Source organism: Callorhinchus milii, unplaced genomic scaffold (assembly GCF_018977255.1).
Source record: "Callorhinchus milii isolate IMCB2004 unplaced genomic scaffold, IMCB_Cmil_1.0 Scaffold1, whole genome shotgun sequence".
NCBI classification, from domain to species: domain Eukaryota; kingdom Metazoa; phylum Chordata; class Chondrichthyes; order Chimaeriformes; family Callorhinchidae; genus Callorhinchus; species Callorhinchus milii.
The window spans coordinates 32,562,391-32,706,569 of NW_024704742.1; the positions used below are offsets into that span (position 1 = coordinate 32,562,391).

Here is a 144,179-nt window from a genome sequence, read left to right on the forward strand (position 1 = left end):
ATAAAACAAAATTCCTCTTGTAAGAAATGTTCTGTCAACCTATTTGCAATTGAGTATCTGAACAGGTGTCAACTTGCATCTGCCATTCAAACCCACTGGCCTTGGGTGGTTGCCTCCTTTTGGTGCAGGTGATGATGACTCAGACATCAAACCTGTGCCTCCTGCTGATTAATGGAAGAGCAGGATTAATACTCGTACCACCATTGTTTTAAGGAGAAGCAGTGTTGAACAGTCTATAAATAAAATCTGAAGATAATGGGATCAATTTAGTGGTACGTTTAACATTCATCATATTGAATATTCACGGGGTATGATGGAGATCCATGAAAAATTTGTAGCAGTTGACTTCCAGATCTCAGCATTTGACTGCCGGTCAGAGGGATATTAGCTTTGTATTCAAGTGGCCAGGAGACATCACCATTGACAACAGAGTCAGGGGTCTGACTCTGGCACACCTAAGACAGAGTTAGAAACACAGGAATCTAAAACACTGAGAGGAGGCCATTCGGCCCATGCAGCCTGCTCAAAGAGCAGGGAAATCAATTTTATCCCAGTGCCCTGGATTATCCCCATCCCCCTGCAAGTTCCTCTCTTTCATAAGCAGATTTGATGAGCTCAATATCCAATTCACCAAAAACTAGCTTGATGAATAACTGATTAACAAAGGAAATTCATCACCCGACCTTCAACCTTCAACGTTTTTGGACCTTGAGGAATTTGGCCTATTCTGGCACCGGCCCCATTGCTTTTTGTGTACAAGATGATCTATTGAGATAGTGAAGCGTTCTAGATTAGCTGTAGTGATAAGACGAGAATCATATCCCACATGTTATAAAGGAAACAAAATATAGTTTATGATGATCCATCACTCCGACTTTTGGGAGCTGAAATGCGATTTTGCATGCATGAATGCCCTAAAACTAACTTTACAATTTGAATTGATTTATTTACAAAAGACATTCAAACTTTCTTGTCATAGCTATCCAACAGTAAAAAAATGATTCTGACAATTTGTAGGTAAAACATCATTCAGCAGAAAAGCAGTTTAAAAATGTAGAATGTCGACTAGAGCTCAGATATGTTAAAATGAGATGAATGTCAGTGACAGCAAAACAGGCTTGCTGTGTTTCCAATGAGCTGATCCTTCCCACCGCCTCACTCAAACTCACTATGTGGGTCTCGATCCATTCTCACACCAGGGTGTAAGAAGAAGTCATTTGTCACAAGCAGTAGTGGGATTAGGGACGCTCTGCCTATTGTCTATGAAACAAAGCCTCTTCGTGCTGCTGCCCTCTTCGCAAAACAAAGGTTAAAGCTGTCTTGATGGCTGCTTGACAGGCACCAGGCCATGGAACAGCTTGTTCCTCTAGCTGTCCTCACCAGGGCTTTGATCACTGGGTTTGTGTCACTGCATTTGGTTTGAAGTCATGGCTTGGGGAACGTCCCACTATCAAGTTGTTTTTTGGTGAACAGCTCTCTGGCTCCATAGACGTCACAAAGACCTTGTAGTCATGTTCCTCTGCAGCCCAGGCTCGATCCAGATCTACCAGCCCCATGCAGTTCTTTCCTGAAAAAGATGGGAGTTTTGTTACCAGTAATATCAGTACGAAAGTGCAGTCAAACCCCACGGCTAAAACCTCATGAGTTCTTCTTATTTTAGACTGATTACCAAGGTTGGTGATATTGCAGAGATTGTCATCCCAGGAGGCTTCTACAAGCAGAAGTTATTTATTAGGCAGAAGCTTAACTATGTCTAGGTAATGGTTTAGATCTATGTCTATAGCCTGAAGGACCATCATCTTAATTCAGATTTGTTTATATTTAAATTTAAAAACCTGTGCCAATGCAGTACTTACATTAAGGCACTACTAGCTGTCTCAGCTCAAGCACAATTCTTTAAAGCAATTGCAAAAAAATGGCTTCCATATGGAGAATGAATTTAAGAGTTTTCCTAAAATTCTACAGAATCTTAAATTCCACAACAACATTCACGGGGCTGAAACCAAGAGAAATTACAGGACTTCAGGCACTTCATGATATTCCCAAACACAAACTCCCTGAAATTCTTGTCTACTTTAAAAACAAAACAATTGTGGCCAAATGCCAGTCGTGAAACCCTTTAAATAAGATTGAAATTGAATTATGCTTGCTAAATTGATCCAAAATGTATGCTTTGCCCCTGGAGATATTCTTTGTATAACAAGAGTAGTTCTGCTCAGATAAGATGCAACAGATTGGGTTGGTTTATAAGCTAATCGGTTAGGACATGAGAATAGTTTGGATCTGGCACCCGTTTACTTAGAATCAGCAGAAAAAGATTTCTATTTAATCATTGAAATGACTGGGACACACTATTCCGTATCCAGGTCTGTGGTACCCAGTTTGTGCCAGCTCAAATTCTCCGTCTATCTGCAATCAGTGCTTATGTAAGAGCAGTCTTTTTTTAATCAATTTTGCATGGAATCACCTGCTAACATTTCTTCCACGACTTTCTCTATTTAAATGGCATTTATTCAAAATATATTACTCACCACACTGCCACATGTGCATAACTGTTACTGGTCCTTACCTAGTTCCATAAGCTAAGTAGATCCTGCATGTCTTAAATATTATAATAATAATCATTGTATGTGATGTAGCACCTTATCACATCTTTGAGACGCCTCATAGATCTAAGTTATTAAGCATATAAGTAAATCCCCATAGCACTGCTCAAAAAAAGGGAGTCAACAGTGCCCCCAAAATAAAAGAAAATGGTTGTTAGTGGGACATTATTATTCACAAATTGGCTGCCGGGTTTGTGTGCTACATACAGACAGTCACTCCCACTTTATAGTAGATTCCATGAAACGCTTTTGAGATGTTCTCCTGACATGAAAGGTGCTGTATCAAATGCAAGGATTATTTTACGTGAAAGGCATTCCATAATAATAATAAAGTGAAAGATGTTGTAGTCTGGAAAACTCTGTTCATGAATATATGTGTTACATGAAGCCCACAAGCCCCTATTGCGCAGAACATTGCTTTTCCACAGATGAAGCAACCAGCCCCGGCCCATGTGAAAGATATTAGCCTGTTTCTTTCCACACAGCAGCGAGACAGAACAGCTGTATGTCCGTGGCCCATACCTATTATCCGACGCTCTCCTGGGAGCTGAACAGCTGTCTGATCCGCAAACCTGGAAAGAACCATGTGTTCCTGGAACAAAGGAGAGCAATGAGAGAGGTGATTTTACAGGGGTCTATAAAGGTGAATCAAAAAAGGTTAGTTTAAAAACTACAAAGAAAAATGCATGAATGAAAAAATTAAGACACATTTTCACCTGTCAAAAAGGTTTGTCTTCTAAGTAGCTTCAGTGGGGTTTTTGAAAGATTAAGAAACAGAATGCAACAGCAAGTCTGATGAGTTGCTACTCACCTTCAGGCTAAAAGTCACACTTTACTTTTCAAACCAAGTCACACAATCTCCATATCGACAGCAATTTTTTAAAAAAACTACAGCCTTCAGCGCTGTAGCGTACAAGATACATCTGAAAATGAGTTTAATAACCGTAATTCAATCTACAATTCAGGCAATACTGACAGAACCCTTTTAGATTTGTGCATTTTAGATCTGGTGATTTGTGTCTTGTTTCAGTTTACAGTTTAGTATGTAGCTGCTGTCAATGTTAAGTGATGGTTAGCACTCTATTTGCAAAAAACAGTGGTTTTGAGACTTTATGTTTTCCTCAGCAATTTCCTCCCGTCCTCACCAAAAGCTTTTGGATACAATTTAGTGATGGTTTTGGGGGTTTCATTCTCCCCGCCCCCCACCCCCACCACCATTTCTTGCACAAGTGGCTATTAATGACTGAGTCTTGACATAATGATAATAATAATAATCCTTGCATTTGGTATAATTCCTATCACGTCTTGGAGAAGTCTCAAAGCGCTTCACAGAATATACTATAAAGTGAATTGACTGTATATTTTGTGGGCGAAATAAGTACATAAGTGAAGCCAGGAGGGAACTGAGGGAATGTAAAAACCAAGCCAATTTACACATTGGGGGTAGTGGCAGAGCGGGTTCTAGAACGTGATGAGAGCAAACATTAGAAAAATTAGAGGGAGCTACACATTTGATAAGATAAGTGATACAGAGGGAATATGAATGAATAACTGGTGTTTAAGAAAAGGTTCAAGGCCTAGTTCACAACAATAGTTAGCAACTTTATCTAATTAATAAGAACGTGGAATTAGTTAGCTGATGGACAACCTTAGAAAAAGCAACAATAAACGATGACTAGGTGGAAGGCATGGTTGTGTATAAAATATCAACTGCTGGTAACAGCTGTGACCTTACATGATTTACTTATGCAGTTACCCATGGCTTTGGTTGCAGAGGATAATATTAATGGTTTCAGTGACATTCTCACAGTTTAGGCAGATATCCAAGCCATCTGAGCTTTTCCCATGCAGGATCCCATGCATTCAAGGCAGCTATTCTGTGCTATTCTCACACAGACAGGCAATCGGTTAGGCGAACGAACTGAGGTGCAAGTCGAATTTGCCCATTGACACTAACAACATTCAGCTCTCACCCGTAAAGCGACCCCCAACATACAAACCTTATACGACAAAATATCCTTGAACTTTTGGCTGAAAGAAAATGAAAAGTTATAAAAAAACATATTAATATTTGCATCAGTGACATCAGTTCAACATAAACACTGGCACTCACAGCAGTTTCTTGCATACGAAGATCCCTAACTGTCCAAATCCCTGACTGTCCATCGCCTTGGGACGTCCACCTAACGTGAAAGGCGCTAGAGGAATGTAATTTGTTGTTGTTGTTGCAGATTGTTAGTATACAGTGTAAAATGTGTATATGTATAGGTGAATACATGCATGTGTTTATCCCGGATATGTTAAATAGAAGCCAAATAAATAGCTTTATAAAGCGTTACCTAACCCTAACGGTGAAACAGGCATGATAGGCAGAATGATCTGCTCCTGTTCCCTTGCCAAACTTTAAAAAAATTCTATATTACAATTAGCTGTAAAACAAATTGGGACTTTTTTCCCCTCCCCCAAAATTTATTTTTTCCCCTGAATTTGAGGGCTGTAAAACAAAGAAGTTTATTTCTCCATCTTCCATTCCAATATCTCTGAGCCAAACACGCACACTCAGATGAGGCTGAAGAGACTCTACAAAAAAAGAGTTAAAAACTGCTTTTTCTTTCAGATGTCGATGAACTACGTGATCCCAAGTCACGAAGTCGGGCTTGAACCCACAATCTTTTAACTTGTTGGTGAGAGTTCAGCCAGGCTGACAGCCCCTCAAAATTTGGAGGGGGAAGGGAAAACAAATTCTAATAGTTAACTGGGCAGGTGGAGCATGTCAGTATCAGTGGACAGACAGGATTCTAATATGATGTAAACCTGTTATTCAAATGGCTGGTCGTTGAACTAAGCTGCCGGAGTGATTTAAAATTACAGACTTAAGCATGAAATTGAAAATGATAGGAATTATTATGCAGCAACTCAAGGGTCAGAACCTACCTTCTTGGGAAAGTGAACTTGACCGTATTCTGTATGAAACCGTAACAACACGGGCAGATAACAAAAGATGCCCGGGCCTTGATACAGCGATCAATCACCATGTCGGTCGCTACTCCGCACGCATGAAGCCCCACCTGCAAAAAGAAAATCAGAGACCAAGAGAAACAGTAAGTGGCAAGAGGACCTGTAAGCACCAGTGACAGAAGACACTCACACACATACACACATATATAAATTATTTGTTAAACCTCAGTTAGAATATTGTGTCCAATATTGGTCATCCCACTTTAGGAAGGACATCAAGGGAGCTGAGGGGAGCAGAGGAGATTTACTAGGATGACACCTGAGCTGAGTGTTTTGGTGTATCAGCAGAGCCTGGAGGAACTGGGACTTTTCCATTAGAACAAAGAAGGTTGAAGGGTGACCTGATAGAGGTCACTGTCATATATGCCCCATAATCACTGATTCACTGACCTATGGACATCATTTCTCTCTGTTGATGCTACTAAAACCCCTCATAAATTTAAAGGGTTAGAACCTACCTTCTTGTCGAGTTCACTCTGATAAAGGTGAAAGAAATTATTTCCACTGGTCGGTGAATCAGTGACTCAAGGGATTTGATTTAAGATAGGCAGCAAACGGGTAAATGGTGAGGTCAGGAGAAATTGTTTCACAAACAGAAGAGTTAGCATTTGGAATACCCTGCTAGGAGCAGGGGTTGAGGCAGAATCTATATTAGCTTTCAAAAGGGAAATAAATATCTAGAAAGGAGTCACGTACAGGGATATAGGGAAAGGATAGGTCTGAAAGGAATACTCTTATAAGAGCCAGCACAGACATGATCAGCCAAATGGTCTTCTTTTGTGCTGTAAATTTCTATGGTTCCATGCGAGGCTCTGCAAATTGTGTCTGTGGAAATCTGAAGAGTGTGGCGAGTAGAACACAAAAACTAAGTCCCCTCCCAAAGGCTTGTTAGTGAATGCATTTCATCTCGTTTCTCACATGCATTAAAATAAATCCACATTAAATGAGTGTGATGATGATGGTCTGCAATGATCAAAACACAACTTGGAAACCTGTCTTCCCCAAACTGTTTTCTATTAAAAACGAAAATTCCATAGAGTTTGCCAAACACAACTGCTGTCCTGGATCAAATTAGTGACTTTAAGTACTGAAATTCTTCAATTTCAATCACTCACAGTACAGTGGTTCCAACTGCTTTGATTCATTTTTTGGAGGATTGCCAGTGTGAGTGCGGGTATTCATAGCCGCCCATGGAACCACGGGAACATGAGTGTGGTTGTTGAAAGAGAGTGGGCCCCATAGCCACTCTGATATCATCTGCTGTAATACGAGTTTCATGTGCCCATGCAAATACTGCCCGTCTCCGACCATGTCTCACCCTCCAAACGCAACCAAAACTCATTCACTGCTTCATCACCTCCAGACTGCATTATTTCGAAACCCTCCTCGCTGGCCTTCTGTGCTCAAGACCTTCACCAACCCTCAAGTTAAAGTCTAGATCATCCGGAACACCACAGTCCGTAACTCGCGCCAGGCTCTGTGAGCCAATCGCCCCATTCTCACCAGGATTCACTATTGCCCTATTCCCCTATGGACTGTATTTAAGATACAGTCGTAAATACGATCCTCATTTTAACTCTCTCTACATCCTTGCCGTACCTGACCTCTGTAAACTCCTGCAGCTCTACTCCCTCCACTCTGCTATCTCAGACTTGCTTCATGTCCTGTGCTCACTCTGTCTCACCATCAGTGGCTGAGCTTTCAGGCACTTTACCCCTGTTCTCTGGAATGCTCTCCCTAAATCTCTACCCCTCATACCTTCCCTCTCAGCATTCAAAATCTAAGTAAAAATCTACCTTAAGTATAGCGAATGTTTAATTATAATATTTCATATAAACAGTCAAAATATCACAAATGTGATACTACATCCTTTCAGAAGTATTACCTTCAATAGGAGTTTGTTGCTTTGGTCAGCCGGGAATCTGGCACATGTGGAAACCCATCACAATACTTAAAAGTATCCAAGCCAGATGTCTAAGTATGGAAATTTCCGTGTCTGGAATAGAATATGTACTCTCTCCCTAGAAAGACATGTCCTTTTTGCGAAGAGTATTAGGTGCAGTTTGGTAAGAGCCAAGGGTTGGAGCCAAGAGCCAGAGTGTGCATTGGGAGTACTGCTGGAGTCTAACCAGTTAAAACCACATTGCTTACCGTTGAAAGCACTGTTTGGCAAGCTTCCCGCTACTTGACAGCCCCTATCCAGAACTTTGTAAATTATATTGTATTGATTCTCACTAGCTTTGACGTTAAGCACAGTCTTTAGTTATAGTTATGCATTTCATCACCATATCAGTCACCATATTCAGCTCAAAGGACTGTGCTCAGTTAAAACTACAATACACTGGCTGCATTGTGGTAATAGTGTTGCATTTTCATGTGTCAATGGCTGTCAACGACTGTGTATATTTAGCAGGTAGGTATCAATCCACTAACTGAATAAAGCCAGCTGCCCCATGTTAGTCATTTCTGACGCCTTCAATAACAAAGTGATTAAGATCAAAACTGAACGGTCTTTATTTTGGTCTCTGGAACTCCCTGTCTCAATCCCTCCACCCTGCCCCCTCTTTGCCCACCTTCAGGTTGCACCTGAAGACCCTCCTCTTTGACTGTGCCTAAGGTTACTTCCCTTTCTCCCCGGCTTAGATCAAACTACAGCACTCTTCGGGATCTGAGACGCTGCCCCGTGTGAAGGTCATTATATAAATGCAAGTTGTTGTTTAACACATTGTCTGGCGGATGATGCTTTTCAATGTTTCGTATGAAAATTATTGAGCATCATTGATGGGAATGCACAGAATATCCTAAATATGTCAATCCGAGAAAAGAAGTCCGAGAAGAAGAAGCAGTTAGTTAAACCTCCCATATATATTTTTCAGTTGTCCTTTAATTTGCTAGAGATATGATGCTTTGAAGGGTTTTTGTCTCTTGCTTTGTTCTTACGTCAGTCACACAGGTGACTGGACAGCAGGTTGAGGTGCCCTTCAATTCCCTTCACTCGAAAGAACACAAGTGTCTTATCAATCACCAAATACTTCATGTTTAACAATTACTGCTGTCAGTTAGCAGTCTATTCTCGGATATCCTCTCTGTAATTTGATGTCAATGTAATGCACCAATGCAGTAGGACAGAACTGGCCAGTGAGTGAATATCTTCACTCAGTGTATCACTGACTTTTCAAACTATGGCTAATGCTTTTTTTTAAAATATATACATATTTATTTTAAGCTGAGTACCTGAGCTACACAGACTGTGAAAAGGCTCAGGTTCAAAGTCCGTACTGAGTTAGATAATCTCAGACTCTCTTGTTGCTTATGTCTGGATTTAAGATCACAGTCTAGACTGATACTTCAATGCAATGCTGGGGGAAGTGTTCCATTGTTGGAGGTGCCATCCTTCACATATAATAATAATCCTTGCATTTGATATAGTACTTTATTAGGTCTTCGAGACGTCTCAAAGCTCTTTACAGGATATACTGTAAAGTTGACTATATTTAGTGGGTGAAACAAGACAAATCAAGGTTCTGTCTGCCTCCTCTTCGACGGCGCCTTCAGTCACTCTCCTACCTCCATGCTCCCTGCCCTCCACCATTCCTGATCCCAACCCCCAGCTTGGATGTAAATCCTTGACTGTCCAGCGCCTTGGGACGTCCTCCACACGTGAAAGACGCTGTACAAATGTAATTTGTTGTTGCAGCTTGGTGGAAGAATAATAATAATAATAAATAATAATCCTTGCATTTGATATAGCGCTTTTCACGTCGGGAGGACGTCCCAAAGCGCTTCACAGAACACACTGTAAAGTGAATTGACTGTATATTTGTGGGCGAACGCGGCAGCCAATTTGCGCACAGCAATGTCCCACAAACAGTCGTAGATTGAAAATGACCAATTTATTATTGTTTTTGGTTTTGGAGGGATTATTATTAGGCTCTGTGTGGAGTAAGGAAACTTGCCCAAGGTTTCGAATAACAATTTGGAAGGGGTACCGAAGGATAGCTGACACTTCTACAAAATCTACCCCTGTATTTTGCAGCACCCTTCAGAGGAGGGTGCAAAAGTTTTAAAATAACTCTCAGTGGTGTGCAAGCTGATATTATACTGTACTTGGGGGGCTGATGTGAGGAAAACTATAGCATAGCACCAGATTGCCGTCAACCCCAGATCACATGTAACATCAGAGATTGGGTTTAAGTTCAGAACTAGTACATCACTTTAGCTTTATAGCTAACACTGCCATATAATCTACATGTGAATGGCACATATTAGATCAAGAGCCTCATTTACGTTGGATGCCCAGACCTATTTTCAGTTCCTGTGCAGTTGGAGGCTGAGTCAATTGGATCAGATTGCTTGATGAAATAAGGAAAGTGGCAGGTGCATGAACAGTTTCCATAAACCAGAAAGATTAATAACCCAAAACAGCAACCTTGTTACATTCTTTTGAAAGGCCGATATAATAATGGATTAACTTTTCTAACTTTAACATCATAGATATATATATATAAATATATAAAAATAACATGAAACGTTTGGTTTGATCACTCAATCCACGACTGTTTGTGGAGTACTGCTCTGTGCAATTGGCTGCTGCTTTTCACCCACAAAATATACAATCAACTCACTGTGCAGTATATTCTGTGAACTGCTTTAAGATGTCTAGAAAACATGTTAAGGTGCAATTTCAAATGCAATGATTGCTATTATTATTATTATTAAGACGAGAATTCCAACCACCAGCTCGGATGCAGATCTGACTGTAAAACACTTTGGGACGTCCTCCTGACGTGAAAGGTGCTATATAAGAAAAATGTAATTTGTTGTTTGTGAGTTAAAGAAAGCATCATTAACTTGTGTGTTAAAAAACAACATATTACATTTGTACAGCGCCTTTCACATCAATGCCTTGTGTCAGCCTGATGCGGTGGTTGCACTCTGGCATGTGAGCCAGAAGGTTGTGGGTTCAAGCTCCATGCCAGTACTTGGAATCAGATAGTCTAAGATGACACTATGCAGTGCTGGAGGGTGTTGCATTGTTGGAAGTGCTGTCTTTCGGATGAAACGTTAAACCAAGGTTTATTCAAAAAGAGAAGGGAGTTTCTCCTGGTGTCCTGGCCAAAATTCTCCAAATAAGATTGGTCAATAACTCCATGGTTGATTGTGGGACATTGCTGTGTGCAAACTGGCTGCCCAGTTCATCCACAAAAGGCTCAGTCACTGCATTTTACAGTATATCCTTGTGAAGCACTTTAGGACAACCACACAATCTGAAAAGCTCTATATCAAATGAAAGAATTATTATTATTATAATACAAAGGACTGTTTGATTTGAAAATAAATGGAGAGGATTATCCTCATATTGCGTAACTATGCTTTGTAGCTGGACTTGGAAAGGGCAAAGGCGAGAGTAACGTGTCAGCTGAACATTTTGAGAAAGGTGTATCATTTTTGCACCAACATTAACTTTCATTGTTATTTGAGAAAAAAATGGGCAGCTTTCTGGTTTTCTAGCAGGGATTATTATTAAGTGGAATACTTGTTGCTAAGGGACCATTTATAATTGTCCATATTATCACAGAGACACAGGTTTACTTTTTATCATCCCCCTCCGCTCCAGTATTGATCTGTTTGTAGCTGCCTGAATTTCACTTATCTGTTTATTTTTTGTTCTCCTCTTTCTCTTCTCTATACTTTATACTTGCTCCTTCTTAAACTGTCCTGGTCTATTTCTGTCCACTGAATTGTCTCATTGGTAATCTCGGTTTCTCTCTCTCTCTCTCTCTCCTTCACTATCACCCTATTCGTCTCTTCTTCCTTCTTGATCTCTGCCCTTGATAGTCTCCCTGTTATTACACTTGTATTTTTATCACAATCAATCTCTCTCTCCCCCTCTCCACCCTTAAAAGAATTCCCCGATTCACACAATCTTCATACAATTCATCTGTCCCCAATGTGTTTCTTCCCCCCTTCTAATTCATAGCCAGCTCTACGCAGCACAGCAAGAGGTGGCCAACGTGAAGACTGCATCTCATCAATCTCCCTGACTCTTTAGCTCTTCATAGACCTGCTGAGAATGCAGTATTCCTTTGAAAGCCCCTTGGGGGATATCCGGTAAAGTGCTGTCATATTTACTATTTGAGCAAACCTTAAGGTATTGTATGCGAGCAAACCTAGAACATATAAGAATGTGATAACACTGAGAATTATGGAGCTGCTGATCGAACACAAGTAGCAATCTGTGTGCAGCGATCACACTGCCTTTAATGACTGTTGGTGCAATTACGCCAGCTTTTCAGCAGGAGCAGGGAGCTGTGTTAACATTGGGAAGGGTAAGGCAGAGATCTGTGGATAAATACTCAAAACCTGCACGCACAGAGCCGATCAGAAAAAGCTGCTGCTCAGACTGGGAAGAGTTGAGGGTGCTCGGCCAATGCCACCTGGTAGCAATTGAGAATTTCCCCACTGCCCAGTGTGATGCCAAAGATTTAAAAAAGACAGTGGAGGAGGCGAAAGGGTTTACTAATGAAAATTAGGTAAGGAAGCAAACCTAGGTAAACAGAGGCATGTGGAGTAAGGAAACTTGCCTAAGGTTTCACTCTGCTTGGGAATCGGGCTTGCGAGGCATGCTTTCTAACCTATATGCTGCAGGACTCCATAGAGGGGTATCTATCTTAGCCCCTGCATGGTGTTTTTCCCTGCCAATTTATTCAATTCACCATTGACATATGCTTTGGATTAGTCATCATAATGAAATTATAAAACTATCTACTGAAAATAAAATAAAACAAATTGCCATAAAGTTTTCAGTGGCAATCATAAGGAAACTAAAACTATCCAATTAATAGAAATAAATCATACAAAGCAATAGAATCCTAGTGTAAACATCAAACCAGTATTAAAATAAAATAGATCGACACAAAAGCGACTGATCGTGTAACAAATGAAAAAATTAGCAACGCATACTGCTGGTTTCTCTGGAGTGACCATCCGCCCACCAACTCCTGACACCACAAGAACCCCCACAGTAACAGCTGGTGAGAGTTCTGGCTCCTGCTGCGTCATACAGTGTTCCGCTCCAGGCAAGAAAATAAAGCAGTGTTAAAATGCAACTTCATTTTGAATGTTTAGAACAGTTAGGACCAAATGTGAATACGAGGGTTCACAGAAACAGCAACAACAGCGGCTTGGGTTTATAGAGCAGCTTACATTTATATAGGTTAACGTCTTGGAGCACCTCACAAAGACGGGGCCAGATGCTGATCAAGGGAACTGGGGAAGTGACTGCAGGTGTGGTTGAGGAGAGGTTTTTAGATGACAGATAGGGAGAGGGCAAGTTGTTGAGTAGGGAATGTATTCTACTTGTGAAGAGGACATGTGCAATCTGCTTGTAACTGTATTGCTCAGGAATACTCTGGCTTCTGCCTCTCCTGTATTCATCAGCTTCCTGTGCAATGTCCTTTGTTACTTTAGTGCAGCAGCTTACAGTATTACTGAACAATAACAATTTCAGCCATTATTAAGCAAGAGGGTGATTATGTGACATGGCTATCTCAGCATACTCAGTGTTTTGCACTCACCCCGATCTTAAATAGTCCTTTGAAGGAATCCAGGTTAGCCTGGATGAACCAGATGTTGTTCAATCTGAGATCCTCACATCTGTCCTTGGCACGCAATAAGGATTCCTCTTTGTTTTCCACCAGAACTATCTGGAACACAAGTCAATGCCTTAATTAGAAAGCAGTTACTCCACATGAAAGCAATAGGATCTTTTGGTTATCTCAGTCAGCTTCAGTCAGATGGGTGGAAGCGATTTTTGCTCTTTCACTGTTAAGTCTCATAGGAACATGGGAATTAGGAGCAGGAGTAGGTCATTCGGCCCCTCGAGCCTGCCCCGCCATTCAATAAGATCATGACTGATCTTCTAACCTAATTCCATCTGCCCGCCTTATCCCCATATCCCTTAATCCCTCTATCCTTTAGAAACCTATCAATCTCAGTCTTGAATATGTTCAAGGACTGAGCATCCTCAGCCTTCTGGGGTTGAGAATTCCATAAATTCACTACCCGCTGAGTGAAGAAGTGTTTCCTCAACTCTGTTCGAAAGGGCTGACCCTTAATCTTAAGAGTGACCCTTAGTTATAGATTCTCCTACCAGGGGAAACAGTCTCACACTGTCTACTCTGTCAAGCTCCATAAAAATCTTATATGTTTCTATAAGATCACCCCTAATTCTTCAATATTCTAGAGAATACAGACCTAGTTTACTCAATCTATCCTCATAGGCCAAACTAACCTAGTGAATCTATGCTGCACCCTCTCTAAGGCGAGTATGTTCTTTCTTAAATAAGGAGACCAAAACTGCACACAATACTCTAGGTGCGGTCTATACAGTTGCAGCAAGACTTCCCTACTCTTGTATTCTAACCCTTTTGCAATAAACGCCAACATACCATTAGCCTTCCTAGTTGCTTGCTGTACCTGCATACTAACTTTTTGTGACTGGTGTACAAGGACCCCAAATCCCTCTGAACACTAACACTATCTAATCTCTCCCCCTCTAGAAAATAATCTGTTTTTCTGTTTTTACTACATAGCTGAATAACTTCACACTTACCCACATTATATTCCATCTGCCACCTTCTTGCCCACTCACCTAGCCTATCTATATCCCTTTGCAATCTTTTTGTGTCATCCTCAGAGCTTACTCTCTCACCTAGCTTAGTATCATCCGCGAATTTAGATATTTTAAGTTCTATGTCCTCGTCTAGATCACTGATATAGATTATAAATAATTGAGGTCCAAGCACGGATCCTTGTGGCACTTCAATAGTCACATCCGCCAATCTGAGAAGGACCCGTTTATCCCTACTCTCTGTTTTCTTCCCGTTGCAAAAGGGATTAAGGGATATGGGGATAAGGCAGGGTCAGGTTATTAGCTGGAGTTAGATTAGAAGATCAGTCATGATTGAATGGCGGGGCAGGTTCAAAGGGCCGAATGGCCTACTCCTGCTCCTACATGTTATGTTATGTTAGCCACTTTTCGAACCATGCTAATATATTGCCTTTAATTCAATGGGCCCTAATCTTGTGTAGCAGCCTTTTATGTGGCACCTTGTCGAATGCCTTCTGTAAATCTAAATATACTACATCTACTGGTTCCCCCCATCTAACCTGCTAGTTACATCCTCAAAAAACTCTAAAAGATTTGTTAAGCATGATTTCCCTTTTGTAAAGCCATGTTGACTCTGCCTAATCATATTATGGTCTTCTAAGTACCCCACTACAACTAATTAAGGATTCCAGAATTTTCCCTACCACCGATGTTAGACTGACTGGTCTACAGTTCCCCATCTTCTCTCTCCTACCCTTCTTAAATAGTATCTCAATACCCCATCGCAGACAGAAACCAATGATGCCATTCCTACCGGCTGTTTTTTTTCTCAAATAACCATCTAAATAGACAGGAGAAAAAAAAAGATAAATTCCTTCTAATAATTAGATTTTTTAAAAGCTGCTTTTAAAAAACAACAGGCTAAACAGGCCAGAGCACTTAGCAGATTCAAGTCTCATAATTGCTGCAGGCTATTCAATGAGGGGGAGCAATTCACCGGGTTGAATAATAATAATGCTTACATTTGGTACAGTGCTGTTCACGCCAAGAGGACGTCCCAAAGCGTTTTACAGGACATGCTGTAAAGTGTTGCAACTGTGTGTTTTATGGGACAACACAACAGCCAGTTTGCGCATGGCAATGTCCCAGACAGCCATGAAGCGAATGACCAATTTTTATTTGGGGGGGATTGTCGAGCAGGACACCAGAAGAAACTCCCTATTCTGAAGAAGCCTGGTAATCTCTCTCGGATAGAGCAGAGGATGGAGAAGTGACATTCAAAAACACTGTGCCTAACTAAGGTGCCGTGCTTACCTGATTACTGACACATGTTACTTTTAGTATTAGCACATCCAACCAGTTGACCTTCAACAGCAGAGTGGAACAAAGTAAAGCGAAGAGAAAAAGAGAGGCAGAGAATGCTACACTTCTAAAAACTATTTTCAGTGAAGCCTTACCTGACATGATGGTAGGGTATGAGCCAAGACAATTGCGACATGCCCCTGTGGATACAGGATAAAGAATAGAGTCAATCAGCCAAGCCGTGGAATTTGATCTATTTTGAGATCAGAATACAGTCACATTCTCACACTTTTGACAAGCCAGACGCCTTTATTTATATTCTGAACTCTTGAGAGCTTATGCTATGCAAGAAATGCAACAATACAGATGAGTCTCCAGCACGTTAAACCAAAGGGGCCATCTTCAAACAACGATGTTACCTAAATATGTCAAACTCACGATGAATAGTTTCTAGCACTTTTCCGGGATTACTGAAAATAGGAGAGTAAATTGTAAAGTTACGGTATTATGAAAGCAAGAGTCTAATCGCCTTTTCAAAAGACAGTTGTAAAGAAATTATCATTACTTTACATGTACTTTTTAAAGGTTGAATTTCAAACATAATAATTATAGTTGTGCTTTAACCCTTAAACTTCCATCAGGTTTGTGGAAGCTGCTGTCTCAGGCGCCTGTTCTGTATATTCTCTAATATAAAACAAAATATTCCTTGCCTTTGATGCAGCACTCAATCACATGGTTAAAATGTCTTAAAGTGCTTCACAGTATTATTATACATCTCTATTACAGAGGTGTTAGTAGCATTGTCCATTGTGGATTTCAAGAGGGGAGTAGACAGCTACATGAAAGATAGAGGCTTGAAGAGGTATGAGGATAAGGTGGGGCAGTGGGATTTAATGGACAGCTTACTTGAGAGCCAGTGCAGATTCAATGGAGATTCTTCTGTGCTGTAAATCTCTATGATTCTAAGATTCAGAGAAAAAGGTTGAGAGAAACCAAGACTGAAGTCTGCTTAAACAGACTGCAGCTAAGTCAGTGAAACAGAAGGAAAGAAAGCTGTATATAAAGGTTACATTACCCCACCGCTACAGAAATCAACAATAGTGTCACCAGGCCTAGCTAGGCTTGTCACGACAGAAACCAGGCTGTTCAACTGTTGCTGCTTCCTTACGGCACGCTCACAGGGGAGCTTTCCTATAAAACAAATGCAAGTGGAATTAATATACAGCGTATCATTTGAGGTTTAGGAAAAGATTTTCGACAAATCACACTTATTTTCCACAAACCGAGATTCGAGCCCCTCTGCAGACATAACATGTGGCGGAATGTACCGCATCCATATTAACCTCCATTCTGGTCGCCGTTTATGAATTATCACCTAAAAAATTCCCCCACAGTCACACAGAAGCCAAAGTAATGTGTAAGACTTTATTGTTGAGAAATTCCACCTGAATTCAGGTTCATTCTATTTATGTAGCATTTTAGAGCGCCCAAAATTTACCAGATTGTTGATCCTAGCTGACTTGGATTTTGTACTTCTAAAACTTCTTTAAACAGTGAAAGGAAAGCTAACTTGTCAAATATACTATTGGGGGGTATCTGTGATTAAAACACAGTGAAGTAGTGATCAGAAAGTGAGCAAGACATGATTCTTGCTGTGTGAAGATACATGACAGTAGCACAAATCACAACCAGCCTCTCAACGTGATACTGCCAATTGAGTTTGACTCTATGTGCTTTGTCGTCGCACATCTTATATCCAATTTATTGGATATAAGTTGCGCTCTGGGACGCTACCCTGGGTGAGAGGTGCTATATAAATGCAAGTTATTGTTTTTAAAACAGCAAATCTCTCAGAGCACAATATAGAGTATTAGTGGAATGTGAACATGGGGCTTAAGGATTATGAGTATTGTTATTATTAAGATAAATCATTTTTCCAGGGCATAATTTGCTTAATATAAGAAGGGTATCACCTCTGCACAAAAAATCTGCAGTCAGCCAAAGAAACTTGTACGCAAAATCTCTCTACTTCATAGCAGAGGTTTCCGTGCCTTGTGGCTCAGGCCCAAATGGGTGGGGGGAAAGCCACAGCATTGATGGCATGATGTTATGTAAAGAACAACAATGGCTGTAGATGCTTCAATGCACAACCCCTGCTCCGTGCTGCCAAGAAGGGCAATGGACTGGAAACCTAACCCAAGGCAACCAGCAGTGTGCCCTCTGCTCATAGCATGGTTCAGCCGCACTCGTTTTTAACTGCGATTCTTGAGTGGACCCGAAGAGAAAAGAATCACTGGACCGTGCAGACCTGAAGCTTCACCATTCTATAAAAAGTGAAAGGAAAGCAAACTTGTCAATAATGGTGTGCCAACAGCACGCACACACTCCACAGTGGATCAGTGAAACAGAACCTTCTCAGTCTAGTCACACCTCGATTCACTCCTGACAGACGAGACACAACTTAGCTCTTAAAAAAAAAGCAGGAGGTTCCCTAGTTATAGAGGCCTTTACACTGAGACTGGTGACTTCTAAACGCAGAGACAGTGTTTGCATACAAATACACAGTCACCACGCTTCACAGTAAAATCTTGTGAAGCTCTTTGAGATGGCTCAATGAGCTTGTAAAATGCTAAATCAAATGCCAGGATAATTATTATTTCATAAACACAAACATTTTTTTAAAAATCACAGATACCCTGAGACGTTTTAATCACAGATACCCCCCAATAGTATATTTGACAAGTTAGCTTTCCTTTCACTGTTTAAAGAAAGTTACATTCTATTCCGTGTGTGGCATCTTCCCTTTTCAGCATAACACCAAAACCCTTAACTGGTCATAATCCACATGAGAAGAGTGACCGATCGAAATCTCCTTATGGATAACTTAAAATAATAGGAGACTGCTCAGTTGCATTGAACAGTTGTTATGGGAATTAGTTTTATTCAAACCAGCCAGGCTCCATGTGAATTCCACTTGAGACATTTGTCACTTTGTTGATGAGTGCTAGCCAAGTCACAGTAATAAAATCCCATTGGACCTATTTGGAAAATGTGAACATTGTTTGCAATCCCTGATCCCCAGTCAGTAAATCATGCACTGGACCTTATCCAATCAATGTCAAGGTGTTACAGTGTGCTTTCATATTTGCCAAGTCTAGGCAAAGTCTGCAAGGTTCAAAACCTGTCATATTTCTGTCCGCGCCATGTGAAAACACGGATGATTTATCAAAGCATTTGTAAGTAGATACACTGCCGAGTAATCCATTGGTTCTGCATTCGCTTTGGCGAGGAACACTGTACAGCATGTTGGCACCGCGAACAAAATGTCTCTTCGCATTCCTACCGTAGCATTTGCTCGATTGGATACTTTACAATATTAACAGGGAGAAAAACAAAGTTTCTGAAAGTGGCTCCAACTCCCGCCGCGTCGACACGGAATGTCAGCTACCCCACCGATCCCAAGGGATCCTAAGTTGTTCAGCACCGCTTCAGTTTAAAACCCACACCACCTCACAGCACAAAGTTATCACAAGGCAGGCAAGTCTTGTGCCAATGTTGGCATAGTTTATTATCTTATTTTCATGTGAAAAAAATTGGAAGTTATGGTTTTAAATCTTTCATCAGACTGGTTTCCTCTCTCATAACCCTGCTCTCACCAGGGGCTGTTGTCACAGCAAAAGTATGTTTCACCCATAAAACACACAGTCAACCCACTTCACAATATATTTTGTGAAGCGCTTTAAGACGTCTCGACAATGTGAAAAGGCGCTATATCAAATGCAAGGATTATTATTATATTATTATTTAAGTTACAAAATTGGCATTTGGTCTCTCCTGCCACCTTCCTGACAAACACTGAACATTTATTTTTTTAAAATGGTTATTTTCTTCTTTTTAAGATTTCTCTCTCTGCCACCCACCAGTACCTCAGGCACGATGGACAGTCAGATTTAACCCATCTCTAGGTCTCTGCAACCACTCATTAGGAGATACATAGAAGCAGCCAATGTGACTTGTCCTCCTTCCACTCAGTTTTATGAGGCACCAAAGCTCTGCTCTGGGTCACTCTTCCAAACATTCAGTCCAAGGCTAGAGACTTAGAGACAGATGTGGTCTCTCATCCTCATTATCTTCGTGGAGCATTTCAAAACCTTTATCCTACAGGAAAGGATGAACGCCTATAAGTGAACGTACTTCTGAAGAGGCAGTGTTGGTTTACTGAGCAAGACTGAGATTTAAACAGAATTTAGCACCAAGTGGTATTTTAATAATAATAATAATTATTCTTGCATTTGGTTTTCCAGGCTAGTTGCTGAAATGTGACATGCCATTGCCTCGCCTTTGCTTCCTATAGCACCTGGCTGTTCTCCTGAGCTAAGTGAAAAGCCGGCAGCATGGTGGGTGGAGAGTAGAAGTCAAGTTAAGCTATGTTTTCAGTACTCTCAGAATGGGAAGTACTGTATGTATTTTAAAGCAAGTTAGAACTTCAAAACTATTTAACTATCATTGTCAATCGTCTTTTCCAGGTGAACCCAATGCTTTGAGAGGATACCTTGCATGAAGGACGCTATATGAATGCAAATTATTGTTGTTTTTGAATTATAACACCAAAACATTCCTTTAAGCCTCAAAGCTTTACAACACTTACAGAAGTACTCATTACTTGCCATCAAATTTTGTTTTCCGTCAGCAATTTAGGAATGGGGAATTTAACAATGTCAAAAAATAACTGGTCTCCTGCTATTATATGCGCTAAAGATTTTTTTGAGCCTGTGTGTGCTCTCTATTTACGTCTGATCTGATGCTCAACACGATTAAGTTACCTTCAGTAACAGTGCACCACTCTCGGGAATAGAGGCACAGTTGAAACTCAGCATGTCCTCTGTTCCTTTTGGAAGACTGCAGCCTGCCCCATTGGGGCAATTCCACCCAGCATTGTGCTAAAACCCAGAATATACAAACCCTAGTGGCTAAGAATATCCATACCAGAGATTAAAGTGACTCGTGGAAGTGTCAGCCTCTGCAGCACTGTACTGCGGCAGCGTATCTGACATCAAAGGAAATATGCCATTCATTTTTACCGTCCAGATAACTGTGGCTTTCATTGCACTGCCATTCGTACTTTAATCTTTAGACCTTTCAATTCTGCTGCGGACTCATTAGAGCCCCCCCACTCTCGGTTTACAGGGAGGAATCTTTGCACTTTATACGATAGAAATAGCTTCACGCAGATCTATTATCTGCACGGTTTCAAATAACCTTTACAAGTCTACAGAAACATAGGAATGTATGGGACTAGGAGAGATCACTTGGCTGGTTCCAAAGTAAAAAAAAGGGAAAAAAACACATTACTGTCTCTCCCCCTATCCCTCAATTGATCTATTTCACCAAATAGCTACCTGTCTACTTGTTGCCAATTTTTTGGGTTTGTTTCTCATCTACAAAGAGCCAATTGTAAGTTGTAACAACAGGTTACCTTGGAGTAAATTCAAGTCAGGAGTGCAATGGAGAGGCTCAGATAGTTCTACAGATACGATCACTAGGAGGTTTGTGTTTTGGGTTTGCCGGGTGTCTGACACATGCAAAAACCCATCACCATGCTTAAGAGTATCCAAATCCAATTAAAAGTTCTACATATACTTGCCATTTACATATACGAAGGCTTGGGGACGCCAGAGTGTGCAATGGGGTAACTGTTTAACCAACTAAAACTGCATATCTTACTATTGAAAACACTGTCTGACAAGTTTCCTGCTGCTTGTCCAGATAGGATCACCTTACCCATTAGGCCTTTAGGGTTAACAGGAGCTGAGTGGGAAGGATCCCTGCCCCCAGTGACTGGTCTGCCCATTCAAGTCTGTCCATCAAGCTAAACAGGCTGATCTGTCATTAACACTGTCTAGGACCTATGCAGACCTCCCTGGGTCAGGAATGGGACTACCAAGACCACCACAGAATGGTTGCCTCAATTTGAAAACCAATCACCTAGGAAAGCTTTAAGGTGAATTCACCTGACATTTGAACAAACCAACCAACCTTTAGTATAATGATGAAGGACCGAGCTATTGTTCTAACCACTATGGCGATGTGCATTTCCAATCCGTGGATTAATAAAATCACTACACTATAAGAAAATTACTTTGATTTTTCCTAGATCACTGAGCGACAAAAAAAGTTTTGCTTTCTGGATAACTAAAAAGACTCCAATTAAATTAAAAGCAAGATCCAACTGCAAACCATCATTGTGGATTGTGTTCAAGGAGAAGTTTACTATGTCAATCAAGTAACATACATATCTTACGTTACCAGCATTATTATTAGTATAGTAGTATTATTATAACTTCTGTAGTCTAGTCACTGGTCTAACACCCAACAAGGCTTCTCAACTGTTTTGGTTCACACCAAAGTGGTCCATTTGAACAAAAGGGGTTTCAAATACTTTATTGTGTATTTATGAAACCTCAGTTCTATGTGTGGAGAGCTTAGTAACAGACTGGAAGGAATATGCGAGGATAATCCAAAATAACCTTTAGAATACTTTGTGTAGAGCATGCAGAACAAGTACATTCTCGAAGCATTGCAGAGACAATAAGGAGCACTGAACAGAAAAGTGAGAAAGAAGCATTTAAGGTCTTGAACAAATGCATGGTTATTTGAAGGAGTGTTTGAAAGAAGCGCGAAAAGGAACAAGGCAATGGGATATTGAGAGAGAGGGGGCTTAGTGGCTAAAAGCTCTGTCACCAATGATGAAATGGAGGAAGTAAGGAACAAGCAATAGATCAGTGTCAGAGAAGCAGAGAGCGCAGGCTGGAGAACAAGGCTGCAAGAGATTGCAATGGTAGAGAGAGACAAGACCATAAAATGATTTACAAACCAGGGTGATTATCTTAAAGCTAAAGCTAACTGAGATACTGGGAACCAGTGGAGACTGGCGAGGATAGGGGTAATGGATGACCAGTGTAGATGAGGATATGGGCTGCAGACATCTGGATAGTTAGAGCTTGTGAAGGGTTGGAGCTATGGAGGGCATTGGAGAATGGACTTGAGGTGCCTAAAGCTCTGGTGGTAGTGAGATAGGAACACAAGTGAGAAATGTTCCAGAGATTGAAGAATGTGATTTTGGTCAAGGACCGGGTTTAAGGTTTGATTTTGATTATATCAAAATAATTTGGATTGCAAAGGGAAACAGACAGGCTAGGTGAGTGGGCAAGGAGGTGGCAGATGGAGTGAGTATAACGTGGGGAAGTGTGAAGTTATTCACATAGGTAGTAAAAATAAAAAAGTAGATTATTTTCTAGTGGGGGAAAGACTAGATAGTGTTAGTGTTCAGAGGGATTTGGGTGTCCTTGTACACCAGTCACAAAAAGTTAGTATGCAGGTACAGCAAGCAACTAGGAAGGCTAATGCCATGTTGGCGTTCGTTGCAAAATGGTTAGAGTACAAGAGTCGGAAAGTCTTGCTGCAGTTGTATAAGATCTTGATGAGACCGCACCTGGAATATTATGTGCAGTTTTGGTCTCCTTATTTAAGAAAGAACATACTCGCCGTAGAGGGGATGCAGCGTAGATTCACTAGGTTGGCTCCTGGGATGAGGGGATTGACCTACAAGGAGAGGTTGAGTAGGCTAGGCCTATATTCTCTAGAATATAGAAGAATTAGAGGTGATCTCATAGAAACATATAAGATTATTAAGAGTCTTGACAGGGTAGGTGCCGCGAGACTGTTTCCCCTGGTTGGAGAATCTAAAACTAGGGGTTATAGTCTCAAGATTAAGGGTCAGCCCTTTAGAACTGAGTTGAGGAAACATTGCTTCACTCAGAGGGTAGTCAATTTGTGGAATTCTCTACCGCAGAAGGCTGTGGATGCTCAGTCCTTGAACATATTCAAGACTGAGGTTGATAGATTTCTAAAGGATAGAGGGATTAAGGGATATGGGGATAGGGCGGGTAAATGGAATTAGGTTAGAATATCAGCCATGATCTTATTAAATGGCGGGGCAGGCTCGAAGGGCCAAATGGCCTACTTCTGCTCCTAAGTCTTATAGTCTTATGGTCTTACATATTCGAAATACATTTTGTTCAAAATAGGTAAATATGATATTTGGACACTTTGGAGCTACCGAGCCCTCATTTCTGCTTCACTGTATTCGTGCATAAAATATTGTTTTGTCTGATAATGATTCCCAGTACAAATAAAATGTACGAAAAGCAATTGGGGCAAAGCGCTTTTAGTAATGGTCTGTTTATCAGAACTTGAACGCGGACAGAGGATCCAATTCATGCCTTCTACCAAATTGCAGGTGTGCAGATGGCAAGCAATGAACCAGAGGCAATCAGCAGTTGAAAAGCAGAAAGAGCAACAGATTATATCTGTAATAAACCACCACAGCAGGTGTGTGCAGATGTCATTACCACAAATAGAATTAAAACATCCAACCCAGTCCCACATACATTAAAGCAACCTCCAAAAAGGCAAATCAAATCAAGCTTACCTTGTCACACAGAAACATGAGTGCAAATTAAATATTGGGTAGCATTCCACACACAAAACCAATCACTGTCCATCATCGACAAGCAGTCTCCCAAATGACTAAGCTACGTTTCATTTAAGGATGATTGCTGATCTCAGACAAATCTGCATCTTACCCTCGTCCCCTACCATAGATTTAGGTAACTTTCGTATACTGTAATACTAATCCTTGCATTTGATGTAGTGCCTGTAATATCAACATTTCTCAGCATTTCCCAGGTTACGAAATGTGAAGTGACTGTACTTGTAGGCAGAGGATTGGAGTAAAATCTGGGACATTTCATATTGCATGTAAATTAATGTATACAATGCATTATGAATCACCGCTTATTTTACGGCATTCCTAAAGGCCATAAATAAAACCAATAACGTCCCAATTTGCATTGGATATATTTTTTTACTGCTATTTTGGATTTTGCGACATGGTCGACTTAACTTTGTTAATGGATGTGGCAACTGAGCTGTTTAAGGCTCCTTATCGCAGGTTCCACTGGCTCCTTATCGCCAAACGGATTCATTTTCAAATCCCTTCATGTACTGACACCTCCCTACCTCTCCGACCTGCTTAACCGGCAACCCGCAACTTCCACTCGATTATCTCCAGCCTTCTCCATGTCCCTCGTGGGGATGCTACCCTGCGTGAGGGGCGCTACATCAATGCAAGATTCGGACCAGAGAGAGAGAGTTGGGTGTATCTACATACATGTGGAAGTTGACCCCATGTTTGCAGGTGATGTCACCAAGAGGGAGCATGTACATGTTGACCCCAATGCCCACTCTGGGGCCCCCAGAACATTGAGGAATATGGAGAAAAGGCAGAGAAATGGAATAGAAATATAAAAAGCTGACGTCAACTACAAAAATGGCAGAGCAGACACAACGTGGTTTTAACTGGTTAGACTCCAGCAGTTACCCCGACGCACACTGTGGGGTCCCCAAGCCTTGGCTCTTGCCAATCTGTGCCTAATACTTTCCGGAATTGAGTAAGCATGATGCGTCTCTCCAGAGAGAAAGTTCGTATTCTACTCCAATAAATATATTGTGAATTTCCATGTGTAGGTGGGATGCATGGAACCCTCGGTTTGGTTTGGATACTCTCAAGCATGTGATGTGTTTCCACATGTATCAGACAACCAGCTGACCATCCCCAAAAAGAAGTAAATATCACTATACTGCAAGCACTTCACTGCTGGAAGCAATAGAGTAAATATGACATATGCAAAGTATGAGTTATGTCAAACTTGCATAGAATATAAACTCTGGAATGATAATAATAATAATCCTTGCATTTGATATAGCGCTTTTCACGTCGGGAGGAAGTCCCAAAGCACTTCACAGAACACACTGTAAAGTGAATTGACTGTATATTTGTGGGCGAACGCGGCAGCCAATTGCGCACAGCAATGTCCCACAAACAGTCGTAGATTGAAAATGACCAATTTATTATTGTTTTTGGAGGGATTATTATTAGGCGTGTGGAGTAAGGAAACTTGCCCAAGGTTTCGCCCTCTGCCTGGAATTGAACTCAGGTTTCTCGCTTGCAAAGCGAGTGCTCTAACCACTGAGCTACAGGACTCCATAAATGAGGAAATGGAGGGGCGCCAAGAATAGAGCCTTAGGATACTTTGCAGGTGACTGTTTGGGACCTGGAGGTGAAACCGGTGGAGGAGACGAGAGGATACTCAAGTCAGTCTTGAAGCAGGAGAGGGGATGAGGGAGGAGAGGCGAGAGAAGAGGATATCACGAACAGGACTACGGAGTCCTGTGGCTCAGTGGGATGCGACTTGGGCAGATGTACGACTTAGGCGGTTATACGATTTATACAGATCAGACTTGTGAGTTTTACTCTAATGCTCCATTTCCAGTGGTACAAATAGAGCATCAAGATAAGCACAGGTGAAACTAATTGCATGAATAATACAGATTAATACATCCGACATATTTTCAAGGGCGAATACAGGTATCTTGTAGAAAGGTGGAGAAGTAGACACTCGATAATAGTCTAGGGCAACAAACAATTTTTGAGACAGATCATTCAACACGCGTAACAGGAAGAAGTTATTTAATCTAAATTGTAGCCTGTTTAATTGAAGATATGGTGTGTGCTGCTTTTAACCCAAAAGCCAGCTGCAATATAATGTGGTTACATAAACTGGGCACATTAATTACACAAAAGAATATTCAAAGCAAACTTAACAAGTCAAAACACCCACTCTTTGAAGTGTAGTCAAATCATCAGGATCACACAGAACACTTTTATATTAAACTTAAATGCATTGTATTTGAATTGATTTCTGAAAAAAAATACTTTGAAAGGGATGAATATTTACTCCTGTTAAATAGAAATTAGAATATGAACATTTATGTACGTGAAGACATGCTTTCTAAATAAACTCTGGGCACAAAGGAGTCTGAATCCGGGTAAACACTGGCATGGTTTTGGTCCTTCAGGGCAGCACTTTAGCAGTTTGTACAAGTCAATAGCCATCCTAACTGAACTGAACTCAACTGAAACATATTGACAGACAACACTTTGTGCAACGCTTCATTTGCAGCACACTTCAGTTATTCAATCACAATTCATGGCTTGTGTTTACAGCGCATTCAGACTGCAGCTCAGAAGAAGGGGGAATTGGGATGTCAGTGACATAAGGTTTCGTACTAAATCATTGACCGATGGTTGTACAGAGGTTGCCCAAGTTCATGACACTCAGTCCAAATGGATCAATGACCATCAATTATGTCTCAGCAGTAGTGGATGATTTTGGCTGCTCTCATATTTTAGGGAGGTTTGGTGATGATGTGTGGCTCAGCTCAGGCAACAGTGAGCAGTGACAAAATGGGACACAAGTCAACATGTAGGAGAGAATGGGCAATCTGTGAAAAATGACACTCCCGATTGGCAAGTAAGATTAGCTATTCTTTTATTAGTGTTGATTCTTTCAGTATTGAATGATTTTGCACGCTTCAAGCTATGCGTAGAATGCCAAGTTTTAAAAAATATTTGCATGTCTTTCTGTTAAGCATAGACACCAACTAGCAATATTCTGAAATTCCTAAGCAATGCGATACCATATTTATCTCTTCATTTTCAAATCCAAAATAATAGAAGACGTTTTGAGTCACTCCTATCAGATCATCCCTGCTGAGCTTCGCGTTCTCACAAGATTTTGCCAAAACTTACATTGAAATTTTAATGGGAACGGTATAATATTGCTGACTTTATTTAAAAAAAACTTTTAAGCATGAACTGTTCAAAAGTTCACATCTAATGGTACATCACATTCTGTTGCCTAAGACATTTTTTTGTCTGAAACTTATCCATTATACTTTTGGATCTAATCTATGTTATGGTAATTCAAGTAAAAGAATAAATGACTGAGTTTGCTTCAACAGCTTTAGATCTCCAGCTATAAAGATAATTATAATAATCCTTTCAATTGGTAAAGCGCCTTTCATGTCAAGAGAACATCAGAAAGCACTTCACAGAATATAACGTAAAGTGCAGTGACTGTATGAGTTTGTGGCGAACATGACAACCAATTTCACAAAACAACAACTTACATTTATATAGCACCTTTCACATGGGGCAGCATCTCAGAGCGCTTAACGCAGCAATGTCCCACAAACAGCCATGAAATGAGCAACCAATTTTATTTGGGGATTGTCTCACCAGGAGAAATTCCCTTCTCTTTTCTAATTGTAGTAAAAGAATAAATGACTGAGTTTTCTGCAACAGCTTTAGATCTCCAGCTATAAAGATACACTCCACTTACTGCAAAGAGTTATCCATAACTATAGAAGACATTTCATGCAATACCCACAGATCAGCATCACACTTGTCACTAAATCAGGAGGCAGTTTTTCACCCAAAGGGTAGTAGAAATCTGGAACTCTCTCCCCCAAAAGTCTGTGGATGTCGGATCCATTCACATTTCCAAGGCCGAGATGGATACTATTTCTTAGGTCAGAGTATTAAGGGATATGGGGCAAGGGTGGGTAATTGGAGTTGAGGTATAGATCAGCCATGATCTTATAGAATGATGGAACAGGCTCAAGGGGCTGAATGGTCTACTCCTGTTTCTAATTACTTGGGAAGCATTTTGAGATGCTTTGTTGTAAATGATTTAAAAATACAATCTCCTTCTTTCAGTAAACAGATGGACTTTAAATCCATAAAATGAATTTGAGGGAAGTTTAATTTGCAGTTAATCCCTACGGATGGAAGATCAGAGAAATAAATTCTTTGTTATTTATTAACAATTTGATTGTAACCTGATAATGCTGAAAAGAGACAAGCAAGCATATTTTACAAGGGAAGATTGGACAAGTTGCAGCTTTTCTCTCTAGAATTAAGATGATTCAGAGGGGGCCTGATGGAGGTATTTAAAATTATAAAAGGATTTGATAAGGTGGATGTTGATAGGCTGTTTCACTTGTTGGTGCAAAACGAGAGAGCATACATAGCACAGGTAGCATGTGCACTTTGACCTTTTGTTGTTTGGTTGTTTGTTAGTAAAATGGTAAGACAGAAAGCAGCGTGTGCGAGTATTTTTTGATCGTTGTGTGTGTTTTACTTCCTTGGTTACTGCTTATTTGTTATCTGTTAAAATGGTGCGTAAATCTGGGTGAAAACGCTATTTTTCAGCACCATGGAAACACCAACAATATTGTATAGTGAGGGGAACTGTCAATTGTGGTTAGCTCACCAAAGAATAACTCTCTCAACAACAACAACAAGATTCCATTTATAAAGCGCCTTTCACGTCAGGAGGACGTCCCAAGGCGCTCTCAGCCAGAAGAAAGCAAATCCAGCCAATAACAAGCAGCTCCAACAGGGCTCATAATGGCAAAGGACAAGCAGTAGCCAACCTGGATGGAGAGCAGAAGCACATCTCGTAAAAGAAAAATAAGTAGAAGACTACAAAGTTTTGCACTGAATGGTGGTAGATGTTTGATAAGTAAATCTAAATATACACATGAAGCACATTTACCTGCACTGTGTGAGTGTATGTAAAGGTGTTTTATGCTGTTGGCCAGTATTTCGGGGGAAACTCCCTTCTCTTCCAATGATGCCTCAGGGTATTTAACATACAACTAAACAGGCATCTCATCTGAAGGATGGTGTCTTCAACAATGCAGCACATCCCCAGCACTGCATTGGAGTGTCAGCCTAAACTTGTGAGTTCAAGCCCCGATATGACCTTGAACTCACAACCTTCTGACTCAGAGGTGAGATGGCTACCAACTATAGTAAGCCAGGCTGCTACTGGTTATTTTTGTGTTATAAAAATCCTGAAAGAAGGCAAGTCCTCTTCATATGAAAACATACAGATCATTGGCTATAGGTATGTGACTGAGGCAATTAGATATTTTAAATGTCCTGAGCAAAGTTTCTCCTGCAATCCCTCAGCTTCTTTGGTCTCCAGATCATCCATTACTGCTAATACTCAGATCCACATTCCCTCGGTATGAATTATTTACTGTGAATCACTGGAGCTACATCAATGTCCAAATAATGCCAACATAGGCAGCAATCATTGCAGAAAGGAACCAGATTCTTAAAACTACACACAAGTCTTCCCCCCCAACCATTTAGACATTCAAAATCTAACAATGTGCACTAACATAGAACACTTCACAGATATGATAGGTAATGATAGGTAGTGCTCAAGGAACTCAGCAGCAAAAAAGGAGAGAGAATTTGAAAGTTGTTCAAAGACATGGTCAAAGTGAAGCAAGGATATTTTGGACATTCCAGACACTATGGGTATAATACATGTATAGTGTACAGTGTTGTTTATCCACCAATGGTGGAACGGACAGTATGAGGAACAAGTAACACGGCAGTCAATACACACAGCATAATGGGTTTGTTGGGCCTGATGCGAGAGGATACTAATGGTGGGTGGAGGATCCAAATCAGACCCAAGTTTCCAAACAGAGGGGACGAGCAAAAGAGTACAGTAGGAGTGGCCACAGAACATTTGTTGAGTGGGGAGCTTGTGGAGGTCACAAATTACAAAATCCAGCAAAACTGGAAGTCATAAAACTAGGAAGACCGGCTGTGACAATTTAAAGATTGGTCAGATTATTATCGTTTTCTGAATCCTTTGAAAAGCCATGAATAAAAATACAAGAATAAAAATCTAACTGGGTCACAATGGACGGGCTGTAATGACATCTATGTGGGATGTGCTGTGGTTTTGTGGGTGAAGCAGTTTTGGTCATTTTTGGCAAAACCCCAATTCTGTTTCTGACTATAATTGCTGGATGACCAAAATATCAAACCACAGTCTACAAGCTGTTCCCAGCCCCTGACTCGGCCCCCAAAATGACTAATTTCTGCTGCAGTAACGTTTCAGAATGGGTTCAAAATTAGGAATACAGTAAATTGCTAATTGTAACCAGCAGTAAAAGGAGTGGCTTTACCGTCAGGAAAACATAGCAAGAACAAGCGACATGTCCAAATGTCGAATACAGTTTACAGGCATATGATAACACAGTGATACTGGTTTCACAGCCATACTCTGCTCACCCTCACTTGTAAGTCTATTCATGCCCTTGGACCTATCACTGTGATTTGAGTTCTGTAGCTCAGTGGTTAGAGCATTCGCCTTGCAAGTGAGACACCTGGGTTCAATTCCAGTCAGGGCGAAACTTTGGGCAAGTTTCCTTACCCCACACGCCTAACAATAATCCCTCCAAAAAACAAAACAATAATAAATTGGTCGTTTTCAATCCACGACTGTTTGTGGGACACTGCTGTGCGCAATTGGCTGCCGCGTTTTGCCCACAAATATACGGTCAATTCACTTTACAGCGTATTCTGTGAAGCGCTTTGAAACGTCTAGTAGACGTGAAAAGTGCTATGTCAAATGCAGGGATTATTATTATTTCTCCTATTGCGTTTGTTTTGCTCATCCCCTCCATTCACAAACATAGGCCTAATGCAGGTCACCCCATTAGTTGCTGAATTCTGCAAAGGATTCACCACCATCTTTTGGAGCTCCCTTCCTCTTCTCCTCCATTTTGTCCCTTCTGTATCAGTCTTTGAATCACACCTAAAATGTTACCACTTGGTCACCGTGTTACCATGCCTGTGGTCACTTCCCTCTTGCCCTCTGTATCCAATAACGTTCCATGAACAGCACTACATAAATGTAAATGGTTGATTTTCATCTTTTCTTTCTCAATGTGTCGTTCTTACACTTTCCTGCGTGAGTGAGTACGAGTGCACGCGCATGTACGTGTGTGTGTACGTGGGCAAATTGGGAGTAAAGGCTGGCGAACAAATCACCCACTTTTTGCAGCTTTCAGAAAATCACAATTCGCTGGTTTGCAAAGGTCACAAATTACAAAATCCAGCAAAACTGGAAGTTGCAATCAGGTCACTGAGTCATGAAAATCGCAAAATAGACTTCAATAACCTGGGAAGTGGGGTCAGGGTGGGGGAATCCAACATATAAATTGTTGAATGATACAGAAACATTAAATGGTACAATACATCTATCTCTTGTAAATAACTGCAATGCGCTCCAATATTAAGACTCCCTGGATGGATTGCTTATTTAATCAGATAAAATTGATCCTGGACCACAGGAAAACAAGACCGCAGGAGAGTAACTGCTCCTACACAGGTGGCAAATGAAACCTGACAGTTTAGTCTATTAGGTATAGTTTATCTATCAAACCTCTTTCATCTAAAGCTCAAAGGCAATGCTTCTTTGACATTTTTATATTGCAGCAATAACGAAGGGCCATCCATCACTTTCCCAATCAGCAACTGAGAGCCAAAGATCAATGGCCCATGTTCAGACCCACGTTCTCCACCAATGCAATGGGTATAGATCTCAATTACACCATCTGGACAGATCTAGGTACAGTTTGCTTAGCACACCAGCCCCTGACCAGACACTCACCTTTGCAGTCATCAATAACACAGTGAATCGCAAGCTTCTGATCACTTTGTGCAAGGGGTTAACATTCATATCGCTCTTGCAGCCCCCCAGGGAACAGCTGCTGGAAGCCCAGGTGTCTCTCTGTGTTCGTCCTGTACAGATGATATGGTGACTGAGAATGTCTACTCAGAACTCCACACAGTAAAGGTATTAAAGTGGGGAATCTTATGCTTCAGATTATGTTGAAGTTTAAGAAAAAGATTTGCTGCGCTTTCAGCCACTATGCCCCAAAACTCTGGAATACTATCCCTCAATCCCTTTGCCTGGCCCCTCCTTCCTCTGAAGACCTTCCTTTTCGACCGTACTTACAGTCACTTCTCTCCTTCCTCCGGCTCAGCATCGTGCTCCGCTACTATCAAGCGTTCTGGGACGTTACCCAGTGTGAGGAGCGCTATATAAATGCAAGTTGTTGTTGTTGTAGACAGAAGAGGAAACTTCTGAGGAGCTGAGCCCCTCACAGCGTTCTCTAAATAACACTCAATGTAAATGAATCTCAAGTAATGGGCCAACAGTACATGTTTGAGCAAAGAAAGGGTTGTTGTGTTCCTCACAGTCTTTAGAACTCGTGAAGAACAAGATTGGATTTGCTTACATGGGATAACTTATGTAGCAGCTTTCAAGTAGTATAATGTCTCCAACCACTTTACAAAGACGATGCGGACACACAAGTAACAAATTAAGAATCACAAATTTCCTAAATAACTCGTTAGATAATTGTACCTTGTGGCTCAGTAATAATCAACAAAGTCCCAAGTGCAATCCTTGGCCTGTGCCGACTTAGCTGATCTCAGTCAGGGCAACAAAGAGATCAATGCCATTAGCCTCAGTGTCAGGAGATAGATCGCATTCCTATTTTCTGGTTACCCTCCAGCCAGTGACTACAAGCGTTTCCCATCAATATTTAGCACTGAATTTCTCACGGAGGTTTACACATTTGATTGATTAAAAAACAAATTGAACATCTGATTGAATTGAAGTGCTCCATTATTGATGTGTTTGACCGGCCTGCTCACGACCCCACCCTGCCCGCCCCACCATCAGCAATCGGGCCTTCAATCTTTCTGTCCCCGCTCTCTGGAATTCCATCCCAGAGTCCCTCTGCTTTGCGCCTTCCCTCGCCTCCTTCAAGGTCCATTTCTTTGACCGCGACTTCAGCCATCTTCCCACCCCATTTCCATCGGCCCCCACCCCTCCTGAACCTAACCCCCAGTTCGAGGGCAAGCCCTCAATTGTCCAGTTCCTTGGGACGTCCTTCCACTGTGAAAGGTGCTATATATGCCATCTGCTGTTATTGTTGTTGCTTCATGGGAGCTGATTGTATTGTAATGTGGTGAGGCCTGCTGAGCAGCCTTTCACATTTCAGTAGGACTGAAACCTTCCCATCTCAACCAGAGACCTTTTACTCAGCAGCAGGTTGGAAAATCTGGAACAATTCTAATTATAAGTATCCAACCTTTGGGACGTCCTCCTGATTTGAAAGGCGCTGTACAATTGTAATTTGTTAAGGTTGTTATACAACCGCATCTACAACACACGAGTAATATCTGCCTAAAAGATTCCTGTCACCCCCAAAACAGTTAAAGTGAAATAATAATAATAGTCCTCACACTTGATATTGTGTCTACAACATACAAACATCTCAAAGAACTTCACAGGTAATTGCTGTCAAGTGTAGTGACTGTGCATAGGCAAGTATGGCAAACTGCCATGAAGTGGATAACTATTTTTCTGAAGCTTTGTTGGCCAATGGGCAAGAGGCACTCTCTTTTAGGTATCAATACTGTCACCTGGAAATTGGTAGCGTGGCTTTCCGTTGGAGACCTTGAAAACCTTACAAACGTTTTGTGCATTAACATAACCATACAATACAATTTTACATTTATATAGCACATTGCATGTCGAGGGGACATCCCAAAGCGCTCAATAGACTTAGATGGGCATCTGAGCTGGGGGGAGCCAGCGGGGGTGAGGAAAGAATTTGAACAAAGTGAGGGAGTGAGTCAGAGAGACTCACAGTAGATGGAGTTCCAGAGAGTGGGGACCAAAAGGTAAAAGGTATGCCTGAAGGTGCACTCAATCTGCTAGTTTAAATTTCTATCTCCACCACAGCTGGGAGTAAAACATGTTGTTTATTACAACAGCTCCAAATAACTCACAAACTCACTCACATAACTGTAAAACTTTACAACAGGTACCCTTAGCACGTCAGAACTGGCATTCCATAAACAATCTACAACCAGATGCAGCCATGACAAGGGAATGGGATCTTTAAAGAATCTCTGACGTTCTCCCGTCACACAGTATAATATCTAGAACAACTTTCAACTTACAAGAAACTCCACTGTGGGCGCCGATACTGCCTTCCACTGTTCCAGTGTTTAACAGTGGGCTGTGTACGACCACCATAACAATGGTCAGAGTAAAGAATGGTCAACGTATGATTTCTTTGAATCTGTTTTCCTCTCTGGAGGAAGCCGTGAATATAAATCAAATTGTATTTGTACAGTGCGCTTCACTTAGAATGAAGTCTTGGAGTGCTTCACAGTGGAGGGGTTGGATGAGGGAGACGCCATAGGTACAGTTAAAGAGGTAGGTCATAGGGTGAGATTTAAAGATAGATAGGAGATAAGGTGGAGGGGTAGAGTTAGGGAGTTCCAGAGGTTCGGTATGTAATGACTGAAGGCTAGACCACTGATGATGGCACGGGGAGAATGGGCGATGTCCAGCAGGCCTGTGTCAGCTGAGTGGAGAGGGCTGTCAGTGGAGTGGGGTAAGAGCAGATCAGAGCAAAAGGGAGGTTTTGCCCTGTCAGGAATCGAACCTTGGTCTCTCGCTTGCGAGGCGAGTGGTCTAACCACTGAACTACAGGACTCCACAGCTTCATAAGCTTATCAACAACAACAATTTGCATTTACATAGTGCCCCTCATGTAGGGTAGCGTGCCTATTACTATAACACCGGGATTACCCTCATTGCTTTGCTCTGCACCACCTCTAGGGTCTGGGTAACCCACACAATCATGACATCCAGAACACTACATAGTACTGCAGGTGCAGCCTGGCCAGAGCATTGTATGCCTCCAGTCATAACCTTTTTAAAAAAAATTGCAAAACCTGCCCTAGCGTAGGCTCATACGAGTAGAAAAAAGCGCTTGTAGATTCACCTTCTACTCTGAATAAGTTATTAAGTCACAGTCAATTACCACCCATCCAGCAAAGTGCAATAGATTTCAATCCTCTGGAGGTATTTTATCAGCTCTTTATCTCACTTCAAGCCAGCAGTCAGTAAAAGGCATCTGCTTAACATCCTAACTCGTAACAGCTCACAAGTAGAGCTCTTTCATATCAGGAGAATGTCAGCCTGCAATAGACAGTACAATTATCTTTTTACAATGGATGACGCCAAAGTCATTCATTTAATATGTGTGGGGCAGTTCTCGGGATACGTTTTACAGGATTCTGTGTATCTCCATGAAAGGTATTCAATTCTTCCATTTATGAACCACCGCATTTCGTCATTGCATTTGCCTACAAAATATGCAGTCGCAAACAGTGACAACTTGCATTTATATAGAGTACGTCATGTAGGATAACGTCTAGGAGTACTTTACAGTTGCAGAGCTATATGCCAAACAAGCTAGAAGAGAAGCAACCATAGGTGCAATTGAAGAGGCAGGTTCTAAGGTGGGATTTAAAGACAGATAGAGAAACAGCAAGGTGGAGAGAGAGGCCGGGGGTTTAGAAGCCAGTGAATGAAATGTTCCTGAAAGTGACTCACTTTACATTACATTCAGTGAAGTGCTTCGAGATGTCCTCTCCATACTGACCTGTCTGCTCCCTCCGCTCAGTGGGCTCTGACCTGCACCATGTCCCCCACCCACGTTTTACCGCGTTTTGCCCACAAATATACAGTCAATTCACTTTACAGTATATTCTGTGAAACGCTTTGAGATGGCTAGAAGATGTGAAAAGCACTATATCAAATGCAAGGATTATTATTATTATATATTACCTTAGCTCATCAAAATATCTCAAGGAGACTCACAAATAATTACTGTCAACTGTAGTGACTAGTTTTGCAGGGAAACTTAGCAGCCATTTTTCACAAAGCAAGGTTCGACAGAAGTGAATGGTCAGTTTATCTGGAGGATTTGTTGGGTAGGGCATGAACGAAACTTTCTTCTCTTACCGACTAGTAATAGATTCTTTGACATCCACCTGAAGAACAGGTAGACAGAACCTCAGTTTAACATCTCTTCTGAATGACAGCAACTCTGACAATGTAGTGCATCCCCCAGTACAGTACCACACTTAAGTACCAGCCTGGAATATGAGCTGAAGTCCTGATGCGAGCTTCTGAACCCACAAGCTTCTGAGCTAGATAAAAGTGCAACCAATTAATCTGAATTTTGCCTCAACTGTCTTGCAATACTTTCCTTTTAATGGGAGTGAGTCAACTATGGAAGACAGTGACATTACAATCTCTTTCACGACATAGCTCCAATTACATTAACTGTGAAGCAAGTGGAAAAGATCCAGCCCCCTTGTTGGTTGACATGAACCAGATTGAATATTATGAGGTATGTACGAGCACTGTAAATAACATAGAATGTAGCTAAGCCCCTGTGTCAGCAGGATGAACAGAGAAATTGAATGCATTCTAACAACTGGATTACAAAAGTATCCCAAGTCTTTCTCAATAAAGTCTGTGGTCCAAGCACCTGCCCGATGAGCGATAGGAACTGCCGTGTTTTGGTTTGGGGCTTATCTCGAGCAAAATATCAGCTAAGTGTTGTTGAAATTGTTTCTCTGGATCTGGCAATTCACTTATCTTGTTAACAAATTGCACTTTACCACACAGCAGGCCTGCAGGATAACCCAACGGCCTGTGGATGTTAGCACCAGGACAAAAGGAATCTTTGTAATCCCTTCCTGCATAAACAAGCCAAAACCACATCTGGAGCCATCTAACTTAAGTCCCATTTAGTGTTAGTTCTATAAGAGATTACATCAGCCAGGTCAGGTTCTCCCTGACTGAATATGATGTGATCTCCAGGTGTTAAGACAGAGGCTTAGTTTTGACTTCCGGCTAAAATTCTTGGCCGACCCGCATTGGCTTCATTCATTTCAAAGATGCTACTGTCTTATGCAATTTCTCTCTCCTCCCCCCCACCACGCCCCACACACACTATTGTAAACAAAACACTCAGTGCCATTCACCTAAAAATTTGCAACAAATTGACATCTGAAGCATGAGCTGACCATAAAACATTAGCAGACCTCTGTCATCTCAAGCGGAAGCAAACGACCCTTCATCAATAAAGTCTCAAGCATGGCAGGCTTTCATGTTCCCAATGGCAGAAAGGAACAGGTCCCAGAACACTGGAGTAGGCTGGACTACAATTTGAAATGAAAGACGGACTAAGAGTGCAGAATGGAATGTTCCCATTTCTATGGAGGTTTGTGTGATATGTATTATTATTAATAATAATAACCATTGCATTTGATATAAAGCCTTATCACGTCATTGAGATGTCTCAAAGCTCTTCAAAGATTATATTGTAAAATGGACTGACTGTGTATTTTGTGGGCAAAACGAGGCAGCCAATTGTGCACAGCAGTGCCCCAACAGTCATGGATTGAGTGACCACATTTTGGTGGCGGGAGGGGGTGTGGGGGGATTATTACCCCTGGAAAGAGATCCACCAATCGACTAACAATCGGCTTCCTACTTACTATGGTAAACAGAGGCGCGTGGAGTAAGGAAACTTGCCTAAGATTTTGCCCTGCCCGGGATTCAAATCCGGTCCTGTTTTGTTAACAGAACACTCGAGTTCAGGGCCCAGAACTCCTTCATGTAATGCTTTATCCTGTGAAGCGTACGAGACATCTCAACAACATGATAATCATCAAAAGCAAGGATAATTATTATAATAATAATGTCCACTTGGATCAAAATACATCAACAGCTGATGGAAACACTGAAGTATTTATATCTTACTGAGGAAAGAATGCTTTAAAAAAACACACAAGTGGAATTGTTTTTTTAAAAAAAGTGGTATGCTAATGCTAAATTTAATTTTTATTAAAGATTTCAGCAGGCAGACTCCAAACCAGTAAACGGAAAGAGTTTGCTTTTACTTCCTCTACTTTCCATCGCAGTAAAGATTCCTACTCCTCGTCCTTAAAACATAATTAAATTGCAAGACTGGAGTTTCTAAGACTGCAAGACTAAACTGCTCAATTCTGTTTGGGTCACTGCAATATTTAATTTAGTGTGCCTGCCAGTACTTCTGTCACAAAATAATAATTATAGTAATTCTAGCCTTATTACGTCAAAACATCTCAAAGCGCTTTACAAAGTTTTCTGGAAACTGCAGTGGCTATATATTTCTAGGCAAATGTGGCAGTCAATTTGAATAGAGCAACATCCATAAACAGTCAGGAGTTGAAGGACTATGAAGGATTGTTGGCCAGGACACCGGAAAAAACTCCCTTCTCTTTTCGAATAGTATATTGGGTCCTTTAATATCCAACTCAATAGGCAGATGAAACCTTGGTTTAACATCTCGTCTGAGGGTCCCTCAACAATGCAGTGTTCCCCCGGCACTGTATTGGAGTGTCAGCCTAACCCGGACAATGAGCAAAATCCCTGAATAACTGAGGTGTTTCAAACTTTGTTACTAGCTGGATGGACCACAATGTTCTTTTACAATTTATACCTTCTCAACTGGTAAATGTCAACTTACCAGCGGGGGAGGGGACTTGTGGCTGTTCTGGTTGTGGTTAACTAACCCTTAGGTGCTCAGAACTGTAGACATTCTGTAGATGCCAAACATCTCATAAAAAGTGTAGAAGTACTATGCGCTGGAAGGGCAATACATTCTTTTATTTTATTCCAACAGCTGTCTCATGATAGCGCGGGGGGGGGGGGGGGGGGGCGGAAGTGAGAGGAAGGGCTCACTCCCACATCGTATGCAGAGCTTTTCAAGCACCCATTATACACAGAGACGGCAGTAAGACTCCAGCGATCTGAACATCTAAAACAAATACACAGAATTTTAGCCTGATGAAGCTGCAGACTGTGAGGCAAGACACAAAACACCAAACAGTAATAACAGTTTTTGCCTCGTTTTCAGCGCCTTGGGATGTCCTCCCGACGTGAAAGATGCTCTATAAATGCAATCTTGTTGTTGTTGTTGTTCAGAAAGCCCTTTAAGGTACCTTCATCCCTCTTGTGTGTACAATCACATCTGATATCAGCCCCGCGGAGTCATAGGTCAGTATTTCACAGAAATGCTGCGAGGTGATGGGAATCCTATTCTACAGGAAACTAATTGTTTAGAATATAATTATAATAATCCTTGCATTTGATTATAGCACTTTATCACATTGTTGAGATGTTTCACAGAATATACTGTAAAGTGAATTGACTGTGTATTTTGTGGGCGAAACACAGCAGCCAATTGTGCACAAGTGTCCCACAAACAATCATGGATTGAGTGAGCAATTTTTTTTGTGGGATTATTATGCCCAGAAAGCAATCCTCCAATCAGTTAACAACTAATTAAATCAGGTCTAAAAACGGGATTCCTACTTACTGCTAGGGTAAACAGAGGCATGTGGAGTAAGGAAACTTACCTAAGGTTTCGTCCTGTCCGGGAATCAAACCCGGGTCCTTATGTTTGCGAGACGAGTGCTCTAACCACAAAGCTATGGGACACCACAGATCAGTATTCCACAGTAAAGATGCAAGGGGACAGGACTCCTACCGGAAACTAAATAAGATATAGATTTTTGTATATGTGTAAATTTGCCACACCCAGGTTTGGTAAATTATTAACAAAAACAGAAGTCACTGGGAATACTCAGCAGGTCAGGCAGCATCTATGGAGAAAGGAAAATGACTCAACGTTTCGGGCCCATGACCCTTCGTCAGAACAGTCGTGGAGCCAAAACGTTGATTCACTTTCCTTTCTCCATAGATGCTGCCAGACCTGCTGAGTGTTCCCAGTGACTTCTGTTTTTGTTTTCAGATTTCCAGCATCTGCAGAATTTCACATTTTAGTAAATTATTGCTGGTTTAATCCACAATCGTGCAATGCGGGGGTGAAAAGGTGAACGGCATTTCCAGGATGTGTTCAACTGCTGCATGATTTGGTCTGGCAGAAATTCTAATGGCAATATAAGTATTGAATTCTTTAATTTACAAATACCTTCATGCTTTTGCCCCACCCTCCCTCTGCAACTCCGGATCCATTCCCCTGCCCATTTATTCTGCTCCTCCATCTCAGACCTAATGCTTTCTTCTCACTGTGTCCATCAGGGTTTTTCAGACACTAAACTCCAATCTCTGGAGATTACAGAGGGAGGTTGAGGAAAAAACATTAAAGTATTAGTAAATTAAAGACACTATGTCGAATCTCTGAAACTCTCTTCCAAAATCACTTTTGAAGAAGCCTTCTCACCCTTACTCGAAAAAACTCATAAAAACTTCTCTCATGTTCTGCGGTCAACATTCTCAACCCCTTCCCCTGAAGATCTACATTATAATAAATAATAATAATAATCCATGCATTTGATATAGTGCTTTTCATGTCTTCTAGATGTTTCAAAGTGATTCACAGAATATACTGTGAAGTAAATTGACTGTATATTTGTGGGCGAAATGCAGCAGCCAATTGCGCACAGCAGTGTCCCACAAACAGTCGTGGATTGAGTGACTAAATTATTATTTTATTTATTTATTTTCTTGAGGGATTATTATTAGGCATGTGGAGTAAGGAAACTTTCCCAAGGTTTCGCGCTGCCAGGTCTCTCACTTGCAAGGTAAGTGCTGTAACCACTGAGCTACAGGACTCCACTATCTTTGTGAAACACTCTGAAATATTATACTCGTAAAAGTGGCTATGTAAGGGCACACTGATCTGGTACTAAATTTCAACCTGTAAGAGCTTAGTTTTATTAGCAGTGTTCATATTATAGTTTCACTAACATCTTGCAATCTTTCAGCAGAGCAACAATTCTCCCTCCAGGGAGAAAAACTAATTCTTGAAGTGTAAATACCTGAACTTAGTGAAATGGTTTAAAAACAAAGGACTCATTGTTCTGGCAAACCTGAGCATAACCTGAAAATAACAAGAAGAAGAATTTGGTACAGCATCTTTCACATCGGGAGGACGTCTCAAAGCGTTCACATACTATATCCAGGAAAAATGTCATTCACCTTTCACCTCTGCAATGCATACGTATAGAATTAAACCAGCAATAGATTATCAAATCTGCCTGAGGCCAATTGTTCAAATGGAAATATGTGCCAGTCTAGCTCAGTTGGTAGCACTCTCGCCTCTGAGTCAGGACTTGAACTCACATAGTCTAAACTGACATTCCTGTTTAGCAGTAAAGGGGAGGGGAGGGGGAGTTGCGTTATTGGAGGTGCTATGCTTTGGATGAGATGGTAAACTACGGTCCCAGAATTCTGGCCAAAAATCTTCGCACTGAAATTGGTCATTTACTTCATCGCCATTTGTGAGACTTTGTTTTGCTCAGTTGGGCTACAGCATATAGCATTTGCCTACAAAAGTGCCTGCACAGTCATTCCACTTCATAGTATATCCTGTGAAGTAATCTGAGACATCCTCCTGGCACAAAAGACATTATGCAAGACACAAAGATTATTATAGATTTACAACAACAACAACAAAATTACATCTGTAAAGCGTCTTGCACATCGGGAGGACATCCCAAGGCGCTGGACAGAGTTACGGACCCGAGCTGGGCCATCCGCCAATAATGGGGCGAGCGAGGCGGGGGAGGTGAACCAGCTGAGTGGAGGAAGGGAGCAGGATGGTAGGGGGTTAGGAAGTCGCAGAGGTAGGGGCATGGAAGTAGGGGGATTTATAGGAAGCTCATACGTTTTTAAAAGCCATTATATGAAATCGGTAATAAATCAAGTTATTGAGGAGCCACAACTCAAGGCTAGTCAGATGGGAACTTTCTCGCTTCAATATCCATTTTCTCTCCTGCCTTCTGAGTAATGATCGATTGACCATGTCCATGTGACTATCCTTAATATGCAAGCCTAAATAGTGAGTAGCAGCAGGTTATTCTATCTCTGGAGGGGGGAGAGAAAGCACATGTCTGGTCTTCATCCGATATCCATTATGGTTCCCTGGATAATGATCATGAGTGGGAAACCTTGGCACTTATTTGGCTAGTAGAGCTCAAAAGAAAGTTGCCTCCTGAGACAGACGTGTCTCCAGAAACAATCAACAAACTCATGTAACAGCCATAATACTGCACCAAGGTCAATCTACAGCACTTACCCAAGCAATGCGCTGCTCAATTTATGACTGACAGTCACTGCCTCTTTAAAGAAACCGACTGATAACAAAAACAGAAATAATAGAACAAACACGATGAAATACTAGAGAATACTGGGAAATACAACAGAATACCATGAAATACTAGAGAATATTAGAGAATACAAGGAAATGCTGTGAAATACCAGAGAATATTAGGGAATATTGGAGAATACTGGATAATGAAAGGGAATACTGGAGAATACTAGAGAATACCAGGGAACACTATAAAACAGTAGAGAATAATAATAATAATCCTTACATTTGGTATAGTGTCTTTCACGTTGGGAGGACATCCGAAAGCACATCACAGGATATTCTGTAAAGTATAGTGATTCTGTATTTTGTGGGCAGGAATACTAGGGAATATTTATACAAACAGGTGTTCAGTATTATACCTAGGCAAGCATGTAATTTGACCAATTTGCAGTATCTAATGTGGCCCAAAATCTCAAATACAGAATAATATTCACCTCAAATACGGTAAATTCACTTAATTCCAATGTAAGCCTAGGTTTGTATTTATAACAGTTAAGTGAAGGCATTAACTGTACTGGAAACACGCAGTGAAACACTCTGGTTTATATTCCTTGCCCAATACAACCAAAAATCGGAAGCCTTCTGGATTTGTCCATGGATGTGTTATGGATGTCAAAGTAAGACTCTGACAAAGCAGCAGACATTTTGCCAAGTTAACAATCTGAGGAACCATTAAAGTTCTTTAAAATTTAAACAAAGATTAGAAGAACATTTGGAAGTCACATTCAGAAGTTCATTCAGGAGCAGATAGTTTGTCTGTTTTTAGCCCATTGGCCAACATGACTCTACAAATATTTTCGAACAGTCCATTCTACAAACTGACCCCCTGAACAAACTTCCCAATGAACCTACAAAGCACGTTTTACGCAACGCAAGGAACATCTGCTGAAATGGAAAGCGGTACGAAGGATTCAGTGAGTCAGACATCTGAGTTGTCGAGTACATATTTAGATGGGATTCACCACTGAACTCAAACAGATGCAGGAGACAGGAGAAGCAGATGCCTTGATCCATTAGTAATTTCAAGACTAATTTTGCTTGTTTTAGACCAAAGAATACCACAACAGGAGTCCAGCGCAGACCAACTCTACTCATTCCCTGGGATGCCAGTTTGAAGCAAAACTAACACACAAAACACGCATCCTTTGCTGAAGCAAAAGGAGTGTGTTAAACATGGTGACAGTGGAGATTGAAGAATTATCTGTCAGAGTATCAGTGATTGGAATGAGCCCTCAGACTGGTAACTACCTGGTAACTGACTTCCAGAGTGTCAGGCAGCGCTGAATAAAAGTGCTATCTTCAACTCATCCACACCAGCAGCTCCTATTCAGAGGTAGAACCGAAATGACTTGAATTGGTTGCTTTGTTATTGGCTAATAGGCTTGATCTTTAAAGGGTAGAGTTATTCCTTCCCTGTGGATTTGTCCAAATAATTTATTTTTGTCCACAAAATACACAGTCAATCCACTTTTACAGCTTATCGAGTAAAGCACTTTGAGACGTTTTGATGTGATAAGGCACTGTACCAAATGCAAGGACTATTATTATTATTGTTAGTATAAAATATTACAAGCCACCTTCTCCCTTCTTAGCTTTCCCAGTTTATTTTGAGATGCAGTCTGGTTTTGGCAGCATATTCCACATTTCATGAAGCTCTGCGGGGATGATGGTTTGATGATATCCGAGTAGTGGTTGGTGTATTACGCTGGTACTGCAGTGAAAGTAGGTCAGTGTTTAGGCACTAAAGATTGGATTGTGAGTATGCTACTGGCATAATAAACTGAATGTCCCACATGTGCAGAGAGTTTTATCATGCAAATAGCATAATTGTTAGGGTAAACATCTCCATTTGCTACAAAGTCTCAAACCTAGTATTTTAGTTTGCTGATCATTTTCCTGCTCTTTTTATGGATCCCATGGTTTTTCTGTCATTTGGTCAGATTCTACGAGGTTAATATTCTACTTCACAACTTCCTAAACAAACCCTTTTCTTAAAAAAAAGTACTTTGATTTTCATCTTTGCCATTTCAATTCTTTTCACTCAGATTGCAGCCAACCCCCATCCCAGCACATAACTTGGGCTAATAGAGGCACTCACCTACCCTCAATATAATGGCAGCCAAATAACAACTAGCACAGAGTTATTGCTATGATTTTTTAAAAAGTCACCAAGACAATGGCCTCGACAGTGAAAAGCAGGTAAGATTCAAAAAAATATATAGTATGGAGCAACATCAAACCGGACAGTGAATCATGCACTCATAGTGTGAATGGGAAAGGTATGAGCAATGATCTTGAAGCCTCTGATTTGATCCATGTGCTCCAGGTTATGAACAAATACCTGATCAGAAAAGCAATGCTGTGACTACTTTGTAACCTGTAAGCTGAAACAAGGTAGCGAGCAATAAAGAATTTCCTGTCTATCTTGTATATTTGATGAGACGGTGTGGAATGACACCTCAAATCGGCTGTTATTTTCAATCAGGCACCAAACAAGATTGAACGTGGGAGGATAATGCTTCTGTACTGCACACTCAGTGACTAAGCCAGATCTCTTTTTTGGTCAGCTGTGTATCTGACGCATGTCGTCGCCACGCTTAAAGAGCATCCAAACCAAACTGAGGGTTCCATTGCATCCCGCCTACAACTACTTGCATTTATATAGCACCCTTCACTCAGTGTAGCGTCCCTGAGTGCTTCCACGTATATGTAGAAATTCCAGGTTTATTTATCGGAACTGAATGCGCACATTGTTTATCTAATTCGAGAGATTACGTGCAGATTGGCAAGAACCAAGGCTTGGGGACTCCAAAGTGTGTGTTGAGGTATTGCTGGAGTCTAAACCAGCTGAAACCATATGAAGAATGGATATTTAGGTGACGTACTGAAGGACTGCCAGAACCCATGGAACTGCCCTTCAACAGGAGCTATCACTATAAGAGAGGGGAAAAAAATGGCAACTTTTTTTTAATAAAATGTCATTATTTTTCTTAAAACTCTCAATAGAAACTATGTGTGTAATTGGAGAAGCCCTAGTGAAATGGATCATCGCTGTCTGTATTTAGTCGGAGGACGGCTGAGTCTCACCTGCAGGTAGTCTGCATGGTCTCCAGTGAGTACATTGTAAACTCAAATGTCTTCAAGGTTGTATAGAATTTTTTTTATAAAGAAAAAAGAACAATTGGTTAGCATATAATTGGAACATGCAAGTAACACAATCGCCATTTGGATGGCTGTAGCAATATATCAAAGATCTGTGTATTTATAGGTACGCTTATAGGATTAGACAACTATTGCGCTTTTGTAAAAGTTTGAACCAGGTGGTGCAAAAACCTTATACTGTAATAATCAGACTAAAGCACCGTGAATCTGATATTTCCCTTGAAATCAATATTTGTTTTATAGAGGGATTTAAGCAACCCTAACTGAACAAAAATTGTGAGACAATAGATTTTGCAGAAAGAAACCTTTACGTTTGTAAAATTATAACCTACATTCACCACGGTGTTCAGAGCTGAGATAAGCCACTGTAAGATTAATTTCCCAAAAGGGTTTCATGTAATACAGAACTGAGACAAAACTGATTATTTTTTGTCACATTCTAAATCCTTTTATCTCCAAATGCTTTATTCAATCAGAACCCCAATTAATTATTTCTCAGTCATTTGGTTCTATAGCATTGAGTAAAAGATCTCACAAGTAATTCTAAACTTTTTTCTGATCCTGTTAAAACATTCAGGCGGATACACGAGAGAGAGAAACAGAGAATGCAGAACACAATGACCGTGGGAACAGCAAGGAACAAGACATGTCATCATTGAATGAAATAACTCAAAACATGGAAGGGAAGATCAGAAGAGACACAAAAGCGACTAAGAAGGGGAAAGAACCTAAAAAACGTTATGTTCAGAGGAGAAAAAAAAAATTGGTAAACCTGCTCAGTGTCCACCCATCCCTGTAAAAGCACTCTCATATGTTACCCTACGTGAAGGGCACTAAATAAATGCATTGCTATCATTGTTAAAAAGACGTGGGGAAACTCAGTGAACTCTTGTATCACTAGTAAGTCATGATGACTTGAATCTGAACAAGCACACTGAAGAACACATTTTAGAGAACCCTATTTATTCTTTTTTGCAGCAAAGTGAACATCTGTATTCAGAGTCCAGCGCTGTGAAGGATCTCTCCAGTCAAGCCATCCTTCCAGACATTGTTAATGTTCTGATGGTGAGCGACCAGGCTTCTCCGACTGCTCGGTATTAAATACTGTTGAAGATTATCGATGATTTATTATTGTTATGATAATTATATTGAATAGTGGGATGTGCCAACAACCTGTCAGGCTGGTTATAAACCTCCAGGCATATGTTACTATGAAAGTGCGATAATATACAAGTATGGTCTTGTAGCTGCAAAACAAAGCTACTCACCTCAGTCTGAACAGTTTACAGTCTTCCAGACTTGCATTAAGAACAGGCAGTAAAAATGTCGCACAACACTTCAAGTCAAAGAAATTCAATCAAATTTGAAAAGTCCCAAAGTCATTCGTGCCTCTATTGAAATAAGAAAAACTGTTCTCACTCATTTATACCTCAGTTATATTCTCCCATGCCTCTTACATTTATATTGGCTTATTCGGCACTGGACATAGATTGAAAAAAAATCTGAATTATAAAACAAGGTAGCTACTACACACAGCATATATTTTGCAGCGTTCACACTTTTCTGAACACTCTCTGGGTAGCAAAACGCATCATAACAAAACAATAAAATAACATAAAGTCGAAAGGCCCTTTAGGAGAGATTTCAGGGGCTCTTGAAGGGAGGGAGAAATGGCTGGCCAAAGCATGCTTTAACTAGCCATCAAGTGCTGTTAATCTTACCATAGGCCAGCATACCAGTTACTTCTGGATCTGTAAAACATGCTAAAAAAAAGCTAAACAATTAAAGGTGAGTGTTATGTGGTTTCAGTATACTCAAAACTATAATTTGAATATAATACTTTTTCAAAAGAGCTAATTCCCCCCATGTCAATTCCAGTGTTCGCTCTCCACATGTACTCAACAATATGCCCACAAAATGCACAGTCATACCACTCTACAGTGAATCCAGTGAAAAGCTTTGAGACGTCTCGATGACATGATAAGGAACTATATAATAATAATACTTGCATTTGATATAGCGACTTATCAAGTTGAGACGTCTCAAAGAATATACTGTGAAGTGAATTATCTGTATATTTTGTGGGTGAACCGCAGAAGCCAATTGCTTAAATGCATATTATATTATCATATTATAAATTATATCAAATGCAAGGATTATTTATATGCTCGAGATCGGGAATTGGATGGTATCGAGGACCTGATTGACATCCTACAGTCAGTCTGACGATTTTGATTACTTTTCAATGGTAGAGTTGCCAGCTGCCCTGGCTAACGTTAAGATGACAAAGCTGTGATTTAGCAGAGGGTTGTGTGTTTATTGAGTGGCTTCATTGTGTGAACATCACACTGTGCCCCACTTGCTGTTTCATTGGATAGCTTTAAACTCACAGGCATCGCTTTGTCACTGTGAATCAAAACTGGGCATCAAAAACATTTCTTCCCTTACTTATATTCTTGCACCCACCTCTCTTTATTACCTCCCCATCCAGGAGAACCCTTTAAAGTTGTTTCGATGGCCGCCCATAGATTACAGGCGACAAGAAATTTACGAGACAATAGGGAATAAAAACCAAAGGAATTTGAACCTGAATTTGAATGGCAGACAGCAAGCTGTAAACTATGTGTTTGTCATACCAGAGCCACACTCTCCCTCTCATTATTTCTCTCTTCTCCCCAACACCACCCCCAACACCAGGAAATATGAAGCTAAGATAAGTTTTGATTCAGTACATTCCAGTAAAATGAGAACTTGCTGTTACACTGCAGTGGCAGCCAACAACACCTGCGCCCCTTCATTTATGACAGCAATAAAACTAAGTGGGAGTGTTTCCTTACCACGCACACAGCCTCTTGAGTGGACAACTCAACAGAAACAATGCCACTAAACCTTTGGCCCTGACCATATAAAGCTTATTAACTAAAACTGAAGGTCATGTACATATAGAGCACCCAAGGCTGGGGAGGAGACCTCCCAGCAGTATTCGAGTAGTGATTCTCTATTAACTCAAAGTTTGCAGTAAAACACTTTTAAAATATACCCAACACTCAGTTACATTTCACACTCATTCACTTAAATGGTCAGTGCCTAACGTTCCTCCAGAGCTTCTACCCTGAGACTGACCTTGGGTTTATTTAAGAAAATGCAAGGCAGCTGAAGCACTTCATCTTTGTAGCAATGACCTCTTAAGTAAACTCTGCACAAGATAATAATATAATAATCCTTGCATTTGATATAGCGCATTATCATGTCATCGTGACGTTTCAATGCACTTCAAAGGATATAACAATAATAATCCTTGCATTTGATATAGTGCCCTATCACACTGTTAAGACGTCTCAAAGCACTTCACAGAATATACTTCAAAGTATATGCGGCAGCCAATTTGCAGCAGCAATGTTCCACAAATGCTATGGAGTGAGTGACCAATTTTATTTGGGGGATTGTTGGCCAGGATGCCTGGAGAAACTCCCGTCTGTTTTCAAATAGTGCCAGAGGACCTTTAAGGTCCACCTGGACAGGAGGACAGGGACTTGGTTTAACATTGCATCCGCAGGACGGTACCTCTGCCAATGCAGTACTGTACGCATAGTAAGCATAGTCTATAAGATAAAGTTTAGGAAGATTTAGTTCATCATTCAAACTTTTTCACTCAGGGCAGGTTTAATTTATCATTCCTGGTGCCCGACAGTGGAACAATATAGAAAGCTGTTGTGGATCAACAGTTCATGGTGCTCAATCCAGCAAGTCATACCTCTTTCACCTTATTGTTCCGGAGACTGACATAAAGCTAACAGACTCTATGCCTTCTATACAGCCTATGACCCTAAAGAAACCTCCTGCTGCAAATTATGCCCAGTACATGAGGAAATCTTGTCATCACAATGACATAATGATATGTGTGCCTGGGAGAACCACCATTAGAGGGTTTTTTTGTTGCGGGGGGTGGGAGATGTCCACTACATAACAGAGAGATGGAATGATAATCCCACACCATGTATTCTGCACTTTGATACTATCCTGGACAAAATCATCATTTGTGACTATTGCTCTACCAGAGATTTTAATAAAATAGGATCCCGTCATGTACAAATCCACTAGTTGAAGTTAAAACAAGTTAATATAACCCAAAGTTTTCAATTATATATATTGGTCATAAAATTCCAGGCCATGAATGAGCTAAAGAAGGCTGTACAAAATAATAATAAACCTTGCATTTGGTATAGCACTTTTCACGTCAGGACATTCCAAAGTGCTTCCCAGGATATAATGTAAAGTGGAGTGACTGTGTTTTGCAGGTGAATGCGGCAGCCAATTTGCGCAGAGCAATATCCCACAAACAGCCATGAAGTGAGTGACCAATTTTTTTATTTGGGGATGGTTGGCCAAGACACCAGGAGAAACTCCTTTCTCTTTTCAAATGGTGCTATGGGATATTTAACGTCCACCAGAACAGAACAGACTGGTGGAGGTTTCATATCTCATCCAAAGAACAGCACCTCTAAAAATGCAGCACAACCCCAGCATTGTACATAGCGACCCTATTATAATCTTGTGCTTCAGGTCCATAAACTTAGATCCTGGGTGATGACTGCTCTGCAAAAAATTGGCCACTGGTCCCACTTCCTGCAATGAGGTAATTGCTGACCTCACTCCTGGTGTCTGGCATGAATTGCACAGGAAGCTGGTCCGTCCATGCAAGAAATGCATTGCACTTTCCATAACCGTGTTTCAACACAAGACCACATTATAAGTAAACTCGGGAGGAGCCTTATAATGGCATTGTCCTCTATTTCATCCCAAGGAGCATTCCAATAATTTCATATGCTGGAGGGCTGGAATTCAGAACAAGCCTATCAAAGGAACATGGCGTTTATTCAGAGAAGCATTAAATAACTGCCTCAGATCTCACCCCAGCTACTATTGACCGCAAGCTTGATAATGAATCAAAAACAATACTTCAGAGGCTGATGTAGGGAAGCCACTCCCTTTCCAGAGGTATTTGAAAGAGTAATCGGCTGACTGCCAAATGCATTCCACAAGTAGAAACGATAGCTCATAAAGGCTATAGCTGACCATGGTGATTAATTATCTACATCAAACATTGGTTTACTGACATGGTCCAAAAATGGTTTCTCACAAATTGCTAATAGCCAGAAAACATACACATGCTCCGTGAGCTGGAGGGAGCAGTTGGGGAGATTAATATTGTCAGTGCCTGAGGTGAGGAGGCGCTGCTGGTAGCTGAACAAGAACATGGTGGAATCTTGTTATAAGGCAGGAGCTGGGATCCTAATAATCACAATCCCCCAAATAAAATTGGTCATTCACTTCACGCTAAGCGCTCTGAGACCCCGTCTGGCGTGGAGGGTGCTATACAAATCCAAGTTGTTGTTGTTCACAGATGTCTGCTGGACATTGTTGTGTGCTAATTGGCTGCCAAGACTGTCTACAAAATACAGTCACCACACCTTACCATCCTTTGAAATGTCCTCGTGATATGAAAGACACTATATCAAATGAAAGGATTATTTCAAGGATTGATTTCATTGATTGATTTCAAGATCCTCATCCTCACCTACAAGGCCATTCACGGCCTTGCTCCCTCCTACCTCTCCAACCTACTATCCCCCTACCTACCTGCCCGTACCCTCCGTTCCTCCGGCTCCGGTCTGCTCCACGTCCTCCGCCCCAATCGCCCTACCATCGGTGGTCGGGCCTTCAGCCTCTCAGCCCCGAGGCTCTGGAACTCTATCCCCCAGTGCCTTTGCCTTGCTTCCTCCCTCTCCTCCTTCAAGGCCGGTCTCAAAACCTTTCTCTTTGACCGAGCCTTCAGCTCCCCTCTCGACTCTCTTCCCCCTTCTCGCTCCCTCCCTCCCCTCACCCTGACCATTTCCCCCCTCCTCGCTCCCTCCGTTCCCTCCCCTCACCCTGACCATTTCCCCCCTGCTCGGGTCATGACCCAACTGTGCAGGGCCTTGGGACGTCCTCCTGACGTGAAAGGCGCTTTATAAATGGAATCTTGTTGTTGTCTTGTATTATTATATCATTATTATCATTATTGCGAGTCTTATGCCAGACAGTAGATTGTCCAGCATTAAGGAGAGAATATATTTAGAATAAAGAAACTCTCAACTAGCGCTATTTTCTTTCTCTAGAGTCAGATCATCCATAAATCACTTGTTATACAGAGGACATTAACTGATCATAGGTGTTGGATGAAAGCTGATGGTATTTCGTGCAGGAAATGAGTTCATGGAAAGCTGTTAAACAAGTAGGAAAGAAGCAGAAAAAAAGCCCCCAAGTTCTTGTCCAAAACTGTAGGTTGCAGTTGAGTGCAACCAAAATGGCAATTGAAGGAAAGAAAGGTTATTCAAACATAAACTCAATTCACTGAGCATTGAGGAAGGATATTTTATTGGGACTCTAAAACAGCAATCAGTCACACGTAGTGGTATATTACCATCATGTTGCGTAAACACTTTACTATGTAAAAATGACTTTGTATTGCTTTTCATGTCATAATTTTTTGTGTAAATAAATATTTTTTGTGTTGATCTCTGATTGCTGCTTTATACATCCATCACTACCAAGAGATTGATTGCATGGGCCCAAGGTCCACAGACCTAATACTATGGAGCTGACAAGAAAGGCAACTGTCAATCAACCCTTGGGGAGACAGCTCTGGAAGGGCAGTGTGGAAAGAGAGCAGCACTGTGAATCTTGCGGCAAAAGAGGTTCCATCTCTTCCAAGATCACTTGTGAGCCTGTAACAGGTGAAGACAGAACCCTAAAACACATACTATAATGCTGGTGATCACCAACATCCCAAGAATCAACCTTTATTACATTATCCAAGACTCTATCCCATATGAAAAGCGCTATATAAATGCAGTTGTTGTTGTACTTTAAGCACAGTAGGTTACAAAGCGGTTCACATAAGATAATTTTGAAAGTATGAGAAGTATTTTGTTAGTATAAACTTTGTTTACTTTTTTAAATATATGTAGCAAATTTGCCATGGGAATTTTGACTGTTTTTCTTTGGCAAGTCTGAGACAAAACAACTCAAGGGATGGCATTTATACAACCGTGATAATTATTGTCAACTAACCATTTTACTTAATATTGGAAACCAGTGATGCACAACAGAGCATCAAGTGTCCCTTCACTTCACACGGCTGCACTTGGCTCTTGAACATAATTCAAGCTGTCTTTGTGATCGAGGAGAAACAGTACAATTCCAAAACACAGATAATGTTTCATGGGGCAGGCCAAGAATCTCTTCCATTTACTTACTTCACAGTGTGCCAAGTATTCTCCAGGGACTCATTCAAGGTGTAATAAACTGACCCGGCGCTTAAAAATTAACTGGTGCTGCCACAAAGCTCGACCGTCAAGATGTTCAGCCTTCATCTTTTAATGAAACTTTTTTTTAAACCCCTGCAAATCGTGATGTCTGTCTTTGACTAAGTGTCCAGCTCCGTATCTGAACCAACCTCTCAGTCAGTATCACAAGAAAGGTTTGGTTGAAGAAGCCCCTTTGGTCTATTTGATCTCATCCTTCCAGAATACCCACCCCACTGCCCTCCCATCACAGTATGAACCTGTCTTATTGCTCTGGGTTTAATTCTTCAATCCCATTTATAATCTTGTACAACACTATATGGAACAAGCATTAGAGATTGGGAAACGTGACAGAAATGTCAGAAGCATGGGAAGGATAATGGGAGAGAATGAAAATGCCGGGGTATAAAAGATAAGAATGGCGAAAATAGATGACAATGCAGGAAGAGAGAATAGACCCAGATACATATACCAGAAAATTGGAGGGGCAAAAGTGGTCACGACACAGAATAAAGGAGCAGACAGTATGACAATAAAAAGTTATGTGGCAGCTAATCTGTGATAACAACATCCTATGTATAATAATGAATGGGCAGCCCATTGATTTGAATTTCTAGGGAAGATTTGGATGATGAGGGACTAAACCCAAGATAAACAGAAGGAAAAAAACACACTTTATTTAAAAAGCATAACCACACAAGGCACACAAGAAATTAATGGCTCAATCAGAAAAGTGATGATGATCTGGAACTAATCAACATGTGTTTGATATAGAAATTAGATAAACACAAACGACAATCTACAATAAATTTACAATTTATGAGGCAAAGAACAGTAGGGTGTCAGTCAACTTGGAATATAGGATCGAGAGGAAGAGGGACGAGAGTAAAATTCCTCTTAATTCCACTCTGACATTTTTTTACAGTTACTAAATAACTCCAGAGGGACTCTCGAACTGCAGACTCTATATGTGAAGAACAGCACTGAATTTTCAACTACTACTTTATCTTGCTTCACACAACATGCTATACAGATCAGTCATGTGCCGCCCACAGTCTGCGGATACTCCCTATTCCGAAACTTCAATTAAAGCAAGACAAGAAGTGAACTCTTTCCCCCACAGATGGGAAACTGTCACTTGTTGTCAGAAAGACCATTTACGCATTTCCACAGGCAAAACTGATCAGAGCCAATGCGAGACTGATTCAAATGACAGCATGGAAACCGGACAACTGGCGTGTTACTTACTGTAAGGCACTGGAGGCTGGGAACGTTCATGTTCAACAAACGTTATTGCTCATAAATAAAGTGCTAAGTGGCGAAACAGAGGGAAAAAATACATCATGCATTCTAACAATAATCTTTGCATTTACTCCTGTGTTAAAAATATGGGGAAAGAGATTTATCCCAGTTTATGCACTTAACAAAACATTTATACTATTTTATTGGTTGTCTCAAGATTTGTTACTTCACTCTAATTCACAATTGTCATACAATATAGATTTTAGCTATATGTTAAAATCTAAATGATTTAAGCACACAATTGGCCTCTTTAGTATACGTCCCTTTAATACGTTAAGAAAACTAGGCGATTTGAACTTCAACAGAATGTTTGGGTTGTGGTTCACATTTAATATTATTTTAAAAGAAAAGGAAATGTTTGTTGTGAAGCGGTTAGATAATTGCAGTGACATGACCTTTCCCATGGTGCTGTCCAAATGATGACATCCTCGTAAATAAAAGCGAACATAGAATGATATTTCCACTGGGAAAGGCAGAACGCTTGGAGCAGTGGACTTCATTACAAGGTCCAGCAGTCTTTTACTGCTCCTGTTCCACATCAGTTGCGGACCACCACAGAATCATAGAAAGTTTATAACCACAGTAGGAGGGTATTCAGCTGGTGTTAGCCTCCCCACTGAAGCGAACTACTCCAATCCTACACCCCTTTTCTTTTCACAAACCTTTTAATATTTTTCCAACATTTCCTGCTCCGAGTGCCTCTCTCTGGTCTGCATTCACAGCCAGGCTGTCTGGGGGTTATTTTCGACTTAGCTGGGAGCCAGTGCTGTCCTCTCTCCTTGTTGCGCTCTCCAACAAAGGCAAATTATGGTAGTAAGAGCCATCTTATGAAAGTTAAAGGTCCCAACACAATTTAAACCATTTAATAGAACAAATGGTTCTGTGTTTTTTTTTAAAAAACTCCTCCTGTGGAAAAGTGCCTGGCTGTAATTTGGCAACCACTTTACTCAAAGTGGGAAACATTGAGCTCAAGAGCTCACTGTGAGAGGAATCGCAATGTGGTTTCACATCTGGTCACTTTGTGGTCGGTCCAATGTGTTGCACAACTCCAAAGAGCAGCTGTCAAGCAACAATAACAACAACAACAACAACAAGATTCCATTTATAAAGCGTCTTTCACATCAGGAGGACGTCCCAAGGCGCTGCACAGTTGGGTCATGACCCGAGCAGGGGGGAAATGGTCAGGGTGAGGGGAGGGAAGGGAGGGATCGAGGAGGGGGTAGAGAGTCGAGAGGGGAGCTGAAGGCTCGGTCAAAGAGAAAGGTTTTGAGACCGGCCTTGAAGGAGGAAAGGGAGGAGGCGGCGAAGGCACTGGGGGATAGAGTTCCAGAGCCTAAGGGCTGAGAGGCTGAAGGCCCGACCACCGATGGTAGGGCGGTTGGGACGGGGGATGTGGAGCAGACCGGAGCCAGAGGAACGGAGGGTACAGGCAGGTAGGTAGGGGGAGAGTAGGTTGGAGAGGTAGGAGGGAGCAAGGCCGTGAATGGCCTTGTAGGTGAGGATGAGGATCTTGAAATCAATCCTCTGGGGGATGGGGAGCCAGTGGAGGCGAGCGAGGGTGGGAGTGATGTGGTCCCGAAGCCTGGTGCGGGACAGTACACGAGCTGCAGAGTTCTGAATGACCTGCAGCTTGTGGAGGGAGGTGGCGGGAAGGCCGACGAGGAGAGAGTTCCCATAGTCCAGCCTTGAGGTGACAAAGGCGTGGACCAGAGTTACAGCCGCGTGAGGGGTGAGGTAATGCCGTAATCTGGCGATGTTCCGGAGGTGATGGAAGGCGGTGCCAGTTGTGAGGGAGAAAGGACAGCTCAGGGTCGAACAAAACGCCGAGGTTCCTGACTGGCTTTGAGAGGTGGAGAGTGCAGCCTTGGATGCTGATGGTGTCAGCGCCTGAGGTGCGGAGGCGCTGACGTGAGCCAATCAGGAGGGCCTCGGTTTTTCACACGTTGAGCTGAAGAAAGTTGTCTCTCGTCCAGGACTCGATGTCGGACAGGCAGGCTGTCAGGTCATCGGTGGTCGTAAAGCAGGGCATTAGCTGAGATTGTGTCTCTCAACACAACTAAGAAGCCAACACCACGCTGAGAAATGCACAAGAGTAGCTCAGGGCATTTCGCCCTTGGCTTTTCCTCTCCATCCTGGAAAGAACCTGGCCTCCATTCCTCTCTCCCATTAATATGTCTCTTTGTGGCAATGCCTCCATACTGGGGATGGGCAGTGTGTGCTGCAGGGGTGCTTTAGGTAGTTAATGAGGGAGAAAGAGGACATGTTTGAAAAAAATATCCAATTCCTGCAATCATCCTCTGAGACAGGAGCTGGAGATTCCAGTGAATAACCATGGCACGAGCAATCTTGATTTGTGAGTTGTCTGACCACATACACCTGCTTGCAAATAAATAAATATCTATGACAACATAAAACCAGTCAAACAGATGTTAAGACTTTGCTTTACAGAATACAACAGATGCAAGCCTCAGTAGCCCATTCTTGATTATCCCTCAAACAGGCAAAGCTCCTCTATATTTATGCACTTTTGGGGATAGGAGTGAAAGAGAAAGAAAAATTCCTTTTATATCCTTCAGGCCTTATAATTTATCATGTTTTAAAATGATGGCATTCAGGAAGTGTTACCATTTATATTGAAATAAGTCTCTTGTATTATTTCCACTAGTATAAGACAATAAAGACAAGTGAAGAAAATAGCTTTGCGAGCTAGAGACCCAATGTAAATTGTATTAATTCACAACCAGACAAAAGCAGCAACTGTAAATCAAAAGCAGCTTTGCAATAGCCATTTAGGCACTTCCCCAAATCATGTCTAAACTGGATGCAGGGCCTACCTTAGCATCAACAGTGGCACTTATGAAATTGCAGAGGGGAAGAAAACACGCAATATAACTGGAATGTACTTGGAAGCACCACAAACCACTGAATAAAACACACTCACAATAATTAGAAAAAATATTACAATAATAAATAATATTGAAAGACAGCACAATGACTAGGTGCAGTGAAGGTGCACTGTGATCATGCGTGGTTATGAATTAAATCAAAATGAAAATTAAATCAGCAAACAATCATGGACACAGATTCCATCCCAGGATTTTTCCCATCACTAGGATCCCCATCTTAAGTGGTGCATGAAAGGGAGAATAAAACTAAGTGTTCTCCCATCCTTTCTTTGCTCCACTTCACCCATTACCAGAACCACTACCATTGCAGAGAAGATCACTGATTTGGGATGCTCTTGAAGAATGGTTTGAGATTGGTATTAAAGTGTCACTCTGACCAATCGCATGAAGCAGGCTAGCAAGACTGGAACGAGAGAGAAGACATGGAAAATGCAAAATAAATTTTAGAAATTGTTCTACATTTGTAAGTCAGCATGGTTCAGTTGGTAGCACTCTTGCCTCTGAGCCAGAAGGTTGTGGGTTCAAACCCACTGCACCTCAGTCCTGGGGGACAGGAGTCTGCCTATCCAGGTGGACCTTCAAGATCCCATGACACTATTCAAAAAGAGAAGGGAATTTATCCTGGTGTCCTGGCCAATACCTCAAGCTACTCCATGGCTATTTGAGGAACATTACTGTACTCAAATTCGCTGCCACATTCATCCACAAAATATACACCGTCACACCACATTGCAGTATATTCTGGGGGGTGCTTTGCAATGTCTCAATGATGGGAAAAGACACTATATCAAATGCAAGGATAATTATTATTATTCATTTTGGGGCAAAACAACGATCAGTCTTTTAAAAGGTTGCAGCAAGTGTGCTCCTTACAATAATATATTAACCTATCATAGCCTTGAAAATAATTAATTGAAATGGCACTGAGAATCAGGCAAGTCTTTTTATAATAAAATATTGAGCCATCTCCTTCCCTTCTCTAGACTTTCCATTTTATGCACTCTTCCATGTCAAGAGGAAATCAGCCCCTAGACATCTGCCAGCCTCGGATATACAGAAACTAGCTATGAGGAGGAGAGAACTCTCCAGCCATCAATCCATTACTGAGTTTGGGTAAGGACTTTTAGGGGAAAACAGCGACCTAGGATTCTATGGGTAAACCATTATGCTGCCCTTCAGGCTACTCAGATAAGACAGCTGTCAATACCCATTGACCTATGTCACCATAAGTTACTACCTTTAGGAAACGAGGGCAAGAGTAAGAGATGAAAATCCGAGAGAAGCAGAGCCATTGAACAAAAGCACCTCTATGTGAACGTAACACAAGAGTTAATTAAGTACTCAAATCTTATAATGCTTCCTTTTAAGACAGTATAAAACAATTTTGCAGGTATGGAAGAACCACCATAATCTTCAGTCCCGTAAAGCAGTGATGACTAGTTACTGCTAGGTTACACTGATGCAGCGCAGGGCTACTAAGGTTACATGTTGAACTCTAAATCACCAGCCTGTCACACCTTATTCTGATGGTAATTAAGATAAAAACAACAAAACTGACTGAAAGGGAAAATGTTCCAATCCAACTTTGACCTAAAGTATGCATCATAACCTAAAGCAAATTGGTCTAGGCTAAGCACTTCATTATCCAAGGTAATTATGTCGTTTGCAAGCTTTAGATGCTGGAGCCCCTGTATTTTAACATCAAACTTTCACACACAAATAAATGTAACAGTAGCTACTTTGGGTTATATTTACATTTGCACAACACTAAGCAAGGCTTTATTTTACTTCAAAGAAATGAGCAATGTTAAAATAATTTGCCGTTCTAATGAGACACATTTTCGCTTTAGTGTCACTTGCCAAAAAAATACCCACAACTTTTTCATTCAAGCTTTATATCCAGAAGCATAGCTAACACTCTCTACTTAGTTACTGTATGTATGCACCAACTTCATGATAATTTAATAAGTTTTATTTGGGGCATCCAAACGCGAACATTTTTTAAAATCAACATTATTTAGCTTCTAATGTTTGATAACAAAAATCCACTAATCATAACCAAATCCAACTATGTGCCGTACATGAAGCAGAACATTGTCCTTCAAACAAAGTCTGAATAGGATGTACATTAAGTGTGCCAAATCTAATTTTGAAAAATGCTTTATTTAATACAAAAATTGTGCTTAGCCATGAAACCAAAACATATTTAACCCTGTGATTCAATGGTGGAATAGATTAAAGGGTCTTGAATGAAGAAAAATTTCATTGCTAACATTTGTGCTTGATCACTCAGCCCTGCATGGTTTTTACAGTGAAAATTGTACTGTTTTGCTTTAGTCTGATTAAAATTGGAAGTCTTTTGAGTGCCTGCACTGTTTTCCAAGTGAAAATTCCAAGTGAGTCTTTTTCTAGATGCTCTTCGCAAATAAATACTTGAAAATTGATTCAGAACTAAGATTGCCCGGGCAACTAATTTTTAAGTAATACAGGGCTGCCTGTCTGAATAGGAAGATATAAGTGTTGCATCACTTTGTACAGCAGAATCAACTCATGTTAAGAATAACATTGTCATGGGAATTCAGAAAACTGTCCATGTTCATTGAAAAGGGAAACAATTTTCACTGTAAACAAAAAAGTCTTCAAGGCCAGTTACTGGGATTGCACAGCATATCCCCAAATAGTTTATTTAATTTTTCAGCTCTGCAAATCGAGAGATCTGAAGATCGCGTTGGATTGGACCATGCGGTGGAGCAGCACTCTGGATGTCCAATCTGTCAAGGAAAGATTGTGAGCGCTTCCCACATAGTGTTGGGTTTCTAATTTAATTTAAGTTGTCAAGCGAAGGCATAGTAGCGGCAAGGAGGGTCCTCTGAGAAGGAAGAGGAAACGTTTGGAGGGCAGGTCACCATGGGTTATGTATGTCGCTTCAATCTCTCAGCATCCAGTCAGAATGGATTGCCAATGGGGGCGGCTGGCTGTCTGCCCTCTCATGTCTGGGTATCATGTGGGAAAGACCACACTTGAGCAAATACAAATTAAACACTTTCCTAATAGTAAGCAAACCAAATGATGCTAACCCTAGCCATTAAGTATCAAAAGTTGCTGTAGTCATATTTACGCTTAGAATTATTAAAAATAATCTTTCATTTAATTTGTTTATTTTACTAACATTTCAGATGTGGGATGAATAGAAATAGCACTCTCGCCTCGGAGTAAGAAGTCTGTGGCTTGAAGGCCCACGACTAAGATAACACTCCAATATAGTGCTGGGGAGTGTAGCATTGTTGGAGGTGCCATTCTGCAGAACAGATATTAAACCGAGATCCATCTGCCTGTTCAGATCCCATGGGACTATTTGAAAAGAGAAGGAAGTTTCTACCGATGTCCTGGTCAACAATCAATACCCAAAAAATTGTCACTCACTTGTGGGACACTACTGTGCACAATTGGCTGTCACATGTTGTCTATAAAATACAATCAATCCACTGAACAGTATATCCTGTGAAGCGCTTTGAGACATCTCAATGACGTGACAAGGCACTATTTCAAATGCAACGATTATTATAAAATATTATTATTACTACTACAACAATTTCCCCCAAAGTATTTCCCCAAAGTATTAGATCAGTGGTTAGAGCACTCGCCTCGCAAGCGAGAGACCCGAGTTCGATTCCCAGCAGGGCGAAATGTTGGGCAAGTTTCCTTACTCCACACACCTCTGTTTACCTAGCAGTAAGTAATAACCCGGTTGTTAGTCGATTGGCGGATCGCTTTTTCGGGGATAATAATCCTTAAAAAAAAATTGAGCACTCAATCCACAACTGTGGATAATAATAATAATAGAATCCTTGCATTTGATATAATGCCTTATCACGTCTTCGAGACGTCTCAAAGCGCTTCATAGAATAGACAGTAAAGTGAATTGACTGTATATTTTGTGGACGAAATGTGGCAGCCAATTGCACACAACAGTGTCCCACAAATAGTAGTGGATTGAAGTGACCAACTTATTATTATTATTTTGAGGGAATTATTATCCCCGGAAAAGCGATCCACCAATCCTCTAACAACCCTGTTCCTACTTACTACTAGGTAAACAGAGACGTGTGGAGTAAGTAAACTTGCCCGACATTCTGCCCTGCCGGGAATCGAAGCCAGGTCCCTCGCTAGTGAGACGAACGCTCTCCCACTCAGTTACAGGACTCCACAAATAAACAGTCAATTCACTTTACAATATATTCTGTGAAGTGTTTGAGACATCTAGAAGATGTGAAAAGTGCTATATCAATTGCAAGAATTGTTATTATTATTATCTCACTTATCTAGCTGTAAGCTCTCCTGGTTAACAAGAGGAAGCAATGCACTCTGTTGGAAGACACGGAATAATAGTCAGATTGAAATTTAACAATTTTACTTTATAGATGTAAAGCATTCATGTAGTCAGGAGGTTCGGAGTACAAGGGGAGACCCAAGAGAGGAGCTCAGTGATCATCTCATTTCAGAAGCACAAGTGACATTTACCAAATGAATTCCACACCACGGAAATAGTCATGATCGGTATAAGAACTTCAGGAGAATTAAGTTGCTGGAAACTATTTTAGATCAGGTTTGACATTCGTCCTTCTCACGTGTTTATATTAGCTGAGACAAGAGATTTGTAAATCTCTGCACTCCCAATCTTTAATCTCCTTACAGTATAGCTGCTGAGCCCACAGCCGCCACAGACAGCTATGTGAGTGGAACGTAAAAGAACATTTCCTTGCTGTTCTTTTTTTTAAATACAGTTTCACGATGTGGCTCTGTACTAAACTGAAGAGTAATTTCCTGCTCATTACCATTTACTTTGGCTGACACACACATCAGAGTCAATAGCAAAGAAACAAACGCTCCCCTGCAATTGACTGCTATCAAATGTGTGTCTTTGACCCTGCAGGATTCTTTCCATCACATAGATGGATGTGATGGGAGGGGGAGGTGTCATCATTTAACTGGGTTTGGGATTTCTTGCTGGGATTTCTAATGCTCATTCCGGTAACACAGTTTAGATGCTTAATTGTTTCCATGCAGCTCAGCTCTTGCAAAGACAAGATTTACTGAAAAGACCATTTGTCAGCTCAGTACTCGTACAGATCAGCTGTTAAATCTCCTTGGCCCCCTTGATGGCTACCATATTGCAACCCAAACCAATCATCGTTTAAATTGTTTAGGGTACAGGATTGCCCGTCACCACACACAGTGTGGAACTGCAGAAGGAAGCTGAACCTGTAGGCAGGATCTGGTATTAGATGGGATCACGGCCTTGAGCAAGAGGTTGGGGGAAGACGGCAAGGTGGGGGGGAGGGGAAGAAACCGGTTTCTCATGCTCTAACAAATACCAGCAACATTTCTATCAGTGGAATCCAACAGCAGCAATAAAATATCTGGTGAGGTCAATGAATTAACTGGCCACCTTACAGCTACTTCTCCTCAGGGTCTGTGACTGGCTGAGTTATGCAGCAAACATGCGTGTACAATTAAATCAAAGCTGCCTCCAAACACGCAACACCAGTAAGACCTTTTCATCAAAAAAAATCCGACATTTTGGATCAAGTAAATTGCATAAGGTAATGTGAGATAAATTAACTATAATTAATTTAAGAAACTTATTCCTCACTCAGTTTTAAAAAAAAGTGTTTTTCTGGGAGGCTTTGAGCATCTTTAAAATTCATATTTCTTTTTGGGTTCTTATGCAAAACACTACAATATCGCCTGAGAAAGAGGGCCCAAGAGATTATTCAGAACTCTGCAACTCGTGTCCTCTCCCGCATCAAGCTTCCGCGAACCGATCAACCCCATCCCTGCCTGGCTTCACTGGCTCCCCATCCCTCAGATAATCGAGATCAAAAGCCTCGTTCTCATCTTCAGAGCCCTCCATGGTCTTGCTCCCCCCTACCTCTGAGACCTCCTAATCCCATATCAGCCTGCTCCAGGTCCCCCGTACTTCACGCCCCACTAGTGGCGGTCGGGCATTCAGCATCTCTTTCCCTCCCATTCTGGAACTCTATCCCACAATCCCTCCGCCTCACTGTCTCTCTTGCCTCCTTCAAATCCCTTCCTCTTTCACAGTGCCTTCAGCTAGCCTCAAGCCCCCAACCCTCTCTCTCTCTCTTCTTCTCTTGTGCCTGGCTTACCTACAATCTACTGAGACAACATCACCTATGAAGCAGTGCTGTACTGAAGGTAATCTGTACAAGCACACGGTTAGGAATTTAAATCACACTTTGGGCAAAGCTTATGGCACACAGATACACATCAGGGATATAATTGTTCCAAACAAAATGAAAATAAATTTTTTCATTGAAATTCATAATTGAGATTTTGAACGTTGTCAGTAAATGTGCAAGAACAGGTCCAAGAGGATCTGATCAATAAAGCGGAAAGAACCTTGCAGCATTAAGATGATGAATCACAGTTATTGAAGAGGTTACAAGTGGCAGAGGTCAACAGTGGTGCAACTTGACCTGGTTACAGGAGGTCCCCTGGGAAAAGGTATGTGAATTGTGAGGGCAGAGGGCTCAAACACCGCCAGGGTGAAAGGGGAAACTAAGATTGTTGTTACCTTCAGTGGGATTGACAGCTACCGGCAGGCTGCTCCAGTCCAAGCTCCATGAGGGACATGGGTGTGGAGTGAACTTCGCTGAAATCCCATTCTCCTGTTTTAGATTGAAGAACTTAATTAGTTTTTCCTCTGACCCAGGGATTTCACTTTTCATTTTCGTTGCCTCCGTTAGACCTTGTAGTTACAGATCCCTCTGGGAAAGTGCTAAAACATCATCTCAATTCAATTGGGGGTTGCAAATCCAATCGCAGCATTCCTGCTAGTAACACTGTTTAAATTAGGTTCTCTCATCAATACAAGGTGAATTGAGTCCTGTAGAGTAGTTGTTAGAGCACTCGCCTCGCAAGCGAGAGGACTCGGGTTCAATTCCTGGGCAGGCCGAAAACATAGGCGGTTTCCTTACTCCACACGCCTCTGATTACCAGCAGTAAGTAGGAACCCAGTTGTTCGTCGATTGGCAGATTGCTGTTCTGGGCGTAATACTTCCTTCAAACTTTTTTTTAAACATAATAATTTAGTCGCTCAATCCACGATTGCTTGTGGGACACTGCTGTGCTTGAAACCTCAAGAGGCTGCTGAGAAAGCTAAGGAGGGAGCCACCACAGCAGAGATTGGTAAGTGTCTTCCTAATTCGTTTGCACATTGCATCAAAATCAACTTGGTGTAACCAAATCAAAGAGTACAGAATCTGTATCAAATTAATTATTTCATACAGTAGCATCTGTCTAATATAAATGCTTTTTGGGTGTGTCTGATGTGGTTCTGCAAGTGGTGAGGGACGCTCTGAATTTAATGCGTCGAGTCTCACCGCAGACAAACTTGAAGCGTCTAGAGTAGAAATCAAAACAGAGACACAATCTTCACCCAGAAATAGGAATACACAGCGCAAGTAGCACTACTGGAGGCACCCACCCAAAACACATTTAATAATAATAATAGTATTATTGCGTTTCATATAGTGCCTTATTACGTCTTCGAGACGTCTCAAAGCGCTTCACAGAATACACTATAAAGAATTTTGTGAGCGATATGCGGCAGTCAATTGCGCACAGCAGTGTCCCACAAACAATCATGGATTGAGTGACCAAATTATTATTATTATTTTTCTGAAGGGATTATTACCCCTGGAAGGTGATCCAACAATTGATTAACAACCAGGTTCCTACTTACTGCTAGGTAAACAGAAAAGTGTGGAGTAAGGAAACTTGCCTACAGTTTCGCCCTGCCTGGGAATCGAACACGGTTCTTCTTGCTTGTGAGGCGAGTGCTGTAACCATACGCTACAGGTCTTTTATCTACATCAGAAGCACATTGTGCACACACGTGGCACTGGGGTGGAAGTGGGGTGGGAAGTGGGAGTACATATTCAAATCAAATGCATTCCTGCATTTATAGAGAAACACAACCATCTTGTTCAGATTCAGAATTCCATGGATCTCAGCACTGACCTAAGCAATGCTGCACTACAGATTGGCTGCAATCCATTTCTCTACGAAGTGTCAACTGACAGTGATTGGAATCAAATGTGTGTATCAAGCAACAAAGTGCAAGACAGCAAATGATTCAGATTGAGCTAATGGCAGGAACCAATGCTCCAGACAACTCTGTTAAAAAAAAACATATGGTGAGGGGCTTCATAGGGTGAAACACTGAAGCACATACTGGGGTGTGGGTCTTTGCCCAGTGCTCTGAATGCCAAGAGCTTTTCATATTTTAAAAAAAAAGAATAACTTGGTCACTTAAAGCACGACTGCTTGTGGGACGCTGCTGTGAACAATTGGCTGCTGTGTTTTTCCGACAAAATATACAGTCAATTAACTTTACAGTATATTCTGTGAAGTGCTTTGAGACATCTCAAAGATATAAGGCATTATATAAAATTCAAGGATTATTATTATTACTCTTGGCATTCAGAGCACTAGGCAAAAGCAACATTAAGTCGACACCAGCCTACAGCCTTCATAATGGTTTAATTAAACTGCGCCAGTGTGTGTCCAGTAAACCTCGGAAGAAAATAAGAAAGATCTGCTACCGTCACTTTGGCGAGCCTTGTTCAGAAAAAACAGTACATAAAATTTTATCAAAGAAAAAAATCACTCTATGGGTAAAGAAGAATATGTGTCTCATACCTCAAAACGCATTTGTATCAATATCAGCCAGTCACTGGCAACTACTATTGCACTGTTTGAAAAGGAAAGGGAGTTTCTCCCAATATCCTGACCAACAATCTCCCAAATAAATATGGTCATTCATTTTTGGGCTTTGTTGTGGAACTTTGTTGTGCACAAACTGGCTTCTGCATCCACCTACAAAATACAGTCACTACACATTACAGTAAAATCCTGTGAAGGGTTTACAATAAAATCCAATTTTACATTTATATAGAGCCTTTCAATTGGGAGGATGTCATCAAGGCGCTTTGAGACATCCTTCCATCCAATGTGAAAGGACCTATATCAAATGCAAAGATTATCATCACAATATTACACAATCAGTTGTCGGACTGATCACAAAAAAAACTTTCAGTCTCAACACAATATATGAAACGTAACAGCAAGAGTCTCTTAAAAAGGCACAAAATGTAATTACTTCTAGTTTGCTCATGGTGGGTCTCGGGCCACCTCGGAAATGGAGGTCGTCGCTCCCTGGCTCGCAGTCCATGGAATCGCTGGAGCTTGGCAACCGTACGCCCGAGGACGACATAGGACCCGTCGGGATGTTGAGAAAGTGTATCTCGCAGCTGGCTGCCGCTCTCTTCACTCCAGGTATTTCCTGAACTCGCTGGTACCAATGGGACAGCAAAGGCAGAGAAGACAGGACCTCATCTCGACGATCTCCAAGAGCAACCTGATCGGCAGAAATTCAGAAAAGACATTTCAATTTGCTAAATTGGGGCTTTTAGAGACTAAATCGCTGCCTTCAGATTTCTGCAATCAATTCATTACCAGGCTGAACATTTTTGTAATCTGCTATTACTTCTGTCTCTGTCATTAAGGGAGCAGTCATGCATGCAATGACCCAGCCACAAAAAATGGGTAAAATCAAACAAGGATTGAATTGGAAAATACACATTTTGTATGTTTTCGTGGCAGCTAGCTGTTTCCTCAACTGTTATTATTAATAATAATAATTCTTGCATTTGATATAGCGCCTTCTCACATCTTCGAGACGTCACAAAGCCCTTCACGGGATATACTGCAAAGCGAATTGACTGTATATTTTGTTCCCCAGTTGCAGCAAAGCTACACAAGAGAAAACTATTTTTAAATTCAAATCAGCAAAAGACTCAAGAGGTATCTAAACAAGGCCCTTAGAAACTCAAACATGAAGGGATAGTACAGGTCAAAAAATGTTTAAGTAACCCATCAGCAGTACTGAAAACAGTCACAAAACATAAGAGCGGAAACCTTACATCTTACAAAATTGTTTTGCATGTGGTACAATCGGATTTGAGCCACAATTTTTATATAATAATCCTTGCTTTTCATATAATGACTACACAACAGAAGGATATCTTAAAGCACTTCATAGAATTTACTGTAAAATGTAGTGTCTGTGTATTTTGTAGCAAACCCAGCAGCCAATTTGCACACAGCAAACAGCCATCAAGCAAATAACCAATTTTACTTTATCTTTTATCTTACATATTGTCCAAAAAAAACCGGGAGGAATGTCCTTTTTTAAAATTATGCCCTGAGATCTTTACTGTCCTTCTGAACAAGCAGAATCCCACACCACAACTGGAACGTACAGATTAAGCTAACACTGTAGAGCAGAACCAAAACAGAAAGTACTCTCAGAGGTACCATCCGTCAGATGATAAATAAAGCCCATTTCCTCCTTTGATGTCATGATACTATTTCAAAGAGGACCCAGGCAATATCTGGGTGTCCCAGCCAAAATTCTTGCCTTATCTAAATTCACTAAAAAACAGATTCATTGGACATTCAACTCACTGCTGTTTCTAACTATTTGCTGGTGCACATTCGCAGGATATTTTCCTGTTGCGCAGCCAATACATTTCAAAAGAAACTGGCAGTGTTAAGCTCTTTAGAGACATTTTGACACTATAAGGCACCGTGTCAAATGCAAGCATGATTTTTTTTTAAGCAGGCTATGGAAATTCAATTATTTCTACTTTTTTTTTGCAGATCCTAATTACACTGCGTGAAAACGTGGGGAGAACAAGAATTATCCAGGAGAGGAACCTGCAGTGATGCTTATTATTATTAATTTAGTATAGTTAATAATAATAATAATAATTTTTATAAAAATCCTTGCATTTGGTATAGCATCTTATCATGTCACCGAGACGTCTCAAGGCGCTTCACAGGGTATACTGTAAAGTGGATTGACTGTGTATTTTGGGGACGAAATGCGGCAGCCAGTTGTGCACAGCAGTGTCTCACAAACAGCCATGGATTGCTTTCCACTAAAGCAGGTGCAGAATAACAGTAATACCAGGGAGTGGAGAAGGCTAGATACAGTGAGGAATTTCTGTAGGAGGATAATCCAATTATTCCTCACATTCTTTCTTATTTTTCAGCTTTTGTTTGCTCTGACAGCTGTAATTTCTCCCCTAAAAGCACCCACCGTCCTAGAGCCACAAAAAACCCTTTTCACATTTACAAACGGTTCACACTGGCACTTAATTCAGAAGTTAAATCTTTGCTTTTACTCCGAAATTACTTTCATGCAAATGTGTGGCCTTTTTATTTCTCTCTAAATAATAATGTGGTAAAGCAACACGATACGTATAGAAGCAAATCTGTCAGGTTCAGGGCTTTCACACAGAAAACGTAAGTGAGCAATCGCTTATGCAGACAGGGCGCAGTAACATTTATGTTGGCTAGTTAATAATAGCTATAATAATAATATTTAACATAGATCCTTATCACGTCATCAAAATGCCTCAAAGCGCTTCACAGGATATACTGTAAAGTGGACTGACAGTGTAATGTTGTGGGAGAAACACAGCTGTCAGTTTGCGCACAGCAATGTCACACAAACAGCCATGGAGTGAGTGATCCTATGAATTCATTGTAGACAATATGTCTCCCCAACCTGGACCCATGAGCCAGAGTATTAATACATTGCATCTCAAACTGAGAGCGCACAGCCTCAGGACAACAGATACCCCAAAACAAGGCCTACAGCATGAGAAGTACCTCAAAAACAGAGCGCGCAGAGCCTGAGGACAACCGAGGCACTAGAGTACCTGAATACTGCAAAATGATTGCAATGGATTGGAAGCATCATTGCAGGGCCTCATGTCTTTTCTCATAAGAATTTCAGGGAACAGCTGTGCTGTCACAAACCCACGGGGTAAGCCACGAACCTCAGTCGGCACCAAACTGATTTTCCAAAGGACAGTTTCGCCCACAAAATATACAGTCAATTCACTTTACAGTATATTCTGTGAAGCGCTTTGAGACGTCTCAAAGACATGATAAGGCGCTATATCAAATGCAAGGATCATTATTATTATTATCAGAAAAAGACATCTCAGCCCAAATGACGTATCACAAGTGCAGAACAACTTCAGGAAAGTAATTCGCTGCACAGACACAACAGTGTAAACTTGATATCAGATACATTAAACCTTTTAAGCCATCAGGTCAGTCATTCTCTGCTTGGCTTACATTATAACAATCAGTGCAGAATGCAAGTATGCTGCATTCATCCACGACGACGACAACAACTTGCGTTTATATAGGGCCCTTTAATGCGGGGCAGCATCAAACATCACGGAGAAGGCAAAGCACACCATAGTTTCAAACAAGTCACAAATATTCAAGCCTTTCGCAGACAAAGCCTTGCATTATACATCACTGTATTTAAAATAAAAAATGACAAGCAGCCCAGGTAAATTAAACTGCGGTATCTCCAGATGCCATTCATAACCGGCCTGTTTTACCAGCAGATGGTGAAACATTCCATTCTGAGAGATTTACAAAGATTTACAAAGACTGTACAGCACTCGGCCCAACCAGTCTGTGCCGGTGTTTATATTCCACACGAGTCTCCACCCATCCTTACTCCCTCCCATACCCTTCTGTCCCCCTCTCCTCATATGAAGGTCTAGCTTCCTCTTGAATGAGTCTATACTATCTGATTTAAATTAAGCATTACAATTCTGAAAAACAACTCAACTGTGAAATGTTTGCAGAGAAAAAAAATCTTTGGAAGAAAACCCTTAATTTGCAACTTGACTCAATGGTCGCTCCCTCTACAAAACACAGTTAGAAATTAGTTTCTTGGTTTAGCTGTAACCTAGTTGTAAACATGGTAGTGGAAAAAAAATCAAACGTGGGCAGGCAACAGACATTGCTGCGCACAAATTGGCTGCCAAATAAGCTCTCACTCTCCACTTCACAGTGAATTCTGTAAAGTGTTTTCCCACACACCCAACATGAAAGGATTTATTATTAATTATTATTAATGATAATAATGACTCTCTGAAGCGCTTCATGGGATATACTGTAAAGCAGGGGTCTCCAAACAGTCGATTGCTGCTTGGTGGCGTCTTGTGAATAAAAACAAGGAGGAGGGATATTTACTGCAGTTTAAACAAAAATGTTTATATTTTTATTTCCAGATGCATGAAATACTTTGTGCGTCTGGCTTCGTTTTCAATTGGGCTCAATATTTACTCAGATCTATCGCTTGATCATGCTCGATAGTGCCACCTTGCGATGATCGACCAGTTGAAGACCCCTACTGTAAAGTGACTGTGTATTTTGTAGGTAAACACGGCAGCCAATTTCCACACATCAATGTCTCACAAACAGCCATGAAGTGAATGACCAATTTTATTTTATTATGATGTCTTTACTCAGTCGAAACCTGACAGTCTCTTGGAAGCATCTATTCTCATTCTCAGCTCCCCTCAGCCTTCCTTACAGAAACTCCTGCTGCTTTTAAATGTGGAACTAGGCGGTACGGATCCAATTTAAATACTAGCTTCAGCACGGCATGTGTGCCTGGGATCATGCAAGTCCTGGCTTAACATTCCCCCTCAGCATTCCTCAGATCACAACACAGTGGTGCTCAGTGCAGTTACTGAACGGAACTGGCCAAAAATGGGAAGCCTCACCAGAATATCCTGACCTTGAGACTATTAATAGAAGTGGTTTGATTTAAGACTTGCCAGTTCCATTATCCACCAAGAAGCTATTACAGTGTAAACAATGTAAAACAAAGGCTAATTTGAACTTTGGTGAAAAGAGTACAGCCCCTCTACCTTTACAACAACAAATGACATTTATATAGAGCCTTTCACATTGGAAAGATGTCCCAAGGCGCTACCTAAATGTGGCCGAAGTGCCCACCGAACATAGGCAGGAGAAAGGTTGGTATGGTGTTAATAGGTTGCAGAAGTAGGGAGGAGCAAGGCTGCGGAGGGCTTCACAGTGCAGTATATATACTGCATATATGACACTGTATATAGCATTGTTTTTCAAAAATTGCAGTTTAAGAATGCAAGACTCACAAAGTAATAATGAAGACAGGGCAGCAGGACCAGGTCTGTGAGTGTGAAGAAAAGACCTTCAGCAAACACATGCTCCAGTGCTGGCAGATCAACGGTCTTCACTTTCCTAATGCAAGAGGGCTCCCTAGTGGTCACGGACGGTAGCGGCTCCACACTGAGTTTGGAGAGTGCAGCGCTGAGCTCCACGCTGCTCGCATTGCTCCCCTGGTTCTTTTCTACATCTGGGTCTGTATCAGCCTTTCTTTCAGGGGATCTTCTGTGGGGGCCTTCAGATGTGCTTGCAGTGGGCTGCGTGCCTTTCGCCTTGGACAAGTGCAGTAGCTTCTGCCTGCGGATCTTGTCATCGTTGTGAACGCGGACTGGTTCCCCAAGCTTTCGCTCCAGGTGCAGGATTTCGGGTGGAATGACTGCCCGCTGATCGGGAGACGTCTCGAGAAAAGCTTCCACAGCTAATGGGATGCTGATTTCGCACAGCCTTGTCCAGTGGCTTACCTGTAAGAAAGAAAGCACACCTTATTCCTGTTAAATACTTTCACAATTTGACAACTAAAACAAAAAACAACTTGCATTCATATTGTCTCGGAGCGCTTAACAGTGGTGGAGCCCGATACCAAACCGGGGTACGGATGAGGTGACTGTAAGCACGGTCGAAGAGGAAGGTCTTTAGTCGTGATCTGAAAAAGGGGAAGGAGGGGACAAGGCCCTCTCGAACAAACAGCAACAATAATTTTATACAGCTCCTCTCACATCAAGAAGATGTTTCAAAGCACTTGACAGAGGCAATTGGCGGAAAGTGACTGAAAGCGTAGTTGAATAGATGGCTTTGAAGGTGCGGGAGGTGTGTGTTGAGGTGGAGGGACTGCAGGATGGAATTCAAGAGAATGGTTAAAATACAACAACAAGATTACATTTGTAGAGCGCCTTTCATGTCGAGAGGACATCCCAAGGAGCTGGGACAATACATAATACAATAATGAAAATTATTATAACTAAACAAAAGCTTGCATTTGATACATCTATGGTGTTGAAACATCTCAAAGTTATTAATAGGAGATTTCCAACCCTATTGTATTTTCACATTTCCAGTTTTTCTATACTAAGGGGGTCAAACGGATTACGCTTTCAAAAACCCGACAACTGAAAACATGGCACAAGATGCTGCTTTGCAATGGGAATCACCAAATATGGAAACAAAGCAGAATAGGTGGGTAGAGGCACAGTCCAAGTTTTCAAAGTTATTCTGCACTGGATGGTTTCCAAGTTTAAACTATTGATCACACTTGAGATTTGTTCCAAATGACGAAACGCATCTTACTGCTTGCCCTGCCCTACAATCAACCAGCACTAGAACATAATAAAACAAAATACCCCCGGCACACGGAATACAACTGAATTGTCTGGGAAAGTGCAAGATCCCATCCATCACAGCAACAGAGAGTTAGAATATTGCACTAATCTCCTTGCTAAGACTTCCCCCACATGCATTCAAATGGTGAGAGAACAACCATCTCAATGCAAATACAAGAGTCTCCTGGTAACATAGGCTGCATTTTTATACAGTAGGTTGGAGTCCTGTAGTGTAGTGGTTAGAGTACTCGCCTCGCAAACAAGAGGATTCCCTGGCAGGGCGAAAACTTAGGCAACTTTCCTTACTCTACACGACTCTGTTTACCTTGTAGTGAGTAGGAACTTGTTTGTTAGTCGATTAATGGATCGCTTTCCGGGTTTAATATTCCCTTCAAAAAACAATAAATAAATAAAATCTGGTCACTCAATCCACGATTGTTTGTGGGCCCCTGCTGTGCACAATTGGCTGCCGAGTTTCACCCACAAAATATACACTATATTCTGTAAAATGTTTTGAGACATCTCAACAATGTGACAAGGTGCTATGCAAAGAGTATTATTATTAATTATTACAGGGGCGGAGATCTATACATAACACCTTTGGTGCTAGTGTCCTGTCAATGTTCTGAATGTTCTATAGTCCAGAGGCAATTGATCCTCTGGATAAAGATCTTCTTTCACTTCTGAGGCAGCTAGGTTTGCTTCCTTACCTAATTTTCATTAGTAAACCCTTTCGCCTCCTCCACTGTGTTTTTTAAATCTTTGGTATCACACGGGGCAGTGGGGAAATTCTCAATTGCTACCAGGTTGCGTTTGCCAAGCATCCTCAACTCTTCCCAGTCTGAGCTGAATGGTTAGTTGAATGGTGGATCAATTTCCAAGGGTAATAATCTATTAAAAAAATCCAGTTACACTCAATCCACGACTGTCTGTGGGATACTGCTGGGTGCAATTGGCTGCTGCGTTTCGCCCATAAAATATATGGTCAATTCACTTTACACTATATTCTGTGAAGTGCTTTGAAACGTCTCAATGATGTGACAAGGCGTTATATCAAATGCAAGGATTATTATTACTAAAAGCCATTTGATATTTATCATGGTCTGAAATACCGATTACACCAAACCACTCTGATATTAACTCAATGCTCCCAAATATTGTACGGTCAGAAGAAAACCAGAGAGGTAACCAAACCATATTTCTTCCAATTGGATCCAATGGGTATAAGTTTGTTAGCAAGAAGTTGTGCTTAAGCTTCAAAACTTTCAAAGTTATCATCATTGAAAGTGGGGAAAAAAAGTGCATTGGTTAGCTATTTTGGGTATGATTGAATCCTGCTCGACTTAGTAAGGCAAATAAAGATTATAACAATAGGAAGTCTACACAAGGCCAGTTGGATGGCTGACAGAACTATTTCCAACGGTTTGTGGTCAGGAGAAAATATAGTGACATTAACGTTTGAATTGGAATTTATTAGCTTGCTTTTCCGATTTAGAAAGGGATTTTTTTTGCTGAGGTTTTATTTTAAGTTTTGGAAGCAAGAAAACCTCTGATATGGATAACTGTTGCGACACAGCCTACAACTGATGGTACAAATACGTACACTTACATTTAGTTGCAAATGTTTCCCTGGGTTTAGACGTGCAAGGAACAAGTTTGGTGGACCAGGGAGAGGTTCACCATAGCGGCAGAGGAGCCTCCTAACACCACCTGTCAGCAGCATTAATTGTCCTTATGTTAAAGCAATTCCCCATCAGTCCCAGGCACGGCAATGAAGTGGTTAAAATTAGCAAAGCAAGGCTCAATCTCCTTTATCTCTATAGAACAACATTCAAATTGTGCTATAATAGCCTCACATATCTCTTCTGTCATCAGAAATCCTTTCAGTATGATATCTGTGATCACAATATATCCTCCAACAATGAAATGCTCTACAGCATTGCATTGGAGCATCGACTGTGAATTCAGAGTTGGACTTAAACCCACACACAACCTTCTGACTGGGAGGCAAGAGCTACCAACTGATCCAGACTGACTCCGTAAGTGCAGCAAACAGTGTGACTCAATAGTGCAAATAATGAAACTTATTGACAGAATAATTATTGGAAAAAATGTTATGAAACGTATAATGATATATAATACCAACATCACTAACTCTCTCAGCACCCGCAAGGCTGAATGCAGAGCCTAAAATGCATAATCTCCAACCCTAGTAATTTTCTTCATTATTATTGTCAATGTTTAAACTTTAAACTGTGACAGATCAGGCCTTACTATGTGTTAAAAAAAAACAATCACAGCAATTCCCTGCTTTATATTGCGCCGTTCCAGAATTCAAAGCCTTGACAAAATAAATTGGGTTTGTTTTCCCAAAACAGCTCAATGACATCTAGTGACAGACCTTGAGTACTGCAATTGTATCCATCTAAAAGACAAGACAACCCCTCCAGAACAGGTTGCAGAACCTTGCAAAACCTTCCCTGGCTCAACTTTAGAAATCAATAAGCAGTAAGATGTTAAACCACCTGCTTTGATTCAACAAACAAATAAGGCAGAAACGTTTACCATGACCAAAATGACCAAAGTGCAGCTCAAATCTCATGCATGTGGTGCTGGAGCTCAGTGGGTAGCGCGCTCACCTCGCAAGCGAGAGGATGTGGGTTCGATTCACCGGCAGGGTAAAACCATAGGCAAGTTTTCTTACTCCACACGCCTCAAACAGTAAGGAGGAACCCGGTTGTTAGTCAATTGGCGGATCGCTTTCCGGGGGGGGGGGTATCAGTCCCTCAAAAAAATTGGTCACTCAATCCAAAACTGTTTGTGAGACACTGCTGACCGCGATTGGCTGCTGCGTATCGTCTACAAAATACACAATCAATCCACTTTACAAAATATTCTGTGAAGCACTTTGAGACGACTAAACAACGCGATAAAGCGCTGTATCAAATGCAAGGATTATTATATATTATTATAAAATCCCCTCAGTAGAGTGCAGCACTCTAAATAATCCTTAATAACAAAAATCCTAACATTTAATTTGGCACCTTTGCATATTATTGAAAAGTCTCAAAGCGATTTGCAGGATATACTGTAAAGTGTAGTGACTAGTATTAAGATTGTTGATGAATGTGGCATCCAATTTGACCCACAAACAATGAAGTGAATGACCAATTTCATCTGGAGAAATTCTCTTCTCTTTCTAGATAGTGCCATGGGATAGTTAACATGCATCTCAAAGTCCTGACGTATGTTTTGAATATACTGTATCACAAATATGTGTACATCGCAAATATGTGGAGTCCTGTAGCTCAGTGGTTAGAAAACTCGCTTTGCAAGCAAGAGACCTGGGTTCGATTCCCGGCAGGGTGAAACCTCGGGCAAATTTCCTTATTCCACACGTCTAATAATAATCCCTCAAAAAACAATAAATTGGTCACTTCAATCCACGTCTGTTTGTGGGACACTGCTGTGCGCAATTGGCTGCCGTGTTTCGCCCACATAATGTGCAGACACTTCACTTTACAGTGTATTCTGTGAAGCGCTTTGAGACGTCTAGAAGAGTGAAAAGCATTATATCAAATGCAAGGATTATTATTATTATATAGTATGGTACTTGGGATTATAAGAAAGTCTTCTGTTAGCCTTTGGCCAGTCTGCTATTGAGCGTTTATTGATGCAAGTAAGGCATCAGCTATGCAATCATCAATACACAGTCTGGGGGTGAAAGAAGTGGAGGGTGGGGGGAGGGGAGCAAAAGAGAGTTGAGTGAGCGAATTGGAGAGGAGAGGGGTGCTGAGTGGGAGTGGAGGAGCGTGATTGTCACCTTGGCTGCTGTTGTACACCTATCAAAACAATCAGGGCACGGCAGCTATTTTGCACATACTGATGTTCTACACACAGCCATTAAGTGCATGACCAATTTATCTGGACGATTGTTGCCTGGGACACCGGAATAAACTCACTCATCTTTTTTCATGGGAATCACTGATGTCCATCTGAGTAGGCAGACAATTTAACGTTTCATCTGATGGACAGCACCTCTGGCAATGTAGTGCTCCCCCAGCCCTGCGCTGGAGTGCTAGCCTCAACTCTATGGAGACGAATACAGATTTCAATCTTTCCTTCCAGATTAGCGGCTAAACCAAGCGCTTACTCACCTCAGCACAAGCCTTTAAGCAAGTCTTCTTGAAGCCAAGCAACTCAGCGACGTCTTTCCTGCTAGGATCTGCATTGCAGGTCCCCTGTACAATGTGCCTGAGCGTGACAGCCAGCCCAGCTCGGCAGAAATTTCCACCCTTTTCTACCAGTGCAGGTAAGCGGCAGCTCTGCACTACTGCAGGCAGCTCCTGGTGGGAGAGGATGTCAATGGCAAGGCTCTGTGGTACCCCTCTCTTCCCCGGGTGACTGTCCACGATATCGCCCTCGGGCACCAGGACCAGCTTCAGAGCTGTGCAGTCACAGTAGGACAGCAGAAACAGAACGACAGAGGTGTGCAGTGGCAGAACGAGGTCCTGTGAGTGGTGGGTGAGCTCCAGGTACAGGTGCTCTGAGGTGGGGCCACGCGGGCCCTTGTCCTTCATTGGGGCCCTGGAGGAGAGAGCGAAAGAACCATCAGCGAACAACTGAATGGTCAGGGGGTGGGGGGGTCAGGGGGTGGGGGGGGTCAGGGGGTGGGGGGGGTCAGGGGGTGGGGGGTCAGGGGGTGGGGGGGGGTCAGGGGGTGGGGGGGTCAGGGGGTGGGGGGGTCAGGGGGGGGGGGGTCAGGGGGGGGGGGGTCAGGGGTGGGGGGTCAGGGGTGGGGGGGTCAGGGGGTGGGGGGTCAGGGGGTGGGGGGGTCAGGGGGTGGGGGGTCAGGGGGGGGGGGGGGGGGGGGGTCAGGGGGTGGGGGGGGGGTCAGGGGGGGGGGTCAGGGGTGGGGGGTCAGGGGGGGTGGGGGGGGTCAGGGGGTGGGGGGGGGGGGGGGGGGTGGGGGGGGGGGGGGGGGGGGGGGGGGGGGGGTCAGGGGATGGGGAGTCGGGGGGTGGGGGGGTCAGGGGTGGGGGGTCAGGGGGGGGGTCAGGGGTGGGGGGTCGGGTTTGGTGGGTCAGGGGGTGGGGGGTCAGGGGGTCGGGGGGGGGGTCAGGTCAGTCCATCCACTCGCTCTATCATCCATAACAATAATGATAACTATGGTGTACTTTACTCCACAACAATAATAACACAATGTATGCGGTTTACTTACCAATAGAATGATGTAGTCCGTGTAGTCCGGTGACTGCGCGGTGTGTGCAGTGCAGTGCAGTCCCTCCGCTCCGCGGTTTGTCTCCAGTCCGGAGCGAAGAGCGCGACGGACCGGAAGTTACGTTTTGTCTCTCGCCGGAGGGGGGACCGCGGAAACAGCGGGACCGGAAATCACCGAATGATGCTTCCGACCGGAGAGAAAGTAGTGGTGAGTGTGTCCGTGTGGGGGGGAGTGTGTCCGTGTGGGGGGGAGTGTGAGGGGGGGAGTGGGAGAGAGAGAGAGTGGGAGAGAGAGAGGGGGGGAGTGGGTGAGAGGGGGAGTGGGGGAGAGAAGGGGAGAGTGAGAAGGGGAGTGTGAGAGGGAGAGGGGGGAGAGAGAGAGGGGGAGTGGGAGAGAGAGAGAGGGAGTGGGAGAGGGAGAGGGGGGGAGTGGGAGAGAGAGAGGGGAGTGGGAGAGTGAGAAGGGGAGTGTGAGAGGGAGAGGGGGAGAGAGAGAGGGGGAGTGGGAGAGAGAGAGAGGGAGTGGGAGAAGGAGAGGGGGAGTGGTGAGAGAGAGAGAGGAGTGGGAGAGGGTGGGAGAGAGAGAGGGGGAGTGGGAGAGAGAGAGAGGGGGAGTGGGAGAGGGGGGGAGTGGGGGAGAGAGAGTGAGAGGGGGAGTGTGTGGGAAAGGGGGAGAGTGGGGGAGAGTGTGAGAGGGGGTGTGTGGGAAAGGGAGAGAGTGGGAGAGGGTGTGGGGGAGAGAGTGAGAGGGGGAGTGTGTGGGAAAGGGAGAGAGTGGGAGAGGGTGTGGGGGAGAGAGTGAGAGGGGGAGTGTGTGGGAAAGGGAGAGAGTGGGAGGGGGTGGGGGAGAGAGTGAGAGGGGGAGTGTGTGGGAAAGGGAGAGAGTGAGAGAGGGTGTGGGGGAGAGAGTGAGTGGGGGAGTGTGTGGAAGGAGAGAGTGGGAGAGGGTGTGGGGGAGAGAGTGAGAGGGGGAGTGTGTGGGAAAGGGGGAGAGAGTGAGAGGGGGAGTGTGTGGGAAAGGGAGAGAGTGAGAGGGGGAGTGTGTGGGAGAGAGAGAGAGTGGGAGAGGGTGTGGGGGAGAGAGGGGAATAGTGTGAGAGGAGGGGGAGAGGGGGTGTGTGTATGGAGGAGAGGGAGTGTGTGTTGGGGCTGCAACCCACTGCCTCCTGACTCAGAGGCGAGAATGCTACCAACTGAGTCAGACTGACAGCATCTATCGAGAAAAGCCCTTGTGGGAACAGAATAGGCAGAAGGTGGAGAGCGGAGGGAGAGAAAGAGGTGGGGAGCATTTGAGGTGGTGGGATCCCATAGTGCGTTGCAAAACCCCACTATGGGATCCCACTTCACCCCAAATACTCTCTGGGGTTCATTCATTCACTGATAATATTGAGGTGATCTTCAACTAATTTATTTTCCATTCAACCTTCTGGCTGGTGCTTCGCAGGACAATGGCTGTTCCAAACTTGGAGCTGGATCCAATATTCTTGAAAGCTCTGGGCTATCTGCATTCAAAGACTAAAGATTCAGCAGAGAAGCTGAAAGGTTTGCTGGATGAAACCCTGGCCAGAGGTGGTGACTCCAGCTTTCGGCAACTACAAAAGGTATGGGAGGGATGTTCTGGTAAAGCTATCTGCCTCCTGTCCACAACATTGATGTTACACACAACAGCAGAGTTTCTAGTCTCATGCGGAGGGTTGAGGGATTAGCAGAGTTGATCACCTTCTGAGAGAAAGAGGAGGGAAGGTATTGAAGGGTCAGTTAGCCTTGTTGCTGTTTTGTGCCTTTAATATAGTGCGAGTCCTTTTATAGCACTGTTGCACGGTAGACTTGAGGTACTGGACAACTTCTCTCAATCTTTGCTTCAGTTGAAATAGAGCCAGTCTCTCTTTGTAACTGAAACCCCTCATCCCTCATCCATTCTTATAAATCTCCTCTGCACCACTTCCAAGGCCTTAACATCTTTCCTAAAATGAGGTACCTAAGAGGGGAGCTAATACGGAGGTTTCAAATTGTAAGTGTTTAATCATGTTATTGTTAATAGACTGTAAAAGAAAATTTAGAAAGACCTATTTCACACAGAAAATATTGAAAATGTAGCACTCACTGCTCAAAACGATAGCTGAATCAGATAGAATAGATGCATTTTAGAGGAAGATAGTCCTTCACGGGAGGGAAAAGGGAATAGAAGTATATGGGATGGAGTTAAGAGTGAGTAGAGACTCATATGGAGTATATGAGTTTAAGCGCTCTTGAGACACGATCCTCTGTGGAGGGTGCGATATAAGTGCAAGTTGTTGTATGTACACTGAATGTTTTGTGCTGTACATTCTTTGTTAAACTGGATGCACTACTCCAGCAACCAATGATTTGCCAATTTCTCAGCCTTTTAGCCAAGATCAAATGTAGTATCTGTTCTTATCAGTTACTCCTTGGAATATTGTGTTCCTTTTGAGATTCGCTTGTGTTAGCACGACCGCAACCGAATCTCCCCGTAATCTATACTAATAAAGAAAAAAAGTCTGTGTGTCCGCCAATAACGCAATAACCGATTGAGATTTATACTTCAACGGAAAGGTTTTGCATGCGGGAGCGTCGCGGGCATTTGTTTTTTCGGGGATCTGTCGTTGATGAGCTATATTTAAAAAATGATTTAATTAAGCCCTAAAATATGAGATACTCTCTGTACCCATTGCCGCTCCGCTTGCAACCAAGGATCCAATATGGAATGTAGATTTCAGTGATACCACTCACTAACCATTTAACATGACTGAAACACTGCGTACACCTTGCATGCCTTTCTGCGTCGAAGTCCAGCCACGCCATTCTTTGAGCGGGTAACTAATGTTGCCTTGCTCTTAGTCTTTTAAGCATTGAAGTCCAGCTGTGCTCTTCTTTGTTCTTCAGTTTCATTTAATTGGCCTTCTCCCTTTTGTCTGGCATTTTTGTTTGTCCTTGAAAGTCTTGCTTAGAAAATATGCTATGAGGAGGACTCCTGGTTGGTTGGACTCCTGGTTGGGTGGACTCCTGGTGGGAGGAGTGTAGCTCCCATGACAACCTGAAAAAAATGCCATCCTTTTGTTGCAGGATACATTAGTATAGATCCATCTTTCCTCTGCCACTACTTTGTTGCAGAATACCATGCATACCTCATATTTTGGGGCTTAATTAAAGCATTTTTTAAATATAGCTCATCGATGATAGGAGATCCCCGAAAGAGAAATGCCCATGACGCTCCCGCATGCAAGACCTTTCCGATAAAATATAAATCATGTCTCTACGTCAATCAGTTATTGCATTATTGTCGGAAACACATACACACACAGACACTTTGTCTTTATTAGTATAAGATGCATGGTCTGCTGCAACAAAGTAGTGACAAAAAAAATCACACACCTTTCCAGAGAGATGCATCTATAATATATTCTGCAACAATGTAGCGACAGAGGAAAGCTATGACTTAAACAAGTTTATCATACATGTATCCACTCCCAACGAGTCCTCCCAACCAGGAGTCCTCCCACTGAGGCCTCCCATCAGGAACCTTCACAAAAGGAGCCCTCCCCAGCTGTATAGATAAAGATGAAATGTGTGTCTGTCTGTCAATCTACATTCTGTATTGGATCCTTTGATTGCAAGCGAAGCTACAATGGGCCATTACTGTATTATCATCTCTCTCCCTTCCCATTCTCAATCCACAACCGTTTGTGGGACATTGCTGTGCGCAATTGACTGCCGCATTCGCCCACAAATATACAGTCAATTCACTTTACAGTATATTCTGTGAAGCGCTTTGGGACGGCTAGAAGATTTGAAAAGCGCTATATCAAATGCAAATATTATTATTATAATAATAATGGGAAAATCGAGCTACTAGCAGGAGCTATGCCTTCGGCCCTCTGTTAGTTGAAATTGGTATTGCAGTACTTCCGACCTGAGGAGTTTGATCTGCCCTCACAAAGAAGCAGAGATACTGGAATACAGAGCTAACTCAAGTACTTGGTCACTAGGCTCAGACAGGGCTTGCCCTGCTGGAGAGGTGACTTGACTTGTGCGGGTAGTCGTGAAGACAGGTTTCAGGTCCACATTGTCCTTTGACGATTTTGAACCTAGATTTTTTTTTCGGGGGCAAAGGGGTTGTCTGCGGAGACAACCTTCATTCCCTTGAGGAACGCATTTCAGTCTAATTTGGCTGTGAGTGGGGCCTAACCTCACTCACCCCAAAAAAAGATTTGTACAAAGTTAGCATTATTGCTTTACTTTTGCACTCTAATGACCCTATGTATAAACCCAGAATACTCTTAGTTTTTTTTCACAGTCCTTTCCACCTGTGCTGCCACTTTCAAGGTCTGATTTACCTTCATTACTTTACTCGTCTCTTGTTAATATTTAGCTCTCAGAAATTGTTTGTTCACTTCTTCAAGGGCGTTACCGTGTATGTCTGTGGCTTGTCTGTATGAATGCATTTAATAATAATCCTTGCATTTGACATAGTGCTTTGCACGTCCTCTAGATGTCTCAAAGCACTTCACAGAATATGCTGTAAAGTGAATTGACTGTATATTTGTGGGCAAAACGCGGCAGCCAATTGCGCACAGCAGTGTCCCACAAACAGTCGTGGATTGAAAATGACCAATTTTATTATTGTTTTGTTTTGGAGAGATTATTATCAGGCATGTGGGGTAAGGAAACTTGCGCAAGGTTTCGCCCTCTGCCTGGAATTGAACCCATGTGTCTCGCTTGCAAGGTGAGTGCTCTAACCACTGAGCTACAGGACTCCACATTTGGCTTTAGCATATCCAGGAGAGTTAACGGGTGGGGACGAGCAGAGAGAGATTGGACTAAAACCAAATGCACAAGCTTAGTGTTTAATGTTATTTTCATGCGCCTATCTCTGTCCCCTGTCCTATTTGGCTATCGTTTCTCTGATTATTTTCTTAATTCTGTGTTTGTTTGTTTGTTGTTTGACCTCTGTCCCATTTTTAGCAGTTATATTTCCATTTTAATGTACACAAATCTATGTGTAATTGGAGTCTCTCTATTCTTGTTTGCTTTTGTGAAAAGTTTCCATTACATCGCATTCCGATAAGTATGGTTGGCAAATAGGCCAGCCTGTGTGTATCTTTGTTTCTTTAGCCAAATATTGATATACGGTCTTGTACAACAGAACATCCCGTCTAGGTTTGTCAGTACAGTACTGAGTACCTATAGTTGACTGAAATGTCTTATATCACTACATTTTTGTTTCAGGAAGAGGGGGGAATTTCATGCCTCTTGTATTTCAAAAATTGTCCCATAAACAAGTTGATTTGCTTTGATTTCAGAAAGATTATATTAATCCTGTATATTTCTTTTGGACAGGAAACTGATACACCCAAGATAACTACTGGTTCCAAATCCAGTTCTAGTAAGCAGGAGTCCAAGGTGTCGTCCAGTCTATCGTTGGGCAGCAATGGGAAATCCAGTTCTGTTGAGAAAGTCAAGAAGGAGACGGAGAAGAGACCAGCTGAAAAGGTCAAATATTTCCAGTTTAATTTGATTTGTGATCCTCTGCGCATCTGGTATCCCGGGCCTCCTGCATGGGACCTCCACGTCGCAGGCTCCCTCCTTGATCCCATTGGTGGCCAAGCTGTCATCTATTATAATCACCCCTATTACTCCCCTAACCTTTGGAATGAAGCTCCCCCACCTTCCCACCTCCACCCCACCCCCCGCCACAATTATCTGTCTTTAAATCCCACCAAAAAAAAGCTATCTCTTCAATAACTATAACAACTTGCAAATACATAGCGTCCCTCACGCAAGGTAGTGTCCCAGGGCATTCTTCATCCATACCTACCTACCGCTCCTCCCCTTATTTCTTGACCTCCATCCCCATCTTTGAGATTGGCTCCAAGACTTTATCCTGTATGAGAATGCAATGCAAATTGCTCCGGTTTGTTATCGTTGAAGGCATTTTGACCTAATATCGAAACCTTGTGCAGAGTACTCGTGTCCTTGGTTATTGTGAATCAACTTCTTAAAGAAATCATACATGTATCCAATCACCTTTCCCCTTTTTGCCAATTAGGTTAAACTGGAACCTCCTGAAGGAATCGACATCCAGAAAAAACCCAGATTGGAAAAGTCAGAGAATCGCTCATCTCCCATCACAGTTCAGTCCAGCAAGGATTTGGTCCAGCCAGACCTGCCAGGCTTCGAAAGTGCTGAAGACTTTGCCATGGAAATGGGGTTGGCATGCGTGGTTTGTCGGTAAGAGAGTTTGTTTACAAATGGTTTTGTGAAACGACCACTTGATTTCACAGACCTGTGTATCTCAGTGGAAAAACGAGACGTGGACTTCCCTCTATTTAGCAAGGTCTTATCCGAATATGCTGTCAAACAAATTTTGGTCGCACGATATGCATTGCTAGTCATAATTACCTGAATTATGCTGTCAAAAGAACCCTATATTAGCGTAATGCCAGTCACCTTATGCAATGTCTTTTCCAGTCCAGCATCGTTATTGCCTGTCCCTTTTACTGTTGTTTGTGTTGTTTGTGAACTTTATTCCCCCCCCACAGAAAAAAATACCAAACATGGTCTTGTTTGCAGTTCAGATGAATGCAAATCCACAACTGAAGTTACACAGCCAAATTCTCTTCCCAAGATGGAATGAAACATACAGAGGTCACTTGCACAATACTAAATGTGTAATTTGTTTAAACCCTCCCTCCCTTACAAAATTCCTTACCAATTATTATAGCTGCGGTGACATCAGTCAGAAGCCTGGCATAGATTTACTTACATAAATCACAATCGCCCAGTAGGTCTCCTCGACATCAGTGACTGTTCGGCATACAGTGCTAGAGGTGCAAATCTTTCTTTCAAATCAATATAAAATTTTATTGTGCTGAATGATAGATAGCTAGGCGTAAATAAGGATATTAACCTTGTCTCGGAGTACTGATGAACTGTGTAAGCAAAGCTTGTGTACTCTGCGATTAATCATCTGGTCTTTGAATTAGCCACTTTGTGTAATTCCATTGTAACAGCGAGTACTGTGCTTTCCAGGTGGGTAGTTTTGCTTTGCATGTAGAGAAATGTCCTGGTTACGCTAAGATATTCTGTATTCTAAATGGAGGATTGAGAAATAATCAATTGGATCAAAAGCAAAACTGAATGGTAAAAATGAGAAAAAGTGCTGAAAATGTACAGCAGGTTTGATCATCATCTGATAGACAGGTTATGTATTTGCATCAGTACTACATAGAGTAGGGCAGTCAAGGAGATCTAATGAAAGGTCAAACCAGAAAAATTAAACCATCACTTTCAGATGCTGAACAATCTACTGTGCATTTCCCCCACCATATTTTTGATTTTATTTAAAAAGTTGAGGTGGTAACTGGAAGTATATTGAATGGCTACTCACATTTAGCTATTGGATAGAATTGTCTAGACATAGTGTACTTTTTGATAGTACCAGCAACAAATGACTGGCTCACTGGCTGTGACCTTGCTTGTAGGCAGATGACGGTTACATCAGGTAATCAGCTGGTCGAATGTCAAGAATGCCACAACCTATACCACCAAGACTGTCACAAGCCCCAAGTCACAGATAAGGATGTGAACGACCCTCGGCTGGTTTGGTACTGTGCCCGCTGTACCAGGCAGATGAAGAAAATGGTAAGAGTTTCCATTGAGTCCACGTTTTAATGCCACTAGAATGATTCATCGTTTGCTAGAGATGCCACAGTATATTACAAATTAGATGGTAAGGAGCAGCGATGGAATTGTTCAGTGACGTTAAACAGGACTGTTTCAAACTACTTGTGATGGACTGGGCCAAAGTGTGAGAAACTGCATTTTGTAATTTCACCCAAACCATCAATGTGTATGGAGAGATGCTGGGTCAGCATTGAGAGCCACAGAAACCTGGGAAGAAAAGTGGAGTAAACTGAAAGCTGAGCTGACGCATGTGTTAGACTTGTATACATCCGTCATTGGATGGGACTTGGGAACCAGTTATTTTTCAAAGTGACATCAGTGGGTGAAAAGTGTTGTCTGACTGTTTAGCTTCCCCTGGGACGATGGGTGTAATAAGTATGGGAGGTAGGGCAGTTAATCTACCTGTTGAACTTATATTGGAGACGTTTGTACAGTGCAGATTGGCTCCTTACTTCCTCTCTTAGAAATACTGTCTATGATTCACATGGTGTAACTTAAGTACAACTCATGAAGTTATAGGCAAAGCCATCGGGGGTCACAGCAAAGTTGCGTAAACACCGTGTCCAACATGCTCGTCTGGGAATGTTAATATTAAGATGGAACCCAGAAAAGGATAAAACATCAACAATCTTTGATGTAACCAAACTAAATGTTACTTTTCATGATGTTTTGAGGTCTTGTAATTAGAATATAACTTTGTCATTTTTTATTATAAACAGGCACAGAAGACACAAAAGACAACTCCAAAAGTTTCTACCTCAGTTGTTAGCACAGTCCCGTCAGTCAAGGATCCCCTGGTGAAAAAACCTGAAATGAAACTTAAACAGGAAATGACTTCGTTTCAGGCCTTCAAGAGAACGGAAGTGAAGGTGCAGTAATAGTCTCCAATAATTAGTGTTAAACAAATTCTCCTCAGCAATAGGTCATGGTTTAGTGGTTGAAACTTTCATTTGGTGCATTATAGGTTTAAAACTTGCCTGTTTCTGGATGTGCTCCCAAAGTAATGACAACATTTTGCTGGATTGGAAGAGTGCATTAGTTAGTGCACTTCACTCTGAGCCACGGCTTTGACCTCAGCCTGGACTAACGGGGTGGAAGTCTCCTTTCTCTGCTGGCCATGAGGTTCCCACGCAAAGTAGATTGATGTGAGTCAGTCCACTTCCCACTGGAGTGGTCTTAAAAGTACAAAACAAGATGATTTGTGATGAAATGTGAACTAGTTGTTGGTCCTAAAGGTTTCAGTGGGTCTGATTGGTGTATGCAAAACACGACAAAGTCATTTCACTGAGCGTGAAATGTTTTTGAGATATGTCAGTTTGATCAGGTGTACACCCAAAGGAATAAATTATTGTTAAATTGCAGAGGCATTTGTTTGGTAATCGCTTTCATTTAAATCATATGGCAAGTAAAAATTAACACCATTACTATTAATACACCATACACCATTAATACAAATTGAAGAATGATGTATAATACTGAACGAATAGTAATATTTCCCTGTGCATTCCTCAACTGTAATCAATGGAAAAGCAATTGTTTACAACAACAACACATTTGTAGAGCACCTTTCTCGTCGGGAGGACGTCCCAAGGCGCTGGACAGACAGAGTTACGAACCTGAGCTGAGGGTCGGGGTGGGGGAGGGCGGGGGGGGAAGCAGGGAGATCGAAAGCATGGTCGAAGAGGAGGATCTTGAAGTGGGTCTTGAAGGTGGCAAGGGAGGGGGTGAGACGGAGGGACTGCGGGATGGAATTCCAGAGGGTGGGTACCAAATGGCGGAAGGCCCACGCCCCGATAGTGGGGCAAGCAAGGTGAGGGACGTGAAGCAGGCGGAGCCCGCTGAGCGGAGGGAGCGAACAGGGTGATAGGGGGTTAGGAGGTCGGAGAGGTAGGGGGGAGCAAGACCGTGAAGGGCTTTGGAGGTGAGGACCAGGATCTTGAACTGTATCCTCTGTGTGATAGGGAGTCAGTGGAGTCGGGTGAGGATGGGGGTAATAGGATCGCGGAGCCTAATGTGGGAGAGGACCGGCTGCAGAGTTCTGGGTGGTCTGCAGTCTGTGGAGGGAGGAGTTGGGGAGGCCGACAAGCAGTGAGTTTGCATAGTCGAGCCTCGATGTGATGAAGGCGTTTACTAGGAAATGAGTGCAAAACGCAATATGGGATTCAATTACAGTTCAAGGCTAATAATAATAATCCTTGCATTTGATATAGTGCCTTATCGGGTCGTTGAGACGTTTCAAAGCGCTTCACAGGATATACCGTAAAGTGAACTGACTGCATATTTTGTGGACGAGAAAGGTTTCCCCTATAAAGTATCAGCTGAGGGTCTAGAGAGAATATTTAAGTCTTTTTCACCCTGCTGAATGTGGTTTCAAATACTTTTTTATTAATTTAAAATATTTTTTGCAGACTACCTCGGCAGTTTCTGGGAACTCTTCCAATTCCAACTCATCCTCTTCATCCGCCAGTGGTCTCACAGGATGGGCTGCCTTTGGAGCCAAAACATCTGCTGCAGCCCCCTCCACGGCGAAATTGGGAGCTTCTGTTCAAAGTGCCAGCGGGAAGCCTAGTTTGACCACTTCAAACTCAAAACCAATGGGTCTATCTGGGCTCACAACGTCTAAAGTAGGGCTAAGTTCCAAAGTGACTGCAAGTGGCAACTCCAGTCCAGGACCCATCAAACCACCCCCTCCTTTAACACTGGGAAAACCAGGTCTCAACCGATCCACCAGCAATGACAATGTGAGTAAAGTGGGTTTAACAGCAACAAGCAGCAGTGCTGGCCAGGCTAGTGGTGGAAATGGAGGCACCAGTGTTGCCATCAGCAGCACTGGGAACAATGGGGCAAAAGTCACCTCCGAAGGAGGCAACTCTTCTCTACCTAAAGTTCCAACATCGCAAGAGTCGCAGCTCAATGCCATGAAGCGACTTCAGATGGTCAAAAAGAAAGCAGCACAGAAGAAACTGAAGAAATAATAGTGAGCTATCAGAGAATGTATGCAGGGTTCGTACAAAATGTAACCATGATCTGTTGATCTGCATGGATCGCTGCCAATAAGACAGTCAAACCTTTGCCTTTAAAATAGTTTTCATCATCTTTTGGACATGATCTGTTTTTCATGGGTGAAGAATGGGACAGGAACATTCTTGAGCTCTCAAAAAACTTTCATCTATTTTTGAGGGCGTTCGCTAAAGTTCTGTGAATTGTTCAGCACAGAAGTGAGTGGTATTAACCGAGTAGAGTTTTGGGATGTTGAAAAATGGTACTGTCACACACAGGAGAACTTACACAGTGTTTAAACAAAGCATTTTTATAAATCAACTTTTTAAATTAAATCATTCCTACCAGCCACATTTTTAATGAAAAAAAGCACACGAAAATAGCTCTGTCCAGCGCCTTGGGACATCCTCCCGACGTGAAAGGCGCTATACAAATGTAATCTTCTTGTTGTTGTTGTTTTAGATAGGCAGCAAGTGATTCAGGCTGTTTTCCTTTTGCTAAAAGCATTCTTCTCAGTGATTTTGAGATTCAATGCTCACTCCAAATTTTCCATCACGTGAAACCGGTTTACCGTGCTGGAAGCAAGGTGAGATTAAATTAATGAACTTGGAGCTTTTAAAAAGCATTTATTTTGTTGACAAATGTTGTTAATGTTGACATCTTCTCCCCTTGGTGAACCTCACTGCTTATAATTTTTTTGTTAAATCCCCAAACTACTTTTACATTGTTTTGTACAGCCCAGAACTGCTTATAAGCAGTAAGTACTGCAATAGTGCATGTGTGATTTCTCTTTGCAGTAGGTTCTCAAGGCAAATTTTAGCAAGTTAGATTCCAGCACTACCCTATTATACATTCTGGAATCCCCAAGCCTTGGTTCTTGCCAACCTGTGTCTAAATAATTTCTGGAATCAGGTAAAGGGGTGTGTCCCTCGATGGACAATTGTGCATTACAGACACAGGGACATTTCCACATGTAGGTGTCATATGTATATGAAACTGCCTGGTTTGAATACTCTTAAGCACGGTGATGGGTTTCCTCATGCATCTGTCATTGAACTGGGGAAAAAAGTCTGCAAGTTTTAAAGCAAGTTTTTAAAGCAAGATTTATTTGGTCACTGGTGGTAAATAATATGTTTACATCCATGTATGCTTAGTCTTCAATGGAAATATGTTTAGTAATGAAAGCATTTTTAAAACTCATCTTTGCCATTCTTGCTAACTAATTTAAAGTCATTAAAGCTTCACATTTGAGTGACTGGTCATTAATCAGTATGCTAGTAAGTGTAGTAACTTGAATCTTATGTGATAGGTAAGCAGAATACAGTAATTCAGTATCTCCTCCTACATGTTCATAGTAACAACTTTAATTAGGAGAAGATTATTGACCTATTGGATCACCTACGCAATTTTCCACAAGATTTCTTGAACATATCTATCTAATAATACACTGAATAATTTTAGTTGCTAGGAGCTAATCTCATTCCTTTTTGAAAGTTTCCGATGATATCCATATTGTTTGTTTTTTACTAACGCTTTTTCAATTTGGTCTCTGACTCCATTAATCTTCCTGACTGACTAATCAGGTCAATTAAGCAGAGCAGAATGGAGGTGCTCTGCTCCCCCACACCTCCACTGTGCTTCTAATCCTGCATCCAGTCAGTTGCTAATCCATAATTCCATATCTGGAATATTGCCCACATAACATCCTTGCTGAATCTAGTGCCAAACCCTTCGTTCGTGATTTTGACGATAGACGTTACAAATCCTCTCATGCAAAATGGTCAACTAGTGAAGAAGTGGCATGATTTGAAAATATATAGAATGATATAAAACATACAACAGAGCAAAAGCTTAATCAACATTTATTGCCTACTATGCTAGCTTTAATCTTTATAGGTAGCTTACTCTATCACCTTGCTCGTTCCTCAAAATATTATTTTCCTCAAGTATTTATCCAATTCCCTTTTTAAATGCTATCATGGGTTCAGTTTTAACAGGTATTCATGGTAAAACATCTCATGAATGCCTAACAATCGACCTGTGTATACCAATTATTTCTGCTTCTGGTGGTAATCTGCAATTAATACGCCTTTGTTCCTCACTCACTGATCAATGGAAGTAGTCTCTCTTACCCTATTAAAACAATTTATAATTTTAAAACCTGCTTAATTTCCACCCCCAACACACACAGGCACTATTTTCTGCCCCAGCTAAAACAATCTACACAAAACAATAACCTTGATTGTGAGATAATCTTAGTCAATCATTTTTAAAAAAAATAAATCTGTTTTATAATTTTAAATAAAAGTGAAAAAACCCTGGCCCAGAAAATCCCTTATTTGAGTTGTATTCTGCCTCCTTAACAGTGTTTTTTGAACAAAATGTATTCTAATTAGCAGTCCAGTGACAAATCAGCCCAATTCTCATAGAATACACCTGAGCCTAAATTCCGTTTTCAAACTGGCTTCAAATATGCGTTCGCAATGCCTGTACAACTATAAGTGCTCCAAGACGATTCCCTGTGTAAAGGGAGTTATATAAATGCAAACTTTCATTTGCAAAATTTTTGCACACAGACTAAGTAAATATAACAAGAATGCCATATCGAAAAATATGTTAATTTGGTTACTTGATTAAATCAACACATAAATGATTGCATTGGTGACTATTAAAGTAACACTATCAAATTCTTTGGAAGCACATCCATAGAATTTAAAGGGGAAAATGTTAGCCCTGTAGATTAGCTCTGCATATTACCAAAAGTATTTGGTATGATCACAAGCTTGTTGGCAATAAATGGAGAACACTTCTGCACAGTAAAGGTCTGGAAGCGATTCAGAAGTGCAGCTGCCCAAAGGCATTGTTTGGTATCATGCCTATGACCTTGAGCATACAGCTTGGGTGTGACTGGAAGAGGTCTCAAGATTCCAGGATGTTGGGTTTCTTCCTTGATCGAGCTGACAAGAGGTGGTTTTGAATCAGAGTGGTGATGTCCTAACATATAGTCAGTGTATTAACATGTAGTCAATGTGGTATGTATGTATATGCAGCCAGAGTATATAAATGTATAGCCACAGTGAATTGATGTACAGCCAATATGTTGTGTAGCCAGAGAGTATTATTCTTCGTCAGTCAGTGGAAGACTCATGTCTGAGTCAGGTGGTTGCGAGCTACATACTGTGATGGAAGGACAACAGGGTGGGTATTCTGGAGCCGTGAGATCAGATGGACCAAAGGGCTTTTTTCATACAAAACAATCTTATGATCTAGGTGACCTTGTGAAGCCTCAATATACCTTTGGAGAAAACAAACCTTATCTTGTAAGAAAAAAGAACTTCAATTTTTATGCCTTAACATGGCAAGCTGAATTAATGGGCTTCACAATTTGACTTGAGTTTGCTCCAGCAGGTCACACAAACAGCCATGAAATTAAGGTTGGTCAGAACACCAAGAAAAACGACCTTCGTTTTTTCAAAGTATCATGGTAATTTTGATGCCCACCAGAAGATAAACAAGCTGGAACTCAGTTTAACAATTCATCTAAAAGGCAGCACCTTCGACAATGCAGGACTGCACTGGAGTGTTTGCCCCAGAGGCGAGATTGCTACCAACGGACTCAAACCAACATGTTTGGAGGTTCTTTATTCTTTGAAGATGCCTCCTTCACACACCATTAGTGTTGAGCCAGCCCTGGATGACATTCAAAATATGTGGTGGCCAACATTCTGTCTTTATTTGATAATCTTATGCAGACCCACGTGTAAAAGATCTGCACCTATTTCAGAGCACCAGGTTTTGTTGGCCAATATCACCCATCCTCTAGCTTCACAGGCCCTTCACTACCATCCCAGTCAGCATACTTCATTTATTCTGGTCCTAACGTAATAATATTCTTGCACTAAATATAATATCAAAGTATCATTGCTATTATTTGTAGTGACTGTAAACACATCAACTGCTATGTGCAGCAATGCTCCACAAAGCCATAAAACAAATAAACAACTGTGTATTGAAGATTGTCCTATCGAAAGGATGGGATCTCTGCCAATGCAGAATTTCCCAGGAGTCAGCCTAGACTATAAACTCAAGGCCAAATTTGGGACATGAACCCAGCACTTTCTGATCCAGAGGGACACATGTTATCATTTTAGCCAGGCTAACACTAAGAAGCTCTGCTCTATGTCAGTTTGCCCAGAAGAACCCAAGGTCCAATTTGATAGCACTTGCTTCCAACATCTCTTGAGATGTTAGCTCACAAAACTGAATGATTTGCCCACAAAATATGCAGTTAAATTCACTTTACACTATATTCTGTGAAGTGCGTTAAGTCATCTCAACGACTTGATAAGGTGCTATATCAAAAAAAAAGCATGGTAAGGATTAACTATTAAATAAGCACCAGCAGTTTTTTGATTAATACTAATATTATTGATAAAAATATGGAACAGGAGAAAATAACGTAGCCCAAAGGCAGAATGCTGCAGAACATATTGTTTACAATGGATTTGTAAAATAATGCAGTTCACAAGGAGTTGAATGTATTATCTCAGTAGAAGAATGTGCTTCAGGGCTCAAAAAAATCTACTATCTGAGGCATTTTACAGCACAGGAGTCGGGAGAAACGTGGCGGCATAAAGCTTCACAATAACCATGTGGAGTCCCGTAGTTCAGTGGTTAGAGCACTCGCTTTCCAAGCGAGAGACTTGGATTCGATTCCCGGCAGGGTGAAACCTTGGGCAAGTTTCCTTACTCCACATGGCTGATAATAATACCTCAAGAAAAGAAAACAATAATAAATTGGTTACTTCAATTCACAAAATATGCAGTCAATTCACTTTACAGTATATACTGTGAAGCGCTTTGAGACATCCAGAAGACGTGAAAAGCACTATATCAAATGCGAGGATTATTATTATTTTGCCCACAAAATACGCAGTCAATTCACTTTACAGTATATTCTGTGAAGCGCTTTGAAATGCCTCGACGTGATAAGGTGCTTTATCAAATGCAATAATAATAATAATGTGACACTGTCAAAAATGTCATGAAGGTGGCAGTCATCCACCATGTCTTTCACATTCTTCGGAATGTGATCCAGACTTGGCTCGAGGGCAGTTAGTGGTTTGTGGAGAGCTCAGAGTGAAAGTGAATGGAGCTTTGAACAGCTTATCTATCAGGTCAGGGGAAGTTTGTCTAGCGCAGATTAGTTCAGGAAGGCAAATTGTGATTTCCTTATTTTTCGGCTCATGGTTGTAACCAACAGTTAAAGAAATGATTCATGTTTGCAGAAGAATTGGGAGAATGTACATCATTTTCTACGTACCCTATGCAAGCAGGGTTTGCAACTAAATGTTGCGAAATGAATTGAGAAAGACCACAGTGTACAGTGAAGGCCTGAACTAGGTGAGACATGAAGGCCGAGTCTTGAATTGGAACACGTTGTATACAGCTGTCTCTTGCACGTTGTCCATGCTCAGTACCACACTTTGGCAACAAGCCCAGAAATGAAGAAACTATAACTGGTAAGCTTCAACCCTGACATGACTGCGTTTCAAATTCATGTCTGCACATTCCTATTTTACTACGCATTTGGGAAAGCATATCCCAGGTGGTTCACACTTAATCTGTAGAAACTTACAGACAGACAACTTGGCAGTTCATCCATTTCTGGCCAGAAGCCAATTGAGGTACCCATCCAAACTTAATTCATAGAACTGCTCTATTAAAGTAAACATTATACAGTATGATAGATGTGTGTGTGCAGTTACTACAGTGGGACAGTAGTGCCTTGTTCTCACGTGCAGTGAACAGATATTTTGGTTACAACCTACAACAACAATTTTAAATGTATGCAGCACCTTTTATGTTGGGAGGATTTCTTAAAGCGCTTCACAATTCACTACACAGACTGCTCTACATCACTGAAAGATAAGCCTTAAATAGTTCCTTCTCCCAGAAATTTCCAGAATCAAAATAATCTCCCTAGCCTGTCCCAAATTGTAATGAGCTGAAAGATGTAGTCCAGGCTGACATTCCTGTGGAGTATTGGGGGAGACTTCCATTTTTGGAGGTGTCATCCCTCAGAAGATGCATTAACCAGGTCCCATTTTTAAACCAAGGTCCCATAACTATTATTATCGTTACAATGCTAAAACGTCCATTACATGTGGGCTGCGGCGGGAGTAAATTTGCTACCACATTCATCTACATCAAAAAATACACATAGTTTCTAATTAATCTCATTCAAAAGAGGGAGTTCAGATTTTTCATTCACTGAAAAAGCTCAATATAGATATAGGTTCTTGGTGTTGTATGAAGTTCTCCTCATGAATCCCATTCTGAGGTTGTGACTCCCTGTTGATTATGTTACCGAAGAGACATTTTCTACATCACATCAGTTCACTCAGGCAATTGCACAGTTTTCTTAGGAATAAACATCGGAGATATTTAAATCACTTGAATGTTCAGAACCACTATTTATCTTGTCTTACTGCTTCAGAGGGCAGCCTTTGCCTTGGGCACATTGTGATTTGAATGAACATTTTGTTACCTCTGGATTGACATCACCTACCCAAGATGTGCTTTTACCCAGCACAGCACAGTAAAGAGATGCACTGTGTTTGTCGGCCAAAATAATTTGAGCGATATATAGTAATAAATCTAGCCACCCTCAACTCATAGGAACATAGGAATATATGAACAGGAGGAAGCCAATCAGCCCTTCGAGCCTGCTCCGCTATTTAATTAGATCATGGCTGATCTGTATCTCAGCTAATTCTTTCAATTTGAATTTCCTGCTTTCTCCCCATATCCCTTGATACCTTGACCTACCAAAATCTATTAACCTCACTCTTGAAGGTGTGGGTGGATCCAGCATTCACAGCCTTTTGGGGGAGAGAATATCAGATTTCTACTACCTTTTGAGTGAAAAAATGCTTCCTGATTTCACTCTTAAATGACCTGGTTCTAATTTTAAGACTATGCCACCTTGTTTCAGAAAAAATAAATGTCATCTTTGTGCCATTTGATCTGCAGTTTCCTGTAAGAAACTGATTGTTTACATTGACCTTCACTGAGTGGAAGAGGTAGACAGAAACAATACAGTACAAATTTATATTTATGTAGCATCTTTCACATCAGGAGGATGTCCCAAAGGGCATGAAAGCGCATGCTCAAAGATGTAGGAGACGGACCTTAATGAAGAGGGAGGGAGGGAGGGAGAGAAAAGGCCAGGGAATGCAATCTTGACTGGCTGATGAAAAGTATCACCTCCAGTTTCCTGAATGTAGACTACCCTGTGTTATTTTAGAGGATTTTACATACTTACAATATAAAAACAAACATTCGTTTATCACTTCGTCAGCCACTGAGAGATGCTCAGACACGTACAGATTTCAAAACTATTCTTTCATTCATACAAATCTCAGCAGAAGTGTCACTTTTATCAATTTGCCTCACTTTGTATTCACGAATGAAGCAGCACAATAGACACATGCCTATTCTGTGAGTTGCAAAAATCATGTGTTTCAGCCTGACTCAGTTAGTAGCACTCTTGCCTTTGAGTCTGAAGGTTACGGGTTCAAGCCCCACATGGGTGGACCCTCCGAGGTACCATCTGCCTGTCAAAGTAACGATCCCATGACACTATTCGAAAAGAGAAAGGAGTTTCTCTCTATGTCCTGTACAACACTCCTTCAGGTTGGTCAACTATTCCTTTATGGCTGTTTGAGAGAGCGTTCTGATGCTGCCCCAGCTTCCCTACAAAAACACTCGCAAAACTCGACAGAAATTATTTTTTTTTAAAGATATTTTGATATAAGTTACTTTAAAACTGTAATTTTTTTCTTTCAATGTTGCTTGCAATCATGACACCAATGATTGCCCTTTGAGAAACAAAACCCCTGGAAGCAGGACTTCTAACTTTTAAATCTATTATTAGGTGGGTATGTTGCAGTGAGGGGAAAAAGACTAGGAAGAGGGGAATCTATGGAGGCTTTTCCTGCAGAGTTCTAAAGAAAATAAAACCATAAGCACTCTCCCAAGCCATATGAAGAAAACATAAACTTTTCCTTAGGATAGCTGCAACTGAAAAGCTACATACATCACTTTCTCAGAAATCAGTTGGGCGTTGCATTGCAGGAGATTGCTAGGGCAAGACCTCCTTTTGTGTGAGCTTCCCCCGCTTGCTGTCCACTGCCAGCACATTACACTCCAGTGAATTGAGTGTTCACAAGCTCTCTCTGGAACGTGAGTTGTCAAATCAAAATGCAGAATTGGGGAACGGGCGTTCAGGAGCCAGTTCTGATGAAAAGCAAGTTGAACGTGGCAGCTGCTTTGGCAATCCATGCGCCGAGAGGAGACAAGACCATTTCGAACAGCTCAATACTGCTTTCTTTTTTTACACCACATCAAAGCTAAAGGACTGTGTAACACATGGGAATGACTAACACCCTACATTGAGTTCTGACAGTTTAATAGTCCATCAATCCCTTCTCACTCCTCAGGACATTGTACTAATAATACTGCATTTATTTACCTCGTGCTGTTTGGTCTGATACAAATGCTTGCGGCTGCAAATGCCATTTTTCTGGCACCCTCATGTAGTTTTCGTATTGTTGGTCTGGCCTCAGTTCCTTCCCCAGAGATTGGGGCAGCCTAACAGCTGGAACTGAGAAAAAAATTGCGCCGTTATTTTCAAACTCAACAAATTTCTGGTATGTGATTGCGTGCCTTCAGCTTCTCTCCCACCCTTTGGAAATCCATCCCACATTCCCTTCGTCTCACTTGTTACCTTGACTCCTTTAAGGCACGTCTCAAAACCCTTCTCTTTGACCGCACAATCAGCCACCCTCCTACCTTCCCTACCCTCCACCCTCTCTTATCCCAAACCCCCAGCTTGGGTCCCAATCCCTGACTGTCCAGCACCTTGGGATGTCCTCCCCGACTTGAAAGGCGCTCTACAAATGTAATTTTGTATTGTATCTGCATTGGGTGGGGGTAAAAGAGAATTCTGTTTATAGTTTTTCAAAATGTGTAGCCAGGAATTTGTATGTGGTCTTTACCCACTTGCCCATGTTTGGAATCTGTACAATGCCGGGGGTTTTGAGAAGAGGATCCTTCACTATAGAATGTTCTAGTTTCTAGACCAGAGATCAGGGCTGTCTGTTGTTGAATGGTTATCAAAACTGGGGTTTTACACTCTCCCTGTGCTCGGCAAATTTCAGAGCTGGTACAATTCTGGCCTTCTCGAGCTGCGTAAACAGCCAATTGATTCAGTGCAGCCCAGGGATACAGGAAAATGATCAGGGAATTACAGGCTGCAAGCCACTGAGCGCATATAAAATAACTGATCACTCTCAATCTATGACTGTTTGTGGGACACTGCTGGGCACAATTGGCTGCTGGGCACAATTTTGCCCCCAAAATACAGTCAAATCCACTTTGCAATATATTCTGTGAAATCTCAACATGATAAGGCGCTATATAAATTGGAAAGATTATTATTATTACCTGGTCTACCATTGTCAGTCAGCCTTTCAGACCATCTGGTCCCACACTCTGGAACTCCTTGTTGGGAGTCCCTATGATTCACCCCTTCCTCATCACTTTCAAGGCTCGCCTCAAGACCTTCTTCTTTGACTGTACTTCAAGTCATTCTTCCTGTAGTGGAGTCCTGTAGCTCAATTGCTGGGCGCAATTGCCTGCTACGATTTGCCCACAAAATATACAGTAAATTCAGTTTACAGTATATTCTGTGAAGCGCTTTGAGACGTCTCGAAGATGTGATAAGGCGCTATTTCAAATCCAAGGATTATTTTTCCCCTTCACCTCCACCCCCAGATCAGATGCAAGCTCTCGACTGACCATTACCTTGAGACGTCATCCCGGCTTGAAAAGCGCTCTATAAATGTAAATTCGTTATTGTCGTCAATAATCCGAGCCTTTTGATACAAGTGAGTCAGTCGTCTGTCTATCAGCTAGCTCTTCTCTGGTTTCTTTGGTTGAGGAATTGGGAGGGGGATGTAAGAAAGCTTTTCCCAAAAAAAGACAATAAGATTCAATGTAAATGTTTTTATTGTTTGTTTACATAGTTTATAGCTTTCACCACAGCTACTGTACATCAGCAGTGAATGCTGTAACTATTCATGCCTTAACTAAAACATCTAGAAACCAAAGTATTAAAATAAATATTTTTTGGCAAATGTCCTACTACGAGCATCTCGTGCAAGCATCACTTCCCACATACAGAAAATCCAAGTAGAACATTGAAAGAGGAAGTCTAGCATTTTGGTCAGGTTGCAAGGCATTAGTGGCTCAGACTTCTGATGTAATGTTACATCCTGGTTACATACTAGCAGCAATAAACTGGAATTGATTTGGTGAGTTCTTTCAAACGACTGTGTAGCACAAGCAAACAAACAGCAAAAAAACAAATATTGAGTGCTTGCATTTGAACCCCAAGTAGGTTCATTGGAAACCAAGTTCACAGTAGTGTAATTCCAGAATTAGAATATTGTAGAACCCCCTCAGATGATTATCCGGTATGTAACACACTCAAAACACCTGCTTTCACACTTCACTCATTTCAATTTTGAAACTTTTAAACTCTACATTTCCTGCTCTGCAACAGCACAATTTGACCTAATGACTTGCGCAACAATACCCAAAATCTAATTTACTCTTTCATGCCAATAAGAAAGGTTTAGAATTATTTATTTATTAATTCACAGTGAAATGTCACTTTCAGCACAAATGTGCAGAAGATGACCAGAGCATTGAGAAAGGATTGATTCACTGCTTTCTAACAATGCTGAAGAATCATATGCCATTATTGTTCAGAACACATTGTCCTTCCAAAGTTAATCACTTCTTAAAAACTCACCAGTTTTATTAATTTACATCTGCACAGCACTGGAGTCACATATGTATGAACAAAATACCAGTACCACCTGCAGCTGTACTTTAGCTTACAACAACAGATAACACACAATTTATAGCCTGGTTTCAAACAGGCATAAGTTACAAAACAATATGTGTTAGATTAAGTTTTTATTTTTAATGCAGTCTCTGGTTTTGACCAGACACTGTACTTTTAGCAGTTGCATGTTACTCAGATTAAGGTACATTTGATATAGTATGTACACATATTGTCTTGCCAAAAATATCTGTGTGATCAATCCCGTGACTGTACAGTACAACTGAAAAAATTCCTTTTTGACCTAAAACACTGATGTCCTTTCTAACCTAACATACAGCTCCTCAATACATAAAAAAATTAAGTTTAATTCAAACATACTCATAACAGTCCTTTAGAGGAATATGTGCAAGCAACCTTCTATCACTGCCTTCAATAATACATTAGTAAGGTTTGTAGGTTATAAAATGTCACATTAAAAGTTTAAAACCGTTATATATTTTTGCACAACCTGTACAAACAAAACCAGTTGAATTCATAATGCAGCACGCATTTGTCACAAGGGTAACAGATCTATATATAGCATCAATCATAATAAATGTACAATACGGAATACAGTATTTACAATGTAATATACACAGTATAATAAAAGCACTAGTGGAAGGATCTGCATGCAAGACATTGGAATGAATCAGCTACATTTTCAACAATGCAAAGTCACAAAATGCTTTTTCGGACATGATCAACTGCTTCAATTGTGATAGAATACTTAACAAAATTTATGATTTGAGCAATATTAACTTGTTTGAGAAAGTCACAACAGTTTACTTGACATTTATTATTAAATATTACATGTACCCTCTTGCCACTCCTAGGGAACAAAAGTTTAGCAGCACTGTTCAAACCACTAGTATTACCAAAGGAGCATCATACTGCCCACACAAAATCACAGCTAAATTAGTGCTCGTTTACAGTAAATGTACACAAATGTAATGAATAATTAAGAGCGATTAATAGATTTCCACTGATTAATTCACTTTTTTCCCCAATGAAAGACAACTAGCATAAAATGATATTTTGGCTGAATTAAATTGTTAAAATCTAAATCTGCACTTGTGCACCTGTATCCTGAAACCTGCCTGGCTGCAGCACTGGTTCCAGTCAAGCTGTGAAAGCTGATTCTAGCAATGCAGATATCCGAACACTAGCTTCACTGTAATGCTGGTGGGTTTGGGAACGCACAGGTATTGCAAGACCAGCATTGAACCAGGTTTGGTTCGAAATGATTGTGTTAAGTGAATGTTCCAAAAGGATTCCTGATTTTATCATTTTGGGTTAAATTCTCTCCTCCCAAATTTCATAATAATCCTTGCAATTGATATAGTGCCTTATCATGTTGTTGAGAGATCTCAAGCGCTTTATAATTCTGTAAGTGGATTGATTGTATATTTTGTGAGCAAAACACACAACGAAAGCAGCAGTGTCCCAAAAACAGTTGTAGATTAAGTGAACAAATTATTGGTAGTAATTTATTTTTGATGGGATTATTACCCCCTGAAAGCAATCTGCCAATTAACTAACAACTGGGTTCCTACTTACTGCTAGGTAAACAGAGACATTTGGAGTAAGGGAACTTGCTTAACGTTTCACCCTGGCCGGGGATCAAAGCCAGGACTTCCTGCTTCAGAGGCGATTGCTCTAACCAATACTCTACAGGATCCCCAATTTTTTCCCTCTTATGACTAAAAAAAACCCCCTGGGGTTAAAACAATTTTCATGTTTCCTTGAAAGATCTTCATTTTCTGTAAGGTGGGCCACAGTGGAGTGAAATCAGATGACATGGCAAGGACTAGTAGTCAAAGTTATAAACAAAATGGTAATAGCAAAAGAATGCAAAACAAATAATAATAATAATAAACAAAGAGGCAAGGTTAAACAATACAAATCATATGTTAAGCTTCAGTTACAATACTGTTTGCAGTTTTGTGCTCTCCACACAAGTGTTGAAAAATATGAGGTTTGATAAGATAAATCCACTTGTCTGTGAGGAAGTAACAAGAATATAAATTGAAGATCACCACCAAAATAGGAAGAAGTTAAGATTATTTTTCGGGAGATTGACAGAATTTGGAATGTCCTACCAACAGATGGTTCAACGAGAATCTGTCATAGCTTTTTTCATTTAAAGAGAATTAGACAGATTTGACGGGAGTTGACTGTCCAATACATTTGGGGTAAAAGATACAGAGACAGCACTCTTAATTACATTATATATTAGGAACTTGGGAAGAAATTCCACACCCTCTAAATTCTGATCTTTGCTAAAAGGATATTCACGTCATGTCAGTGCCGTTATACTACTAAGTGCAGTGATTTGTCCCAGTCATTTTCAAAGGAATTTCACATCCTAGATTTCAGCTGAAATGGCACAAATGTGATCCGTAATGAAGATTACCGTAATATAAATTGAAATTCATATTACGACATATGAATTGAGATGTCTAGAAGCCATGAAAAGCGCCATATCAAATGCAAGGATTATTGTTATTTAAATAATGTAGGTGCAACAAGCAGAAACTAACCTCAGCGACACTTCCTGCAAATAACATGCAATGGGTAACAAAGGATGGCAGTGGTGGACTGATGACCTGAAAGACCTGAAAGCCATTTTCAGGCGTGTCTCTCAAAGCAAATCCACGCTCATTTGGGTCATATACATAACAGAAGCACTGCCAGAACTAAAAAAAATAGAATTGATCATAGTATCTTTGCATTGTTGTACCAAGCTAACAATTCTAACACTATACAATCATTGTTACTTGAAGCTCAAATCATATTTGATGCAACATTAAGAGTTTTTACAATGTTAAGAGATTTTGTCTATCTAGGTAAAGCGCTTCACAGAATATACTGCAATTACATAGCAACATCAATTAGCTTCTATGGTAGTGAGCAGTATGGTGAATCTAAAATTCCTTTTGCCTCTTCCATGTATTGGTAGTTATTAAATCCTTTCTTAAAAGGACATAGCAACAAAAATGCTGGCTAGCTGCCTTTTTAATTCACATTACAACTTCTAACAGAACAAATGTTCACCATATGAAAATATTGTTTACTGTAAATATATCTTTTACCAGCCTATTTTGCTTTCCAGTTTTGTGTTCTATTGACCAGTGATTAGCATATAGACTATTGCCCATTTATATTCACAACATTATGCCCATCTTCCACTTGAGACAAAGCTTCGGCTGAATGAGAAACAGATGTCAGAATTCTTGTGTTTCCCCCATGCACCAAATGGAACCACAATAAGAGTGGTGTTGTCCTCTGTACCGTACTGCAAGGCCTGCAAAAACAAAGGGTATCGTTACACCGCTAAAGTGAAACATTCCCACTGGTAAAATACACTTAAAAACGCCCCATCAACATGGTAACAGTTTCAGGCAGAAAGAGTTCATTGGTCTATCTAACCTACTCCTCTAATTTTCCAAAATACTCCTTCAGAAAATGTATTTCTTAGAATTTTATTGCTGAATTCTTTTAACTTCCAGGAATTTGTCTAGTTCCTTTTTAAAAACCTTTAGTTCCTTTTCCACTTCCAATGTTTGGTACTTAACCCCTTTACTAAAATATCCTACATTCTGCACTTCCTATTCTCTTTTGTCGTCTTTGTTTTGAAGCTATTAACTTTATTGTCAGAGGTGCCGTCCTTCAGATGAAACATTAATGCAAGGTTCCCCCATCTGCCTGTTTAGGTGAACATGAAAGAACCCAGTGCACTGTTCAAAAAAAGAGATTGGAGTTTTTCCTGGTGAGGTCAGCAATTCCTCAAATAAAATTTATTTCACTTGTGGCTGTTTCTGTGACTTTGCTGTGTGCAAATTGGCTGCTGGGTTTGTCTACAAACAGAGAGACTATCATTTAAAGAAACTTGGTGAAGCATTTTGAGACATTTGAATCCAAAGTCGAGGGAATACCCTCAGCTGTCTCTGCCACTGCATCTGCTACCCCTTCTCCATCTCCTCCTCCTACCCCGGCCCCTACACATCGTTCCCTCCACAACTTTGAACCTGTCTCCCCCTCCTCTCTCATCACCACCATAAACCGTAGGAAACCCACCATTTGCTCTCTCGACCCCATCCCCACCCCTCACCTCCCAGCTCCACCTCCTTGCCCCTCTACTCACTGACATCGTAAACCTCTCCCTGTCCTTTGATACTATTCCCACCCCTTTAAAAACCACTGTCATCACTCCTATCCTTAAAAAATCCTCCCTGGATCCTTCTTTACTCCCTAACTATGGCCCCACCTCCAACCTCCCTTTCCTCTCCAAAGTCCTGGAACGAGTTATTGCTTCTCAGCTTCGCTCTATTTTCTCCTGCCATTCCCTTCTCAAACCCCTCCAATTGGGTTTCAGTGTCAGTGACAAATGACATTCTGTCCACCTGCGACCAGGGCTCCCACTGCCTCCTCATCCTACTTGACCTCTCTGCTGCTTTCGACACCGTCGACCACTCTATCCTCATCCACTGCCTCTCCTCTCACGTCAACCGCCACGGTGCTGTCCTGGATTGGTTCAGTTCGTCGTACCCCTCACACCCCCTGCACTTCATCTCCTCAAACGGCTTCTCCTCTAGCCCCGGACCGACTCATGTGGCTCTGTCCTTGTCCCCTCCTCTTGAATATCTATATGCTCCCTCTTGGTGACATCATCCGCAGACATGGGGTCAACTTTCATATGTATGCGGATGACACCCAACTCTACCTCTCTGCCTCCACCCTCGACTCCAGGACCACTGCTGTCCTGACAGAATGTCTGTCAGACATCAAATCCTGGATGAGAGCGAACTTTCTTCAGTTGAACGCCAACAAGATCGAGGCCCTCCTGATTGGCTCCCATCAGCGCCTCCTCACCTCAGGCACTGACAGCATCACCATCCACGGTTGCACACTCCACCTTACTAAGCCAGTCCGGAAACTTGGCATCTTGTTTGACTCTCAACTATCCTTTCTATCCCACATCTGTGCCATGAACCGCTCTGCCTTCCCCCACCTCCGCAACGTCGCCCGGCTCTGACACTGTCTCACACCACAGGCCAACGAAACCCTTACACACGCCTTCATTACATCGAGGCTTGACTATGCAAACTCACTGCTTGTCGGCCTCCCCAACTCCTCCCTCCACAGGCTGCAGATCATTCAGAACTCTGCAGCCGGGTCCTCTCCCGCACCGGGCTCCGTGACCCTATCACCCCCATCCTCACCCGACTCCACTGGCTTCCTATCACACAGAGGATACAGTTCAAGATCCTGGTCCTCACCTTCAAAGCCCTCCACGGTCTTGCTATCCCTTACCTCTCTGACCTCCTAATCCCCTACCACCCTGTTCGCTCCCTCCGCTCAGCGGGCTCTGACCAGCTTCACGTCCCCCGCTTTGCTTGCCCCACTATCGGATGGCGCGCCTTCTGCCACTCTGCACCCACCCTCAGGAACCCCATCCCGCAGTCCCTCCATCTCGCCCCCTCCCTCGCCAACTTCAAGACCCACCTCAAGACCCTGTTTTTCAACCATCCTTTCCCACCTGCCCTCCACCCTCCCCCACCCCGACCCCCAGCTCGGGTCCGTAACTCTGTTTGTCCAGCGCCTTGGGACGTCCTCCCAACATGAAAGGCGCAATACAAATGTAATTTTGTTGTTGTTGTACAGCCGCACTATGAAATGCATGGGTTTACTTTTTATGATTATTTAACTGATATGTTTAGATTGTTAATACATTATCAATGCGCACTTTAGAAATTAAAGCTTTACATCTGCCTTCATTAGACATCTTACATATAAAAAGGCCGAATCAAAGTAGCAAACCTCTCCCAGATTTTTTAGTTATTACAGACTGCTGCAGAACTTCATTGGCTAGTTGTACAAACAGTTGGGCAGCATTGACTCTGCATTCTCTGGAAGCAAGGCAATGAGCAGTTCCGAACAGAGAAATGTTGCAGGTATTGTACAAATAGCAACAAAAATAACTCCTCTCCCAAAGCAACAATTTGAACAATGGTCGATGCTAGATATTATTGCTTCCTCCTTCTGTTGGAACAGGGTACCCTGAATTTTTAGGAAGTTATGTTAATTCAAAAATGTTACCAATTAACTTATGTAAATCAGTTTAAAATGGAGAAGACAGAGGGAAAGGAGAACAGGATGTGACTATTCGTACAAAACAAACACTGCAGTTTGGGCACCTCAATATCAGGTGGTCATCAGGTGGTTTGGGAGAATGCCGGCCAAATTCACACAGATAATGCCAAGGCTCGATATTACAGGCTTGAGTTGGATATTGATTAGGTAGAGAATGTTGAGAGGGTCTAACTGAAGTGTTCAAAATTAAGAAAGGGTTATTACAGTAAACTCCTAATAACTTATCACTCAAATGGAAAAGGCTTCAATGACAGGTTATCGAGAGTAGTTAGTTGGCATATGTAAAAATACGTAAGTGAATGCAGGCGGGATATTTAGATGACTTAAGTGGTAGTGACAAATAAAGCCAGGTTTGAGTTATCAGAAGTTTACTTTATTTCTTTTGGTGGGTAAATTAACGCCCAAAAATTATCAGAAGCATAAAAGTATAGGTTGGACAATTTTTTATTTATAAAGGATGTAGCTGTGTTACCACAAATGGCTCTTGAAGCCAAATCAATTACAGTATTTAAAAAAAATTAGATAAACTCTTGGAAGTATAAAGACAATAACCCTTGTATTTGGTACAGCGCACTTCACATTGGGAGGACATCTCAAAGAACTTGACAGGACTGTCATTTTATAATGTAAGCAAGAAGGAACGAATCTATCAAATTTTAGAACGTATGGCAAAGGGCTGCTGGGTATGAAGTTTATTTCCCGCCTACTGCATATTGAGTTCAGTGAGAACGTGTTCAGGGTGGGGAAGAGATGGTGAGAAAATGGAATTCATATAAATTGTAAAAACATGTATCATTTGATGACTATGATGATATTGGCTAATATACAAGCTCATGTGCATACCTTTAATGGGCGTTTTGAAGTGATGTTAGCAACGCTTGTGCTTAGTACACAGGAAATTATGTCAATGGGTGGGTGGCGGGGTGCCCTGAAGCAAGCAATCCGACAATTAAATAACTAAATCTTGTTTCACCTGTTCAGTAATAAGCTGAGCAGCCTCTATTGGATCATGACACTGACTGATGTGGTCGCAAATCTCTTGACTGTTCATAATAAAGTTAATCCCATCCGTCGTCAAAACCAGGAAAGCATCATCTCCATGCTGTACCTACAAAAGGTAGAAATCAAGGGTCACCGGGCATGCAAAGTTTATATAAAAAAAGTATTACAGAAAAGAAAACATACACAAAATCAAACAATTTTTATTTTTAAAAATAAAGCTTTGGGCCACTTTCAATAATAATAATGATAATCCTTAGATTTGATATAGCACTTTAACACACTGTCGAGACGTCTCAAAGCACTTCACAGTACACTGTAAAGTCGGTCTGGCTGTTTTAAGTTACTAAATTGACCTTAAAACAGTGAGTAATCCTGCATTTCTAGATTGCTTGCTTCAGAAATAAGACTAAAGAGGGGCAGGTTATCCTAGAACAACCTCATTTGAATATGTCAACAAGATGGAAGCCAGACTCTTTGGCTCCCTTCAATGTCTTCTGTCCTGCGGGTCTGAACTCACTCAACCTCCCCAGGCTCTGTCTCAGACCCTTCCTGTGCGCAGCTTGGGCATCAGGTTCAATCCCCAGCTTTCATCTCTACCACACATCCGTTCTCTGACCAGAATTGCTTTTTTCCACCCCTGTCACATTGCCCACCTCCGCCCGTACTTCCCAAAATCCTGTGGAGCATGCTCCCTCGGGAGATGATTGAAGCAGGAAGTGTTGATCCTTTCAAACACAGATTAGATAGTTTTCTTTTAGGAAATAACATTATGGGATATAGTACATAGGTAGTTTGGGACATATGTGCATGCGACCACCAGGAAGGTGGAAGGCGAACTAGATGGACAGTGGTCTTTATTCGTCTAGCATTTCTTATGTTCTTATGTACAATTGACGCAGCTGAAACCCTCGTCCACACCTTCGTCACTTCCCAGCTGGACTATTTGAATGCCCTCCTCGCTGGTCACCCTAGCTCCACCATACACAAAATCCAAAGAAGTCAGAACTCCACTGCATGGATACCCACCCGCACAAAGCTCCGTACCCCCATCATACCAGTCCTTGCCAGGCTTCACTGGCTCCCAATTACAGAACAGATCAATTCTAAGATTCTCTCAATCGTTTTCAAATCACTTCATGCCCTCGCACCTCCCTATCTATCCGAGCTGCTTACCCCCCACTCCACCACCTGCTGCCTCCGCTCGGCTGGCTCCAGCCTCCTGATTGCCCCTTGTGCCCTCCGTTCCACCATTGGTAGATGTGCCTTCAGCCAATACCCCTCGACACTCTGGAAATCTCTCTCCCTCAATCACTTTGTCTTATCCCCTCCCTCCCCACCTTCAAATCCCATCTAAACACCTTTCTTTTTGAATGTGCTTATGGTCACCTCTCCCCTACCTCTCCCCCCAGCTCATTGTCAAGACTCCGCCACTGTGAAATGCTCCAGGATTCTACCCCACGTGAAAGGCGCTATATAAATGCAAGTTGCTATTGATGTGTACATCGCCCTGAATACATGTTAATACACTGACTATAGATTTATACATGCTAACAAGGGCGCTATGTAAATGCATGTTGTTGTTGAATATGCTTGGATGAAATCACTAATTACAGCATTTAAAAACAAATTTAATTGAAATATTTGTATGAGGTTCAAAAATTCAATATTATGTTTTAAACATCCAGTTAAAAAAGAGGCAATAGCTCTTTGTTGTTGCTGTTTTCAGATGATTTGCAATTTGTCTTCAATTATCATTTTTGCAGATAAGGTATAGAGTACTCAGTTATGCAAGGTGATACTGGTGTACAGTATGCAGGCCTACCTTAATCCGTTTAGTCTCTGGCTCAGCAATGACTCCCACAGACTTTAAGGCCAGATCGCCTATACTGCGGGTCATAGCCAATCTCCCATTTACATGTGGTTGACCTAGACTGTTCCAGGCAACAAAACCGCCACATTTCTTAATTCTATAAAACAAAATAAAGGTTGGTCATTACATGGAAATTGTAATCAAAGATAATTATAGTTGTTTCTAAGAAATACAAAATGTATATAAATACAAATTAATCTGTGGTTGTATATCAGATTTCAACTTATAGAAAATTACTAGCTTTAGATATTTATCATAACTCCCATAGGACTATTTGTGCTACTTTTTCATAATATTACCTCTCCCTTTCATCTTTTCTTTCTGGAGTGTGGTCTTCAGTCAATCGCTCAGGCTTTCCTTTTCGACAAAGAATAGCCCGGCTGTCACCTACACTTGCCACAACAAGTTCAATGCCATCACGTAACAGAGCCACAGTGGCAGTCGTTCCCGATGTCAGGATGGAAACTATAATCATTAGAACAGAACTGAAATCACACTCTGAGAAAATGCAGCATATTAACAAGCTTTAAAGGCATTACTAGTATTTTAGGTAAATTACAAGCGAATCTATTGAAAATAAATAATGAGCAATATTATATATCTGATACAGCATGCAGGTATTAAACAACTTTGTAAGATAGTGGGGGTATACTTCATTAACAGGGTTTAATGCTTAGCTAGCGTTACAAAAGGCAACAAGCCCAAGTGCTTAGAAAAAAATGAGCTGGTTGAGAAAAACAATATTTGTGGCAAGTGTCTCTAGTTAGAATCAGGCCCTGTTGCAATAATTATATAGAAGTAACTACTAATAGGTTATTCACAAAGTTAAAAATTTTAAGAAGGAACAAAATAATTGTTCAACTAAAAACTACATATACTATAAAGCAGGTATTTTTAAATTAGGCATTTCAGGAAACAATGGGAATCATTCCTTTCAGATAGGTTTAAAAATATTTTGTGAACTATATCACAGCATTTTAAATAGAGAATGAAATTACACCCCCAACACAAAGCCTACATTAAAGGAGATAGTCCCAAGTTGTTAACCATTCTGAGTCTCTCACAAGGAAGCTGCTCCACTTAAGTGTGAGAGCATTTGAACTATAAGGAGTCGTGCACATCCACATTCTTCCCATTTTTAAAATTTAAATCAAGAGATACCTACTGTAAACTCAATACTTACTGAGCATTGCTAGATGCTTGGCTGATACTATTTTTTTGGTGGGGGAGCGGCTTGAATGGTGTCCACCCAATGCAACAGCCAGAAAGTATACCTTTCCACCAAATAACATAGAATTATTTTCTGCAGTGAAATTCAGCAGAGCAGCTTCCCGAAGGGAGCGCAGACCTGATATGGCACATCTCTACAAGCTAGAAAAAAGCCCTGAACTAGGATAAGCTCCTACAAGGTGGCAATTTTAAAAAAAAATGATTTTGAACAATGTTTATATTGAGCTTGAGTGGTGAAAAAAGCGAGATATTGAACCCCATTCTATATATGCTGCACCTTTCCCACACTCATGAAGAACACATTACAGACAGAATGCAGAAAGAATATACAGTATGTTTATGGTTTGCTGTCTAACAGCTGTAAACTTTCTGCCATACCAGCAAAAAAGTGTTGAATATTTAGAATGAATTTCCTCTAAAAAAAATCAGTCTTCTGAAGATTTGGTGTAACAAATATAACTGTTGTTTAGAAATAAAAATACCTGCTTAACAGTATTCACTGTTTATTTTTTTAAAATGCTAAAAGTGGTCATTTTACTTGTTTTTAAAATGCGTAATCTTTGGAGATTATGACCAAATGCTACAATATTTTCTAGCCACTAGGACTGACAAATGATTTCAATGTCAAACTAGTCACACAGATAAAAACATAAATACTAAGATACTTTACGCTTGGTTTTAAAAACATATGTGGCATTTAACAACATTTTGCCTAATATGTTAACATCACTACATTACTAATGTCTTCAACAGGACTGAACACTCACTGAAGCCGATTTTATTGAATGTCACCTCTACTAATGGGACAAAGAGGTTGTAGGGGGCCCTCCAGTAGTCCAGGCTAGGAACCGCTGGACTCCTTCAACTGGGAGAAAAGGGGAGCAGTTCTCCTTCCACTGAAGCCCAACAAAGTGTCCAGGGCCTCCAGTTCTAGAGCTGCTGGTGCTGCGCAACAGACCAGGTACAGACTCTGCTACAGATAACATGTACACAGAGGCAAATAGGAAATTTACGCAGGGACGTCCATACAGTACCTGCAACACTGGAAATATTATAACTGGAGCTGCATGTAAAATGGCTGCTAGATTTATATGCACAAAATTCACCCACCCAAAATATTGTATTCACTTATACAACTAAACTGTATGTCTTACAAAATTAACATTTGTCAAAATAATCTATATCTTTTCATGGGTCAAATTTTGATTCCTCCCCATCATAACAAAAAGAGACCATATAGAAGGTAGTCCGCAGCTCTTAAATATTAACCAGTGTTACAGGGCAACATTAATTATGGTAGAACCAAAAGCAATATTAGAAAATGCCAAACATCTTCATACTATTTGATGATTTTCCAATCTGTACTAGCTGAATATTTGAATTATTGTTTTATTCGGAGAATATTTACCACCATTATTTTGTAGTCTAATATACAAAATGAACAAAAAAAACAGTATAAACCAAAAGATACTATACCAAAGCTTGATTGTAGTGCAGATTTATCCACTAGCTTTTACAGATACAGGCTATTCCAAAACCTTGGGAATATTAAACCAAATATCTTATCAATAAATATCAATTCCATTAGCTATGAGGTCACTCCCCAAGGAAGGAAAGCTTAGGAAATGTTTTACAGGCTAAATGAGAAACCTAAATCAGTGTGTTTCAGCATTATGTATATTTACTGAAATGTCTCCAAACAAACATTAAAGGGACTCTGGACTCTAGTTAATTTGGAATGATAAAGTACAACTATTTGCTCCGATATTAATCATAACTGATTTTTTTTGAAAGACCACAATAAAATATTTGATTAAATTGACAGCTTTAAAATTAATTTTAGAGAAAAAGTGTAGATTGTACATTGTTACACATTTCATTCATTTTCGGTCATTAAATCAAATTGTGAATATTACATGGCAAGTGAATCATAGTTCAAGGGTTGAGTAACTGCTGTGAAAGTATATAAATCAATATAAACTAGCAAAAATATTTAATGTGTACTAGTGATCACTCCCCATCCCCAAAGTGTCCAACAATCATATGCAAAAAAAACTAACAACATTTTTTCATTTCCCAAATAGCTAGTTTAGCTCTCAAAAAAAAATTAGAAAAGCTTCAGTAACTGTCGAAATTTGCTTCTGTATTTTATTGTCATTGGACACTTAATCAGAGTTACTCTCAGTCAATAGTTCTAAGCTTCATTACCACTGAAATTAAATGTTGGCAAAATTCTTCAGAGTATTTATACGTAAATGATAAGCAAGATCCTTTGGACAACACCAAAGGGTATAAAAGTGTGGGTGATAAGATAATGCAAACTTCAGGAAAGTTGAGAGGAGATTTTATGTGCACGGGAGCAAATCAATGCTTTCTCTAATTGTCAACAAGTGGAACACGAATCAGCTAAGGCATTTTCACAAAGAAGTTCTGGGCAACACTCAATTTGTTATCTGGTGTGGAAATAGGTTTCCTCATTTAGATGAGGACATGCTAATGGCCAAGACAATCACATTGACCTTCATGCTAAATTTGGACTGGATTCACATTAGTGTGACAAAGTGATGGAAGAGAACATGGACTGATGTCTTGTAAATGTCAGGGACAAAACAGTTTACACAAAGATTTTGGAGTGGGAACAATGCAGATTCAACTAGGTCTAAAGGAGGACGGATGGGGGGAGTCTTGCATAGGACAACAGCAATAGTAAATTTTTATTTGTAGACAGAAATAAAAAAATTAAAAGCTTTCTGAACAGACCAACAAGGTAACACTTGCCTGACATATGGTGCAAGTTAAAAACTCAGTTGTCGTTTAGTAAAATATTCAACTTTTTAAAAAAAGTTTAAAAAAATCAAGGGAATCAATATGAAAAGAAATTGCAAGTATGTTAAATGTTTTATTTTCACTATCAATCTGGCGTATTTCACAAAAGAAATAAGGTGAAAGTGTTACTTTAAGCTGTAAAGTCTGAAGTCACCCAGTCTGGAATAGCCTGTTACAAGTTTGCAATGATAAATCTACCGTACAAAGCATTAGTTCACACAAAAATATTACATACTGGGTTAAAAACATGGGGCAAAATTTGCAGTATTCCTGAAGTTCCAGCCCAAGTAATAACCAAATAAAAAACTACTTCACTCTCTGAGGCCGAAAACCCAAACGCCTCAAGACTGAAAATTCAATATGGTGTCACATCAATTTGAAAATCAGAGCTGGGAAGGGGAAAGAAACCACCACCCAAGTGGCTTTTCGGTGTTTTTAGCAGGTTTAGTGTGAAACCAGAAATGCTCTAACAAACTAAACACCATTAATTGTGGGAATAATTAAGACAGTGTTATTTTAAAGAATACCACAAATTTTACCCCAATATGTAATAAGAATATTGATGATGGACAAGATCGTTTAAGACCCCTCACAAGCCTTTATGCGCCATTCAATTATTTTAAAGCATTTTAGGCTCTACAATCATCATCATTCAGCATGAAGCTTTTTTGTATCAGTACAATAAGTGTTCCCCTCACACCAGTTTATGACTGTTAAAGACGAATCGTGCTGCGAGCTTGAACGTTCTGTTTATAGCAGATCTGTGCCTTTAAACTACGTAACTGATCAAAAAGTTACAAATCACTACATGCATATACCAGCTAACATTTGTTTTACATGTACATGTATGAATTATATTTCAGTTATTTTAGATAAAACTTTAAATTACATAATGAATGTCGTAATTTCTGGTCATAATAACCCCCTGGAATAGTATTCAAATGGATATTGTTTTAAACGATTCACTGGATAATCATAACATACTGGACTAGGTGGTGAATGTGGGAGTGGTGCTACAATTCGATGCTAGTGCAAATTTACTATGAGGAAAACAACTCTAAAAGAATGCAAACATTTTAAAAAGGTAACATCTGACTTTGAATAGTTAAAATTATCTGTTAAAGTGGTCTATTCTACTGCAGGCCTTCAATTGCCTTTTACAGGCATTTTTAAATTATCTCCTATTAGTTGAGATAACCTGAGACCAGTACAATTTAATCATTAATTACAATGACTGTAGCACTCATGTGATTGACAAAATTGCTAAAATACAAGTATTGGGTACCTTGGTCTAAAATTGTAAAGGACTCCGCTAATAATTAAAGAACATAGAATTTAAAACATTAAAAAAAATCAAAAATGTGATAAGACAAAGCTGGAAAGATATTAAGATAAGTGTATGATATAGGATTACTGTACATCAGCATTTATTAAACACTGCCAATGGATGGAATCTCCACTAAATTCTTGTTTTCAAATATATCTTCTACCACTCACATACTAATAGACCTTTGGTACTAAGTATCTATTATGCATTTGTAAGCTTTTACAGTGAGAGTCAGTAACCTATTAAGTAAGGTTAATGTCTAATGACCACATAGGGATTGTTCATCAAAAATCATTGGAAGTCATTCAGGAGTAGAAATCCTGTTTTTTCACCTCCCATAGAAGTCACATTCAGTACAGCGTCAGCATTCCTACATCAGTTGAGATTAGTTAGTTAGTGCAAACAAGGATCAAACAAACATTGAGACATTATATTTTCTTCCTCTTGCCCTAGTTGGGCCTCATTACACAACATACAAGAGGGTGGAAAATCTGAGCTGCTCCCTGGCCTCTTTCAGTATCACTGGGAGCGCTAAAAAAAATCAGGAAAACTACAGAGGGCAGGAAAAGAGAGATCAAAGGCACATAATTACTCCATGATGTTGCTGGATTCTCATACTCGTGGCCTCATTCACCCTTATGCAAAGGGTGGTTTCAGAAATCTAAGTGTCATATAATAATAATAATCCTTGCATTTGATATGGTGCCTTATCAGTCTTTGAGACGTCTCAAACATATGAACTGCTCTCCTGTGACTGCGCAATTTAAACAAAAGTGCCTTCATTTTTTTCGGAAAACAGAAAAGTATTCTTTAGCTAATTTTTATCTCTTAAAACCTTTGCTAAAATCACAGACCATTATATCAAGACCCAAATTAATAGGGATTGATTTTCAAAAGGAATGGTTAAGAGTACAGTACTAAAGCAGACTTCAGAAAAAAGAAAGCAATAAAAGAAGCTTAAAGGCAGAAAAAATAGAGGCAAAAGAAAAAAATATATAAATATGTATAGAATAAACTCAAATCAAAATTTCATGAATGCATCTACATAGTTTAAAAATGTATGGAGAGATTTTTTCTAAATGATTGCTTTGAAGTGTTTGGTTACAAAAAAACTAGAAGATACTGTATAAGAATCATGAGGGAAACATTGCACAAAGTCTTTCAAAGCAGGAGGAGAAATAAAATAACAAGTATGATTTTTTTTGCGTCAAGTGGCAATTTTGAAATTGTGACAAATTATGTGCATTAACGGAGTTTGCTGTTCTTCCACACTGTGGGAGAGAGGCATCAAAATTCTGAAATGACAAGTCATTGGAACTGTCAGTTTGGTGACCTTTTCCATTTAAAAAAATGGAAAAATAAATACCATTTTTCTTCCCTCCGAATAAACATAATGCACAATCTTGGAGAAGTTTAATTCCTCATCAGTGTACTCACTGCACAGTCCTACCGGCCTCTTCATTTTTGCAAATGTTAAGTATAATACAAAATAACTCGATCATTAGAGGAAAGGAAATAAGAGGTTTTTTTTAAAAATAGGACTGTACTTAAGCTACAATCATACAATTTAGGACACATACACAACGTAAAGAAACAGCAGTGGTTACAGAATGGATGATATCTCTTCTGAAAAGTACAGGCTATAAATACTTTAGCGATGTCTTTGATTTGAGTGGATTGATGAATGGGCAAATTTTATAAAAAATATTTAAGAAGTCAAAGCGATTAAAAACAATCTGTATCTGAAGCTACTGCCAATTAATAAATATAAAAATTGTTATTGGAAAGGCATATTTTTTTTTAGGCACAAGATGATTGAACAAGGTGACACAAATCCATTTTAACAGGGGACAGATGTCAGTGCTGGATAATAGCCATCTCACCAATTGCCCAACCTTCACAAGCAAGCCACAACACGGCGAATGTCAGTGGGATTTTGATTTGCGGGGCATTATAACTGAACCTGTTCCTAACAATGTGTGTGGGAATTAAAAAGTTTTGTTATATGAATGCTGTAAGTCTCCAGAGACCAACAAATAAAGTGAGCTTGGATAGGAACACATTCCACGTTTGATGGCTGAAACTATCAGAAATTGATCAGGTTGCAACTACGATGCCATCAAGCCCAGCTTTATGTTCATGGGTTTCAATAACTTGAAAAACAAGTGTAAAATGCCCCTTAAATGGATTTCCAGGCAAAGAAAAGGTTGCTTGGAATCCCCAAAATGGATGGTGGGAGACAGAAGGAAGAAAGTTAAGGAAAACATTTTCAAGTTATAAAATAGATTTAAAGTAGCAAAAAATAGGATAAGAAGAAATTAGGACTGAAGAAAAAGGGGCGAAAAGCTGAGAGAGAAAAGTTAAAAATTTCAATACTTAATTAAAATTGTATTTTAAGGTTGACAATTGGGGTCAGTATTATTATCAATAGTACTATTGATATTTCAATGATTATAATAGTAATTGTTTCATCATTACAGAACACAGGCTGAAGTTTCCATGCCAGTCAGCAAGCAGGGACTTCCCTGGATAATCTGGCATTCAAAAGGTTAAACGTAGCACTGGAAGAAAGAAATGAACTACAAAAACTACTTGGACAGGAGAATCCATCCACTGACAATGTCATTAATACCTGTAAAAACAGATTTACTGTCTAGTGAATCAATGGTTCACAGTAGATATCATAAAAAAAATCTACTAGCATGAAAAAATGTTTTCAAAAAAGTGCCATAAGAACAGTTCTGACAATTAACTCTATGTGCTTACTCTTAGGGGAAGTGCATGTATTGAGGAAAGAAGTTACAGAACAAAATGTCATCCATGTAGGTTTTATTTTACAGCTATCACTTTTATGTTGGGAATTATGGTACAAGCATTTCCTGAACACTGCTGCAGCATTACAAATATGCTGTGGGTTCGTGGATTTCTCTAATTCTACTTTAAATATACCAACTTGCTATTTGTTTTTGACAGTACAGACGTAATACAACATACGTGTGAAGCAATAAGGCTATTTTTTCAGAAGAATGTATCAAGCTCTCAACAGTACAAGAGCAGAATATAAATTCTCATAGTTGAAATATTGCGAATGAATTATGAAACTGGGAAACATTGACCTTGGCCTTCAGGTATCACAAGTCATTCTAGTAAACCTTTTTTTTAAAATAGCCTCTAGTGCATTTTCTTCCAGCAAAACTAATGTATGAACTGTTATTTTCACTATTACATTTGAAATAAATATTCCATGCATCACTTTAATACAGATTGTCAACAGGGTTAGTAAATATTGATTCATATTTTTCCTTATTATGGATGAACGTAATAAATGTACCTACCATTTGCAGATAAGTGGACATGTCTTGCAAATTCCTTGTCTATCTCACAAAAAGCTTTGGTCAGCACCTTTTCCAGATTCTCCTCTTGTGAGAGACATTGTCTAAATAGGAAATAATAAACATTACTTCTAGTTATAAAATGGTAGTCTGAAATTTTGCTTTCTTTAGACAACATGAATCATAGTTTTACTGAAAAATCCACAGATTTACGATTTCATCCAGCTACCAGCACAATGTAGCAATAATCATCTTGATTCTAAAAGCAGAATTACATAGAGCATGAAAAATAGAGAGACATTCAAGTCATAATTAATTTGTTATTAAAACAAATTTGTCTACTATTAGAAGTCACAATGACAGTTTAATATGTCAAGAGTCAATTTAATTTGGTTCCAAAAAGATCGGCAGAATCAGGATATACCTAAAAATTTGTTCTCTCGTTGATGGGTCATGCTCTTGAGTTTACATCAACTCAGGGATTCCCCAAGCCTGTGTATTCTCTCACTTAATTCCTTCTCCACTTTAACAACCCGCTCTTCAACCAATTAATATGCGTTTACATTCATATTGATATTGCCTTCGTTCCTCCGGGTCTGGCCTCCTCCTCGTCCCCCGAGTCCTCCGCTCCACCCTCGGCGGCCGTGCCTTCAGCCACTATGCTCCGAGGCTCTGGAACTGCCTTCCTCACTCTTCATCTCGCTCTCTCCCTTCCCATTTTCAGGTCTCTGCTGAAGACCTTTCTTTTCGACCGTGTCTTTGGTCACCTTCCTCCCCCTCCCCCTGGCTCGGTCCCGGGATCTGTTATTGTAAAGCGCTCTGAGACACCGTCCGGCGTGGAGGGTGCTATATAAATCCAAGTTGTTGTGTTGATATTACTTCTCACATGTCAAAAGTAAACACAACTTGATTCCTTCCAAGTACAAAGGTTGCATCAGAAGATCTTTTCGATCCACCTTGACCTTTGAATGGGACAATGGTAAGCTGAGTTCTTCATACCTGTATTTTTCATGCCTCTCACAAATGTAAAGTTGTTAACTATTGCTTTTAATGGCTATCTTCATTGTTCAGAAGCTAATCTGGACCTCACTATTTTATCCAAAGTGCAATTCTCACATCTCAATTTCTAAAGAAGTTTGCTTGCCCCTTTTGTATCAATTTGTTTTTTCGATAAAAATACCTGATTTCCACACAACCTTTCAATGGCTGATTTAATATATAAAAAGTAGGTAGTTAACTAGTACAGGGCACACAATTTTAAAATACACCTAACACATAGGCAAGTAAAAACGATCTTATTAACTTTCATACCCTTAGAGTGTTATCTCAAGACAACTAATCCAATCAACTATAAGCTAAAAATTGGTGATTTATGGAGAAGGATACAATACCTTGCACTTTTAGGACCTTCCATGTGAGTGTCTCAGAGAAGGGAGATGAGGAATAGGAGAGGACTAAGGATGGAGCCCTTGGAGGTGACTGTGTTAGCATGAGATAACTAGTTATTGAAGAAGCTGTAGTGATCACGTTGAGACAGGAAGGATTGGAATCATGAAAGTGCAGTAGACCATGGTGCCTAGCCTATGAAGAAGGTTTTTTTTGGTCAGTTGCTGTCTGACACATGTGAAAATCTATCGCCATGCTTAAGAACACCAAACCACACTGGGAGTTCGCCATATATATATATATATGACACCTACAAATGGAAATTTCGCTGTGGCTGATTTAATATATAAAAAGTAGGTAGTTAACTATTACAGGGCACACAATTTTAAAATATACCTAACACATAGGCAAGTAAAAACTATCTTATTAACTTTCATACCTTTAGAGTGTTATCTCAAGACAACTCTAATCCAATCATCTATAAGCTAAAAATTGGTGATTTGAGAGGTACGTACACAATGTACTTTGCCATGTGCTTATCACAAAAATCTGCTGCTGCTGGTCCACCATGTCCATCATACACTGCAAAATACAGGACGTTCTCAGTCAGCACTCCAACTCTGAAACGGTCCTCATTCTCTTTCCGCTGACCAATCTGAGTAGTGCATCCAACGTTACTCAAGCTAACGTTTGGAATCGGTTTGCCATATTTTATGCTTGGTGGAAGTAGAATTGGCTCATCAATGCGGTTGTCCCAGATGCCAAAAGAATCCCAGGTTGTTTGACGACCACCACCTTCTACGTCAAAACGTGAAGCCCTGCGATCACTGGTGGAACTGTGGTAGATAAATACCACACGCTTGTCGTCCTGAAGCAGCCTTGAAGTCAGCAATGCTCTTCTTCTCACTTGAGAACCACCATATCTGCATAAGGTGATTAGTGCAGCTGTTGACATAACTTTATCCACAAAGATCAGAGGGATGAAGCTCGGTACAAACAAAATAATGATCCTTCCCAATTTATAAGCTGAAAGTCTAAAGAATGCAGCAGTTTGCAATTTAGATTTTCTGTAAGAAAAATGTAAAAGGATAGATTTAGAAGAAAAATACTTTATACTGCTCATTTCTAATTTCAAGTATCACAATATGCTTTGTTGATTTTTTTTGACACCAACTGAAACACAGGAACAATATTAGTGAAACCAGATACAGTAGTTACTATATAGCTTTTAGAAAACAGAGTCGCTGTAAAGATGGAAAGAAAACATCTGCTTAGCATAGATACTTAGGTACAGGTAGTTGTGGGATAAAACACCACTTCAGGATTTTGAACTCGTATAGTCTCAGCTAACGCTCCAATGCAGAGCACTGCATTGCTAGAGGTGCTGTCCTTCAGATAAGGTGAACAGGTAGATGGGAGCTCAGTTTGACTTTGAAGATCCCACTAAAAATTCTATTCAAAAGAGAAGGCACTTTCTCTAGGTTTTTCTGACAAACAATCTTCCAGATACAATTGGTCATTCACTTTATGGCCATTCGCTGAACATTGTTGTGTGCAAATTGGCTGCTCCATTAGTCAACTTGTTTATCAGCATAAAGGTGTTTTGCACGTTTTATGTTACGTTTATCTCATAAAAGTATTAAACAACTTGTCAAGTGGCGCTTTCTGCAAAAACATGGCACAGGAGTAATGTACAATAATATTCATCCTTATGTTTGGGATAGGACCTTTCACATGAGGAGGATATCTCAAAGCACTTCACTTGATGTGCTGTAAAGTGGTGTGACTATTTTGTGGGCGAACATAGCACCCAATTTGCACACAGCAATGTCCCACAAACAGTCAAGACGTGAATGACCAATTTTATTAGGGGATTGTTGGCCAGGACACGTTTCTTTTTGAATAGCGCCATGGGATTTTTAATGTCCATCTGAACAGGCAGACGGGACTTGATCTAACATCTCATCTGAAGGACGGCACCTGCAATAATAATAATCCTTGCATTTGATATAGCGGCTTAGCACATCGTTGAGACGTCTCAAAGCGCTTCACAGAATATACTGTAAAGTGGATTGACTGTGTATTTTTAAAATGAAACACAGCAGCCAACTCCACTGTGAAGAAACGGTACAATTTTGCTAAGCAAAGCTTATTGTCAGTAAAACTTGCCATTTTCCTACTATTCATCATTCTTTTACCTACTACATTTGTGTAGTATTATGTATGTACATATCACCCACACATTGCACAATTATAAGATTCGTATAGCAAAGTTAAAAAGTTAATATTTTCATAAAAAAGGAGCTGGTGTGATTGCTAATATATTTTTGTCCTCATTTTTTGGAGACTGAAGAGTAATTTCCCAGTTTTATGATCAGCTCAGGTCAGTCTGAGCTTAATTGTTTATGTCTACATAATCGGTGTATGCCCGAGAATAACCCTGCAATGATCTGTGATTTATCGCAACCAATAAAGGCGCTACTGTGAGGTCATTCAATAAAGATTAGCTAAACAACATTCAGAAATTGGTGATAGAGGTCATAGGCAGCAACGCAACAAGATTACATTTGTATAGCGCCTTTCATGTCGGGAGGACATGCCAAGGCGCTGAACAGAGTACAGCATTTCAGACCTGAGCTGGGATCGGGGGGCGGGGGGGAGAAGGGAGGGGAGTGGAAGGGGGTTGACCGAAGGCATGGTCGAAGAGGAGGGTTTTGAGGCGGGACTTGAAGGAGGCTAAGGAGTGGGTGAGGTGGAGTGGTTGGAGATGGAATTCCAGAGGTTGGGAGCAGAGTGGCTGAAGGCTCTCCCGCCAATGGTGGGACGGGTGGGTCGGGGGTCGTGGAGCAGGTCAGAGCCGGCTGAGTGGAAGGAGTGGACAGGTTGGTAGGGGGTTAGGAGGTCGCAGAGGTAGGGTGGGGCGAGGCCATGGAGGGCTTTGTATGTGAGGACCAGGATCTTGAACTGGATCCTCTGAAGGATAGGGAGCCAATGGAGTCGGGCGAGAATGGCGGAGATGGGGTCACGGAGTTTGGTTCGGGAGAGGACACGGGCTGCAGAGTTCTGGATTATCTGCAGCCTGTGGAGGGAGGAGTTGGGAAGGTCGACAAGCAGGGGGTTTGCATAGTCGAGCCTGGAGTGATGAAGGCATGAACAAGAGTTTCAGTGGTCTGCGGCTGCAAGAGAGGAATGTGTGTGGAATAAGCAAACTTGACTAAGGCTTCGCCCTGCCCAGGAATCGAATGCGGGTCCACTCGCTTGCGAGGAGATGTCCTGATTTAATCTAAACCTGAAGTACTAATAGGCCAATACACACTAAATTTTCATTTTTACAACATTCAGTAATGAAACAATGCTTCTGTGCACCTCTCACTGAATCACGTGGACAGCAGCACTGTGAGGTCTCGGAACAAGTAAAATAAAACAAATATCAACCTCCTGCAAAATCAAAATAAAACTGAGTTCACTATCGAGACATGTAATTTTGGAAGAGTGTTAAATGGCTGAGGTGCCAATTTTTGAATGAGTCATTAAAGGTTTCACATTTCCATTAACAACATTTCTACTTCTAGGAGTAACTATTTCTAATTGTTGCAGCGTAGTTGAATGAGAATTAAATAATTATGGACAGTTTAAACAGTTTATCCTGTGGATGACTGCCCCTTTTAACTAGGTGAAGCCATCTTTTAGTCAGACAAAAGACGGTTTATACTCCGATGAATCTTCACCCACTCCTTACTCCATTCTACAGGGTGACCAAAAAGTCATGATACCAATTATTTGAATAATAATCACTAAACATATATATATATATAATTTCTTTAAGCCTATTTAGACATTGTGATGGTGTCAGAAATTTTTGGTCACCCTGTATTTCCTTCTCCCTCATGTGTATATCTAGCTTCTTCTTAAATGTTTCTATACGAACTGCTTCAACTACCGTTTTGGGCATCAAATTCGACATCTCACTTCATTTATAATTCATTGCATTCTGTAAAGCACCCTGAGATGTTACTTTCACATGAGAACTACACGCAGAACATTATGTAGAATGATACAGAAAAACTTTGGTGCTTTTTGCTTCAACCAAGCTTCTGGCAGCGAGTTCCACATTTTCACCACCCTCTGTGTGAAGAAGCTCAACAAAATGACATTTATAGAGCACCTTTCGCATTGGGAGGACGTCCCAAAGCGCTGAACATTCCAGGGGTTGGGACCCGAGCATGGAGTGGGGAGGTGTAGGGGTGAGGGAAGGCAGAGAGGTGGGAGGGCGACCAAGGGCACGATCGAAGAAAAGGGGCTTGAGATCGGCCTTGAAGGAGGCAAAGGAGGACGCGAGGCGAAGGGACTGTTGGATGGAGTTCCAGAGTGTGGGGGCAGAGACGCTGAAAGCTCAGCCAGCGATGGGAGGGCAGGTCAGGCGGAGACATGGAGCAGACCGGAGCCCGCTGAATGGAGGGAGCGGGCAGGTTAGTAGGGAGTCAGCAGGTCAGAGAGGTAGGAGGGGGCAAGGCCATAGATGGCCTTGAAAGTGAGGACGAGGATCTTGAATTCGATCCTCTGAGGGTTGGGGTGCCAGTGGAGTCGCGCGAGGGTGGGAGTGATGGGGTCACGGAGCCTGGTGCGCAAGAGTAAAGGAGCTGCGGAGTTGCGGAGGCGCTGGCGCGAGCCAATCAAGAGGGCCTCGGTCTTGCTGACTTTGAGTTGGAGAAAGTTGTCCCTCGTCCAGGACTTGATGTCGGACAGGCAGTCATTCAGGACGCCAGCAGTGCTGGAGTTGAGGGTGGAGGCAGAGAGATAGAGTTGGATATCATCCACATACATGTGGAAATTTACCCCATGTCTGCGGATGATGTCACCAAGGGGAAGCATGTAGAGGGTGAAGAGGAGGGGACCGAGGACAGAGCCCTGAGGAACACCGCACGAGACAGGGCGGGGGCTGGAGGAGAAGCCGTTTGCTGCGACAAAGTGGAGGCAGTGTGAAAGGTAGGACCTGAACCAGTCAAGCACAGAACCTTGAAGATTGAGGTGGGAGATGTGGAGGAGGATTAATGGTCCACAGTGTCAAAGGTGGTAGAGAGATTGAGGAGGACGAGGAGGCAGAGGGAGCCCTGATCGCACATGGTCAGGATGTCGTTTGTGACCTTGACCAGAGCAGTTTCCTTGCTGTGGGCAGCACGGAAACCCGTTTGGAGGGGTTCATAGAGGGAATGGGAGGAGAGGAAAGAGTGAAGCTGGGAGGCAACGGCTCTCTCAAGGACCTTGGACAGGAAAGGGAGGTTTGAGATAGGCCAGTAGCTGGATAGCTGTGATGGGTCAAGGGAAGGTCTCTTCAATGTGGGAGTGATGGTGGATGTTTTGAGGGGGAGGGAACAGTGCCAGATGACAGGGAAAGATTGATGATGTCAGCAAGTAATGGGGCAAGGAGGTGGAGCTGGGATTTAAGGAGAGGGGTGGGGATGGGGTCCAGGGAGCAGGTGATGGGCTTCATGGAGGATATGGTGGTGAAGACAGAGGAGGGGGTGACAATTTCAAAGGTGTGGAAGAAGGGATGGGTAATTGTCGGAGTGTGGGTGGGGGGTAGGGAGGGGGTGGAAGTTGGGAGGGCAGTGGCAGCTGAACGGATTCCTCGATTTTGGACTCGAGGAAGTCCAGCATTTTCTCGCAGTGGGAGTCAGAGGAAAGAATCTGCGAGGCGTGGCGGGGAGGGTGGAGGAGCTGGTTGGTGATGGAGAACAGGAGCCTGGGGTTGCCCTTCACCTCCAGGATTAATCTGGAATAGAAGGACGGTTTGGCTGAGGCAAGAGCGGAGTGGTAGGTTTTGTTGAGGTCCAGCCAAAAACTCGCTATCAGATCTATGACTGGCTATCGTATATTCCACCAGCGAGTGAAAACTGCCTGTCAACACCGTATCATTATCAAATCATTTCATAATCTTAAGCTCCTCTCTCAGGTCTCCTCTCAATTTTCCTCGTCTGCAGAAATGCTTTTGGTCACCTGGGTGCCTGACACAGGCGGAAATACATCACCAAAAAACACCAGAGTGCTCCAACCAAACAGAGTTGCATGCATCCCACCTATACAAGGAGGTGCATTTCCTGAGAGAGCTCAAACTATCAACTCATCTCTGGTAATATTCAGTGCACAAAAACAGCAACTTGCATTTATATAGCACACATCACACGGAGTAGCATCACGGATGCAGGAGTGGATGAAGGAGGAGAGCCGACAGAAGAGGATATCATGACCAACTACGTTCACCAAAGGCAGCACGCAGGAGGACAGCATTGAGAGGATGAGGAAGTTGGGGGGTGGGGGGTCGCTAAGATAAGTAATCTGTGAGACTTTAATGCTGCGGGAAAAGGCGGAACCGGGTCTGGAGGGGCTCGAGCAGGGAGGAGCGAAGGTGGGTAACAACAAATTGCATTTATCTAGTAGCGGGCCTTTCAGGGTGGGAGGACGTCCAAACGAGGTGCTCTAGCACTTTACAGGTACTACTACTACTACTAATAATAATAATAGCATTCCTTGCATTTGACATAGCGTCTTATCAGGTCGTTGAGACTTCTCAAAAACTCTTCACAGGATATACTGTAAAGTAGATTGACTGTGTATTTTGTGGGGGAAAACGCAGTAGCCAATTGCACAATTAAATTAAAGGTAATCTTGATTCCTCCCCTTCCTACATTGAAATAATAATAAGGTGGGAGGTGACAAAAGCATGGATAAGGCGTGGCCAGCAATGTTAGGTTTGAGGTATCTGTGACGGAGAGGGAGGAAAGGGACTTGATGTGGGGTAGGGTTGACAATTGGGGTTTAAACCCAATGTCTAAATTGTACACATGTTTAGCGAGTCTCAGGGATAGGCCGGGAAGGTTAAAGAAGTCAGAGCGGCAGATGAGAAGAGTGTTGACGGGAGCCAAAAAAGAATAGCTTCCGTCTTGTGCATATTCAGCTATAGAAAGTTAGCACTCATCTAAGACTTGAGACTGATAAGCAAGCAGACACACATCAGTGGACTTGGGGTCACAACTGAAGGAGGAAGAGTAGATTTGGGCATCATCCGCACACATATGGAAGTTGATGTTTGCAGCTGTCGATGTCTGCAGATGACATCACCAAGAGGCAGCACATAATATAATAATCCTTGCATTTGATATAGCGCTTTTCACGTCTTCTCGACGTCTCAAAGCGCTTCACAGAATAGACTGTATATTTGTGGGCGAAACGCGGCAGTCATTGCGCACAGCATTGTCCCACAAACAGTCGTGGATTGAAATGACCAATTTATTATTGTTTTTGGTTTTGGAGGGATTATTATTAGGCTCTGTGTGGAGTAAGGAAACTTGCCCAAGGTTTCGCCCTGTCTGGAATTGAACTCAGGTGTCTCGCGTGCAAGGCGAGTGCTCTAACCACTGAGCTACAGGACTCCATAAATGAGGAAAAGGAGGGGCGCCAAGAATAGAGCCTTAGGATACTTTGCAGGTGACTGTTTGGGACCTGGAGGTGAAACCGGTGGAGGAGACGAGAGGATACTCAAGTCAGTCTTGAAGCAGGAGAGCGGATGAGGGAGGAGAGGCGAGAGAAGAGGATATCACGAACAGGACTACGGAGTCCTGTAGCTCAGTGGTTAGAGCACTCGCTTTGCAAGTGAGAGACCTGAGTTCAATTCCAGGCAGAGGGCGAAACCTTGGGCAAGTTTCCTTACTCCACACAGAGCCTAATAATAATCCCTCCAAAACCAAAAACAATAATAAATTGGTCATTTTCAATCCACGACTGTTTGTGGGACATTGCTGTGCGCAATTGGCTGCCGCGTTCGCCCACAAATATACAGTCAATTCACTTTACAGTATATTCTGTGAAGCGCTTTGGGACATCCTCCCGACGTGAAAAGCGCTATATCAAATGCAAGGATTATTATTATTATTATAACTGCGTTCGCCGAAGGCAGCACGCAGGAGGTCAGCATCGAGAGGATGAGGAAGTGGGGGGGAGGGGGTGTGTGTGGGGGGGAGGGGGTGTGTGTGGGGGGGAGGGGGTGTGTGTGGGGGGGAGGGGGTGTGTGTGGGGGGAGGGGGTGTGTGTGTGTGTGGGGGGTGTGTGTGTGTGTGGGGGGTGTGTGTGTGGGGGGGAGGGGGTGTGTGTGGGGGGGAGGGGGTGTGTGTGGGGGGGAGGGGGTGTGTGTGGGGGGGAGGGGGTGTGTGTGGGGGGAGGGGGTGTGTGTGGGGGAGGGGGTGTGTGTGGGGGGGAGGGGGTGTGTGTGGGGGGAGGGGGTGTGTGTGGGGGGGAGGGGGTGTGTGTGGGGGGGAGGGGGTGTGTGTGGGGGGGAGGGGGTGTGTGTGGGGGGGAGGGGGTGTGTGTGGGGGGGAGGGGGTGTGTGTGGGGGGGGGGGGGGTGTGTGTGGGGGGGGGGGGTGTGGAGGGGGTGTGTGTGGGGGGGAGGGGGTGTGTGTGGGGGGGAGGGGGTGTGTGTGTGTGGGAGGGGGTGTGTGTGGGGGGGGGGGGGGTGTGTGTGGGGGGAGGGGGTGTGTGTGGGGGGGAGGGGGTGTGTGTGGGGGGGGGTGGGGGTGTGTGTGGGGGGGGGGGGTGTGTGTGGGGGGGGGGTGTGTGGGGGGGAGGGGTGTGTGTGGGGGGAGGGGGTGTGTGTGGGGGGGAGGGGGTGTGTGTGGGGGGGGGGGTGTGTGGGGGGAGGGGTGTGTGTGGGGGGAGGGGGTGTGTGTGGGGGGGAGGGGGTGTGTGTGGGGGGGAGGGGGTGTGTGTGGGGGGGAGGGGGTGTGTGTGGGGGGGAGGGGGTGTGTGTGGGGGGAGGGGGTGTGTGTGGGGGGGAGGGGTGTGTGTGGGGGGAGGGGTGTGTGTGGGGGAGGGGGTGTGTGTGGGGGGGAGGGGGTGTGTGTGGGGGGGAGGGGGTGTGTGTGGGGGGAGGGGGTGTGTGTGGGGGGAGGGGTGTGTGTGGGGGGGAGGGGGTGTGTGTGGGGGGGAGGGGGTGTGTGTGGGGGGGAGGGGGTGTGTGTGTGTGGGAGGGTGTGTGTGTGTGTGGGAGGGGGTGTGTGTGTGTGGGAGGGGGTGTGTGTGGGGGTGTGTGTGTGTGTGTGTGTGTGTGTGGGGAGGGGGGGAGGGGGTGTGTGTGGGGGGAGGCGGACGCAGCAGCCAAATTGCACAATTAAATGAAAGGTAATCTCGACTCCCTCCCCTTCCCACATTGAAATAATTGCGTGTGTGTGTGTGTGTGTGTATATATATATATATATATATTTACATATATATAATTAGGATTTCCTGAGAGGAGGAATCACCTATTGCCTATGCGCGGCGCTGGAAGCTGCTCTCCCCGCCTTGGCCGGGGACGTCCGCCTGCCGTCCATTGCGCCCGTTTCCACTTGCACGCCGCAGGGCCGTCGTTTGTCGGTCGCCATCACCCCCCGCGAATCCATCGCCCTGCCGCTGACCGGGGGGGGACCGTTACATCGGGCCCTGCGGCCGCTCCACCCGCCCACCCACTCACTCACCCGCCGCCGCCGCCTGAAGCCTCTCCGAATGACAGTTGGCCAACGTCACCAACCGCCTCGCGCGCGCGCGTTCGCTCGCTCTCTCTCTCGCTCTCTCCCCACACCCCTCCCGCGCAATCAAATTGTTTCCGGGGCGGGGCTCCTCAGACCGTCGAGGTTTGCCCCCAACTTTGATTGATTGATTGATGGATGGATTGATTGATTGACAGGCCGCTAAGCCAATGGCGATGCAGGATCTGGCGAGGCACGGGCCAGGCAGCCAATGGGTCCCGCGAGCTGTGATTGACAGCCCTGATAACCAGTCACAAGCGCCACACGGGCGGTCGCCGGGGGTGGGGGGGGGGGGGGAGACAATGATCGGGAGCATTGTTAACGTTAGAGAATGATGGCGTTTGTTGTAACGCCACCCACAGGCTGCAAGGCGTCACAGCGTGGGGCAGTGGGAGGGAGTGGGTTGAGAGGCGGCGGCTGCCCATTGGCCACAGGAATTATGATTGACACGCCGGCTGGCCAATGAAGGAAGAGAGTGAGCAACGCGAGCCAGGATGGTGTCTGCAGACAAGAGTGTGTGTCTGTGTGTGTCTGTCTGTGTGTGTGTCTGTACAGATACAACGCAGAGCAGCTGATAGATAATGATAACAACAACAATAGCAATAATAATCCTTGCATTTTGATATCAGCGCCTCATCGCGGCTTCCGAGTCTTCTCAAAGCGCTTCACAGAAATATACTGTAAATCGAATTATAACCTGAAACAACCAGGAGTACAGGCACAATCGTAACAGTCAATATACGTTATACGTGTGCAAATCTATCTCCATGTTTCACCCACAAAATGCGCAGTCACTCCACTTTACGGGATATCCTGTGAACTCCTTTGAGACGTCTCAACCATACGATACAGTGGTATATATATATATATCAAATGCAAGATTATAACATATATAAAGCTCGAATCGTCCACAAAACACATCGTCACACGACTTTACAGTATAAATCCCGTGAAGCACTGTTTGTGACGATTTGACATGAATACAATAATGCCAAAATTATCATTATTAATTACTGTGTCAATCAATCGACACACGAGCCACTGCACGCTTTTCCTGTTTTAGCAACAATCATATTAGTCCACGGGCACATTATTGAATCCGAATAAGTTTACAGGAATGGTTCGCCGCCGAGCATGGTGAGAGAGGGCGCAGGCAAGTCAGTCATTGCGAAACTCTGCTCCTACAAATTAATGAATGAACTAATAACTCTGTAGAAATTAATATGTAAAAAAAAATAAACCGAACAAAACACGAACAAGTGGGAACTACTGGGTTCCAGTTGATTATTGGATAAAAACCCTTTCACTTTTGATGTCCTGAATGAATTCAATGTATAATCAATGGCCTTTAATGCAACAGAAGATGATAAATGGGGGAGGAGGAACAAACACACTTCACAGAGCTACACGTCCTTTCTTTCCTCTCAGGAAAAGTATACAGTAGCTCGTGTGTCAATTGATTTGATACAGTAATTCATGTAATGGGCTACACGACAGCACCCAACAGGAGCGATCTTACCCCCATCGAAAGGCGTATTTCGCACCACAGCAATTTCGAAAAGATCCTTCACAGCGCATTACTGTGCTCCCCCTCCTCTCTCTGTGTGTGAAACTGTGTGTGTGAGAGTGACTGTGTGTGTGTATGAGTGACTGTGTGTGAGTGCCTCCTGTGTGTGTGTGTGAGAGTGACTGTGTGTGTGTGTGAGTGACTGTGTGTGAGTGCCTCCTGTGTGTGTGTGTGAGAGTGACTGTGTGTGTGTATAAGTGACTGTGTGTGAGTGCCTCCTGTATGTGTGTGTGTGTGAGTGAGTGACTGTGTGTGTGTGTGTGTGTGTGAGTGCCTGTGTGTGTGTGTGACTGTGTGTGTGTGTGACTGTGTGTGTGTGAGTGACTGTGTGTGTGTGTGTGTGAGTGACTGTGTGTGTGTGAGTGCCTGTGTGTGTGTGAGTGACTGTGTGTGTGTGTGTGTGTGTGTGTGAGTGCCTGTGTGTGACTGTGTGTGTGTGAGTGACTGTGTGTGTGTGTGTGTGAGTGACTGTGTGTATGTGTGTGACTGTGTGTGTGTGTGAGTGACTGTGTGTGTGTGTGAGTGACTGTGTGTGTGTGAGTGCCTGTGTGTGTGTGAGTGACTGTGTGTGTGTGTGTGTGTGTGAGTGCCTGTGTGTGACTGTGTGTGTGTGAGTGACTGTGTGTGTGTGTGTGTGAGTGACTGTGTGTATGTGTGTGACTGTGTGTGTGTGTGAGTGACTGTGTGTGTGTGTGTGTGAGTGACTGTGTGTATGTGTGTGACTGTGTGTGTGTGAGTGACTGTGTGTGTGTATGAGTGACTGTGTGTGAGTGCCTCCTGTGTGTGTGTGTGAGAGTGACTGTGTGTGTGTGTGAGTGACTGTGTGTGAGTGCCTCCTGTGTGTGTGTGTGAGAGTGACTGTGTGTGTGTGTGAGTGACTGTGTGTGAGTGCCTCCTGTGTGTGTGTGTGTGAGAGTGACTGTGTGTGTGACTGTGTGTGTGTGAGTGACTGTGTGTGTGTGTGTGTGAGTGACTGTGTGTGTGTGTGTGACTGTGTGTGTGTGAGTGACTGTGTGTGTGTGTGTGACTGTGTGAGAGTGACTGTGTGTGTGTGTGTGTGACGGTGTGTGTGTGTGTGTGTGAGTGACTGTGTGTGTGTGTGTGTGTGTGTGTGAGTGACTGTGTGTGACTGTGTGTGTGAGAGAGAGTGAGTGATTTGCGGGCAAACCCAATGTCTTTATTTACGTTACCACCTATACCTATATACACACATACACATATACATATATATATACATGTGTGTGTGTGTGTGTGTGTGTGTACAGCCCTCCCGCACGCACACAGTCCTACCTCACAGCCGATCCCTCGCTGGGGCACCGATGCCTTTGACGGGGACGAGAGGATGAGAGAGAGATAGAGATAGAGATAGAGAGAGAGGTAGAGATAGAGAGAGAGAGAGAGAGAGAGAGAGCAGTGGCCCCTCTCACTGTGGCTGTAGCTGTTGCCCCTTCGCTGTGTGGCGCTGCGTTACGGGCGACTCGATCATTTTTACGCACTCTCTCTCTCTCTCTCTCTCTCACTCACTCATTCTCTCTCTCTCTCTCTCCTCCTCCTTTCCTTCCTCCTTCCCTCCCTCTATCTCTCCCTCAACGAACGGGGGCGGTGTGACTCGGACCAGAGTCTAATTCGACAAACTTCAAACCAATGAAGCAGAGCCAAGAGAGAGAGAGAGAGAGAAAGAGAGAGGAGAGAGAGGAGAGAAAGAAAGAGCCTTTCACATTCTTTCACTGCACTGCAATGTGTTAAAGAAAGACACTGTAACTCTTGTTTTAAGTTACAGTTCGCAAAATAACCTTCAGATAAGCGATGCAAACATGTTACCCTTTTCCCAGTGGGGAACTGTGTGGAAAAAGCAGCAACTTTCCAATTACATCTCAAGGTCAATTTATTACACACACACAATCCCTCCCCCCCCACCCCCCACCCCTCCCAATAATACACAATAGTTTTAAGATCTTTTATACCTTAGAGCTGCCGATAGAAACTTTATTATAATAATAATAATAATCCTCGCATTTGATACAGCGCTTTTCACGTCGGGAGGACGTCCCGAAGCGCTTCACAGAACACACACTGTAAAGTGAATTGACTGCATATTTGTGGGCGAACGCGGCAGCCAATTGCGCACAGCAGTGTCCCACAAACAGTCGTGGATTGAAAATGACCAATTTATTATTGTTTTGGGTTTTGGAGGGATTATTTAGAGACATTAACACACTTATAGATTGCCAATTGGGGAGATGCGTTACCGCACACCAGCGGTTTTCATTCATTCATTTTCTTGGTCTGGAAGCGTACAGGGGATTTGTTGTAAGATTGGGTCAGGAACGAGGAGGATGGGGAGGGGGTGCTGGGCTGGCCACGGGATATACCGAGCGAGGTGATATGATTCAAGCAACTGAGCAAGGAATCTGGAAATTCCAGGGGAAAGATTGGGGAAGACTGTGTTCAGTAGATCAATGAGTTCAATGTCATCGTCTGTACTTATGCAACATTTATGTAAACTCACCTCACCATCTCAACTCCTGCTTTCTGCGTTTGCCTTGGAAAAGATTTTCCTGATATCGCCGACCTCGTGAAATGTTTACGCACTTGACATGCTTTTTTGGGTACAATGACGCCTTTTCGGACCTCACTGGAGAGTGTAGCAAAGGGTTTCTTTTGAGTATTGGATACGCTTAAGCATCTTAAGCACGGTGATGCATTTCTGCAGTTGCCAAAAGGATCAAAATAAATGTGTTTTTTTGGGCAAATCAAATGTATGCAAAATCACCATGTGAGCTGCTGAATGTATTTGTTGTAGATATTTTTGCTGTGCAGTTTAATAAGGATCATTTATACTTTAACTTCAATATGCTCCACCTCAGAACTTAGAACTCATATAGTCTAGGCCGATATTCAATGCGGTGCTGGGGGAATGCTGCACTGTTGGAGGTGCTCATACCCGCTTTCATTACATTGAGGACTATGTAAATTCATTGCTTGTTGGCCTCCCCAACTCTTCTCTCCATAGGCTGCAGATCATCCAGAACTCTGCTGCCCATGTCCTCTTCGCACCCGGCTCCGTGACCCTATCACCCCCATCCTCGCCCGACTCCACTGGCTTCCCATCACACAGAGGATATAGTTCAAAATCCTGGTCCTCACCTTCAAAGCTCTCCATAGTCTTGCTTACCCCTATCTCTGCGACCTCCTAACCCCCTACCATCCTGCTCGTTCCCTCCACTCAGCGGGCTCCAGCCTGCTTCACGTCCTCCACCTGGCTCGCCCAACTATTGGCGGGCGGGCCTTCTGTCACTCTGCCCCTACCCTCTGGAACTCCATGCCATAGTCCCTCCATCTCGCCCCCTTCCTTGCCTTCTTCAAGACCCATCTCAAGACCCTCCTCTTTGACCGTGCTTTCGATTTCCCTGTTTCCCCCCCTGCCCTCCACCCTCCCCAATCCCGACCCCCAGCTCGGGTCCAAAACACTTACTTACCAGCGCCTTGGGACGTCTTCCCGACGTGAAAGGCGCTATACAAATGTAATTTTGTTGTTGTTGTTGTGCTGTCCATTGGATGAGACGTTAAACCAAGATCTCATCTCCCTGCTTAGGTGGACATTAAAGATCCCATGGCACTATTTGAAAATAGGAGGGAGTTACTCCTGGTGTCCTGGTCAGCAATCTACCAAATAAAATTGTTTATTAATTTCATGGCTGTTTGTCGCACCTTGCTATACACAAATTGCCTGTCACAATCACCCACGAAATATACACAATCACACCACTTTACTGTATAGCCTGTGAAACACTTGGTTATGTCCTCTTGACATGAAAGGTGTTATTTCAACTGTAAGGAATTTTTTATGTAGTTTTTCATCACATTATATTAACATAATTGTGGCAAGGCTGATATAAATTACTCTTCCCTGAAGTAGTAAAACACAAAACAAGGCAACATAGTCTTAAAATTAAATCAGTTAAAAGTGAAACCAGGATACATCTCATCATACAAATGGTTATGAAAATATGAAATACAGTGTTCTGGAAGCCCATTAATGCTGAATGAAATCATATGATTAAGAGAGAGGGTTATTAATGCTATAGTTGGAAACAAGGAAATAATCTGAATCTTTATTGTTCCTTGTTCATCAAATGAAATGGAGGGGTGGGGCTCATGGGCAATAGAAACACTGGCACGGACTAATGGGGCCCAATTATATGTTCCCCCATTTATCATTCTATGTAATTCTATGTCTCAAATTGCTTTGCAAAAATAACTTATATCAAGTGGAGGAACTGTTTTGGGGAATGTGGAGAAAAGGCCAAGAAAGAGAAAGATGAACTGGTTTCATGAACTAGTGAATGGCAGGAGCTGATTCAATGCAGCTCAAACGATGGAACAAGTCAACTGAGGTCCTCCCAGATATCTGGGAGGTGGAGCCTATGATTTAAGACAAGACAGATATCTGGAGTGATCTATATTGCTATAATTTATGAAAAAATTCAAATTCAAGAGAAAATTAGGTTGCTGTTTTCCAAAGAATTCAATCAAATATATGGAAGAGTGTTGGATTATTTCCATTAAATTGTACGTCTTGAATTTATGTTTCAACCCGGTGACCACTTTTCCCTTCTCCTTCTGTCTTGAAAACTTATTTAAATCTTTTTTCCCCTCAGCTAGCCCCTGCTTCCATGGTACTTTGCCAATTGACCATTTTTTGCGCCTTAACAGTGAATGTTGGCAGGCTATTTGACCACAGAGGACAAGGGGAGTGCAACCAAGCCCCATCCTGTCCTCAATTAACATCCACATATGATTAGCTTTCAGCAGAAGCCTTTGGATCTTAGTTACATTGGGTGAATTTTAATTGGCTGAAAATAAACAATCAATCCACTTTACAATATGTTCTGTGAAGCGCGTTGGGGCACCTCAAGGATGTGATAAGGCACTCTATCAAATGCAAGGACTATTATTATTATTTTACCATGCTAATTAGGGATGCTGAGACCCTCTGAAGAATTCCAATTGAGGCCCCAACTGGAATCATCTCAATCAGCACAGACGAGGATTTGAAGCTATGACTTCTTAGAAACCTTTCGCTGTGAATAAGTCTACGGCCTCAGCTGTCAAACATTCACAAAGCAGAGAGTGCCGGTTCTGCAGGACACAATCCCTACATCGAGCTCTCACTTGTTCGATATTCCTTCCAATCAGCAACATTAGTGGCATGTGCCACTACCTCTCCTCCCTGGCTGACAAGACCCTCATCCACGCCTTCATCATGTCCAGGCTCGATTATTGTATTGCCTGATTATGGCAGACAACCAAGTGCTTGGGAATGTGCCTGTGGAGCCTAGTGGGAATGCTGGTGATGGTCCCATGAAGCCTGTTGTGAGAGATAACATGGAACTGGCTGCAGATCCCTGTTTGCAGCTTGTGAGAGAAGAACTGAGCAGTCCAGTGAGCAGGGCTTTAGAGTAATTGAGCCTGGTGGTGTTGAAGACCTGGATGAGGTCTTCAGAGAGAAAGTTAGCTGCAAAGGTAGGTGATGTTGTGGAGTTGAGGGGAAACAGAGTGAATGAGTGCCTGGATGTGAGGTTTGACGGATATTTAAGGGTCAAACGAGACACTCAATAGAGTGAACGCACATGCAGATTGATATGTGGGGAGCACCCACTAAAACGCTTCATTTATTTTCCTCCTTCAGTTTCATGCTCTTGGCTTTGACATTTCCACGTCCACTTAGACATATTCAGTCTTCTTGCATGTTCAGGGAGCACTGCTCCAGCTTGGATGGTTAGTGACTACTTGTCTGACAAACAACTAGAAAATGTCCTTTCTTAGAATTGCTTATTTCTTTATACAAGTAACATTGTCTGTTAAATGAGAACCCTGCTTTGATTTGCTCTGTGTATTTTGCTATATACGGTAGAACCTCACTAATCCAGTCACTAAAGAGATTGGGCAAAAGTGACCAATTTAGTGAAGTGACCAGATTACTGAAACAGGTTGGGTGATTCAGGTCACTGATGCAATGTTAAAGGCATTGGTAATGGGCAAGGGTGATGAACATTCAACAACCATACTTCGCAATCTCATTAAAATAAAGGCATTGTCACATATAAAACAAATGCTATCATGTATTCAGCCTTACCTTTTGAGAAAAGTCTATGACTTTTGCCCTCCCTCACTGTTTTTGATTAAGTTCACTCTCTCACTTCAAGGACAACTCTTGTTTACAGCACTTACCAAGAATCGGCTGCAGGTGCTCAGATTAGGCCGTGGGCGCCGGGAGAAGTCGATTTACCATTCGCACAGCTTCCGCGATCCCAACACTCCTCGCGCCGCACATGCACGACCGGAGCCCACTCTGCCCACAGTAGCAGGGTCGAGGAAACAGCACGAGAAGCCCGAGCCTAACACACTGTGTACAAGTTAGTAGTGGGGGCGGGTATTGTAGCGGCCGCAATCAATGACCGTTGTCCTGAATAGTGAGGTGCCCGGTTTACTGAAGCAGACAGACAGTTTATATTTTAACATTGACAATGAAAGGGACTGTGAAAATGTGCCTGCAGTTGTGAGCTGGCTGGATTACTGAGGTGACCGCAAACCGGGTTTCTACTGTATAGCTTTACATTCACAATTATGTATCAGTCTTAGTTCCAGCCCATAATTCACCCATGTGTGCAAACGCCACTTTAGTCAGATTGCTGACTTTCAATGCTATAATAATTTTTTATTTTTAAAAAAAAATTATATAAATTAAAATAATGTGGTCACTCAATCCACAACTGTTTGTGGGACACTGCTGAGTGCAATTGGCTGGGCTGCTGTGTTTCACCCTCAAAATACACAGCCAATTCTGTGAAGCGCTCTGAGACGTCTCAACAATGTGATAAGGCACTATATCAAATGCAAGGATTATTATTATTACTACACACTGTAAGATTTGTAGTGGAGTCTATCAGGTAACGAAGTCCTATTGTAAATAAATATTGAAAAGATCTAGTGATTGGTGCCCAATAGACCCCGGTGAACCTAAAGACATTTCTTTGTACAGTAAATTAATATTCCTTTAACTAAGATAGTTTACTAAGATATTTGACTCATCATCTCCAGTGATTATCTGTTTGGCAACTTGGCAAGCAGTAAAAGAGACAATGTTGTGGCTGTTCTGCTGAGCGATTGTGTGAATGGGCGCAAAAGTGCATTTACTTTACGATTTTAACCATCCTTTCAAACAAATGCTGTTCCTCGTGTCCCCAATAAAAATTAAAGAAATACATATGTTTCAGATGTTTCCAAGCAAAGTTTTGGAGTACTTAGAAAGTGCGTCCATATGGAAAGAAATAATCCAAAGACAGCTGAGGGTCATGGTTCCTGCAGCAGAATGGGAGTCCAGCTGTACCTCCTCTCAGTGGGTACATACTGTACTTGACTGTCTCCCAACCAGAAGAGTTTAAGCCAGGAGCTTGTGATCTGCTTGTGTTTGGCATTGAACAGATGACCGCAGTCACAGCCAGTTGGAAACGTATCAGCGACGTAAATAGATTTCCCATTAGTGGAATCATGTGGAGATTTGGACAGTGCATGTTTTAGTACTGAATATGATTATCATCTTTTGAAGTAAATATGTCCCTACTGTAAAGCATGCGTTCTGTTTAGCTTGTTACCTAGCTTTAACAGTTAGCTTCACCTTTTTTCAGTTCCCCTCTCTCTTTACACAATTCTCTGTTGAAAGGGAGAAGAGGAAGGAAATTATCTTTCTCGGTATTCCTCTACAGCCATACTCTATAAACCCATTGCTCTATGATTCCGGTCAGAGTAACTCACTAACCAATTTCCATTCCTCCTTGTAAGAAAACATCTGGTCTTTGCCCAGCTGTCTGCTCTGATGGACTCATCAAGATCTGGCATTCATTATCATGGGATTCATGGGCAGATAGCCAGAATCAGACATATGTGGTACAGTAAGTTATTATACAAGCAACCCATCTTTCTATATGGCGCTGAAGTTCATTGTTATACTAATAATGATGTTCTGTGATGTCTTTCCCGGAGGGAAGACGACATACACTAACCACAGCTACATCAATGAGGAAGATGAACTTATGTTTTTTACAGCTCTTCATGCATTAAAATGTCACAAAGCACTCTATAGGAATTATTGTCAAGTACATGGCTTTTTTTATAGACAAACACAGAACCCATCTCTCGAACTGCAAAGTCCAGGAGATGAATTACTAGTTAATCTGGAGAATGGAGTCAGGAGGAACTGAATTAATATACATAGATTAATATGAACAGTTACTTCTGGAGCAACAGCCTGTCGTCCTTTAACGGCCAGTTTCATGCCTGAAATCTTCGACCATGTTGTCAGTACTCAGCCAATTTCATTGCCACATAGATAAATCCAATATTTAGCAAGATGCAGTGCAAACAGGTTTGGGCAATAGTTCATATATCCTACTCATCCAATTCCTCCTCAAGATTTCTTCAGTGTAACAATGTTTAACCCTAATGATTAGCAATTGTGTAACATTTTACAATACAAAACATAACTAAGCTTGGACTGAGTTCCAGAAAAGAAAGCAACAAAACTGCAAAATCAACAGATGTTTTGAGCGATTGTTTTCACTTGTCCTTTTCCAGTCAAAAACTTACACTCAGAAGAGGGAAGGTCAACAGATTTAATTGCATTATACACAGCATGATAAATGCTAATTGCATGAATTTGTGTCAGCAAATTGAAGAAGGAATTGGATAACTATTCGTGAAATAATTTAATAGAGAAATATAGATTTTTTTTGCTTTGGAACCAGATAGATAGATCACAACCCCCTTTTTGGGGCCATTACATTCCTATTTGCCATGTTTTTACAATTGACTATAACAAGTTAATGTATAGATGAAACACATACTGTGTGGTCCCCAAGCCTTGGCTGTTGCCAAACTATACCTAATACTTTCCGGAATTAGGTAATCAGGATGAGTCCCTCCAGGGAGAGAGTGCGCACTCCGTTCCAACAATTTAGCTCTGGAATTCCCATGTGTAGGTGTGATCCATGGAATTCTCAGCTTGGTTTGGATGCTCTTAAGCATGGGGATAGGTTTCTGCATGTGTCAGACACTCGACTAACCAAAAGAAATAGAAAAACAGTGGAGAAGGTAATCGAAAAATGCAGCGAGAAACTACAGTCTGCAAGAAAAGATTGATTAATAAATGGGCTGAGAAATAAACATTTGCCAATATGGCTATTTTGTCACATGCTGACCTCTAGTGGCTGCAATGTCTTACAGTCCGTCTGAGTATAGTATCGTGAATTGGTATCACTGACAGATTTGCTCGCAGAAATATTACAGTTGCATCTTTGCAGCAGATGCAGCCTGAAATATTTAATTAACTCACTAAATATAATTTATAGTTTAATGATTGTTTGCCCCTTTATCCATTTTATAACTTTAAATTGGTTATTTCCTTAATGGCTGTTTGTGGGACTTTGCTGTGTCCACATTGGCTGCCGCATTCGCCTACAAGTGCAGAGTCACTACATTTTACAGAAAAATCTTGTAAAGCATTTTGAGACATCTCAACAACTATATCAAATGCAAGCATTATAAAAGATTTTTATAACGTACATTAAAGCAGTATACCAACACTTTATAAGACAATCTAAGTAGTGCATATTTGTTAAATCTAGTATTCTCCCCAGCAATACAAATGTGGTTCCAGCCAAAGTATTTGGGTTATTTGAGGAATGAACATGGGACATTTCCAAATAGACTGTGGTATAAAAGATGTGGCCTTTTTACGTATTCCCTGTGTTAATAAAGGAATGTTAGATAACTACAAGCAGATGGAGCAACCCTTTCTGGGTAAGTGGAATCAATCGCCTTTCAAACCTGTCAAATACTTTTTTTAATTAGCTTTATTAAAAGTAATTTTTAGTCATTTGTACAATTCCTAATTGATTTATTTTGTGTGTCAGCTTGGCTCAGTTGGTAACACTCTTGCCTCTGAGTCAGAAAGTTGTGGGTTGAAGCCCCACATTGGGACTTGGAATTGATATAGTTTAAACTGACTCTCCAATGCAGTGCTGGGAGTATGTTGCATTATTGGAATCCTTCAGATGAGATGTTAAACTAAGGCCTCGGCTGCCTGTCTAGGTGGATGTGAAAAATCCCATGGTACTATTCGAAAAGAATATAGTGTCTTCTGGTATCCTGGCCAACAATCCCCCAAATAAAATTGGTCACCCACTCTATGGATGTTTGTGGGATTTCGCTGTGCCCATATTGGATGCTGCTTTCACCCACATGCTACATAGTCATTACACTTCACAGTATATCTTATGAAGTGCTTTGAGACATCTCAACCGCATGATAAGGTGCTGTATCAAATTTAAGAATTATCACTTATTTTTTATTCTGTGCATGATTGGCTGAACTGGGGAGAAATTTGCTCTCTTCTTATCCCAGAGGTAATTCGTAAGCAAGGGCCAGGCTTGACAGGCATTACATGAATGCAAACTGTTGTTGGAGGGAGTTGGAGGAACATAAGAAACTTTGGAGCAAGTAATGGACGTTTGACCCATCAAGGCCGGTTCCCTCCACAGAGCACACAAAAGGTAACAGTGGTGAGACAAGTTATATTTGCGTAACCGTACATTGACTGACTATTTATCTGCAGTTTGGAGAGAGCCAGATCAGATTAACAAACTAAGGTAAATTTAAATTTGAACATATGCCAGTACGAACATTTAGCCTAGTTGTGTCCAATATACATAGGTATGGAAAAAAACTGACATTGGGTGTCATGTAGCTATGCTATGAAAAAAATTTCAAACAATAGAACATTACCCAAACCTTCTTCATTCTTAAGTCTTTCCCAAAGTATATTTTTAGTCAACAAAGGCATCATCAGATCGAACGGATAATAGTTGTTAAATACTTTTAAACATAATTAAGCCACAGCTAAAATTGTCTGCTTTATAACCCCCACCTTGCCTTTTTGCCCATCGCAGAGTCCCCCTGGCTCGCCCCTCCCTCATCTTGTTCAAAGTCTGTCTCAAATAATAATAATAATTCTTGCATTTGATATAGCGCCTTATCACATTTTCCAGACGTCTCAAAGCGCTTCACACAATAGACTGTGAAGTGAATTGACTATATTTTTTAGACAAAACGCAGCAGCCAATTGTACACAGCTGTTTCTGTGAAGAAACAGTACAATTTTGTTAAGCAAAACTAATTGCATAACTTTTTTAGACAAAACGCAGCAGCCAATTGCACACAGCAGTGTCCCACAAACAGTGACAGTGAATTTAGTGACCAATTTAGTATTATTTTTTGGAAGGAATTATTATCCCCGGAAAAGCGATCCGCCAATCGACTAACAACTGGGGTCTAACTTACTGCTTGGTAAACAGTGGCATGTGGAGTAAGGAAACTTGCCCAACTTTTCGTCCTGCAGGGAATCGAACCCAGGTCTCTCGCTTGTGAGGCGAGTGCTCTGGCCACTGAGCTAGAAGACTGACTCTACCGCTTTGTACCTCTTTGATCTCACTTTGATCATCTTTCCCCTCCACAGCCTACTCAGATCCCACCCCCAGCTCAGGTGTCCAGCCAGCATTGAGATATTGAGAGTGGTACTATATAAATAAAAATTGTTTTACATTAACAACAAATTAAAAAGCTTAATAAATGTAACAATAAAATTGTCAATAAAATTAACAAAATAGTCCACTTTAATTATATGTGATATGCTTTAAAAGTCATGATTTTGCAAGATATGAAATGTCAAAACCTTTATCTGCTTTAAGCACATGGAACTGAACACTCTAGCTATCATTCAGCTGAAGTAAATTCTTGAATTAAGTTTACAAATTTTTATTTGATCTTGTCGTTTTTAATTTCAAGGTACAATGTGTTTTATTTATGTTTGATTATAACCTTGGCTGAAGGCAATGGATACAGTTCTAAAGTGTTTGTAATAATCGGTGTCTTTTTTGGTTGGTAGGTTATGATTTCTACAACACCAGGAAAATACTTGCCTTTGAGGGAATAACAACACAGCGTGGATTGAAGTGCAGTCGCAACATCATCCACCAGATGGTACACTCTGAAAGCTTTTTTTGGGTCAGTCGGGTGTCTGACACACACAGAAACCGACACCATGCAAGCATAGTCATTTGCAAGTTCATCAAGATGTGAGCTCTTATGTTCCTGGCAGGTTATATACGTAACGTCAGCATGATTAGGGTTAAAATTTATATGCATTAAAGAGATAATGGTATAAATGTAAAAGGTGATATTCACCTCAGGTGTCATTCTCAATGACAAACCATAACCTCAATCACTTGAAGCAGTTAGATTTAATACCAATATTAGGTCTGGCAAATTGACTGTAGTAGTGCCTATGGAATAGAGATATGAAGAAAGGTACAGTTAACTCCTAATAACTTGACTTTAGCTTAATGTGTCACTCCCATCCAGATGTATTTGTATACATGCCTATCTTGCCACTTCGGATAACAACAACAACAACTTGCACTTATATAAAGCTCTCCACGCAGGGTAGCTTCTCAGAGTGCTTAGTAATTCGTCGCTGAACCTTTTTCCTTTGGAGCGACTAGTTATTAAGAATTTACTGTAGCTACAAGTAAAATGATTCTGCTGAAAATAAATAAAAGGTTAGCATTATAATACATATACAGTACAGAGCCAGCAATTTGCACAAACTGGGATTGACCTCAAGGTGGATAAGGAAACAGTATAAATAATCACTCCATCACACAAAATATATGTTTGGTTATAGAGCAAAACAAAAATTGCTTTCATCAGAAGTTATAGTGTCACTGTATTCCTACATTTTTGCCCACAAAATATACAGTCAATTCACTTTATTTTCTATTCTGTGAAATGCTTTGAGACTACTCAATGATGCGATAAGGTGCTATATGAAATAGAAGGATTATTATTATTATAGTCCTCTCTCTGTTTCTGAAACTTTCTTTTTCTCTCCGTGTCTCTGAATCTCTCCCCAAATCTCATTCTGACTATCTTTCTAGCTTTCTTTCTCTACCTCTATGATTAACTTTTTCTAATTTTTTTTCTCTTTTTCCTTAATTTTTTTTTCTCTCCAGGTCTCTGATTCTGTCTCCCTATCTCTAACGTATCTTCAGTAAATGCAATTACCTTGCATTGCTGGATAACAATTGGATGCTGAGTGGCTAAATCATAGCGGATCTTGGAACCTTGCACCCATGCATTTTTACCCATGAACTACATTTTAATTGCCATTCTTACAGTTCTGTTGATGCGGATAAAATGACACGTGGGTATACATCATTTTACTGCATCAACCTCTAGATTTTCTTTCAATAAAAACTGCGCAGTTTACCCATCACATTACAAAATATCTCGACGGATGAAATTAGTAAGTTACATTGAAAAGTTTTAGTGGCTGCAAAACATTGGCCCGATATCTTAAACATGTTTCAGCTTGTAGGTTTTCCACTGTGATGACTGACAGTGGCAATTGCTAGTGGAACTGGTGCTATAGTAGGATTCACTACTGCCCAAAACATGAGCCATCCTACCTAATTTTAAAGCTGCCAGCCAGCATTCCTACTGCTCCAACTGTCCAGTTGCACTCCAGAACCATTTAAAATCTCAACAAAAATGGGCCTCCTTCACGCCTCCACCCGATCCATCGCACCATCGCTGGGCGAGCATTTGGTTTTCCTATCCCCGCTCTCGGGAGCTCCATCCCGGAGTCTCTGATGGATCTCTCTATCTCCTCTCCCCGGCAGTTACCCCCTCCCCCCCACCAGCTCAATCTGCCAATCAACAGCACTTTGAGACGTCCTCACACAACAACAACAAGAACAAATTACATTTCACATTGGGAGGACATCACATGACATGAGAGGCACTGTAAATTGTAACTCTAAAAGTCTGTTGAAACATATCTGTTATATCTGAATCAGTGCTGAATAAAGGGGAATGAGAATTAACAATTCAGCTCCCGTTTGCCACACGAAATAGTACTGAGCAGAGGCAGCAGGTAGTGGAGTAGGAGAGGCAGGGAGGTGCCAGGGTGTGAAGGGAGACAAGAGAGGATCTTGAAATCAATCCATTCTGTGATTAGGTGCCACTGGAGCATGGTGAGGACTGGTGTAATGGCGGTATGGAATTGAGTGTGGGTGAGTATATGGGCAGCACTTCTGAATCATTGTGTGACTAGGTCTGGCCATATTTCAAATAGTAACAACAGCCTTATTTTGTTGCCTTATTTCTTTTCCTGGAATTGGTTGGCTCTGAAGGGAAAAAGGTCCTTTGAAATGTCAGACGACCTCAGACTAAAAATAACGTAACATGAAGGCTATTTAGTACTCAATGTATATGGTCATAGAAACATAGACCTTTTCTGCGCAGAGAGAGACCATGTGGCTCAACGTGTCTTGTCATTTGCTTATCT

General features: G+C 41.8%; 3 protein-coding genes across 6 annotated transcripts; 1 reads left to right on the forward strand and 2 right to left on the reverse strand.

Annotated features, from left to right (window-relative positions):
• Positions 1–873: 873 nt before the first annotated feature.
• LOC121849977 (glutathione S-transferase C-terminal domain-containing protein-like) lies at positions 874–77,883 on the reverse strand. The gene is made up of 12 exons (XM_042339677.1): positions 77,801–77,883; positions 76,737–77,166; positions 71,233–71,724; positions 66,330–66,587; positions 63,741–63,834; positions 16,613–16,728; positions 15,693–15,737; positions 13,202–13,330; positions 5,541–5,674; positions 4,607–4,637; positions 3,129–3,198; positions 874–1,567 (listed from the first exon to the last, which is right to left on the reverse strand). The coding sequence occupies exons 2-12, from the start codon at positions 77,157–77,159 to the stop codon at positions 1,392–1,394; spliced, it is 1,968 nt and encodes a 655-aa protein (XP_042195611.1). The 5' UTR covers positions 77,160–77,166; positions 77,801–77,883; the 3' UTR covers positions 874–1,391.
• Positions 77,884–77,939: 56 nt separating this feature from the next.
• LOC121849482 (integrator complex subunit 12-like) lies at positions 77,940–88,870 on the forward strand. The gene is made up of 7 exons (XM_042336983.1): positions 77,940–78,007; positions 79,244–79,400; positions 83,158–83,310; positions 83,867–84,048; positions 85,302–85,461; positions 86,223–86,372; positions 87,912–88,870. Exons 2-7 carry the CDS (start codon positions 79,248–79,250, stop codon positions 88,476–88,478), a joined length of 1,365 nt encoding a protein of 454 aa, XP_042192917.1. The 5' UTR covers positions 77,940–78,007; positions 79,244–79,247; the 3' UTR covers positions 88,479–88,870.
• Positions 88,871–100,391: 11,521 nt separating this feature from the next.
• LOC103188748 (protein phosphatase, Mg2+/Mn2+ dependent 1Kb) lies at positions 100,392–131,101 on the reverse strand. 4 transcript variants are annotated; one of them, XM_007908832.2, is made up of 7 exons: positions 131,003–131,101; positions 119,102–119,653; positions 117,204–117,304; positions 108,785–108,950; positions 108,438–108,582; positions 106,587–106,721; positions 100,392–102,764 (listed from the first exon to the last, which is right to left on the reverse strand). In XM_007908832.2, exons 2-7 carry the CDS (start codon positions 119,539–119,541, stop codon positions 102,633–102,635), a joined length of 1,119 nt encoding a protein of 372 aa, XP_007907023.1. In that variant the 5' UTR covers positions 119,542–119,653; positions 131,003–131,101; the 3' UTR covers positions 100,392–102,632. The 4 variants fall into 4 exon arrangements, with proteins under 4 accessions (XP_007907023.1, XP_007907021.1, XP_007907022.1 ...); XM_007908830.2 differs by lacking the exon at positions 131,003–131,101 and adding an exon at positions 129,665–129,738; XM_007908831.2 differs by lacking the exon at positions 131,003–131,101 and adding an exon at positions 128,095–128,208.
• Positions 131,102–144,179: the final 13,078 nt, after the last annotated feature.

Coding starts and splice junctions, on each gene's coding strand:
- LOC121849977 (XM_042339677.1), bottom strand. CDS start 77,159: ATGAAGGACAAGGGCCCGCGTGGCCCCACCTCAGAGCACCTGTACCTG. Junction 66,588..71,232: donor CCTGTCTTCATTATTACTTT/GTGAGTCTTGCA, acceptor TCTGCCGATCAG/GTTGCTCTTGGAGATCGTCG. Junction 63,835..66,329: donor CCACCATGAGCAAACTAGAA/GTAATTACATTT, acceptor AATCTAAAACAG/GAGAATGGGATTTCAGCGAA.
- LOC121849482 (XM_042336983.1), top strand. CDS start 79,248: ATGGCTGTTCCAAACTTGGAGCTGGATCCAATATTCTTGAAAGCTCTG. Junction 85,462..86,222: donor CCAGGCAGATGAAGAAAATG/GTAAGAGTTTCC, acceptor TATTATAAACAG/GCACAGAAGACACAAAAGAC. Junction 86,373..87,911: donor TCAAGAGAACGGAAGTGAAG/GTGCAGTAATAG, acceptor TATTTTTTGCAG/ACTACCTCGGCAGTTTCTGG.
- LOC103188748 (XM_007908830.2), bottom strand. CDS start 129,723: ATGCGCTGTGAAGGATCTTTTCGAAATTGCTGTGGTGCGAAATACGCC. Junction 108,951..117,203: donor TGTCCACTTATCTGCAAATG/GTAGGTACATTT, acceptor TAATGATTATAG/TTTCCATCCTGACATCGGGA. Junction 106,722..108,437: donor CAGAGACTAAACGGATTAAG/GTAGGCCTGCAT, acceptor TACCTTTTGTAG/GTACAGCATGGAGATGATGC.